We start from the raw sequence: 144,179 nt of genomic DNA on the forward strand, positions 1-144,179 counted from the left end.
ACCATGAAATAAACATTGTAATTAATTTATCTTTATTTTGATATATCATAGTTGTTTAAATAACAATTTCTATATTAATTTCTACATATAACTTAATTCATGCTTATTTTTCAATATTCCTTCTTTTTTCCCCTTAACTGTTCTCAAGATCCTTGTAAAGTTAACCCTCCTTTCTGAGGAACACAACAAGTAACTACATTTTTAAAAAAAGGCTAAATCAAGCTTTCTTTCAGAAAGAAAAAACAAACACCACTTTCTGGATTAATGATTTACCAATCCAAACCGTATTTAGTTCTTGAGAACTTGGTGTGTTGTTTTGTCATTTCCCCACGAAAGTCTGAGCTAGTACTGCACCTCACACAACACTTAAATAATGGAGAGACCCTGAAATCAGACCTCACTGCTTTTGGGTTTATTCACACTCAAACATCCACACTGCAACTCAGCTGGCTTGGATGATACTTAGTCACACTCGGCAATTTTGACCCCTCTGGAATTTTCTAACTCGTGGGAATTAAAGGAGAAAGCCATGCAACAGGCAATAAATGACTCCTGTAGTCATTCTCCCCTAGTGTTTGCTGTGTGCTATAGGATCTGTTGGATCTTTCTCATCTCTCCTTCTGATCCAGACTTCCCTGATAGCATCACTTCCCATGCTGGCTTGATTAGCTGAAGAAAAGAAACTCCTGCCCCAGAGTTTGAGAGCTGTGCAACAGCCAGAGTGCTGCAGGCTGATGTGAGCACAGGAGTAGGGTGGAGGCTTGTTCCATGGATGAATTATGATCCGCAGTTTAGTGTCATCACATTTTCTATCTGTTACTGATTCTGTTGTTACTGCCATTCCCTATTGTGGTCATGACTGTGTTCCTACATTCCTCTGGTACAATACTGAGAAATGTGATGCTCTGTGGTTTTAGTTCCTGTAATGAGAACAAGGCAGTTCTCCTCACACACAAAATTTGTAATTATACAAGACTATATTGTGTTACTGGCGACTAATTAGAATTCTCAGTTGAAATGACATTATTTTATTACACATCATTAATATAAAATGTCAAAACTAGCACGATAGTTGTTTTCATACAAAAAATGAGCCTACTTCTGTAAGTCAAAGAAACAAAATTACAGCAATTTTACTATCAGTATTTTAATATATTTTATATTATTGTTAATGTGGTATGGTCAGAGGTTTTTCCATATAAAAATCACAAGAAGGGAATTCTCCCTTTAAAAAATGTTAGTGACTATCAATTTTGTCCTCTGTATATATTATGCAGATTAAATAAAATTCAAAAAACAATAAATGTCAAGGGCCAGGAGGGGTTGAAACTCAGATCATATTTTGCTCTATATTCTTAGCACAGAGGGTACACATTATAACTAATTTACTCTCCTCCTCCACTAAGTAAGTGATATTATTATCATATTGCATACAGTTAAACTGAGACAAGGAATTGAATTCCTTCTACCCAGACAATAAGCAAAATGCTGGTGCTGGGATGAGGACACAGGGCTCTTTGGAGCAGACTAAATATCAGGATATCACATATACTTCTCATTTACATGCTAGACCTGAATGTTTCTAAACTAGATAATAAGTAGGTTTTTCATCAGGGATCTGTAGGAGACATTGGTGAATTCAAGCCATAGTTGGCAAGGTATCTACCTGTTCCTTGACAATGTTATGATGTTGGTAGCATATAAAACTGATGTGAGGGTAGCCTTCCCTTGGCAGCACACTAAATATGCCACAAGACACATAACCAATGAGTATAATTTGCAAATGTGTATGGAGAATCAGTCTTGACAGTTTTGTTTACAAAGGCAGGCAGCTATTTGCTGATAAGAGATATGACATGCTATTCATCTTGCTGCTACTAAGCCAAAGGGATTGCAACTATGATAACAAACTGTTAGATTTGATTGTTGGAATGCTTATGCAATGTTAGTAATAAAGGGTGTTTAAAAGCATATCTCATTTGTTCTTGGGCAATCATATGGTATTTCTTATAATAATTTTCCTGGGACACTTAAAAGGACAAGCTAATTAAAGAAAAGATATCTGTCTGGCTCAGCTTTAATGGGTCTGTGTTCTCTAAGTAGGTGTATGTAGGAAACAGGAGCAGACGTGTCTTTATTTCTCTGCTTGCATGGGTTGAGGCAGGATGTCAAGTGACATAGTCATGGCCTCACATCTTTCAGTTCCTTCATTTTGGCTGGCATTACCTCCACACACCTTCCAAAACTGGAAAATAAACAGTCCTAAAGATAGGACAAGGGTAATACTTTAAAATGAAAGAGGGTAGGTTTAGATTAGATAAAGAGGAAATTCTTCACTATGAGGGTGGTGAAGCACTGGAACAGGTTCCTATCCCTGCAAATTTTCAAGGCCAGGTTGGACTGGGCTCTGAGCAACCTTGTCTACTGGAAGGTATCCCTGCAGTGGGGCTGGAACTGGATGACCTCAAGGGTCTCTTCCAACACAAACCATTTTACAAGTCCAAGTAGCGCTGAGAAGGAGGTTTCTGGCTTGTTTCTCCCTGTTATTGAGCACCAGAAGAATGGGTCAGTATGACTAACACCTCTCCTTTGTCATCAGCCCCCTGCTTCTAACAATACTGAGAAAACACTTTTCCCAGCACTCCTAAATACCTTTATAGCCTCCAGTAATATGTTGCTCACACATTTTCTACAAAGCTTATGATCAAAGTAAAAAAAACCAAACTTATATAATACTGTCCAGAGCAAATACAGGGCTAGAGTGTCCTGCACCACCTTGTTTGTGTGAGCAGCTGGATGTACATGAGGGTGGGCATGGATAACTCTGCCATCTTTTGTGGAACATTGCTCACTGAGCTTTGTTGAATGTGTACACCCAGCTCAGTAATATGCAGATGGGCTGATCCAGCTGTGATGGTTAAAGTGGTGCTTTTGTCTGGCCATCTCACCCCCACCTCAGCAGGCACAGCTGAGGTGTTGGCTGGACAGGCTGAGCAGGCAGACCAGGCTGACCATCAGAAATCTTGCACATGCCTCACTAACGGATTTAATGAAGGTCAAGTACACTAAAATACTTGTTGAGGGTGTAGCTGCTGCAGGTTACAGCGTGGTCTGTCGGGCTTGTCACTGACCCCAGCTCACACTTCCTAGTCAGTAGACAGGAGAGAATATTTACAAGGATAAATACACCCTACAGGGGTAGGGGCAGGTAGGAAGGCTACACCACTCAGTACTTGAGTTGCTGTGGCTAATTCAGCCTGAGTGCCACAGTAATTCAGGCAGGAGTCTGCATTTTTGAATGTATTTGAGCATTACACATAAGTTTACACAACGGAGACATATCGAAACCCCAAACTTTCCACATCAGGGATTTTAGAGCTAACAAGTGGAAAATGAGTGGCTTTGTTCTCAGTCGTTTTTACTCAGAGCTACAGGTGACTTTGTGAATAGCATATACCGTGCCAAAATACAACTGAAATTCTCTTTGAATGCAAGCAGGCCTCAGGTTTAGCAGCAGCTGTGAGATGGAGACTTACTATTAATGGCAGATTCAAGTAGCGTGAATAATAACGAGGCTCTGTTTAAGGTGGACACAGCTTGTCTGCATTACAACTGGACCTTGAGAACCTGTGTTAATTAACACAATTTTAAGTGGTGTCAGCTGTTTCTGAGTAAACCTATTGATTAGAGCAACAAATGCTTTATTTTTGGTCTTATAAGAACATGGATTTAGGAAGAGAGTTATGATCAATAGGTGGGGTTTTAATTTTTTTTATCTCAAAACCTTTTGAAAGTTGTGAAATATTTTAATGGACTGACAGGATTAATGCATTTTTTTAATAATCTGTTATTTGGAAAGTGCAAAGAAGAAATCAGTCTGGAATGTGATAATTTTATGTTCATTTCCAGGGGTTCTTGACTTAGTTCCAGGCAACACAATTTCTTATGCACAATTTTTACTCCTATTGAGCAGCCTTATTGGGCGAGTTTAATCAGGTATATGCATTTTTATCAAATTATAAAAAAATTCTTGTGTTAGATATGATTTGTAAATCAGGGGTTATAGTGTCTCAAAATGCAAAGATTTGTGTACAAGGATAATCACTGAAGGTACCCTTAAATGTCATCTTAGGGCCAGGGTGCTAGTTTCATTAGAGGGATCTGTCCCATGAAGAATGAAGCCCATGGGTGTTCATGATGAGCTCAAGGCTGCAGCTTGCCTTGCACTGGGAGGACCTCCCACCACTGCTTCAATAGGTTGGTCATCTGTCTGAGGCTTCTGTCACTAGTCTTGACAGTGAGAACAAAGATCATATTTTAGTAGCTATATTAAAATGTGAGGCATTAATTGTATTATTCCATACTTCTTCCCAGAGGCAGCAGCTGCACAGTGCAGCATAATTTAATAAAGCTATCCATCATATGATGCCTGGGTGTGAAAAACTTACCAGGCAGTAGTGTAAGAAACAAGTCCATAGTTCTTGTTTTGTCAGTAAGGGCACAACAGAACTGCTATGCACGCACCTAAGCTTTAACAAACATCTGTATATTGATCTGAAGTTAAAATACTGTTAAGCCTTTCTTTTGACTAGGAATTTTCTGGCCAGGTCATCTAATTTCACATTACAGTTGCATTTACCTACTCCTCCCCTTACTATGTACATCCAGCCTAGAGAATGAAGGGCAAAATGCACAACCTGTAAAAGTAAGCCACAAGAGGTGGTATGCCTGTGGACTGAACATGTGAAAAATGACTACACCATTGTGTGGCAGAGGCTTCATTCAGCACACGCTGCAGGGCTGATGGTTGGCTTCTGGCCCTAGTGCATAATGCAGCAAGCAGATCTTGATAGCATCTAGGGTGTAACAGGTACCTTACATTACTAGCACATTGGCTTTATTTAAGGCTGCCTGATGTCTTAGGCAGGCTTCTTCATGCTTAATACACTATTTTACATTTTCAGACTTTTTACCCCCAAGCATATAGTTTTTTAATTTTAAGATAAAACAAAAAAGTTATTCCACCCTACACCACAGCTACAGGAGTAAAGGTTCAAATCCACATACTTTTCATTCCCTTTTTCTGATGCAGCTATGTTAGCACGTGCAGGAACCAGAAGGTCCTTGTGGATGATGTGGAAGAGCTCACATGCCACAGGTTCCCCTCCTTCCTCACATACCTCACAGACCACGCAGAAAATTCCTAGGTAATAGCTAGGGGAACTGATAAATCACCTGCTTCTTTGGAGCACAAAAAGGCACACGGTCTAGTACTAAATCTGAGGAGCTGGCTTACCATCTAAGGCCCTGTGCTACTCTGCCCCTCTCAGTCTGGAAAGCAGAACTCTGCTTAGTGAGGGCTCCCAGGTGAGGTCTTTTAACTGCTAGGGCTTAATCAACATTATGTGAAAAGACCTTTTAAAGGAGGCTGCTTAGTTAGGGTTTATGCCTGGTTTTAACAACCCTAGGGTAGTCCAGTTTTGTTGTTGCTTTCTTAAAAGATCACTTGTGGACCTACAGTGACTGCTCATTCCATGTCTGTGCAATCTGTTTGCATGTTCGGCAAACGACCGAAGTCTAACCATCCTTCAGAGAAGACCTCATTCAAGGGCATTTGTAACTCTGTCAGTGTCTTCTAAGTCAGAAGTGAATGAGGGGAAATTCTCCCCCTTCTACTGTTTTAACTGGCATGACAAGACTGCATGCCTTGACCTCAGATACCTGAACTGAATGACTAAATCGGTAAGCTTGGAGGAGATTTATAGGATAAGCACTAAAGTACCATGACAATTAAAAAAAAAAAAAAAAAGCTCTGAAAAGTACCTCAACTGGACACATAGATCAATAGGCAAACGAGTAGCAACGTTTGAAAGATCTGCGACCTACCACAGACAACCGGGCAACGGTGTATCTGAAATTCGTTTTTCATTCTCGGTGGCTGCCAAGCACAGAATACTAAGAAACCAATTTTCGCGATCCCATCTACCCTGAGCAATAAAAAACCCACCCTTAATTTAACAGGAGTCACCAGTCAGCTCCCGAGGCATAAACAGGCAGCTGAAGCACCGCGCGTAGGCTGACTTCAGTGCTGTTTGCCGAGCAGCGTTTGGCACAGGTGGAGGGGTTTTCATCACAGACCCAAATTAACTCCGGTGAAGTTGCTCCGCGCCTGCCAGTGCCGGAGGAACAACCTCCGTGTGGGAGCAGCGCCCAGCGTGCCGCCCTGCCCTGCCGGCGCCGAACAAAGGCGGCAGCGGCGGGTCCCCTTTGTGCGGCGCGGGCCGGGGAAGGGGCGAGCCCAGCGCCGCCCGCAGCTCCCCGCCCCGCCGGCCCGGCCCGGCCCGGCTCGGCTCGGCAGCGCGTCGGGAGGAAGCGCCGGCTGCGCGGCGGGCGGGTGGCTGCCGGCGGCACGGGCCCTCCCCCGCCCCCGTCTCCTCCCCTCCGCCGCCGATCCTCCGCCCCCTCCGCCTTCTCCTCGCGGCGGCGGCGGCTTTCTCGGCCCCCGCTCCTCGCTCTTCTCGGCGGCTTCGCCTCGCTCCTCTCCGGGGCTCCTGCGCCGCGCTGGCCAGGACGGTAAGGGCGAGGCGCGGCGCCGGCTCGGGGCTGAACGCGGCGGCGTCCCGCGGCTCCCCCGCTGGCTGGGGGCGGCTCCGGGAGGCTCCGGGAGCGGGGGCGGGCGGGACTCCCCACCACCAGCCCCGGCGGGCGTCTGGCGAAGGGGCTGCAGCGGGGCTGGGGTGCAGCGCTGCCCCGGGGACGGGCGGGGGGCTCGGCCCCGCCGGGCGCTGCGGCAGGAGCCGCCCAGCCCTGCCCAGCCCAGCCACGCCGCCGGGGGTCTGCGAGCGGGCGGGCGGCTCCCGGCGGGGACGGAGCTCAGCCCCGTGGGGTGGGTGCCGCGGGTGGTGCCCCGCCGGCCCAGCCGGCTTCGGCCCCAGTCTCCGGGGCGGCGGCTCCGACCCCCAGCCCGCCAGCGGGTTCGCGGCGGAGCGGGCAGGGCGGTTTGGCTCCTCTGAAATGCCTCGCTAATGGCAGGGGAAAACATATGACCCAGGAGAAAGCCTGGAAGCGATAGCTGTTGGACTCCTCCGAGTTATTTCCCCGAGTCGGTGCGAAGCGAGAACTTCCTCCCGGGATGCCCTTTCGGGGGATGCGGGGCTAAGCACATGGCTGCCTCCCTGGGTCTGTCCCGCGTCTGTCACAGCACCGCCTGCCAAGGGCCTGCCGCCCCTGCTCTCCTTCCCGAGTGCTAATCTGACCTCAAGAAAACTTTAGCTGGGTGAAGGAAGGAGGCTGATCCAAAAGGTAATTTACTTAAACGTGTTGGGTTTTTTCCTCCCCGTCCTCCTTCCCTCGCTCAGACAAGGCATCTGTGAAAAGGAGGGAAAGCAAAGGGATTATTTGTGTCTAAGGATCCAATATATATGGCTTCTCATAGTGCAGAGAAGAAGGTTAAAACTGGCAAAGACTTGGCACTGGCAAATTAACATCTCTAGTGAATCGCAGTGTTAACTTTTTAGAATTGAATTTTATTGCATGTTGATCCTTCCTCGTGTTTAAAGTCTTTAGGCACTCATATTTAAGGATGAAACATCTCCTATGTGCTTGCAATGACAATGCTGTTACATTTTGTAAACATCAGGACAACTTTTATCTTTAATGTAGACCTTCTCATCCCTCAGCTGTAAATACTTGCGCTGTTTGTAAATCTGCTGCTGATTTGTTGGGTAGCTTTGCAAAGGTCACTTCAGTTCATCTAATACAGGCTTTTTTTGTAAAATGCCTGTATTGATTTAATGTGGTACTGGGTCAGACTTGGCATTTATAAATTATTTCACATTTGTACTTGTGGGCTGTGAGAGCCATGCTTTATAAAGCAACTATTCCCTAGTTGTGCCTTAAAGCCTGCTGGCAGAACTTGGTGTGTGGTGTATAGGAGGTGTGCAGGTTGGTGTGCATCTAATGTTAAGTGTCCTACTTATTTAAAAACGTTGAGAGCTCTAAAAGGGTCAGTGTAATCCATACCACACGTGCACTCAACTGACCTAGAATTAACAGGATAAAACACTTTTAAGCACTTCTGGAGTAAAAGGTAGGGTGCTATTTCCTAGTGCGTGGCTAACAATGAATTGCTTTTTCAAAGCGTCCAGTGCCATACTCCCAATTTGGAGGGTGGCAGAACACCAACCCTGGTGCTGGAAAGGCTTGCTTAAATTGGTGAGGCTGGTCATGAGAGCGGAAGGCACCGTGGGGAGATGAACATGATGGTGTTTATGGCCAAGAGAGGTGGATGCAGAGTCCACCAACAATCCTTCATGGACAGTGGGCAGCCCTTGCCATGGTGAGAGGCTGTTGGAGCTGACAGAGCTGTGTGCCCCTTTAGGGCCCCCATTTAATGTGGGTTAGTAACTTAGCATGTCACTTGATATTTCATGCTGTGGTACTGAGTTTACCCTCTGGGTTTCAGGAGGCAGCAGGCAGGTGCCTGTGCTCTGCCGTGTAGGTGCAGGCATACCAGGAATGTGGTGGTGAGTGTGATTTAATGCCTCGATGGGACTGATAGCCTGTGCCAGCAAGTTCACTCTGCTGCACAGAAGGCCTACACTGCCTTCATGCCAGTGCATCCATGTTAAGAAGATTGTATCACAAGCTAAAGCCGTTTTTTCCAGATTCATGTTGAGAACATTCACTGTCACTTTGCTAGAGAGGCTCTTTCTGTGTTGTGCTGTAGCACTTGGCCACCAGCACTCTCCTTCTCTGCCCCTCTTAAGCTTGTGGTGGGCATGCTAAAGATCTAGTTGTTGTTGCACTTAATATAGGTGCAGTCTTCCACTGGATGGGAGATGGTTTTCTGCTTAGGGTTCATGCTTATGCTTCAAAATCTGGAGGGCTAAGGTTGATTTCCTGAGGCAAAACTGAGTCAAAATACAGGACACAGCTTTGCAAACATTTTGTTTTGATTGCTCGGAGCTATAGAGCACATTTTGGATAGTGTAATAGTGTGTAAAGGGAAGGTGTTTCTCAAATGTGCTTTTGTAAGTATGTTTCCCAGTGCTGACTAGTTAAGTTGGAAGTCAGTAGACTGAATTATCATACAGTAGATTTTGGCCATTAATTGTAGTGGAATGCAGAGTAAATGAAGGCTTATGTTTACAGCCTGCCCAGTACTAGAGGGTGTATCTTTAAATTCTGGAACATCTCTGGTCTCTCACTGGCTGACAGCGTGTCTTGTTTTCCGCTGCTAGATTACGGCTCCATTCCATAAGGCCTTAAGCACACACATGTTGATCAGCCACAAGTTAATAATTTGGAATTAAACTGAAGGATATGTCAACTACAAAGTATTTTTCTTTCAAGGAAGCTTTATTTTAGTAGGGCAAGTTCTGAGAAGTTAGAAGAACTAGTTTGTGTTGTCCATGCAGCCAAAGACCTGTAGGAGTTGGAGGTTTAAATTAAAAAAAAAAAATAAAGGCTTGGACTGTCTTAACTGAAAGGTACAATAGCTGCTTGGAAACTGCATTTTAAGGAGGAGGAATAGCTTGCCAAGTGGGGCCATGGACCTTGCTGTGAGAATAAGATACTGCAAGTTACCAGAAAACCTAAAAGGAATGAAGTAAAGGAGGAGATTCATTGTTGGAGAACAGAAGGTATAAGGATAGCATGTAAATTGCCAAAAGCTAGAGAATGAAGAAATTTAAGAGGGGGTAAAAATAAAAATATCAGGAGAAGAGAATTTGGCTGTGATGTTGTGAGGACCAGACTGTATGAAAAATTCTTGATGCCTCTGAAATTAGCCGTTCTTGTTTTAGTTGTTTAGTTGTTTAGATGCAGATGAGGATTTGGATATGGGAGAAAGAGAGGGTGCCAAATGGAGATGGCCAGAATAAACGTCTTATGGCTGCTCTCAGCCAAACTAAATCTAAGGGTTTTTGGGCTCTGAAAGAGTTGATGCAGGACACTGGAGCCAGGTTAAAAAAATAGATTTGGGTGTTATCTGTTAGGCTGAATAAAGCAGTTGTGATAGCAATATAGGAAAAGATGTGTAATTCCATTTATTTTAAAAGGACAATGAAATCTTCACACCTTTTACTCTGGTCGCAATAGAATTCAAGGATTTAGAACAAATTTGGAATGGAAAAAGTAATTAAGTATACAAGGGTAAGTGGAAAACAGGATAAAATACATCATGTATTTGCCACAATTAGGTCATGAAAGACTAAAGTCATATTATTACTGGCTAAATACTGAAAGTCCTAGACAAAAGGAGCAGAATGCTTCAGTTCAATGTATATATGCCAAAAATAACTAAATTGGAAGTGTGGTGCTTAGCTGAAGAATGGCAAGGTGTCTCCTGAAGGAGAAATTGTGAGTTTGCCTGTATGAATAAAGGAATTATTCATGCCCTGCATCAGTATTAGTGGGGATCGGGTTTCTTTCCTTCACCATACTGTCTGAAATAACTTTATGAAAAGGATGATTGCTGATGAGGCAAAGCTAGAAAATGTAGTCAGCACTGAGGTGGGTTGGATTATTGCGCAGGAAGAATTGAATGTCTGTGATGACTGAAACAATAGGAATGACAGGAAGTCAAATAGCTCTTAAAGTGAAGTTATCTACTGAGTGATTATTAGCAACACATCTGCTATCAGCTGGCTAGTCATCCCTTAAAACTGGCTTGGAGGAGAAGGCCTCCAATTGCCATAATCAAACTTGATACTGACCATGAAATGGGAGCAAATATGATCCTCAGGATGAGCTCTTCAGTGAAGATAGACAAGTTATTAGGCAAGCCATTAGGGAGACTTCATGTCAAATACTGTACATAGTTCTGGACACTTATGTTTGGAAAATAGTAAATCCTAGTGGAACATGTAGATGGACATCCAGGCTACAAAGATCATGTGAACAGTCTGGAGTTAGATGAGAGACCAAAACTTAAACTACTCTGGCTTTTGTGTCTTAGTAATGGCAGAGATGGGAGATAGCAGCTGCTTAGAAATTCCCTGGGGCAAATTCTTGGAGCAGAGGAAGGGTCATAAACTGAAGATTCATCTGTGATTTTGGATTAAAAACTTGATTTACGGAAGGATAATTTGATGAATGAATACAAGAGTTATGTACATGGGGAATTCAAAAGGAGTTTCCTTAGTGTCAGATTTTGGATGCACTCCTAGTTGTACATCTCCTGAGTCCCAGCTAAGTATTGAAGTTTGCATGTGACTGTTCAGGAGCTGAGCAGTTCAGGTGACTGAAACTGCCATATTTTGTGCTTTGGTGTTCACAGTAAATCAACAGAAATAAAAGTCATTTCAGTAAAGGAGGTGTGATGAGCAGAAGCACTTATTTTTGGGGAGCTTGTGTTGTCTAACCACGTGATGGTGAGTGGAATTTATAGCAAGTAAAAAAACACTCATCTATGACATTAGTAGCTGTTTTGTTCTCTTTTTAGTGCATAATGGAGTGGAATCAAGCTTAACTCATAAAATATTAAAGGTAACCACAAATTAATATATGTGGGACAGAAAATGCATGAATTGATGTGTAGGCTGGAGGTCAGATTGGCTGACTTGCACCCATAAATAAATAAAAGGGTTATGTTCTCCTGTAGGTTGAGTGCCCATATTTATCCTCTGCCTGATTTCATGCTCTCTGGCCTTAGGAGTGTTTCATGGCACCAGCTGCATTTGTGCTAGTTGAGACACACTTTCTCTAGTGACAATGTTGAAGACATGAGTGGTACACAATGAAGAGACGTGCCCCATTGAAAGTGTAAATGGTTTGAAGGCTATGCTGTGTTGACTTAGTTTGGTTTTTGCCATAGCATCAGGATCTGTCTGTTCATTAACTCTCCTGTAGTTGGTCTTTGTATGCCCAGTGAAACTTCTGGAAGTTTTGAGATGACTTCAGAAAGAAAAAAGAATATGTCACCTGTGTGAATGTATTTTGAGGAGAATCATCGAAAAAATAAGATGCTTTGCGTGTGTTTGTACATCAAAGCAAGATCAATGTCTTGATATTGTTTATATCTGTTTTTAATTTATGAGGCAGGTGTCTTACTTCCTTAGAAATAATCCAGTTGCAAACTCCTTTCTAGCATAGTTTATTAAAAATCTGAACTAGTGAATATTTGGTGTTTGCTTTAAATGTCTGTGTGTTTTTGTTTTTTTTTTCTTTAAAGAGGAGCAGTGTAATGAGCTCAATGTGTCAGGATGCCCCATAGGAAGTAATTGTGAAAAGATTGTATTGAGCCATCAGAAGAATAATATAACAATCCCGGGGAAAATTGAATTTATTGTCCTGGTAGCTTTTAGCATGCATTATTAGGCTATTTGCTTACTGTGATTTTTCATTTACTGCTATTGTTCTGTTATACAAATGTTGGGTATATTGTTAAAAAAGATGAGACTTGGGCTATGCTGGGCATCATCTCTCACTTGACAGCCTTCAATTCCCTAATATTAATGGATGAGGTGGAAGAGTATTTCATATTTACAAGGGAGACATTCATCCTAAATTCAGACAGTCTTTAGCAAATCAAAGAGCAGAGCACTTGTCTCCTTATGCTTTGTTGTGTTCTTTAAAAACAAAATCACTCAAATAATTTCCTGTTACAATTTGAAGTCGGAAAAGTCTACATTAAGAAATGGGAGGAAATATTTTAAGACTTTATTGGACAGGGAAGATAACAGTCAAATCCAGTATTGTCTGAGTTGTCTTCTTCATCCAGTGCCTCTACACAGTATTAGACAAGTCTATACTAAGTAACTACCCAAATTCATGAGTGGACCCAGACCTTTGGATTTGTAATGACCTTTGTATGTTGTCTCTCTCTGTTTGACAAGTTAATCTGTGCGTGCTACTACTTGGGAGGTCAGGCACCCACAAGAAAGGAAACTGTTTCTCATGTATGTATGTGCATATATAGATATATGCAGTTTAAATTAAGATGGAGGAGAATCATTTAAGTTATGCTTGGGTAGAATACTTTTGAGATGATGATGATGATAATGTGCCTTTATTTGTATTTTATATTATACATATAAAACTTAATGATGCTGTGATATGTTTGTCAATCTGTTGTCTTCCTGTCTAACTCCAGTGGTTTTAGACCATTTTTTAAAAATCTTAGGAACCACTTGTCACTTCTCATGCAACCACATACTTCAAGATTATATTTTGAAAAATTCAGATTTATTGCTAACATTTGTAAATTGCTCATGTAAGTACGAGTAAGTAACGTGATACATTCCATGTGCATGTTGTATTTAATTGTAAGATTCTTATGATCTGTGTTTTGCCTTTCTGAGCTACAATATTACTGAATTTTATTACTGTTGAGTTGTCCCAGTGTGTTAGTTCTGGGTGTTGAATGATAATTGCACTGTCAATCCTGAATGAATTTAAAAGGTAGGCAATGTGAATGGGCCTTCATGGGTTGCTTTTGCTCCATTTGGATAGATGTTATTTTATCACTGAAAATCAGTTGTGATCCTCTCTCTACATAATGAAGCTTGATACAATATGTAGGGACTTTCTGATAAATCAGTTCATTCTATTAATTAGTATCTGCTAATCAGAAACTAGAATCGCAGTTCCACAATGTGTGATTTCTGCAATGTGTTTGTACAAATGCTTGGGGAATATTTACAGATGTGAAGACCTGCTTACTCAGATTTCTTGCAAGGCCTCCATACATACATTGCTGAAGGAATTTAGGTGTTCTAGTTAGTTTTGTCTTTATTTATTGTTGCTGTGCTGTCTCTGTCTTGCACTGTTTTCTGTGCAAGTTTGGTGTTTACTCCTGTTGTAATACTGGGTCCTATTTCCTACAAATGAAATGATGCTTATTGGCCTGAGCTTCAGAACTTCTAGCTGAAGTGACTCCCCCAAATCTTTGTGTATTTAAAACCACAGAATTCAGGTCTTTTCCCCTCACCCCTCTTTCTGTTTGGTGTACTGTGAGGAAAAGGAGACATTGACTCTAATGATGCACAGCATATAGGGGTGCACAATGTTACCTCTTTTTAATTTGGAGAAAAATCTTGTTTTCCTGTTTGCTGTAGTCATTTGAGGTGTTCACTTGTGACTAAAATTAACAAAATTGTTTTAGAAAATGCATCTTGATTTGTTTACTGATGGCCTGTTTATTATAGCGAGCTTGTGCTATCACACAGATTTCTTTTAGGACTGAGAACTCTTTTTTTTTTTTCCCCTGTTTAATTGAAAGATGATCAGTGTCATTTCTCTCTTCCTTCCCTCTCAATGCCCCTTAAACCAAAACAAAACCTTCAGTCCTTAAACAAAAGTGTCTTTGTTTTTACATTTGTTTTATGAAATTGCTTGAATCCTTTGGGAAAAGCTTTCCTCTCACAGGAAGAGAGGAATAAAAAACCCCCACCCTTCTAAAGCCAAAAACAGCAAGCCTGCTACCAGACATTACTTTGTTTTGTTATCTGAATAGTAGCAGATTGCATTAAAAAAGCAATTTCTCATCTTAATGAATGAAAAGTGCAATTGCAGAAATGCACACAAATAGAAATATGGTTTTCACTCAGCAAATGTAAGATTAGTAGTATTCTGGGCAATAATTTGCTGCATACATTTCTTGGAGCTTCTTTGGACAGTTGCTGTTGGGAGTGAAATTTTAAATGGGTTATTTTGCAGTTTGGAGAGGTGGGACAATCAACTGCTCTTTGACCTATCTGTTATTTTGGTTTTTTAAAATACCATTTATTCCTAAAAGTCTCTTGGTTCTACATATTTGTGCTGTTCTGATGCTGTGGCCCCAGTTGTGAAGCCATCCATCCTGGCAGACTAGGCAGATATGTGAATCACCCTCTCCTGACCTAGGAACCTGGAAAGTGACAGCAAACATGAGTTCAATGAGAGATTGGACCAGAAAGTTCAAAAATTATTTGAAAAATCACCCTGCTCATTTGTCTACATGGGCTTTATCCAGAATATATACTGAAGAACAGAAGTGCTGATGAACTGGAACAAGATTATTTCAGCAGACTTTCTCCCAAACGTAATAAAAATGCAAAATTGAGTCAGTGGCCTACTATTCTTGATCACCTGTATTATTATGCAGGCTGAAGGGATAAAGGATGAAGGAAAATTTTCTGAGTAAATGCTGAATGTGAATGAAAAACTAAGGAGGCCTCCCTTAACATGAGGAGGTAAGGGCTTATTTTCTGAAGAATAAGAAATCAGATGCTGAACTAAAAGAATTGATACAGGACTGTCTTAGAGAACCCCTTTGTAAGCATTATATGGAGACTGGAGTACAGTGTCCTCCCTGGTATCCAGTGGCAGCTCACATGTTGATCAGCTCTTGAATTTTGCTTGACATTCCCTCTGTTGGTGCCCTGCACTGCTGCTGTCCCCAAAGCCTGTGCTGTGTCAGCTTTGTAGCTCATGCTGGGCTTCAGTGGGTGTGCAGCTTGTGCAGTCATGGTGATCTGGGCACTGTGCAGCCATGGAACAGCTGTGTCCTCATGGCTGGCTTTTCCAAAGTGTCATGGTGAAACCTGCATGTTGTTTGCTGGGCTTACTTTTCGTATCCTAACCTTGCAGGTGCATTTGCTTGGGCTTCCAGGGCCTGGGAAGGGAACTGTGCACTCTGCAGAGCCTTCTGGAGTAGCATCCATACTACCCACAAACAGGCATGTGCAGAGATGATTATATGGATGTTCACCTTGTATTTGAAACATTTTTAAGTGCTCTTCATGAAGCCTAGACCAGAGAATTATAGGCTTTGAGGAGATAGAAGCTGAATTAACTTGTGCTTTGCTGGCTAAGCTGCATTAATGTTTTCATTACTTGGCCTAAAATCTAGTATGCAAAAGCTGTAGGGAGAGGCCCTGTCCCCCAGTGTGTTGGTTTGAAAACAAACCAGTGAGAGATCACAAGTCAAGACTGAAATTAAAAAAAAAAAAAAAAAAAAAAAAAAAAAAAAAAATGAAATAATACAAGGAAAAGCACTGACAAAGTCAGATACAACCTAACACCCTGTTAGGGTGGTAGTAGCAGTCCAACTGAAGTAGTCCAGTTGAAGCGGTGATCCTGTGAAGGTCTAGTCTCCAGCTGAAGATCCAGTAGTAGCTCTGGTCCTCTGGGAACCCAGTAGACAGGGCTAGCTCAGGCAGTTCCAAGGCCAGGTTATATCCAGGTGGGAACACCTGGCTCCTCCCTCTTCGGCAGAGCATCTCACAATGGGATGAGATAAGTCCATGAGTCACACGGTGGGTCCCTGATGGCCCATTGCCTGTCATGCGGGGTGGGTCGTTAGCAGCTGATAATAGCTAACGGATGGCCCATTGCCTGTCATCCGGAGTGGGTGATAGCAGCTAATGGCCCACAGCTGGTGGTAATAGAATACTTAAATACATCAATATTGCAACCTAGGACACCCAGCTATGCTCAGTTTAATAAAATACAGGATTTTTCCTTCTGAACTTTCATTATCCAGGAACCTCTATGAAGGTATTGAATGATGCTGTTTAGATTGTTGCAATCAACTAATTTGATTTCCATATCACTTCTGGATGACTGTTACTGAAAATATTGTTTTATAAGGTGCCTTGCCCCAGTATGAAATCAGATACTCACACTCCACCTCCTACATATATTTTACTGGATTGTGTGGGCTGTGCTACTGAGCCAGAGAGTAGAGAGGAATATTTGCCTCCTGTGCTGTCGTTGTGGTCAAGGCTAATCAAATGCTACTACAGACAGTAGGCTTGCTCTACTGCTGAATAGCACAATGATATTATATATTTTGCTCAGAGGGGATCAGCAGAGATGCTGGTAGAAGAGCTGCCCACCCTACAGATCCATGGTCACTCTTGCAGTACCCTTGGTTCCCATTTGCTCTGGGCTCAGAACATGTTCCCTGTAGGTGTTGCAGCTGAGGTGGGACAAGATGGAGACTGGAAGGACAAAGACTGGTATCCGAAAAGCCCTTGCAGTGGACATGGTTAGTGTTATAGCTCTGCAGGCCAGTGGCTGTCACCTGTTGCTGCAGGTGCAAGCCTGAAGGAATTGCAGTATGAGTTGGACATGAAGGCAAGGAGGTGGCTTGTGTTATGGAAGTTGTCATACAGATACTGTCTAATGCAAAGCTGCCTGCTGTGAGGCTCCAGTCTTTCTCCTACGTCTTTCCCATGCCTAGAACTTCCACTAATTTAAAGCTGAACTTCTAATGAGAAGCAAAACCTGTTCCTTAATCAGTGCGATTTGCTTTCATGGAATACTTCATTCAATTTAGTGCAAATTGTGAAAGCTGTGTTATATTTGAAAATTACATCAGCTGTTCTTGATGTTGAACCAGACAGAAGAGTTCTGACAATCCCCATGAAGTCCTGCTTCAATGAAGTGTAATTTGGTACCATAATATATAATATATATAATAAAAGCTGAAAGAGGCAATAAAACAGTTCTCCACATACTCCTTTTTGCATTACAGTTATGGACTTGCAACAGTGGATTTCCCATTGCTTCCTTAATACCTTTCTGTTCATAATAGGCAATATATAGAATACCAAACTCTTAAAATACACTTTGTGTTATTAGAATAACTCATATGTTGGAGTGGAGATACTAGCCTCTTGTTCTTCTCTAGAACACTCATGTTGGCACAAGTTCTTTTTTTCTCTCTTTCTTTCATTGAAGCTGTTTTGCAGAGTTACACAGAGATGCAGAGATTTTCCTAGGCTGGGATTTTTCTCAAATCAATGTCAGAACTCACTTTTTCATTACTGCAAAGATTGTGGTCTCTGACAAGATATACCTCACTTCAGTTTTGTTTATCTTGTTCACCAGATTGAACAGCTGTTACAATTTTTATCTGTGATCAGCTAGCTCATTGGAATGACAATTAATCTAAGTGTAAATGAGAATGTCAGAAATTCTGTGGTCACTGCCCTATAAACTTCACTGGCACCTCTAGTGAATGTTCTCCAAGGGTAAGGAAGAGACAGAGGTTGGATATGAAAAGGGAATTACAGTGCTAGAGTATGGCTGGGTTAATTGTGCTTTGAACCTCTGAAGGCTCTTGACAATTAAGGGAGTGTGCCATTGGGTTGTTGCCCAGTGTTTCTTTTTTCTAATACTAAGATTTTCTGATCACAACTTCACAGACCTTGGCAGCTTAAAGTATAGAAGATGAGATGAGAAATTGCAGACCATACCTGCTTATATGTTCTCAATTGCTTGATGGTTTTTGTTTTAACCAATTCTTTTCTTACTTGGGAAGAAAAGGGATATGCTCTTTATGAAAAGAGATGTATTTTACATGGAAACGATATACAAAATTTTCAGATGATTTAGAAGCACATTTCAAGACATATCTGAATTATTTTGATTTATATATTTGGTCTTCAGCTGGAATACAAACAAAATGTAAAGTGAAATAAAATTAAGTGTCTGGTTTATTATGTTGTCTACTCATCAAATACATGTAACTATTCACAAGGGAAAATTTTCTTGGGAAAAAGATTCAAATGAAGTACCGCCTTACTGCCTCTGTTGTTACTTTTCTGTTTTCTTAAATTTTTTGGTTGTTTTTTCTTCCAACAGTCCCTAGGATGTGTATTTGAGCTAACCATTAATGCTTCATTTTTGATGTCTGTAGTACTTTCACCTGTATGCTAATGTATGTAGATGAACAGGTCAGAACTTGACCTATATAATACAAGTGCCCTAATTAACTCCTATGTACATTCCAGGGTGTGGGTATTTAAATAAAAAGGGAAGAGAAAAAATGAGCTGGTGTCTGGTTCAGTAATTCTAGCTGGAGACTGATACTTGTGATAGGAGGGCAGTTATCAAAATAGCCACCATCTGATGCCATTTTTTCCCATTCCTTCTGTAAAGGCAGCTCATGGAGACACTTCTGCAGTGAGGCAGAGGCCAAGTGCCTGCTTGGGCAGAGTGTTTCCTCAGTCCTCCATTCCATCTTTATGGCAGGATGCATGTGTTGGGCTTGTCCTGGCAGCCAGGTGCACCTTGCTTCCCAGTGATCTCAGGGAGAGGCAGCCCCTTGAAAGCACAGAGCCTGCCTGCTGTGCCCAAAGGTCAGGCTTCCTGCAGGAGCCCACAGGACATGGCCTGGCCTGCCTCTCCCCTGGATTAGGGCATGGCTGGCCTCTGGGTTGGACCATAGGATCTACCTAGCCATCCCTCCTGAATCCTTTGGTGTCTCTCAGTCCTGTGCTGTGATGGGCACTTAAGAGGAGAGCCACAGATGACTTCATGGGCTGCTGTGCCAGGAGTTCAGCTGACAGAGCACTCGCAGGTCATAGTTAAGGTTTTGCATCTTATAAAGAGAGAAATAGCAATTCCTTCACATAAAGGATGACAATACGCAAAGCATTTCCAGGGAACTGTGCATGCGTGAGATGGGGAAAAGGAGTTGATCTGGTTTCTGATTTGTGCCGTTAAGTGTGGGATCTGCAACATTCCTCTACAGTTGAGAAACGTTAAGTGGATGTCTGCAGGTAATCTTGAGTCATCTTGGAGACAGAAGACTGAATCCTCTCTATCCCTTGGAATTCTTTCTGTAACATGATGGTGTCCACATGTGTACTCATGCAAATAATAATCTTTGTTTAAAAGTACTAAATGTTGCTGTAGGGACCTGATCTAATCTTCTAGATGAGCTTTTGCTTTCTGCAGCTGGTTTGGACTGAATCTGGGGAAGCAGTTACAGAACATGGTCTGCATCCAGAGGAAAAGCGTTGCTCCCCCAAGGACTGTTAGCTATGGTAGGAACGTAGTCTGCAGTGGGAGGGCTGGGCTCAAACTCTTGCCCTGCCCTGCCCTGTGCTTTGAGAGGTTGTCCAAGAGTTCTTAGCTACGGCACTGCTCCCTCACATCTTCTGAGGGGTGCTGAACAGAGTGGTGGCAAGGCAGCATGAGATGGGCACCCAGTGAAACGGATTCCCCAGGCCCCTCTCCCAGGTTCTCTCCTAAATTATCTCCAATGCTCTTTTACTGTCAAGCCTCTGAGTTGGATTGTCTGGCAATAGTTACTTTCTTGTAGAAGTTCTTGCTGATGGTATAAGATAGCTTGGCAGCATCTATGAGAAAACAGTTATATGGGGAAGAGGTTATTTTGAGATTTTTGTCTTAACTGGAAAAGTACCAAAAGCTGGGAAGTGCAAAATACATGAGATTTTTTCTTTTTTCCCCCCCCTGAAATTTCACACCACTTTTCAAAATAAATTCTTCTGCCTTTAAGTGGGTGAGTCCTTGCTCAAAAGTAGTGATTCCCAAATGTTCATATTTTAGCCAAGAATAAAATATCTTTTTATGCAATCTCTTCAGAGCCTGCCTTTGAGAAAGAAAGAATTTAGTCTTCTTTTAGAGACTTTATTTTCTTTATAGAACATAATGAGTTTGCTTTTCAAAGAAAAAACTGAGAATTGCAGTGAAGAGGCTCTGTTGTATCTTGGTTTGATTTTATGCAGGATAAAGCTGTTTAGTATTTAATACAGTAAACTGTTTAAAAGGATAAGTTATATAATTACCATGAACTTTTAAATAACCATTAGTATTAGTACTTGATTGTCAGTCAAGGCTGCGGCTTTATAAGTAGGAAAATGGCTGCAAATAGAGTCAGAGCGTTTTAAGATTTTTTTCCTTTCTTTTTGTTTATCTTTATTTGCATATCTTAATTATGTAAACATGTTCAGTTTGGAAGCTGAAATGTTATTTTATTTCTCCAAATATCTCTTAGTATCAGCTCAGTGAGTTCCAGTTTTTATGAGCTTGTTAACTTGCCTGTGACAGTTTCTTCATAGTCAGATATGGCAGCTGATGTCTTGACTGCTTTAAAATAATAATGAATGCCCTAAAATTCTTTGTTTAATTAGTGATGTGATCCTGTGGCTTGATTTCAAATGAACAAGCAGCCGTGTGGTGTATGGGAATAAGTAAGTTGTCCCTTGCTCTGTGATACCTGTTGCTGGACTGCAGCTGACACTTCAGGCAATACAAGAACCTAGTGGTAGAATAAGATGAAGTGGTGTGAAACCACTCCAGATGGCAATCAGCTTGTCATATATGCTTGAGGGGAAGGGTCAGAAGGTAGCCTGCAAGCACTTCCACTTCACAGTGTTGAATTGCGGTTTTATTGTTGTCAGTATTTGGCTACTAATGGGGTAGGAGTTAAACCTGGTGGGCATAGCTCACCAAATTCACTTCTGCTCAACTCCAAGAGGAGCAGCACCAAATGTATGAAAAATGTCTCTTGTTGCTTTAGAATTTAAACTTCTATTACAAAATGACATAGGACTGAAAGCAGTAGCTTTGGTCTTGGTGCAAACGGAGGTTTCTCAAAGCTGCTGCATTGGGAAGTGTATTGGTCTCTGTGCCTCTCTGCTAAACTTAAAATCACAGGATTTAGAAACCCCTCCCCATGCACTTTTTAGTGGTGACCCAATCTTTCCATGATACAAAATGGATCTGTGGACTTGTGAATGTTTGTTTAGCTCCCAGGTGAACCAGAAGAGCTCCCATATAGAGACAGTGGGAATTCCTGAGGTCCCAAGCCCAGCTGGAAGTTTCCTGCTGCAACACCTAAAGTTGTAGTACAAAAGTAGCAGAAAAGATTGCATGAAGTGAAAAGAGATGATATTTAAAGATGAGCCTTGTTCTTTTACTAGTCATTTTGCAGCACCAGATAAACGATAATATTATTTGTTAGGGGAATTCCGTTGTGTTTGAAGGATTCTTCCTCCGCTCTTCAGTTTGTGAAGACCTTTGCCAAGTGGGTAGACTTCATCAGTTAATCCAGGAATTTACATAAAGGTGATGCAAAGTTCACAGAATAGTGGTGTGGTATGATTGTCGACTTGAAGTGTTTAGTATGTTCACAGCAAGAGTGTTTTTCTTGGTTCTTTTTGTCTTTTCTTGAGCTTCCCCAGTACCATTCTAGCAGAATCACTGACAATGTGATGTGTGTAGTTATTGTTTGTTTTTTGGAGAAGGCAGATACTCCACTTTCTATGACAAAGAGAAACTTATCAGACAAAGCTTGATCTCTTCGTAAGTACTTTTAAATCCTGCCAATGTATTGCAGGTGCATGCCCAGACCACATGCTGCCTGGTGACCGCTACTTCTGTGAACAGAAGGATTAGAATAAAGTTTCAGCCTTAATCCTGGGCTTCCTGTGCTGATTCACTTTACAGTCTTATTCCTGTTTAGTTGCCTGTGTGTCAAAAAGCATGTTTTTATTTATACTTGCTCTCTCACAAAAAAGAAGGCGCTAACAGTGTAAAGATGTATGCCCTTTTTCCCCCCCAGACTCTTTACAAGGTGATGATTAGCCATGTGCTATGCAAATTCATGCAGAGAAATGAAGTGGTTATCTGTTAATTGAAACTAAATGACAGCAATTTGATATTTAGGTTATTTTAAAGTATCTAAATTACTTTGGGTTTGAAGTCTTAATTTTTTTTCAATTAATGCCTTAGTCGCCTCTTTGTTACTCTCAAACTCTATAGTAAACATATATGGTTTCTTGTGTACAGAATTATATGCCACAAATAAAAAAAAAACAGTTTTTGTCGTCTTCAGGGCTTGAACTGACGCAGAATTTTGTGAAATGTGAAAAAGAATTCGTTTGCTTTAGTGGTCTTGCTTTTTGTAATTTTATGATCTCTGCAGTTTTAAATGTGTGCAAAAATTAAACTGCATCTAAAATTTAATATTGGCCAGGATAAGATCTTGCAACTAGATTTGTCCAGCAATGTGTTTAATTGACAAGAAATTGGTAAAAGACTGTTTTCTGTTTATACAGTTTCATTTGTTTATCCTTGAAATTTTGTATTTAGAGAGCTATATAAATCATCTGTCATCATAAGTTAAATCAATAGCAAGCATACAAGCTGGTTTAAGCAACAGGAAAATTAGTTTCTTGATGTTATAACAGATTTAAAAGAAATATTTTTGAACTGTGTTGTAATGACATAGGATACATTTTGGATTGAAGAAAATGTACTGGAGGCATGTGTTTGTTGCGTGTTAATTTTTTTTTTCCAGGTTTTTATGTCTTAATTTCAGTTTCTTTACCAGTCTTTTGAAAGACTGGGCTTGGTGCCCTGGTGAGTCCTCTGAGGGTTGTGTGAAAATCTAAAGTCAAAACTTCAGGGGTTTCAAAACCACTAAGTCAATAGGATGTTTGACATGGAGTTGGAGTTAATTTATATTTGGATGCTGCAAAAGTATGAATCTGTGGTTAAGATGTACAGGAAAATGTATGGAGGTAAATGAAGTTACAGGGCCGCTGGGGAAAATTTCAGATGTTGACGATTTCACTGATGTGTTTCTGTGAAATGATTGCCAGTGTTCCCTCATTCTCACTACTCAAAAAGGTGCTTAAGTGAAAATTAAGCCTGTTGAGAGGAAGTGCTGATTAGCTCTTGTGTCCCATAGGGATGAAGTCATGAGCTTGCCCCCCTGCATGGGGATGGAAGGGACGAAAGGAAATTCTTCCATCTCTGATCCATATATCTGTAATCTCCTACTGTTATTATTCAGAGGCCTAAAAATATATTGGATTCTGCTTCAGAAAGAAGATTGAATATGTTATTGTAGGAACAGTGGTTTAGGTAGTTTAGGAAAGAAAGCAGCTGTTGTATAAAAATGTCTACATAAGTGTAGTCTTCCTTTGAGACAAATAAATTTGTTTTCTATACAATTGAGTGCTGTTGGTTTGGTTTTTTTTCCAATTCTTAGCAGAAGCTCAGCAGTAAGCCTTGAGCACAGAATAAATTCTTTATCCTGTGTGATTTGTGTGCATTTGTCTTTTAAATCTGTTTAACAAAGTAGTGCAACAAATTTGGGATTAGCAACATGCTAGTTAGCTTTGCTGGAGGAAGCTGGGACAGAAAAATGGGGAAGATCATGTTTTTTGCATTAGGTATGAGCTGACACAAAGATTAGCTGTATTGTGCATTTCTTTTCAAGTGGTTCCTGACCTCATGGGTGCAAGGAAGTTGTGATTCAGCTGTAGCAGGATAAATTTGGCAAAGAAAATAAGCACGGGTTTTGTGCTGATTCGTACATTGGCAGAAAGATATTCTCAGCTCGTAGACTTCTCACAAATTTAAAAATAATGTTGATTTAGTGCCAAATGTCTTTTGTTACACGTGCCCTTGTGTTGTATTTTGGTGCTTTTTACTGTTTGTAATGCCTTCATTTTTTCTCTGGATGTGCTCTGACACATATAATGTTAACACGAGTAAACCAGGTGCTGCTCGCAAAAGTTTCTGATATGTTATGAAATACACATTTTAGATTTCAGTAACATGAAATCTGGACTGCAAAATCCTACTTTTAATCTAGGCTTATTTGGTTAGGCTATGTTAAATCCACTCCTAAAAATACTCAAGCTTTTTTATCTTATTATTATTTTCATTTGAGATCAAATCTCTTTGAACTGTGTAGACACGCACCTGTGCTCATTTTAATCCCTGTGTAGTTTTCATCAATTATCACAGCAGGCAAGAAGAAAATCAAATTGTAGAATGCTTTTGAAAAGTAAATACATGCAACTTGGGGTTCAGGTTTCTGTTTTAATCAAACATCATCTGTATTCATGTTCTTAGACAAAGCTGGATAAGGGAGGAACACAAAAAGCCTTTTTTTCTTTTCATTGTGAAATATCTGTTTTGAAGTGCTCTGCTGTATGGTAAGTGTAATATGTTTGTGTTTGTAGAGGAAGGCTCTGTTGTGTGTGTGTATGTTTTTTTTTTTTTTTTTAAGCTGGAGAAAATCTAGGTCAAGAGATTTCATTCTTATTAATAACTTAAAGCTTTATTCCTCAAAAATTATCCTCCATGGCTAGAAAGCTTCCTCACTGGCAAAGTGCTACTGCTCTCAAGCATGCATGGGAGCATTTTCCTTTCCATCGGGGTGTTAAGAGGTTCACCTTGGAATCACAGAGTCATTTAGGTTTGAAAAGACCTCCAAGGTCACTGAGTCCAACCATTAACCTAACACTGCCACACAAGTCCCCTGCTAAACCATGCCCCTGAGTGCCACACCTACACAGAGGTGTGGTGACTCCACCGCTTCCAGTGCTTGACGGCTCTTTTGGTGAAGAAATTTTTTCTAACATCCAATCTAAACCTTCCTTCACATAACTTGAGGCCTTTTCCTTTTGTTCTGTCACTTGTTAGTTGGTAGAAGAGACTGACCCCCACCTGGGTACCACCTCCTCTCGGAGGTTGTAGAGAGCAATAAGGTTTCCTCTGAACCTCCTTTCCTTCAGACTAAATAACCCCAGCTCCTTCTGCAGCTCCTCATAAGCCTCATGCTCCGGACCCTTCACCAGCTTTGTTGCCCTGCTCTGGATGTGTTCCAGCATTCCCTCATGTCTTCCTTCCCCTGTGTAATTCTGAACACCATCATAAAACCTCACAAGAGCATGTTCTCTGTGTGTTTCTCAGTGTGGGGCCAAGCTTGGGGCTGGGGACCCTTGGCATTTTCCCCTTGCCTGCTGTTCAGCCCCATGCCGTGGCCCCAGCCTCCTGACCCATCTGTGGCCACACTCTACCCAAAAGAGGTCTTGTGCTATTGATATAACAAAAATTGGCCACAGGATTGAATTTTTTCTTTTCTTGAAAACATACATCCCTGTCAGCAAAAGAAACAAATAAATATGGAAGCTTGCCAATTCTTCTTGTAGTTCATGGGGAGATAGAAAAACATGAAGTCTCTCACTTGGCCTTGTCTAGCTTTCCTGTTCCTCTTCCTCAGCTGCTTCTGCCCTGTGTGTTTAGCTACACAGCACCAGTGACTTGCCCTGGTATTCTATATCTAAACTGGAACCACTGGGAAGAGTGCTGCTAAATATGTAAACCGGAAGAATAGAGAAATTCTTGGCTCTTAGAGCTACAGTAATCTTCTGTATTAGAGGTTTAAACAAACTTGGGAAAAATAGTTGTATGAAGCCTTTAATTTTGTCTTAATCTTTTGTGTCACCCTAGAAATGAAAGCAAAGGTAGTTAAATAAGGGTAATTAATCATGGAATAACTTACACAGGAGGGTGTAGTGAATTTTCCATCAATTTACAAGTTATGTAAATCAAGATAAGAGTCTTCTCATAAACATTCTCTTTGTAAGCTATAGACAAAAAAAAAAAAAGGGTTAATTTAGATGCCCTCTGTCTTGGCATTTTGGAGCTGCTTCTGGTGTAGTTCCTTCAAATGTTAGGGTTTAGAACTTAAGTCTGTATTTTGATGTCTGGCACTGTATGAAAGAGTGCAAACTCGAGGGAGAAAAGGTCTTTAGTTAAAAAGTTAAAATGTTTTTAACTTTTAGTTAAAATGTTTGTGTTCAGGACTCCTGTATTGACACTTTCCTTTTCTCCTGTTCCTGCCCAAGCTCTTGTGGATGTGGGAGAGTTTGAAATGCCTGTTCATGTGATGCTACAGGACCAGCAAAACTGGGTTTGTGCGACAAAAGTCAAGAAATATATTTACTGCTTTCAGGGGAAGTCTTCTGAAATGTGGAGTTGCAGGTCCTAACTTCCCAAAGGGAGATGTGCAGAAGCCTTAGACATTGTAGTCAGCCCATGTGATTAATATAATTGCATCTGCTTCATGAAAAACTTCTGTAGATGTGAAGCAGACTTTGAAGCAAGTCAGTTGACACCCACACAGAACTAAATTATAACATCCTGATTAAATTGCTATGCAGTGTAAATGCTAAAGTATTGTCAATACAAAGAAAGTTTGTTCCCAACAGCTCTTCAAGTGTTGAAATTCACTTGAAATTTACTGGATCAAAAAGTTAACTCGCATAGTTAGGTTATTTGCATGTAAAATGTGCAAAGATTATCAAGATCATTAAAAACATAAAACACACGAGAGAATAACGTCAAAAGTATATTTTAGGAATACCTGTCAAATTCTGTTCACATCCCACGTATTTTATTTTAACTTTTTTAGTTAGTGATCAAATGGTGACTTTTGGTATACTACTTTCTCTTGAAAGTATAATAATTCTTCTCTGGTTTGTGTCAAGCAGGTTGAAGCATATTCTGCTTGAATTGGATCAGATGAAACACTTTCTCAGCAGGCTCTGAGAAAGCATGCTTCTGAAAATTTATTGCCTTTTTTATTATCATCAAGCAGTGGTAGATGCCACATTTCTGGAAGCATTCAAGGTCAGGTTGAATGGAGCTCTGAGCAATTTGATCTAGTTGAAAATGTCCTTGCTCGTTGCACAGGGGTTGAACTAATGGCCTTCGAAGGTCCCTTTCAATGCAAACTCCTCTATGATTCTGTGATAATAACCAGACATTTAAATGCATTGTTTGTACACTCTGCAACTGTAGGAGTAGAAATTATAGTACTGCAATAAAAATTTAGATAGGTACCTCTTTAGATGTTGGACTTAATTTTAAAGTTTATACTTTCTGTCTATAGTGCTTTCGATACTTGATTTTTTTATGTTGCACAGGCATCTCCTTAGATGCCTCATACTGACCTCTGAATGTTCAAATTCAATGTTTGGGATTTAGTGCTAGTTTGGGTGTCTGTCTTTGTAAATAACTTGTGCAGAATTTTCTGCAGGAATATCATGTTGTCAACTTTTACAAGGAAGAATGCCATATCAACATTTTATTAACCTGGTGGAATCATCAAAATGCGCATCTTTAGGGATGAGTGCCTCCAGTGAAAAATACCTATTTTGATATTCAAAAATGTTGCTTGTGTTTTTTGGTGATTTTTTTGCAACCCAAATGACCAGCATAATTTTTTTAGCTGTGGGTTCTTTTGAAATTCCAAAGGTTAACCAGTGTAAGTGCTAGTGGTCCCCCTCATTATTTAAAAGGAATTGCTGGATAGTTTCAGGATGAGTGATGGGGTAGGACAATCTCAGTTGCCTTTGGCTTCAGGCTAGAAGAGAGTCCTCGCTTTATGGACTGATGTATGACTGACTAGCTGCAAGCTCCCAAGCATCTTTTCTTTTATGACTGGTGCTTTGAAATAGCAATCTACTTTGTGAACTGTTTCCATTTTGTAAAATTTGTCTTAAATACTCTCTGCTTTTTCCTTCTTCCCTGGACTTAGTGCTGTTAAAGAAGAGAAGAGTTATCAAAGGAAGACTATGCACGTGGCTTTTTGTCCTGCATCTGGTGACATGATGTGACTGCTTGATATTTTTATCTATAAAGTATAAGAAAAGTGTCAAAGTTCTAATGTTATGCTATGCTGAGTTGTGTTTATGTCAGAACAATATGAGAATGTAGTCTCTTGAGTTTTACTCCTGTTTTGACGCTTGACAGTCAAGTGGCCCAAATCAAAGGTGAACCCAAGGAGGTACTCTGCAACTGTTGCCCCTTTCATGCCTTAGCATAGTGACCTGATACAAGGTTGATAAATGTTTCTAAAAGAAGCAATAAGTGGCCAAGTCCTTAGAAAGGAAGTGTAAAGCCTTTGATTCAAACTGTTGATTTATACTGCTCTTAGCGGTAGTGGTTGGTTTGGCTGCTTGCCCCTTGCTTGTTTGCCAGCTTCCTGCTACTTGGAGATGAACAGGGTCCTGGATTTGCTTTCTCTGGGGTATGGAAGTGCTGTACCATTTCACTGAAATTCTGGGTAGAAATAATTTGCATTAACAATAAACAATTTTTTTATAACTAGCTTTAAACAAAGAAAAGTAATCAACTGTGGCATGTTACATATTTATTTCTGTACAGAATTGCCTCAAATGGCCTGTCTCTAAGCTGGAGTTGCATCAGTAACTACAGTGCTGTTTGCTTCTCTGTTTCTCAAAATTGTGGTGTGCAGCACAAAAATACCATTAAATGCCTTTGATGAAGGTAGGATTTTGCAGAGCTGGCATGTTATGCTTAATTCCTGCTTTCATAGCCATCTGCTGAGCTGTCCTCATCACTGAGCCCATGGCCTGGAGATGGGCTCCACTTCTTGTGCTCCATGGACATCCCTTTTCTATAGTGTGCTGGGCTTGATGCAAGGACTCTTTCCACAGCCTCATTAAAGTTAAATAATCGATATCCTGTACCCAACACTCTTTTTCCTTGCAAGGGTGATACTTGCAAGTTTTACCGTTCCTATCAACAATGATAGTGAAGTATCGAAACAGGTCACAAAGTGAAGCATTAGCCTATTAAATGTACCAATATTAGGTATATTTAATAAACAACAGTGATGGTTTAATGTAGTTTCTAGGAAAAGTTTTTAGTGTGTGCACTCTGAGGTGTCTTGACTTGAGCCTTCCTGAATCCCCAGCTTGGTCAGTAGTGTGGGCCCTGGGAAACTCCCCAGTTACTGTCCTGGGGAGCTCCCCTGCTTTGAAACCTGGATGGGAGAGCCAGGTCCCCAAGCTTGGCTGGGGACAGGGATTAGGTCTGACTGCTAAAGCAGGCAGCACATCTGTGACTGTCTGACATCTGTATGCCCTTGTACTTTTTTTTTCAGTGTTGATATGTTTTCATAAATACTTCAGTACTCACTCTCTTGTCCTTTGGAAAGTAAGTTTTAGAAATAATCTCTGATTTATATCATCTTTGTATATCTGACCATGTGGCCTGACCCCAAGTCAGAGCTTTGTATATCTTATTCCCAGCAAAGTGGACTGTAGGGTTTTGTTTTGAAGTCCAGCTGTAGATTTAGTATTTCCTATCATGGGTAATGTGTCTGTTTCATGTCTCTTATTACTAACATTTCATTTGTTGACTGATTTAAAGTCAAAACTGAGGTCACCTGTTTGTATCTTTTCCTCCTCCAGCTGTAAAACATCCAAAGAGAAACAATTATGGTTGAATAATCAGGAACCAAGTTATTCTTCCTGGTTATGCTGATTTGTGAGGAGAGAACTGACAGTCTGAGTATGAAGCAGGGTAAGCAAGTGGCTGTCTTCAAGTAGAGATACAATAGAGTTTAAAGTGAATTCTTGCTGCTTTGTGGTTTCAATAACTTGCTGATGAAAAGTCTTTACTTGGAAACTTGAATGTAGAAATGGGGGCTGGAGAGTCTTTCAGGCCAGAGGAAAATTCATCTTTACAGATTGTAATGTCCATCTGTGTTTCAGTCATGTGTAATGAATTGATAAATCAATGACTGTTTACCTCAGCTGACTCCTCCTGCTAGCTGTCTCTTACTTTTTATGAAGTGTCTGACTAGTTTTTTTAATTTTCTTTGGGAGTTTTTTTGATAAGATTTTTTGGGGGGAGTATGGTGTGGTTAACCTCTGTCGCTGTTGAGCAGCTAGCAGAGTAATGAATGCATCAGTTCTCAGTGGCAAGAAGGAATGACCTTTATTGTTTTGATTTCATCACATATATAGAGTTCTCAAAAGTCACCCAGATTGGTCAGTCAGAAGCCTTCCCCCAGGCCTGATTGGCCAGGCCTGCACTGCCCAAGTTCTGGGACATTGTTCCAACAACATCCAAACTTTATCTTTATTTATAAAACACAAGAAAATTTCTCATGGAAAAACCTGTGCTAGCCACAAACCTCTGCATTTTCAACTATCTCATTAGTAATAATTTGTGATTGTTCTACTTCTCAAGCTCATACTGTGAAGTCAGTTCTTGTTGTGTTGGCCAGTGAGCAAATAAAGGTAACCTAAAACTCTTCCAAAATATGTGCATGGCTTGGTGTTCCATAACCATTTGGCACTTCCTTACTTCCCGATTTCCTGTAGATCTGATGAAAGTGTCGTACTGCCTCTAGTCATTCACGCACATTGGAGAACCACTCTTGCAGTTCCCTGGCCTTGTTCCCTGGCAAAATTGCTTGGGCAGGTTTTGCTTCAGTATATAACTGTGTCCTGAAAAGCTGAGAACTGATTTGATCTGGTTGTTTAATGGAATTGGGTGTCACTTTTATTGCTTTGGGTGTGGGTCATTGTCTCTTGGTCACACTCAGTGGAGAAGTAACACATCTCATGGTGGGGGTTCACTATGAGGCTGGAAGGGTTAGGATTCTAATATCTCTTGGGTAGCTTATTTTATGCAGATACTCCAAGATGATGGAAAGATGAGAGGCTACAGAAAATTTGTTTTATGATTTGTGTAAAAATCCACAGTTCTCCTACTGTGGCTGGGTGTGCAACAAAAACAATCATGAGTCCAAACGTGTTGAAGTCATTAAGGAACATTTGTGTAACTTTGATGTTGCAAAGACTTTTGAAAGTGTCTGTGTATTCTGGAGTATCATTCTTAAGATGCTAATGGAGTCACCATTAAAAGCCAGAGAGAAGTGTCATCCATGTTAGATCTAAAGTCTGCCTCATGCATAGTTGTGCTTATATTTCCATGCTTTTCTTGTGCTTAGTAGAGTTCCAATTCTGCCCATCAAGTGCTGCTGATTTTTGGAAAGTTTGTTGTGAGAATGCAGGCAGGCAGTGTAGCATACATGATTCCCCTTTGAGTTGCATATAGTTAATTGTTCTCGTGTATATTTGCATCAATGTCTTGAGATTTTTCCGAAATAGTAGGCAAAGGTGGTGATAGCATATGGTCATTTCTAATGTCTGTTCTAAAGTCAAACTTACTTAGCTTGCATCTTATGAACAACAAAGTGGTTGTGCTTTCATGGGGACTATGAAAAACTAATAAAGCTAAATGACAAACTCAAAAGGAGGACAGTTAAGAGTTTGGTTTACTTCTGGGGTTATACCCAAGCTGTTATTCAGAAACTTATATTTGGAAAAGAACTTCGAGACAGTGTATACTGACATCTTCCCTGGGTCGTCAATAAGGTCTCAGAGAGTACACTGCTTTTTGAAAGTTAGAAAATTAACTACTTTAATGATATCCTTTTTAGGTGATTAATTTACTTTTTTTTTTAACTGACGGAGAACTCAAGAGAAACTCATATGTGAGGTCTCTTATTTTGCTTTAATTTCAACTTCTATTCCCTATTGTATGGTTCTCTGTAACATTTGCAGTAATAAGGCTCTTTGGCATTTTTCTATTCCCTTTCACAGGCAAAACTTAAGAAACTTGATTGTTCAGAATAAATTTCCTAGTCTTACTTATTTAAAATTATTCATGGTACCAGTCCCCTTCTTAAGCCTATCTTCTGGTGTCACTTTGTGCTGGTTTTGGCTGGGAGAGAGTAAATTTTCTTCATAGTAGCTGGTCTGGAGACATGTTTTGGATTTGTGCTGAAATCAGTGTTGATAATACAGAGATGTTTTTCTTATTCCTGAGCAGTGCTTGCACAGTGTCAAGGCCTTTTCTGCTTCTCACATCACCCCACTCTTGAATCATTATACTTGCTTTTCATCATGTGCCTCATTTTCCTTTCCTCGTTTTTCGTCCTGTGCCTCGTTTTCCTTGTTTTGCAGCCTTTCTTTGAACTCTTAGTTGGCTGTTGTCACCAAACCCAGGAACGTTCACAAGTTTACAGGCTTTCTTCTTTCAAGTCCCTTGGCAAGAGGTGTATACTCATAGAGACTAAAGAGGGTAGGAGGTGATACATTAGCATATAAACTCAGCTCATAAATTCCCAGTGGCAGTTTTTAGTTGGTACCCCTTGAATTGTGTTTGTGCTTTCAGCTGGGGAGTACTTTCCATCATCTTCTGCTTTTCTGTGGAGTTTCTTGTAGGAATGGTTTTCTATAAGAATTTTGTTTATCCTCTTTGATAGCCACCTGTCTTAGCTGACCTAATTCTGATTGCTTTTTTATTGTCATTAATTTGTTTGGCATCTGACTGCTGTTCCTCAGGTGGACAAAGAGAGTGACAGCATGAAAACCCATCAGGTCCATCCGTGCTGCTGCTTTGTTCAAGTACTGCAATTTCCCTGCCTTTCATTCCCCTCTACAGCAATTTCTTCCTCAAGAAACACGCCATCTCTTTTTACTCAGCTTTGGAGTCCTGATTTACCAGGCTGCCCACTAAAGCTTAAGCACTCTTAATTACTCTGTCATGATGTCTATACACATTTTCATTTATTTTTAACTTTAGGAAAACAAAACCTGTCCTGCAGAACCAGGTAATGTGTTGGCCAGAAAACCTGTTTTCCAGTGTTCCTTTTTTTGGTTCCTATTATATTTTAATGACTGATACAAACTGTAAATGAAACCCTTAGTGTTAGAGACTAGAAAAGGGAGTATCTGAGAATGTGGGCAGAAAACTAATAAATGAAGATCTGCTTTTTGTCTCTTCTAGTAGGTATGTTTCTCAGACGTGCATGTGTACACACCAGCAAACAAAAATCTTACTGTGCTGGACTTGGTGATGTGCTTCTAATTGAAGCTTTGTTTCAGTATAATTAATGTTTAGGAGATTAGTGAGCTTTATGCTTCTGTAAATGTACTGTAGCTTTCCCTGACAGTATATAGTGGCTGGATAGCTGTGCTGATGAGAGACTTACAGCTGCAAGAATAGTGGTAGTGAAACCTTGAAACTTTTAAAGATGTTGCTACCTTCCAGTTGTCCAGTTGATGTAACTCTTGCTTGGGAAAATTAGAAGCATTTCCATCAAACTTTGCATGGAGTAAGGCTCCACTTAGTAACTCACAGGTGTCTTACTTTGCAGTGAAATTTATTAGTCTTGCTCTGAGTTGGGATGGGATGAATACTTTTAACAACTGTGTATCAAGTCAGAAAACATGAATGTTATTCCATTTCAGAAGTTAAACCTCCAGTACTGAAGTTACTTTTTACTGGCCAGCAAAAGTAATACAGAGAAATAATTAAAGTAATGGTGTGTGAAGCATGATCGTATTAATTGTGGGAAGTGCCTGACTTTAGATTTTTCTGTATATCTTTATTTGATTTCTCTGTCTTTTCAGTGGCTTAATTCTGAGTATGGAAGCATATTACAGCTTTTTTTTGTTGTTGTTGATGTAATGAAAACAAATCTGTCTGCAGGAGTAGAAACTGCCAGAATTAGTGTATATGGCCCCTTTCTAACAAAACTCCACTAATGTTTCTGAAAATTGTGTTCTCTAAATTGGCTATACCTTTTAATTTATGCTTGATAATGAGTTTTTTACCTGAAAATTATAGAGATGTGAGAGTAGTGAGTCTGTACCTGCTGCCTGTGAAAATGTAGGGTCTGCATGAAAAAGGTTGACTAGTTTTTCACAATATATATTGGGAAATATTCCCCTTGTTTCTAGTTATGTATACAGCTGAAATCTTTGCCTCTTCTGCTTTGTTAAATAACTTTATTCTCTCACAGACCTTTGGCTGCAGAGAGCATTCATGCCTTTTTTTGACACAGAAAGTATATCTTACTTATTTGAGTAGCTAGATTCTTCCAGCTGCCTAGTTTCAGTTTCCTGACTTATGTTTCTCCTCAGTGACAGAGATAAAGGTAACTTGATGCTTTGATAAGACGTTATCAAATGCTTAATCGTATGCTGCTGAGCTTCCATATCAGTTTTTCTTTGTAAAGAAATCCTACATTTTTAAAGACTTGAGTTTTGATTATGGAAACCTCATAGTAGACTTGAATGAGGTTGGAAGGTTCAGATTGATGCCTTTGGGATTATTAGAATAAGAAGGTCATTCATTCATTCACAAATCCTTCTAAATTATGTTTAGCTTCTCTGCCATGAGATGTGTATTTTTGTAAGTAATAAAACTTTGATTTTATACTTAGCAAGAGAATGAAAGAGAGGAAGAACGTAGCAATTGAGGATGAAAAGTCCTTTCAGAAAAAAAAGCCCAAAGACTTGTTGATACTGGAGAGTGAAGCAGGAAACTACGTGTGTCATAAAAGGCTCCAGCTTGTTGGATAAAGGCTGAAACTCAGGATGTAGTTTATAAATACAAAACAGGTTCATAAAAATATTTTTAAAGTGCGGTTCTGAGCACTTTAGAGAAGCTGTCTGATAACTGTGCAGCTATTTAATATATATATTTGTGCAGATGTGTACACACACATACTCTCAATACCATGTTTTCATCTTTAACCATGAATATATTGAATTCAGTGATATTTATTTCCCATACAAGCCTGGTAAAATTACTACCACCAGATATAAATCTGAGACCTTGTTTTTTTGCAGATTCTAAACCAGCAAATTAGTGGAGGAGCAAAAAGAAAGGGACTCTATTTTCAACAGGCAGGTGGGAAGGAATTTGTGAAGCTGAAAATTTACCCGCACAAAAAGTCACAAGCTTTTTTTCCCCACAGTATTTTGTCACAAGTTTTTCTTTTTAAGCTGTACATCTAGCAGTCTTGTGGTGATCTGGGGATGTTTTCTCTCCTGACCACTTGATAGCTGTTAAAATTGTCACTCAACTTGGAAATAAAAGTGTTTGTACTCGAACTCACTCAGGCTGTTGGCTGAGGAACATGGCTGGAACAGATTTACTAGCTGCAGCTCATGACTGTGTTCACTTTTGTCCTTTGACTTGACAAATATGGGCTTACACGGATCTTAAACAATGAGTTGCTGCCATCCTTTTGCTTGCAAAGTTGCTTTGGTTTTTAGACTGAAATGAGCATCATTCAGAATTGCTGCTTAAAATACAGTAATTTGGATATCAGAATAATTTGTAATAATACAAGAGTGTGTTTCTGGCTGGTAATCTGTTGCTGTGTTTTTTTGTACTAAACAAGGCAAGGTTGAAAAACATCTTTTTTTTTCTTTTTCTTACCATGTTTTTAGTTTTTTTCTTTTACCAAATACCAGAGTAATGATACTACGGCAGGCTCATAATAGCTGAGTAACTGTAATGCTACATCACTGAATATGCTTATGCCTTCATCTTTTATTTTTTTCTAATCTATAAGCACTTACATGCAGATACCAATCTGTCTGAAATGCCTCAGTTATTGCTTGTTGCTGGTTGTACCACTGTTTCAAATACAGTCAGTCTCCCAAGATGAGACTTCATCCACCCACCCACCCAACACAAAGAAACTCTTATCTTCAGTGTACTAATGTCGAGACTCAAACTCAGGCAGGCTCCCCGAAGACTGGGAGTGAGGAAGCCCAAAGTAATTGATATCTGACAAATATTGATGCCTCTTCGGGTGCTAACAGTATGAGTCCAAAAAAGGTTTTCTTGACTTTGTGCATCTGCATGTTTTTGAGATTTTTGTTAAAGGAACCCTGTGTTTCATCACATGGTCTGTAACCTGACTGCAGTCCTGTTTCTAGAGTGAATAGCTGATTAGAAAATTAATTTGAAACTGCTCAGAATTGTTTGCTTAAAAGAAGCTGCTGTGCCATCTGCTTGTGCCAGTAAGGGTGCTTGACCACATACTGTCAGATAAAACCAAACCACAGAAATCTCAGGTACCCAAGTACTTTTCCATATGATTAGAACTCATCTTACCTCAGGTGGCATTTTGAGAAAAAGAACATAAACAGGGATTTAGGTTACAGCTCGTAAACTACTAAATTCTGTATGGTTGTTCTGCATGTGAAAAACAGTGCTGAAACACATTCAGTTCAGGAAGGCAGCCTTGTTATCCTTCCCTTCTGATGGTGGAACTTAAGGATTCTTATTTTTAATTTTTCTGAGCAGAAGACAGTGTTCTGGAGTGGACACTAAACAAGGACTGCTTTGTCAGCTGGGTGGAGGTCATGTGCAGGGAGGTTAGGTGGTTTGGAGGCTGTTTCTTGCCTTCAGGGGCACAGCACTGTGTGACTCCCCTGAGAAGATGATGTGTCTCACTTGTGCTCTTTCCCCTGAAGCATTTCCAATGCATGTCTCTGAGCAGTGTCAATGGGGGGGAAATAATGGCGTGAGAGAAATTCAGCATAGATACCTATTCTGTAGGTCATTTGTTAAATTTCAGAGCCTGAAGGTTATGCTTTTGGGACTGGCAATATAAAGGCTAGAGACCATCTACAGCTGACTGAATGATTGTCCAGTATTGGTAAGCACCTCTTTGCAGCCTTTCAGTCTCCAAAAGAAGATGTAGGGTTCTAATTTGATAATTTACATTGTTTAAACCAAGATTCAGCCTTTGAGGACACCTGTTATCCATTCTAAAACTGTGGCTTTGATGACAAAGCTAAATGCCTTCCATGTTGCTTTGTCTCCAGGCATTGCTGCCAGACCCTCTGGGAGTTCCAGGGTGAAGAGATCTGCCTTCATCTGGAGACCTCTGCTAAAGGCGAAGACCTCCTAACAGGTCAGACAGCCTTAGCAGGGGTTCAGAAGTCTTAGAACAAGGTAAAGTGGTTTATTTTTCAAGAAAATTGCATTGTCTGATGCAATTTTCAAAATAAGGATTTTTTTTTTCTTGTAAAATAAACAACCAGTGCATCTCTGAGCTTTCTCCTTCTTTTGTGTGTATTGCTCCTTGCTACCTGATACAAATGTTGTAATAGCAAAAGCAGGGGGAGGGGAGAGGAAAACAACACAATATGCATTGTAGGTTAGAGCCAAAAGTAATTCCTTATATTATTAGAAGAAAGATGTATCTGCAGTTCTTTGTTGACAAGGAAACAGGCTGTTTCTGGGCTCTACAGCATGCTCTGTTTTTAGAAACATATCCCACTTTAATTGCTGCATTCAGAGCTTGCTTGGAGTGGCCACAAAAATATGGAAACACTCTCTGATATCTTCAGCAATGGGAGAAGAATGAAGTTTGTATATGATGATTTTCTTTTTATCAGCACTGTAGTAATTTCTTGGACTTGGGTCGTCCAGAACCCATTCTTGCTTGTACAGGATAAATGCTGATGGAAGAAAAAGACATGTGACCCTAATAACTGTGTTTGACTTATCAATGTTACAGTCCCACACCACTTAGGGAGATTTGACTGTGCTGTGGTTTTGTTTGTTTGCCAGGATTTTGAATGTAGTGATGATATATGCAGAATCTTTCCCTCATGCTGACAAGATTAATTGAACTTAGTGTAGAGAGTTGGCTGAAAAAAGTGAGTAGTAGTGGAAATGTTTCCTACAGATTTATTTAGGATTGAACGTAGGTGCTTCTAAAGGTCAGCCAACATCTCCATTTTTAAAAATTACCTGTTGCAAGGTGTTAACTTTGTTGTTGAAAAACTTCTTAAATGAATATTTCTTGATTCATCTGAGAAGAACTGCAGATTTTTTAGTTGTTTAGTAGTTTAATTAATAATAATAAATTAATAATTTAAACTGAAATTAGAGCTCTGAACTAGACCTAAGTTCATTGTCCTACCATCCGTGGAGTAAAATCAAAATTGGTGTTTTCCCATTAGCACTGTTAGTGCTTCAGCTCATAACCTTCCCTCATGGTGTGCAATTTGCATCTGGGAGTCAGACCACAAGCACAGTTCAGCCCCCTCATCCCTTTGCTGCACCATGCCCTCTCTCTTTGCTTCGCACTTCTTGGATTTCAGCTGCATCTATGTCCAGTCCCCTAGCAAGGTCATGTTGAACAGCTGAGGACACTGTATTCAAACCTTGACAGGGCAGAAAAGTTGCTGCTGCTGATTATAAAGTGATTTCAAACTGAAGGAAAAAGCCCAATCCGGAAACATTTATCTCTGTTTAATGTTTCACTTTGTTACATTTGCCTTGGGAGTAAATGAAACAAGTTGAGATAACCATGCAGTACAAAGACACAGCATTTCTTCTGAAAGTTGTTTAAACATTTATTTATTTTAGAAGTGCAGCTTTATGCACTGAGAGAGTAAAGACTTCACAGAAGGTATCCTCATAATCTTATGGGGTGAATGTATGTATCTAGGTGGGATGTTAGGGTGGTTAGGTTTCAAACACAGCAGTGTTTGTGTTCTGTTGGGTTTTGGTGATGCACAGCACCCACAAGTGAAATGCAGCCTTGAACACTGTCACTGCTTCCAGCAAGGCAGTTTGTTCTGTGCCTCTCTGTCTCTTGTTTTCCTTTGTTGGAGGGGTTTGTTGCTAACTAGAAACACATGATATGAGACAGCCAAATGTTCTGGTGAAAATCAAGGACACTTCATAGCTATGAAGATTTTATATTTGCCCTAGATTCCTTTTTTTTTTTTCATTGATGCAGCTGTAACTGTTGTTGTAAATTATATGAATAATTGATCAAGGAGTTCTTGCTACCTCAAATCATGTTATGCTTATTGCTTCTCAGAACTGTGCTGGTCTTTGTTGTAGTGCAGCATTGCTCCTATGCTGTTCTGTGTGTGGTTTTTATGCCCTTAAAGTATTCTTCTGCTTCCAACCCTTTGCTCTCCCCTTCTTCCCCCTTCCCTGCAAGAACATGTTGTTTCTGCTTCAGTATATTCCATGATTTAACTGAAAAACAGAGTCTTTTAAAAAAACCCTTCCCAGTCCTGGGAACTGTGCAGTGCACACATCTGGTTTCACATAAGCATGAATTGCTGGCTTCACAAACAGAGAGCATGTAGTCTTTGCCACAGAGTTAGCTAAACTGTTCTGTAACTTGAGACTCTATTTGAAATAAAAACAAAATTGTATAGCTTCTTTACCATGCTAATGGAAAACATTTAATTTACTTTTTTCAAGCCAACCAAAAGTATGACGCAATGCTGCTCAGGCAGATTTACAGTGCCTTTTCTTCCCTAGAAATCAATACAGCTTGGAGGGGCTGCTGTGGGAGCTGGTTAGTTGTCTGCCATCCAGCTGCATTCAAATGTAAACTTCTGTCCTGCAAACCAAAACTGGTGATTTTGATTTATTCAGGCATCACTGTATCGCTGAGATATTGTGGTGTTGGGTTTTATTCTTTGCTTTGTTGCCATTAATACTAGATTGGATTTCAAAATAGCAAGTTCAGTGGGCTTACAATTCTTTTTTTCATTAAATCATCCAGTGATTTTCTACATTTCCTGAATTAAAGTACTTAGGTCTGTGGTAGTGGTATCAGCAAAAGCAGATCTATGTACATGGCCATGTGTGCCTTTCAGTGGGATCTTTTTTCCTCCTTAAAAACAAACAAAAGAAAAGGCACCACCAAAAAGCAGGCCCTCATTCAGCTGAGCATTAATGGCTAGCATGATCATTTTCCACTTTGTACAGAATAAGCTCTGAATATTAAATGCTCTTTGATTTTTCTCCTGCTAGAAGAGGTAAAATGCAACAGTGTTCTTTGTGTGAGTTAGAAAAAAGTTTTTAGAATAGGACCGTGGGGTTGTTTTATAAGTGAAGGCAACAGTGCAGATTTTCACAGTATATCAACTGTTCTTTTCCTTAATGGGATTTCTTTCCTGCTTAAGCGTTTCACTTCTGGCAGCAAGCCTTTTCTAGAATGACCCCTGGAATGGGATCCCTGACGCTGCATTTCTCCCCAAATGTTGTATTTCTTTGAGATGTCTGTCACTGGGGGTCTGTGTCCTGGTCATACTTAACTCTACCAGAAGGAAATGACAACTCTATATTTGCCTGCTAGCTTTCCAGAAGGACATTATGTCTTCTTTTTAAGAAGAAAAGTTGTATTTCTCGTGTAACTTTGATCCAGGTTTTCTCATCCTCCAACCATTTTTCTCTCATGTAGATAACAATCTCATGGTGAATCAACAGCTTGAGAAGATAGCATAGAGGAACTGAGGTGCTTTTTGCAGGGATAGCTCAGGATGTCATGGTTAGTGAAGAGGAACTTACATATTTTGGAAATACATTTGGCCCATAGGTTTTCTGTTTGACCATTCCAAAGTTCTTGGTAGCATCAAAAGTCTGTCATTTTAGTTTTCCTTTTACCATTCTCCCTGCCCTAGAACTGGTAGTCCAGGCTAGAGTATGCCATAAAGACTTAAAGCTACACTTTGAATAAAGCTTACATTTACTAGAGAATATTTGCTTTGCATGGTTACAGTGCAAGCACTGTATTCCTGTGTAAACACTGTAATGAAGTTGTTAAGAAGAAAAGAAACACTTACAGCATTTGCACTAAAGTTCATGGAGCATGAGATAGCTGCGCTTAGGATGCTGGTACTTTGAAGGGATTAAAAAAAGCTTCTCAGAAATAAGCACAAATAACATTCTCAGACTAGCAAAACAGTATGCAAGTGATGAAAAGAAGGGCACTAATTATTATGTAGAGAATAATCTGATTTGAAGTGCCACAGTGGAATCCACTTTATGATCTGACCTTCCTACATAGAAGTTGAAAAGCAGGAAAAAAGTACAGGGTATGACCTAAAAATGGTAGTCTGGAAGCTTCTTTAGGTATGTTGGGTCTTATTTTTGTCTAGCCTGAAATGTAGTTTTTCCTCTTGAGTCAAACCTGAATAAACTAGTTTGAGTATTTGTGTTGTCCTCATGGTTCCAGCTCTGCCAGACATAGCTATTGCTACTTTATTTTAAGAATTGCTCTTCCTTTGAATTTGAGTCCTGCTGGAAACAGTATGCTGTCAGGAGGATGCAGCCTTGCTGTTAAGAAACTTAAATAAGATAAGGCTAATCCTATTGTATTCTTCTGCTTTCAAAGGTAGTATAGAAACTTGTCTTTCCTAGTTATGGCACCATACCATTCCCTACCTGCTTTGTGGAATTTCTTTCCTTTTTTTCCTGAATTGCTTGGTTAGATATTAATATTCAAAATATTTCACACGGTGGTGGATGGCATTATACTGTTCCAATTTCCAGACTTCCAGAAAAACAAACCAGCTCTTGTTTTCTGTGAATCAAAGAAGGTGAGAGAAAATAAATATACCTATAGTTGCTTTGATTATGCCGAATTAGGTTACTTTTACGTGGGATGTTTAAATTATTATTTTTTTATTTATGTATCAGTAGTGATAGAGTAAGGATTAGGATACTGAATGCCTCTGAGCTTTTGCTCAGATGATTTATAAGTTTTAAAACCAGAAACTCTTTTCACATAATAAAAATTATGAATTGCCATTTTGGGTTGGTGCTAAGCCAAACTTCATTATCCTGCTTCAGGAAGAGCTAGTATTGCCTATTAAAAAACCCCAACCAACAGCAGCCAAATTTAAGAATTTTCCTACAGGTGTAGGAGGATAATGTACTTCCAATATTTTTTTTACCTTGATTTTTTGCGTTTAGAGATTAAGCTGCAAACTGACTTCAGAATGAGTTATCTTTTGAGTTGTCTAAGTCAGCCACAGGTTTCCTAAAACTTGCAGCATAATAGAAGATTCACAGAGAATTAGGCTATGAGAAATATTCTGGAAATAAGTTGGTTTAGAAAAGGTACGCTTTTTAGACTCTGCTAAAAATCGGTAACTTTGTAAATTATTTAATCCTAAGTATTAGTTACATATCTGTAAGTAAGTAGCAGTAGTCTCTTTTCCTTTCTTCTAAAGGACCTGAAACTTCTATAAAACCAGATAGTTATCAGTAGGTTTTGACTCACTGGGAAGACCTAGATTAAGAGCAGAAACCTTTTGTTCTTAAAACAGCAGCTGATTTGCTGTGTGCCCTTGGGCATGTCCTCTTGACTGCCTTGCACCCATTTACCATTGTATCCAAGGCTGTTGCCAGCACCATAAAGATCTTTGTACGCCTCTAATCAAAATACAGTTGAAGCTGTTTATTCTGAGTGTGCTCAGCTTCATTTGCTATGCAGTTCCTCATATGGCAATGTAAAGTGCAATGGAATTATGCAGTTTAGTCTATAAAGAACTTATACAAAATAAAACCACCTTGCGCAACATGTATTATAGTAAAGTAGATTTGAAAAAAATTGCATAGAGTTTTATTTTGGATTTACCAGTCTATACAAAGACTGTGGGGGGATAAAGCTATTTGGTTAAAAATGGGAATGCTATGACTATAAAAATTAAGGGGGGGGGCGGGGGAAATCTGTCCTAGAAGGACTACGTGGCAGTCTTCATTTGCCTGAGTCTTTAGCAGAGGTTTTCCACTTCTGTTTCTGCCAAGTAAATTAAATTTATGAAGAGAAACTAAACTCCAAGGGTTGGACTAGTAGTATCTTTTGACAAGGTTAATGTGGTGAAGCAGAATATTGATAATTATGAGCTGACATTTAACAGTGGACCAGCTGAGAGATCCTTGTGTTCCTACGTAATGTGAAGATTGAGTGTCCCGTAAGCTTATTGTTTTATGTTTTGTACTTGCTTTTGCATGCATGCCAGGACATGCTCTGGGAAGAGGCATAAACTTTTTTCCTTTTTTCTTTCACAAATACATTTCTTTCCTGTCTAGAGCTGGAAAAGAGGAGCACAAGAGGGGTTTTGTTAAATACAGCAAAATCTAATTACAGCTTGATTTAAAGCCACGTTTACACAATGGCTGAGGGGTGAGTTCACTTCCACAAAAACAAACTTGTTGGCTTCCTACTGTGCATCGGGGAATGTGAAGATGCATGTCCTGGAGAGCAGCTGCTTCCCTCTGCTGGCACCAGCTTTCCTTACGCTGTGCTGCAGCTCTGCTACATGATATAAAAATACTATTGTACTCCTATGCAGAAGAATAATGATGGTTGAATGCACTGGTGTATACTCATCTTACTGACTATGCCGCAGGTAATACATGCTGCATCACGTGTTCCATGTGATGGGCCTGATGTCTGTTTTCTACGAGCTGTAGAAACCTTGTTCCTCTAAATGAATGGTTGTTTGCTCTCATCTGTATTTTGAACAGTTATGTCCCTGGTGGTTCAAAGGGAAAATGTGGGTGAACAAAGTACATTTTCTTGCCATTGTGGTTTTCACTCAGTGCACACCTCTGGAAAGCACAAGATCTCATTTTGTTTGCCTGCTGAAGTAGATGAAAACGTGGTTTTCTTTCTTCAATTGGGTTAAGCATTCCGCTGGTTTTTTTACTTGGTTTCTCAGATGAAAAGGTTGCACATCTCCAGTTTACTAAAAGTTCATAATCTGTAGTATGTTTTTCTCTCAGGGATACCTTTTGCTCAAGAACCCCATCACAAGTGGCTTCATAACGCAGCTCATAGTTGAGACTATGGTCTTTATTCCTTCCTTGTTTGCAGCTGATTGCCATTTTTAGCAGTTTTGTATTCTTGAACTTGCACTTCATGCTGCTACTAGTCCTTCCATTTCTGCTACTCAAGTTCATAAGAATTAGAATAGCAGAGCTTAGAGATTAAGTGTATACACTGCCACTATCTAGAAAAATCAGGCTGAGTGGAGGTAGAAGGTGGCTGGTGGTGAGACTGAAGTTGCTGTGCTGCTCAGCAGCATTGCTGAGCCATGTTTGGAAGCTGCTTGGTGAAGAGATTTGTGTTAGTGAGGGGCTGGGGCAAGTGTGTTGGTGTACCTGGAAAGTCTTGGGGAAGGAGGAACAGGCACAGGGTAGGAGGGGAGGAAGTGGGTCACTGACATTCACAGAAACAAAGCAACAAAGCTTGCCCAGAAGAAAGCATCGCAGACACTGTGGTGGAAAGGCAAAAGTAGAGAAGGAGGGCCTGGCATGGACTGCATGTGGATGGAGAGCAGTGGAGGGAGATATGGCTCTCTGAGCTGTGTCTTGGAAGTATGTTTAGTGTTTCAAAATCCGGAGAAGAAGGGGGATACAGGTCTGCAGTGTGCTTGTGAGAGAAGCAGTGAAATGAGAGAGTCTGGCAGGGTATTTCTGACAGCTAAAGAATGACCCAAAATTGGCGGTCCCCCTGAGAGTAGGTGGGCCAACATGTGAAGAAATATAAAGTTGCAAGAGGCAGAGAGGAGAGGGGACAAGATCTTGTAAGATGAATCGCTCTTTCACCACTAGAGTGATCTTCATTTTTTATTTGATGTCAGCGCATTTCACACTTCTCAGAGAATTTCAGACCCAGGCATATTGTGTGATTCTGGTGAACCATATCTGATGTTGATGATGGGGGAAAAAAGAGGACCACAAAGCCTGCTGTGATACTGAGAAAGTCACTAATGACGATCACATCTCTATGTATAGCTGTATACAATTGCACTCCAAAGACTACAAAAAAGTCTCTTTACCACGAAGTAATACCCTGGGAAGTCTGTCCTTCTTGTGTCTTAGACTTTTATTCAGTTTACACAAACTTCTGTAAACAGTAAATCACCAGTTCTTGCTGCTTCTTGAGATATTTCTGGGCTTTATTAGGTCCTTGCTGAAGTTCTGTTACTCAACACTTTACATTTTCCCAGAGAATTAGTCATATGAAGGTCATCAGCTGCAGAAATAAGTAGTCTTTTTCAGCGCTGTTTTGTCTGCATTGTATATGGTCTTCAGATATTAAGGTGCCCAAACTGCTAGGAGGATCCCCTTATGGACTTAGCCTTTTCCTTCATGTATTGTTGAAGTTCTGACCTAGTAGAAGCAAGATGACCATTCATCAAGATAAAAAAACAGTCAGGTCTCACCTTAGCGGAGTACTCCTCTCCAAGCCAATATGGTGAAGAAACTACTGATGGGAAGGGAATCTTTGAGCACATTTATGAGTGTCCAGGGATCAGAGTCAATGTTTTGTTTGGCTGCCCTCAGGAGAACAGAGGGGCATTCACTGAAGTACAGTGTCCAGTGAAGTACTCATTGTCACAACCCTTGTGGTCTCTGTTCTGTGTCTCTCAGGTGACTCTGCTCATTCACTGCTGGAAACCACACAGATAGCTAAAAGCATTTTGTGGCTTTTGCATTGTCTCATGTCAGCCTGAAATTCTGCCGTTGGTTTCTCAAGAGGAGATGACTTGAATGGCAAAGGTGTATGGATTGCTGCTACCTTTGCTTCTTCTGATTATTTTTTATTGTTAAACGCTTATAAACAAAACCAACAATCAACCGTTTGATTAGATCCCAGCTGCTAGTCAGTGTTGATATGCAGAAGTGACTTGGTGTGAGTTGCAAGCTTTGTTCTTTTGGAAGCTTTTCTTTCATCTGTGGCAATTGTATTCTCCTAGGAGATGCACAGACCTTCCACCCCCACTCCTAATTACTAAACAGACTAGGTGTTCCTGCTGTTTCTTTGGTGTATATATGTTCAGACATGATGACATTTTCACCTGCATTAACTACCAGAGATACACTGTCAAAATACTAGGTATGTGATTTTATTATTTCCCTGCAAGAGCCATAAAACCTAACAACCAAATTCTGGACTTTGTAAAATTTTCATAAGGAAGATTAAACTTAAATTTATGAAGAAGGATATTCCGAAAACATGTAGTATAGGAGAGAGGTTGTTTTCTTTGTTCCGATTACATTGGATCTTCTCTCTATTTTAAAGCCATTTAACTCCTGTGGTAAATCTAATTTTTGTTTAACAAGAAGGTTTTTGGGTCCTGTCTGAGTGAGAAAGTTTACAGAATTAAGGCATTGAGTAGGAAAACCCTCCTGGTACATCTGCTAGATATGGTTGCACAAGGGACTTGATGTACCAAGTGGGGCCAATAAGTCACATTAATTGACTGGTAAACCTCAGTGTTAAGTGGTGCCACTGTGGATTTTTCACTTAACCCTGGTTAACGCTGACCAGTAGTGATACAGGACAATAAAGTGTTCAGAAGACAGTGGCTATGTGTTTTCTGCACCAAGAACTCCTGCACCTCTCCTTTGTGTAGGAAGCAGCACTTTGTGGTGAGCTGTAAGTGAACTTTCAGCGGAGGACCTCAGTCCTGGAATTTTACCACTGTCATTGCCAGTTTTGGACTTGTCTCTCAGCTTGCCAGAAGCTGCATCATGGCACCAAATGTAGCTTTTCAATGTAGTCTTTATCCTTCCATAAGGGCAGCTAATGTCATTGTGGTTATCACAGTGGGCAATCCAGAATTACCTGTTCTACAATAAAATTAAATGTTTCCACCTAGTCCTGTTTCTTAGACTGTACATTGAATGAAAAGAATCCCTGTTTAATTTTTTCCGGAGGAATTGGTGCTAGGCTCTGTGATCTCTTGAAGTCCAAAAAGTACAAAGAATAGGAAATAAATTCTCTGTGAACTGTTTTGTGGCTGATTCAATTTTTCCACCCTTGCCCCTGAGTCCTCCTCCAATGGCGCAATGGAATGAGAAGAGCTTGTTACTCCCAACAGTTAGCAAGTTTCTTATTAACAGAGTTCTTAATAGAGTTATGTATAAATACTTGTGCTAGATAAATGCCTTCCCTGATTTCTATGTGTTGATATCTTCAAAATTGTATTCTGATCTGTAAAGTATTTTCCAGAAAGAAACATGTTTTTGCATAAATCTGTCTAATACTGTTTAACAAAAAATAGTTAGAAAATAATATCACTGTGTCTCTTTTATTGCTGCTGCCTGTTGCAGCCACAGTTTGTGCTTTATGCTAGGTTAGGCTCTCTAAGCTTTCAAAGGAGTGAAGTATTTTCTCATGTGTTGTGTAAACAATATTTGATCAAAAGCACTCTAGAGTGAACTGCTCAAGTAGAGAAAGACTAAGATACATGAGCTCAGTCAAAAATCAGTAATTTCAATGTGATTTAAGTTGTCTTTATCTGGAACTGTTTGGCATTAAAATGTAATCAGTCCGATTTCCAAGCTTGCTATATTCTCATCAGTTCTAAATGAAGTTTTCTGTTGCCTGTGGATTATTCCAGTAGAGTTTTTTACTTCTGTATAGCTTTCTGTTTGTCATCTCTCTTCTCTTTCTTGTTCTACTAACAAAAGCAGTTTCAAAGAAATGAATAAATCTATATAAACAATGCTTACTTTGTGACTGTTTCAAGTTGCATCTTAATAACTTATTTCTACAGGAATGTCTTTTGCTATGCTCATTCATTTTTTTCACTGCGATAGGCAGCCTGTAATGAAAATGTTGACTCACCTGAATGATGTCTCTGTTTTCTTTATTCTCTAGGTCAGATTGCAAGATAATTTTAAATTACAAGTATTAGATCACATTTCCTTGGGCAATTGCTTTTGATTATACTAAGTTGCTGCACTCACCTGCTTAAGTCACAGTCAACATTTTAAACACCAGTGTTAAGGGAAGCAGAGGAAGGTGTCCTAAATGATGTTTGCTCTGTATCTTGTTAGCTGAGTATTTTGAGTCTCTTCAAATTAATGGTACTCCTTGTGCTAAATAACTTTGTATAAAGAAGAAAATTGATTTATCTTGCAATAAAAAATAAAAGTAATCTTGGGAAGAAGGGAAGGGGTGGGGCAGAAGGGATCTGTGAGATGTGGGCTGGATTTGCACATAGTGTAGTCTTTCATTCTTTTTTAGATTGCACGACAGCAGCCTTTAATTTTTGAATGCTTTAATTCTAGTGCAAGTTCTCAAATGACTCACTAGTTATCTAAAGCATCAGGTAACTATACCTATCTTTAGCTTTGTTCTATCTTCTTATCCTTGTTTCTATCTTCATTTTCTCAGTGGTAGACTACAGTGAGTTTAATTAATGTTTAGAAAAACAAAAACCCAAAACAATGTGGGAAGTGCTCCCAAGTGTTCTCACAAATACACCCTCTGCAGCTTTCTCTTGGGATGGTCAAGGCGTATGGGGGGTAAGTTCTCAGTCTCCTTTCACAGTACCTTCAAACACAGCATAACTTGACCCCATCTGCCAACAGACTGCAATTTTCAGCTGGAGCTGGAGCTATTTTTGCGAAGAGATGTCTTCTCTCTGCTGCCTGCAGTGGTGCCTTCGTTTTGGTAGTTGGTCTTTGCCAAGACATGACTCTGGCCTTAGCTGCACTCCTCCACCACCGAGGGATTGCTGTGTGCCGCAGAGTGCGACACTTAACCATGGGTTGGGGGGTCAGCCCTTTTAGCTAATTCTGTCAAAGTGCTGAATTGCAAGGTTCAGACAAGAAATCAATACTCTTTTTCCATCTGACTGCCGTGAAAACTATGTAAATTAAATCTGTCTATCTGTAAAAAAAGTTATGTCTACACTACAAGAAATACAGTTGGCAAGGATGAGCTGCTGCTTGTGCTGCTGCTGGGGAGGATTTTGCCTGGATAATTTTGCTTTCAAAGTAGTTATTGGTAAGTTCCCTTAAGATTTGTAGTATGCAATGCAAATAATGTATACAACAATGACAATTCTACTGTTTTCCTCACAAGTTCTGTAGCTCTGCCTGCAGCAGGCTTTGAGAGCGATGAGGTAAGAGAAGATGTATTGCCACCTGGGAGGCATCCTTTGTTTTCTGGAGTCCTCTGCCTATTAATACCTTTTATGTGTATGTTTGTTGCGTTTTTCTTTTTTGACTTAAGCTTTTTAAATTTTCTTTGGGTTTTGCTGTGTTTAGGCTTTTTCTGACATAATGTACTTTTCAAGCGCAGACATAGATTTCCTTCACCACCAGCAGCTTCTACGGGTTTTGGACTTCATTTTTTTAATATCCAGGCCATCTCACTTATCCCCAGTTAGTTTGGTTGGTGTTTTTTCCTCTTGTATTTTTATTTGCTTGAGGAAGTTACCTGTGAGTTCTGCCAAACATTAACTCAGACTCAGCTGCAGTAGGGCTGGAGGGGTGCTATGGGTTGGGAGACATGAGATGTTCTAGTATATGATATAATTGGGAAGGCTTTAAGGAATCTCTGGTTTTACTCCAAATTTCTTCTTTCAGTAGTTTTGGGAATTGAAATAATAAGAATACAGAGACCCAAAAAAAGATGTGTGTACTCCAAAACATGATAGACAATTCTCAGACTTTTTGTTTATGCACTCTTAGATCTGTGAAAGTCAACTTAAATCCCACGTTATGAATGAATACAGACTTCTGAAATGGTTCTTGGCTCTAATATAGAGAGTAGAATTTTATAAAAGAAATCATGCATCTAATTTGGTTGTTTTTCAGTCTCAGTTTATTGATGTGGTGCAAAACAATAGTAGAAGCTATATTTACCTGATGTAGTGTGCTAGTTTACCACAAGAGTTTGTTTTATTCCAAGCACCCAAAGAGAAAACGAGCCTTCTAAATTCTTCCCAACATCAATATTTCAAAGCTGTTTCAGTTTGTTCTAAATGAAACAGATAGGGGATTATATAAATGGGGAAGTTGTATGTACTCAGAACAGCTTGAATACTTTAAGTGAGATAAATGATTAGATTTTTGCAAGTTAGCCATGCACAAGCTGCAGCCTGTGTGCTGAACTGATCAGCATGAAAACTCAGTGCTATGTGTAGGGTTATTCACATTGCTTCTCCTCATTCCTTCCAAATCAGAATATTTATGCTAGTGAGTGGGATATGGTGAGATTGCCAGCAGGAGTATAGAAACTGAGTATAGAAATTATGACATTTTTCATTACGCTGTTTTACATAGTTGTGCCTTCTGTTACAGAATACAAATAATGCATACAGTGAAGTCAGTGTTAAACACTTAGGCAACTCTGAAACTTGCTAATGTTTCCTTTTTCTAGCAACCCCTTTTACTGTGGTTGTCCTGCTTATGTTTTGACTACAGACTACTGGAATTTGCTTTGAAAATATCAGTGTCTGTTTTATTTGCGGATTAGTTTTGGAGCAGCTGCTTCTTTAAATCCTGATTAAGGCAGGCGTCAAGAAGAGACTTTCTTGGTTCATGTCAGTAAAGATTGCACTGTTGTAGGACATGCAGGAGATAAATGTTTGAGACTGAATGAAAGGTCTGACTTCACTCAGTTTTGAGTGTTTACCTTTTGACCTTATTTTCCCCTGTTTGTGCCTACTTTCTGTAGGAACAAAAAGTATTACTGTTATGCTATTAAAGTTATGTTGTATGGGATTACTGATTTCCCTTCCTACCTCCAATATGTTTAGGACTTTAGGACTCATTGCTGAGATGTTGCCCACTTGACATTGTGGGAAACCAATGATCTCAAATGTCCTGAGCTTCACTGGGTGCATTATTAGAAAAGCTGAGTTTTACTTGCTGTATGTTGGTGCTCACAAACTGTGTGAGTTTTAAAGGAAGACTGGGTTCAGACCTGTAACCATGATACTGATTTTTCCTAATCTTATGTTGATATAAATTCTTGACAAAATAATAAATGCCCACTAAAATTGTGTGTGACAGCAGCGTTAGATTACAGTGCCTGTGAGACGAAGGTTGTTATGTGTTTGCAATTTGCTTAATTTAAAACTGAAAATACTAATGCTTGTGCTTTTAGAAACTTGTTCTGGAAGTGCTGTGGAGTTGTAGCTGGGACGAAAGTCTAAAAGGTTCCATCTGGTTTGGGCACTTCATGAGAATGGCCACCTGCAGAAATTCTGGTTATTGACAGAAGTAGTATTACAAGCGGTGACTTGTGTGAAGCTACTGTGCCATGCAGACGTGTGCTACTGGGAAATTGGGCAACTTTTTTTTTTTTTTGCCCCCAGGAGTAGGAAAGGAAGGTGAAAAAAATGCCTGCTGCTTTGCCCAAGAAAAATTTGAGAATACAGAACAGTACGTAATTTGTCCCCAGAATGTGGCAGAGTTCCCCCAGTGCACGTTTCTCATTTTCTTCAGAGCAATTCTTAGCTCTCATGCTAGTTTTGGTAGGAGCATCACTCTCCCCTTCACCTTAGTTGGAGCATTATGCAGGGAGGGGAGTGTCTGCTCAAATGTTCAGAAAAGGATGGAAAGCAAGGGATGGGAGCTGCTCAGCTTGAGGAGTGGCCACTCATTTGTCTCCATTTATGCTAAGGTTTTATAGCCCTTCTCATGTGACTTGTGTGCTTATTTTGCATTAGAGGATTGGACTAAAGTTTTAAGCAGTTCTTGGAAGAAGGGTATGGGGATCTTATCAGCTCAGCAAAATTTAACTTGCTGGGTGTACAAGCTGCCCAAGATGCAAGTATGCTCTTCATCAGGAACATTATATGGAATAAGAGTCTTGATGACTCTTTCATAAAAGGGCTTTTGGCTTGCTCTATTGAATAATTAAACTTCTCTTCCTGGAGAGGCTTTACATCTGTGCCAGGAAAATGCTTCTGGCTTCTTGTAAGAAGACCGTGAGACTGGGTTCCAGTATGGCAAGTCAGGGTTGCTGGTTTTATATGGACACAATTTCTAGAAATTTAATTACAATCCTTCTAAGATTAAAATCTAAATTTATTTTACTTTTGGCTAAAAGGGCTTGACATTTAGTAGGCTGTCTTCAAACTTGTTAGCCTTGATTTCTGTGGTAACCAAAGCCATTGCATAGTTTTCTTCTGGGATTCGTTGTGCTAAATATCTTCAATTCTGGTGTTAAGTAATAAGATCTTAGAATTACTCTGAAACCTTGAATTATGGGTGTGGACTGGAGACTTGAAATCTCAAAGGTTTGCAGTCTCTGAGCTCCCAGAGAGTGGCCTCGCAGCAAGGAGGGTTTTAGCTGGTGCCTGTATGCATTAGTGTCTACAAAGAACCACTTCATGTTCCAGCAGTTGCACCTTGACTTGCTTTCTAGCTGCATTTTGCAGTTCAACGTAAACACCTTTTCACAGAGAGAGATGTAGGAGAGTGAAAAACAGTCTTTGAAGAATAAAAAACAATGGGGTTTAGAGAGCCTGATGGGTCTTCATTGTCATCACGGAAGATCAAAGAAAACCTTGGAGCTGCTCTTTCTACTCAGAATTGGAAATAACATTCTTAATTACAGAAGTGAGCAGGTCTGACAGAGTTTTTGCTTCAAAGGGAGGAATGCTATACTTCATCTTTCAGCCTTTGCACTCTTTGTAGCGTAGCATATTTTTTTAAAATTACACCTCTCCTCTAATGGAAGACTCATACAAGTTTTCCCAGGCTAATATTATCTCAGTTGGATATACTCAGCATCAGATTATGTCACCCATTTCAGCAAGGTGGTCATAGTGAACATGCTGCTAAATAGAGAAGAAGAAAATGCCAACAGGGGTGATGAAGATTAATAATGTGGAGCTGCTGGAAGTTTACTTACTACATTGAAAGCTTTTTTTTCTGCTCTTCCACTGAGGGAAATCAGTATTTGTCTATCACCTTTCTGGCTTAAGGGATGCTCTCAGGGTCTCTATTTTCTACCAGCAGCTACAAAAAATGTGTCTCCACTTATGAAGCCCTTTTGTGGTTTGTTCCAGTATAGTTTTACCCTCATATGTCCTTGTGAGCAGTTAACTTTTGCTACTGTTATAGCTTGTGTTAGGACTTCAACCTCTTACATCATCATGTTTTGGTTTGTTTTTTTTTAAACCTGTTTGTTCTGGTCTGCAAATGTGTCTTTCTCACTTAACTGTTTGGAAGCAGAAGCTGTTGTTTCTATAATATATTTTGCAATTTTTGACTGGCTAGGGTCATGATCATTGCTTTTATATGAGTCAGTTATGCATTATATAGGGTTCATGTTCTGGATGCAATGTTTAAAGCTATTTCTTTCATTATTGTAAACAGTGTGGTCCCTTTCTGTGATTCATCAACTTTGTGGCCATCTAGCTGGTCAGCCAGAGTGGTGGCTAGGAGGCACACATGTTTTGGTTTTGAGAAGGTCTTGGTTGTGCTGACAGGTGTTATGCCTTCTGAAATGGACAGTTCATACTGCATGTCTGCTGGTAGCTGTGAGGAAAGGAATCAGAGGGAAAAATAAGTAAGGTGGAAACACAGGAGGGTACAAAGCGTATTTGTGTAGTTTGAGGTGATTGCTGAAATATGATATAGAGGTGGAAGAAAACATTGCACTGAAGGAAAAATGGATGGAACTTGAGGAATGGAAAGTCGATATTAGTATGGAGATGTGTTGGAGTGGTATGTGAAGGGTAGCGTGTTTTAGGGTGATGTGAAATCTTTTACATAACCTTTTTTTGGGATTTGTGGGTTTTTAAGAATAATACTGTGTCCCTCCACATTTGATTTTGTGTCCAAAGTGCAAGCACTTAGCGTAGTAAACCTCTTGCAGGCTTCATTTCAGATCCTTCTCTGCTGCATCCATCACCTTAGGATGAAACACATCTCTCTGACAGCTGAACTGCTCCTCCCTTGGCTCTGCAAGGTGGCAGTGATGAACTGGTGTCATCATTTCAGTCACTTAGGTCTGCAGTGAAGATACTGCCAGTGTGTAGGTCTGTGGAGGCGAGGGATGGTAATGTACTTTGGAATGAGGGTGTGGGGGATTTTTCTGTTTGCTTTTTTTATGATTCTGAGATAAAAAATGCTATAAAAATAGTCTATAGGAATCAATCTTAGTGCCATCCTGCAGCAAATCTCTGGCATTAATACAGAGACATCTCTGCCTGTTATTAAGCTTACAGAGGAGTTCTGTCTGGGACATTTGTGGATGTAATGAGCATATTTGAAAAAAAAAAAAAAGCTTGAAGTTTGGGGTTAGTTGTCCAGCTTCAAAACATGGTTGATAGCATTGACATACACACACGTGGACAGGTAACTGCTTTCTTACCAATCAAAATTGGGGCTGATCCAAGAAATGTCCCTGTGCTATGCAAAATGAAAATAAGTTTGTTCATGCTGAGTACCAACCTTGAGGCATTTGTGACTTCCAGAGAAAAGTTTATATAGCAAACTCTAGGCCCATGTTTTATTTTCCTTCATAAATGGTGATGGCCCTAGTGATGAGTTTACCATGAATTGGCAGACATCCCAAATACTTGCTAGGAAAGAGCTCAGCAGATAGTTATTGTGAAATCAAAGGTAGTTTTAAAAAGAAAAAAAAATTGTTAGATAAACTTATTTGGGAAGGAAAACTGAAATGGAGAAGAATTTGTGGAAGAGCAAATTGTTCCTTTATCTTTTAAATTGTGTAAATGTCAGAAGTGCCATCCAAAAATCTTAAGATTTTGTTGTTACTTAAATATAACCATGGGATGGTTTAGCTTACTTCTAAAAGTCTAATGAATGCATCAAGCCAAGTAAAATATTCATTAGAGTAATTGGTTCAGTTCAACCTCTCAAGGCTACAGCTTGGAAATATACACACTATTGCCTTTGGAAATGCAGCATGTTGATTCACCAGCCATTTTGCTCAACTCATTTTCATTCCATATGCTTACTATACTTTGCAAAATCTAATTAAGTGAGGTAGCAGTTTGCAATAGCAAATAGCAAGCAATATTTGATATATTTTTAAGTCAAATGTTAAGTGGTATCCAGAGTGAAACCTGTTCAGTTGCAACACACATCAGAAATCTAAAAAATATTCTTGTATTGAAATAATTTGATATGGAAGTACTTACACAAGTGATAATAACATAGTAAAAATTTATTTGTTCCCAAAATAGTAATCTGTTTGTTAATTTACTTAGATATGCCTAAATGAAGTGTAAAATCCACTAATGTGCTAGCTAGACAGTTTTCACTGTAGGAAGCTAGTTTTAGTGTCATATGATGAATTCATCATACCCTCATAGGTTTTCCTCTCTCCTCCCCTCTGTGATGGGCATCTGCCTCGGACCATATGGTTTTGGAAAATTTTAATTGAGATTCTTCTGTCAAGGAACTGAGCTAGAGAAAGCCTAACTTGCTTATAATTGCTAAAAATGTAGTAGAGACCTTCTGTTTCCATGCGGAGGAGCAGGAACTTGAAGCTTAGCACAGGCGGGTAACTTGTGCCAGGGACAGGCTTTTGCTTTCGATGAAAGTCTGCCGAATATTGGCCAACTTGTGTACCTTTCACAATTTGTTCATTTCCAACAGAGACTTGCTGGAGTCTCTTGTGACTGTGTCCTCATGAAACCTGTGTTCTCTGGGATGTGATGAGTCTCTTGTGGCTGTGTCCTTATGAAACCTCTCTTGGCTTCTCGTGCTGGCACATCTATAGAAGGCTGTATCCTGTCACAGGTCCAGTGCATGGTGCAGGTGCTCGTGTGCCATCACCACAGGTGGCAGGGCAGGCCAGTGGAGCTCTGCATTGTCCTCAGCTGGAGTTTTAGCCATCTGCCATTGCCAAATGTGGGTTCTTGTGAATGACCATTGGCTCCAAACATTAGCCCTGCTGTGCAGCTCCCCAATTCTTCCTGACCCAGCATATTGTCACAATGCTTGAAAGCGAGTGTAAAAATTGAGATAGACATTGGCACTGTTCTGGCTGACCTGCTAAGCTAAGCACAGGGGTTTAGTGAGTATTGATTATGTTGCAGAGATAAATAGCTGTTTCTTGAAATTCACCTTTGCAGCTGTTTATGGGTCCTTCAACTACAGCTGCTACCATGATGTTTTAGAAAAGAAAGCAACTCCTAGAATAAACACCCTGCTGCAATGGTATGTTGAGAGTCTGCTGCCAGGGCAGCCCTTCTGGGGATGTGGGCTGAGCATGCCCTTGGAGCCAGCAGCTCTGTGGGAGGAGGCAGGAGGCTGGCTGCCGGGGAGCTGTGCTGGAACTGAACAGGGTGAAGCAGCGAGGGCTGGGGGAGCTGCTGGGCAGAGGGGGCACATGTAGGCTTAGCAGCTTGCATGGGAGGGAGCCAACACTAAAAGTCCTGTAGCAGCTGAAGCCTGGTTAATTCCTGTTTCAGTTTTCTTGGTCATTTTTTCACATGTCATACATGCCTAGATGGTTTGTGAGTGGGGATTAGATGAAAAGAATTATTTAAGGGTGTTTGATTTTATTTTTTTGTTTGTGTTTGTGCGCCTTTTCTTTTGCTTAGCAAATGTGAGCATTCCCAATGGCTGGATCAGAGGACTAGGGTAAAGACTTTTATTGGTCTTATTCCCCTGTTGTTACCTTTGGCTAAATGTTGCTAGCATAACATTGTGGATCTGATCATCAAATGACTGTGCATCTTTTTCACACAATCAAGTGTTTAACCCCTGTATAACTGCCTCTCCTGCCTTTTGTCAATAAATACATAGTTTCCTGGTTTCAAACAGTATAGCTGAGAAACTTGGAATATTCCACAATATTTTAAAGAAACACAGCTGATAAAAATTGATGAGCTCCTTAGATGATGTAACCTAAAAAGAAAGACTTAATGAAACAGCTTCCTTCTTTTATTGCAACACAAAACTTAGTGTTGACTGAACATTGAATCAAGGAGCAAAATGTCACTATTCCTGCATTTGTTTTTTATTTTTAGCCATATGTAGCTTTGAGAATATTATTCTTACAGAGGTGACATCTACTTCTAGCACCGAGCAGCTCTTTATGAGCAATTTTCACTGGCAGATTAAGAAAGCTGTGGCATAGCTATTTACATATTGCTAGTGATGCCTTAAATTGCTAGGAAAAATTTTAGACGCAGACACACAGTATGGGATAGGGGTTTTACCTTGGTTTAATAGGATCCCAGATGCACACCGACGAACAAGCTAGCTCTAAAGGCCAGCCAAAAAGCCCCCCGCCCAAAGCTCCCATATACAATTTATGGACAGCTTAGATTAGAATACCTATCTAAAAGTCTCCAATAAGAAGTTTAGTAAATGAAGTAACTGCTCCCTTTTTAAAATTGCCTCTCTCCCCAAAAGATTGCTACTTAGTTTACAAAAAACATGTCTCAGTGATGGGGGCTCTGTTCAAGGTTGTGCGTCATGCTTTTGAGATTGTGGGGATGTTTCGTCTTCCCCTAAGGATTCTGAGCAGGGCAAGGGGTACTAGGGTGATAGAATGTAGGGTTAAGATACAGGGAGTGAAAAAAGCAGGAACGGGGAAGGGTAAAAGGTTATATATAAAGGATATAAAGAGAGTATAAAAGTAAAATAAAAAAATACAAAAAACCCATCAGGCATCACTAGTAAATATGGTCTTGCACTGTTACCACATTGAGGTCTTGTTCCATTAGTAAAATTTTATATAGTAGCAAATATAATTTTTGTACTGAAGTAAGTACAATAGGTAAAAACGTTTATAGACAGCCTTTAATATCATGCTCTTGGACTGTGCCTGGATACTGTATGGTGCTGGTAATAAGAATAAAGAATTAGGAAAAATGCCAGTGTGGGCACAGTGGAACTCACTATTGCAGTGGTGTTCAGGATCTTGCTAGTGTAATGTTTATGGATATGGTTTATGTGTAACTTAGCGAAACATCTTAAAAATGCATTGTAGTTTGTATGTGCATAATGCTGTAGCATTGTGATATTTTTATAATACCAGTTATGAAAAATGTAGTATATCTCACAAGAGGCAGCTGGCACCACAACTGGCACTTCTGATAGTCAGGTTGTGTACTTCCATCTTGTCACTGATGTTTGGAAACCTTTTGGTCAGTGTAGAGCTTAGGTGATTATATGAACCATGTGGGAACAGGAAACATCTGAAGAGTGTTTTTCTGTTTGTGTTAAATAGAGTGAGGATTAATTGAAATGTACTACCAAGGAAGACTAAACAAGCGTCTGGATCTTTTTTTCATAATTATTTACCTGATATTGTAGAAGCTCTCAGCATCTTTCAAATACACAATGATCATAACATTCCTTTGTTTTGTGGACTTATTTATAAAATAAGCATAAGTAAGCATGTAGGACTTAGCTGTGTTAGTTCCCCATACATATAAGTAGTCTTTGCTCATGGTAAGTATTTTCGAAACAACTTAAGTTGTTTTGCTTAATGGCAGAAATTTCCTTGGCATTTGCTCCCTAACCTCGTGAAAGCTTAGTTAGGACTTTATGTGCCAATGCACACAGAAGCCCTCTGATCATCTGGGTTTCTGCCCACGGATAAATGTAAAGGACAGAGGGGGTCCTGTTGACTTCTGTAGGGCTACTGTGCACTTAAAGCATGCATGTGGTGCCTTGCTGGTCTGAGGTCCACATTGTAGACTGTGCAGTAGTGTACAAAACCTGATCCCAGATCTGCTGTGTGTGGTGCTGGCAATGTGTGTATTCAGAACAAGAATTCCTACTGGCAGAATAAACCGCTGCATTTTATTATCTCCTTGAATAGACCCAGCAAACTGCAAGTGGTCAGCTTCTCAAAGGGCACACCTAAATATATCCTTGTTTTCAGAGATGGAGACAAACCCCCTCATAGGTGAATCACTCAGAAGAACAACAATCACAAAGAAACCCAGACAGGAATTTTATCCTGGCGCACCCAGACAAACAGCAGTCCCAAATGTTGGTGCTGTGGGCTGCAAGGTGTGATGTGCTGGGCTCTGTTTCCGCGCGGTGCCTCAGCAGCCCTGTGCTCGGCGAAGGGCTATAATTAGATTAGCAGGCTGCTCAGCAGCGGTGCCAGCCTGCGAGCCTCAGCGAGCATGTGCTGGATTCTGCATGTGCCTCCTGCTTATTGGCGGCCGGGGTTGCTGCCTGCCGGTTTGATAGGTTTCCCCAGTAATCTTTATGCTGCATTACAGACATAGATACAGAGGTACTGCGTGCATGCAACGGGAGAGGTGCTCAGCTTGTAGCGTAAAAGGAAGCCCACAGATGAAAGGCACTGGTCTTTGTTGCAAAGCATCAGTACTTAAGGACTGCTAGCTGGGAGCGGAGAGGTCAGTGAAGGAGTTTTACTTGGTGGTAATTACTTTCAGGTCTTTATCTCTCCGGTAAAATAGTCATGCATGAAATGAATACTGTTAATCATGTCATCTGTTTAATTTGATCTTGCTTTCATTAATATCATGTATAGTCCGGTGGGAGAGCCATCAGATTGCAAAACATATCATTAGAGTCGGTTTAGTTCAAAAATAGAGTGCATTTATATGAGAATATTGCTTTCATTTGAAATTTTGAGCCTGTGCATGGAAGTGATTTTACTGGTTGCCTTTTGTTATGCTAATGGAAATATTTTCCTTTATTGGAATGTTTTCTGCCGTGCAATTGAATTAGAGCATTTGTAACTATTAGCATATGAAGATAAATCTGTAAATGGTGATTAATTAAAAAAATAATTTTGTGAAGTATTCTTTAATATGATCACAGCAATAACTATCTTGATGGTTCTCTTGCAACAAGGTAGAGGGATGAGGAGTAATATGCTATTGTTCTTTCAACAAAGATGCTGGAGCCTTCATGTTTGGGTGGATTCTTTGTTTCATCTACTGGGTTTTATTTTAAGTGGCTTTCAAAATGAAACTAAAGCTATTCAATGTGGTGGATTTCAATATATCCTTTGCTTGCACATACATGTATTTTATATGTATTTATTGTTCGCAAAGGCTGAATTTTGGCCCAAAGCCTTGTTTACTGTGAGAACTGCCTTCAGCAGTAGAAAGAAACAAGATATATATATATGCCAATCTTTTAATCTGTGATTCTGAGACTATTACAGTATTTATCAGAGCGTCATACTCATTTAAGTTCTTTTCATACTTGACCTACGCACCAATTGATCACAACTTTTTCTATAAAAAGCATGCATATTTAATGAGAACATGCTACAGTGAAAGCTGTTCAGAACAAAAGGAAGCAAATATAAAGTATTAAAAAAAGTCTCATAATGTAGTCATGACTCATTTGATGAGTTTTGAATATTAAGGCTGACTGGTGAGACTTCGGAGTTAATGTCCTTGTCTGTGTCAGACTCCAGAGCCCACATGAACTTGTATATTAAGTCACCAGTCATCTGGCTGGCTGGCTGCCACCATGCGTCCGAGGTACGAGTAGATTGTCTCAGCCAGGATCAGAAAGGTGTTAGGAACAGGAGCTATTTTGGTATTAGTCTTCATTCTTCCCTCTGCACTTATCCTTGAAGAGGTTTTTCCTACTGTATAAGCCAAAGCAAAATTTAGGTTGCTCCCTTTTAAAGGGTGTGGTGTGAAACTGTGTTACCTTCTGAGTAGATACCCTTAAATGTGAGCATTTTTTCAGTTACTAACTTTCTACGGCAGTAGGTACAACAAAGACACATGCTTTATTATTTGTAACAGTATATTCAAACAGAAGAGTATTTGGGAGGTTTAATCACAGCTGGTACATAACAGTTTGTTTGAAGTTTTGCTGTTGACTAAAACAGTTAACTTGGTATCTATTTTAGTCAACAGCAAGTTTTTTTTCCGTGTTCCAAGAGTTGGTTTTGAAAGTTGTTTTCTTTTAGGTAGACTTGGAAAATGGCATTTTTGCATTGTAACAGTTTAGCCTGGACAGGGAGGACTCAGGATGTGAAGGCATGTTGTTCTTGAGCTGTTTCATATTCCCTCATTGCCCCAAGTTACCAACCAAAAGTGTTTTAAAGATGCTCTAAGCTGATTTATACCTTCTGCCTTTTTTAACTGGGGCTCACCTTAACTAATTTATGTTTTTATAACCTTTGCAACAGCATCCCATGAAGGAGCAGCTAAAATCAATGTTAATGAAATGTAGAAGGCAACAGTCTCAGCTGAATTACATGTTTACCATATCTAGACTGAGATTTCAAGAGAGGAGAGGCTGCTATTTTCTACTCCATGTATTAGGCTGTCCTTATTTGTAAGTAACATAAAGCATGTCTGGAAAAATGCAGTAAAAGTTATCATGTTTTTGGTGGTGGATACCACCAGCCACTGGAACTGAAAAGCTGCACCTATAGCTGGAGCTATTCAGGTGTGGCTGTCTCTGCCTCTAGACAGAACTGTGATGAGCTATGTAAGCATCACAAGAAAACGTGACAGTAGTGAACTAGAACTAGTGACAGTGTAATTTAACTTTGCAGTATCCTAACAGCAAGGAGTATGCTACTTCATTATTGCTTCATTTTGTTGCAACCTCATTTTTCTTCTAGGTAAACTAAGAAAACAAATTGAAGCAACTGTTTGTGTGGATTACTCTCTAAAAAGTTGCCATCCCTGTTTCTATAAGCATATTTTAACTATAACCAGTGTAATGCTCCTGGAAATGTAACATACTTCAGATTATTATCACTGAGATTTCATATTCAAGCTTTGTCAGTGAGTTTCTTGATGTAAAAGTTCTTAATTAGTCTTTTGTTAGGAGATGTATGCATAGCATATTTATGTGCCTCTGTGAACCATTCTCATTTCTGATGGGTTGCCTTGTAGTTAAATCTCCAAGTCCTTTGTTATGTGAAAAAGAAACTTTTCTTTCCCAACAGGAATACAGTATGTATGTGTATATATATATGTATGGCAAAGGCACAAAAGTATGTTGTGAAAATCAAGATATTGGGTGTTTTATTTATATGTCTATGTAAGTATGTGTAAATATACATATTTTTTCTACCATGTAACTGTAATATATGCTTGTGTAGAAAAGTCTTTCAATGTCATACCAATATTTTCATCATAATCCAGTAGAAATACTCCTGGAAGAGTTGTATTGGAAACACTCGGTTGGGCTGCTGGCTGGAGATGGGATATATGCAGTAAACTCAGCAGCTGTAATAAACAGTGCTGCACTAGCTCTTCCCTATTAAGATATTATGTCTTTTTACTGCTATGCATATAAGTGAATTTTGCATTACTTAAACCCATACCAAGTCTAAAGGGGAAAGATGATACTTAAGGTTAATGCATTTTTTTGTAGCCTGTTAGCAATGAAAGAGATACTCCAGAAAAAGTTGTGGGGATTTAAAGTATTACCATGGTGTTTATTTTGCAGGATTTGTACTTACATGCCTTACAGTTCTTAAGTCGAGTAGCAGCAAGTCATATATGTGTAAATGTTTATAATAGAATTGAAAAGTGACATTGTGCCCTAAAACTTCTTTTTGCTTTTCCACTGTTTTTGGAACCAACTCCAGTTATTACTTTGCTGATGAAATGACTGTCTGCTTAAATGGTCAAGACATTTAATAGCCCATCTATAAATGCTTATTATGGCACTTTGAGAGTTAAGGGGAAATCAATAGCCTGTTTTCTGTGTTTTGTTGAGTGAAGGTCATTTTATTCTTCAAATCTGAAGACTTTTGGGCTGGGTGGTGTGATGGTGCAGGATGAGCCCTCTTGGTGGAGATTCCCTCTGTGGGCTCAGCACAGTGTGCATCAACTTGGGAAGGCCTTATTGTTGTGACACTCTTTCCACACTGGTGCAGCAGCACTATTTAACGGGGTCCAAAATGTGACCATGTTCTCTGGATGCAGACAGCTGTTGCTCCAGTTCAGGGACATGTGTCCTCCCATGCCCTGGGACTGGGTGCAGGAGAGCCAGTGGCAGGGAATATCTGCCCTGCCCTGCCTTCCCCTCCTGCAGGGCTCTGCTCACCTGGCACGAGTTATCCTGGGGACCAACCATGTGGATTTAGAAACTGGATGGATTAAATATGTCTATCTTTGGCAGCTAAGTGTCAAACATTTGCACTGTTGAGAGTAGGGTTATGTTTTATAGAGCGGGGAGTGAAAGTGGCTGTTTCTTGCAGTTGTCACAGTAGATGGTGAATTAAAAACGAAGTGGATATTAATTTTTTTTTATACTTAATCTCCTGTTATGATTAATTTTAATTGTTCTTTAATGTATTACCTGCAGTATTAAGTGTGACTTGGTAGATTAAATGTAGAATACAACCAGCAAATAGTAATCCTAGATGCTATTGTCTGCATAATCCTGGTAATGAGATTCCTGTCTTAATTTCACGTTGTCTTTCATGGATGTGCTTCAGCCACCTGTAGACACAAATACTTGCTGCATCTTTCCATGAAGCACCTGGAGCTTCCAACCCAGATCCTCACTTTGTATGCCATTTTTAAACATTAATTGTCCATTCCATAACCGATGTTATTTGGGTTTGTGCCCTGTCATGCAGCTGTCGCATGCTTCTGTATTATATTGGTTTATTAAGTGAAATAATATTTATACATTGATGATGATCCTATGGCCATCTGCTTATTTGGCTGCTTATCTGTTGGGTATTGTAGAATAATTTTACTGTGTCAACCATGCCTACCTGAATGTGTGTAGTACAAAAGCTCCAGTTAATGGCAAAGAAGAGTATTAAATTATGCCTTTCTTTTAAGAGAGCTTGGCATTGTGAAAGTGGGTAGGCTAAGCCAAAGGTTGTTCTAATTCGTGGTTAGGGCATTTGAGGAATCAATTCTGTAGCAAAGTAATGCAGTGTGTCATAGGACTTGTATGGGTTATTAGTGCTGTTTAGCTGGAGAGAAGTGTGAATGGCTAGATTTGCAGTTCTATGTACATTTTCACAAGTTTGTGAATATTTGGCTTTTTCATCTATTTAGGGTCCTTTAGAGTCCATGGTTATAATTGGGTTTTTTAAGGTCTGGGTACTGGTTTTGTATATAATGTTGCAGAAGGAGAGATGTTAATACAGTGTGGTGTGTTGGCCTATAATACAAAAGCATAATATGATACAGTGCCTGTGCCAAAATGTTTCCTGCCTGTATAATCTAGGCAGAAAAAGGCTGGTGTGGAAGGGAGAAACAGAGGCAATAAAAATGAATTATCTTTTATGTGACCACAAACTGTGGAGTTGCAAGGTAGACTGAACAGTCTGTGCTTTAGGATTATAAACCAACACTGCAAATGTCTTTACAAAGAGTGAAAAATATAAGATCAGTGTAACTATTCCTGTCTATATAAGCGCTTACAGTACAAACTTCCCCGGGTAAGGATGATTTCCTTCTGTCTCAATGTCATAATTGTCACTGGGTATTTTGGGCATTGCAGTCATCTGGAAATGAGTGTGCAGCTTTGTATTTCTACTGTGACATTACAACAGCAGTCTAGTCAGAAGATGTATGAGGGACGTGATAAATTATATCCCTTCCTCTTCCATTACTGTTACATCAACTCTACTATAATCCATGATTCTGTCTCAAGTGGTGTCCCCTATTTTCCTCTAGCTTATTGTGGAGTGTAGAACTTGCTATTTTGGCCCCTATCTCTCCAGGGTCTGGGTAAAGCCTGGCAGAGGCAGTGCAATTGCTGTAAATTTTCTGTGAAAGACAGGTAGCATGGAGGGTGCAGCAGAAGAGGACCTCAAAATAGGATGGTGTCATTGTCCTCCAGTGTTTTGCTACTTCTTGTTTCTCTTCACCACAGTTCTCCTCTCTTTGTTGCTGCCGCCTTTCTAAATTTGTCTGCTCCATTTTCCCACTTAAATCAACTCTTCTTTTTTCTCTGCTTTCTCCAATCCCTCTCTGCCCTTCAGTTTCTACCTGCCACTCAACCTTGTGTTCTCTGATATCTTTGCAGCCACCTCTCCCTTTCTGGGAGGTGGACATCTGTGCTGGTTTCAGCTGGAGTAGTTAATTTTCTTCACAGTGGCTGGTATGGAGCTATGGTTTGGATTTGTGCAGAACACAGGGTTGAAAATGCAGAGATGTTTTTGTTATTGCTGAGCAGGGTTTGCACAGAGCCAAGGCCTTTTCTGCTTGTCATGCTGCCGTGCTGGTGAGGATGCTGGGGGTGCATGGGAGGGTGGGAGGAGACACAGCCAGGACAGGTGACCCCAACTGACCAAAGGGGTATTCTAGATGATATGGCATCATGCTCAGTGTATCAGATGGGGGGAAGAAGGGGCCACATTTGGAGTGATGGGTTTGTTTTCCCAATTCACCATTACACATGATGGGACCCTGCTCTTCTGGAGATGCCTGAACACCTGCCTGCCCATGGGAAGCAGCAAAGTAATTCTTTGTTTTGTTTTCTCTTTTAAACTGTCCTTATCTCAACCCATGAGTTTTCCAGCTTTTACCCTTCCAATTCTCTCCCTTATCCTGCTGGTGGGTGAGTGAGCAAGCAGCTGCTCACAGGGTTTGGCTGCTGACTGGAGTTAAACCACAGCAATATCAAAAAAATCGTTTATGCAGAGGTGCCAAAGAACAGCACACAGGTGAAGAATGTAAGTTCTCTTACCAAAGGTGCTTGATATTTCTAGTTATTATGTATTTATTTGTTGAAGCAAGATGTCCTTGGCTTTTGCTTAGAAAGCTCATTCTGACAAATACAAATTGTACCCCTGACCTTTTCAAGTCTGACATATCTGCTTTTTTTCTCTCAGCCAGTTACCTCTTTACTGAAAGCAAGCATCTCTGTTCATCTTCCTGTCATCTCTAGATCAGGCCTTTCTCAAGTGATTTATGAGCTTTGCTGACCATTTTCTGCAAACAGGGCTCCTTTCCATCATGCCTTCCTGCAGGTACCACCCCAGCCATGGGTCTGTAAGAGTTTGACCCAAGGAGCTGCTTTTGCTCCTCCTGCTCTTTTAAGGTGTCTCAGACAGTTGTGGCACGTTACTGACCTGAATTCTGACAGCTTCACTGGTGCCTGCAGGGCTCCAAGATGTGTGTGTACTTAGCTGCCTTAAAGTCACATTTATTTTGTTCTTCTTCTTTTGCTGGCACTTGGCACATTTGCTGCACTGGGTGCCTAAAGGATCCTGCCACAGGCTGTCCACTGGGAGGAGGTTTTGCAGACTGCCTTCATTAAATCCTCACAGAATAACAGCCAAGCAGATTCTGCTTCGATCCTGTGCTAAAATATACAGGATTTGGGTTCTTCATCTGTAGTGTGACTTGAGGACTGTTTTTCTGTATGGTATGTGTAGAAAAACTGGGATGCTTCTTTACTATCAACTCTGATTTTGAGCTCTCTAAAGAGACAGAGTTTTTCAAAGTATTTTCTCTTTCCTTATGCTAGAAAATAACTTACACTTTCATATTTTATTTCACCAGGAAGTACTGAAGCCTAAATTTGTAACAAAAGCATGTCTGCAACTAACTCTAAAAACACATCCATTCTTAGAAGATGTTATGGATGCTAAATCCATCTGGTGTTGAATTACCATTCATTTTTTATAACCACTCTTACTTCTGGCTTTGTGGAACACAGTCCTGGAAGCGTTAGGATACTTAGGGTTCTATACAGAGCTTTTTTTTTTTTTTTTTTCCCTGCTTTTCACTAAAATTGGTTATGGAATTATCAGTGTATATAAATACCTGATTGGGTGGAGTAAAGAACATGGAACAAGGCTCTTCTCAGTGGTTTCCCATGATAGGACAGGAGGTAACAGGCACAAACTGAAATACAGGCAGTTCCATTTAAATGTAAGCAAACACTTTTATTCTGAGGATGGTCAAACACTGGCACAGGTTGCCCTGAGAGGTTTTGCAGTCTTTATCTTTGGAGATTTTCAGAACCCAACTGAGATGTGGTCCTGGGCAACCTGCTCTAGGTGGCCCTGCTGTCAGCAAGAGCTTGGACTAGACAGGCTCCAGAGGTGCCTTCCATCCTCATCTGTTTTGTGATTCTTTTACTAGAAGTCTCCAAACAGCAGACAAGCAGGCCTTGCAACTCCAGGCAAGTTAGTTTTTTATGTATTTGTTCTGCTATCCAAATAGTATAACATTTTATACCTGGGTATATCCTAGACATGAATGTACACATGTATAGATATGGTAAACACCTACCTATTTCTGTGTCCTGTGTAAAAATACTTGAAAACTAGGACAAGCTGGAGAATATGGAAAACAAGATGGAAAAGGGAGGAGTAGAATGTTTATATATCTATTCTTTTAAATATCCTAATGCTATTTCATACAGGCCACACAAGCTTTATGCAGCCATTGAGAGGCTTTTTCCCTTCCCCATAAATATGCTATGTCTGTATAGTAAAAAAAAGCTGGATAAAATTGCTTTAAAGAATGCTTTATTTTTATTAGATGATTTCTATTGGGTACTACTTATACATAATTGCATCTCTGCTCCGGTGTACATTGTGTGTAAGTGGGCACAAATCATCCAGGAGGAGATCTGGAGAAGAGAAAGCAGAGAACAAAAGGCTCTGGGTCAGAAGAGGGAGGTTCACCCTCAGCTAGACTCCTCTTTCTCAAAAAGGTAGATCCAAATTAAGCAGTAAACACATAAAAGCTGGCCTGAGTTTATGTAGCTATATGGAGTACTCAATACTTTGGATTTATACAAATACTTTTTGGAGTCCTACATGCGCATAATTATGGCTTTCTGGTATTCAGCTCTATTTCTGCAGCACACAGCTGTGTCTGTCTGTCTGAGGATGTACTTGAAAACTAGAAAGCTGGACAAGGCTGACTGCTAAAATTATATGTAGTCTCTTGGCATATAGAAATGAAGCATGAGGTGATCCTGTCTGTGAGCATCCTTTGTAGCATGAATTGGATTTTTTGTGGGAAAAGGTGACACTTGTACAGTTCTTCATCCTGCCATGAATCTTGCCTTGTATCATTAACACACTTTCTTTCCCCTTTTTCTATGTTTATTTATTTATTTCAGCTGTGTTATTTCCCCTTGTTTAAATGATGACCATCATTAGTGTTATATTGTTTGGGTTTGAAGAGATTCTTTGTTTATATCTTGTCCAAGATATGTGACAGAGCATTCAGACTTGAGGTTTTTATATAAAAAGTTGAAAAAAACGTTTTTGTTCCCATAAGCATTTGTATTTTTATTTGTTTAAGTAGATGCCATGTTCTCTCTTCTGATGCTTCATAGTCAAAAATGGTGTGGGGTTTAGTTTTTCCTGCTTGTTCACAGGTTTTGAAATAACTTCTTAGGAATGTACTTGCAAAAATAACAATAGTAATAATAAAATCTGTTTTGAAGATGAAAGAAACCAATTTCTGGTTCTGAGAGCTTGCTTAGTTCCATGCAAGCTTCACCAGCTTCAATCACACCCACTAGGAAGTTCAGAACCTTTTTTTTGCTGTTGAATTTTCAAAAGTTAATCTGATAAACCCGTTAATCCTTATGAACTGTATCATTCATTTTAGTTTAGCAGTCATGCCTTTTACACTTGGATGGATTACTTTCTTGGGTCAATGAGTTGTCTTAGAGGTATCCACTGGTAGTGAGGTTGTCTTGTCAGGTATCACAAACATGCAGGAAGAATGAATGGGTTTGCACTGATAGCTTCAGTCTCCATTCCCTGCTCTTCTTTATCTGTTTGCCTGTATGTTTTTAATCATCCCTTCCTCTCTTTGTTCACCAGCCCCTTTTTTTCCTAAGTCTTTAATGCTTGTGTTACCTGTGATTTTCAATTTCAAGGACTGTTAGGCCATCTGAAGCAAGAAGGAAAAGTCCTGTTCATCTTTTAAAGTGTGACACTTGCTTTTCGTTTCCTTTTCATGATATATCTGGAAATGTTCAAATGTTTGATGTGACTTTCTTCAGTAAAAGTGGGACCTGCCTGTAATTGAAGCTGCCCTGCAAGTCAGAGGTTGGCCTGGTGCTGCCCTCAGTGAGTGAGCACAGGCTGTCACCAGTGTGACCATTGCTTTCTTACATGCTTCTGCCCTTCCAAAAACCACAGGGAAGAGACTGTGGAATTGTCAGAAGATAAAGGAATTGTCAGAAGAAGTTCCTGTTCAGCTGCTGGGATGAGCTGTTGACATGGTGTTCTCCAAGGAAGAGTTTACTTGGTGTTTACTGGGTTTCTTTAGGAACTTCAACATGTACCAGAGTGTGAGTTTCCTGCTTCTCCTCACAGCTGGAAAGGAGTTTTCATTAAGTGTGAAAGTGTTTGATGAGCTCCTTTTTTAGCATGTTTTGTTCCTGAAGCCTGCCAGTTGGAGGATCCTGTCACACCAAGCCCAGTGGTGATGAAACGTTTGCAAGTTCCACAAAGGTAGACTTGCACCGGGTGCTTTTGTGCAGAGCACTGTGACAGAGGTGTGGCTTCTTGAGATCATTGCAATAGCTTGAGATCATTGCAATGTTTGGTTTCTTTCAGCCAGAGGTACCAACCAAGACATGACTCTGTACCTTGCACTGCTGCATCAGTGCCTTTGCTCTGCTGTGGAAAAAACTAGAAGCTCTGAGTGCTTTTGTAGAGAGGAGAAAAACCCAGATATGGTTATGTTTTGGGGACTCCATTTGAGTTTTGTCTTCAAAATGAAGTTGTTTATTGCATTTGGAAAATAATTACTAAGACTAAGAAACAGGTGGATGTTTTTTTACTACTGGTTTATTTCAATTTTTTACACTTGTGGGAGAAGTCAGGTGGCCCAGTTATGAATGCAGAACTGATGCAGCCTCCAAAAAAGTAATTGCGTTTTTCCTTCTCAAAGCGAAAAACCATAATAAGTGTAATTCTGTTTCAATCCCCATTGTATCTAGCATGATTTTAGCATAGTTTTGGAATCCAGGGGGATTTCCCTATTTCATATGAGCTGTCATCTGAGGTGACTTGTACTTCCTTAAATGTACTCTCCCTTGAAACTTAAGTCCTTAAATAGTCTGCATAAGTTTTGAAAGCTTGTGTTGCCTTTGCTATAGTTAGATTAAAAGTTTTATTTCTGTATAGATGTGGTGTTTGTCTGTATAATTTTAAAGTACATAAAAACAGGGTTAGCATTAATCTCTCTTCTAAGTTGTCCTCTGCTCAGCTGGAATCTTTAATTTGCTTTCAGAGCCTTTTAAACCCCTGAAGTGTCCCAATATTTCCTATCAATAAAGGTCACTTATCTTGTGTAGCAAATGCAGTTTCTGTCGAGTTAGTCTACTGAGAGCCTTACACCTTAATGAGCCTTTATGATGATCTTTCCAGACAAAGTAGCACTTACACTGCTTTTGTAATTTCTCCATAAGGTAAAAACTCTGCAATCCACTTGAATCAGAAAATATTTTTTCTTCCTGTCTTCAACCTGTTATCTTTTATAATAATTATAATAATAATAATGAAAATGGAGAGGTAAACAAAAGCAGTCATCACCATATACCAAAACAGTGGAATAAAAACTGACCAGTCTTTCCTGCCCCTATTTTATTTCTTCCAAGATCCTCACAAGCTGGGGAAGCCCATATCTTGAAGATTTTTCCAGTGTAGCATGTCTGAGATGCAGGCTTCTCTATCTGCCCATGCTGTGAAATCTGCCACCCGTGTGTCTCATCCTACTACTGAAGTACTGTGTTGTCACTTTTCTAGCCTGGATGAAAGCAGCCTTGTCCCACTTACATCAATTCTGAATGTTGCTTGAAAGAGCATTTCCCAAGCCTGTGGCTTTGATCATATCATCTATCTTTACATCTTTTGTTGGTTCCTTCTTCTCTGTTGTACCCAGTATTGAAACTCTTGGTAAGATATCCTAGCATTATCTGTCATCTTCCATTTATTACCAAAATTTTTGGTTTCTTGTCTTCATAATGCCATCCTAAGTCACCTCATTGTTGCACTTTCAAACAGTAATCTTTGTGCTTTGTTTTACATCCTTTCCACCTGGGAAGAGCTAATATTATTTAAATAAATTCAGTGTACTCCACTGTGTTACGGTCTTCTTTTAATTTACCTCATATTACCAGGCAATCTTGCAAAATTAGTATTGGTAACATTTCAATTAAGACCTTAGAATGAAAAAGATTTTTTTGGAAGGACCTGTGTTTGTGCTTGTTATAGTGCATCTGCAGAATCATATCATCTGGGAAGACTTTTCTGTGCAGATGATAGGCAAAGGCTTGTAATGCAATAGAAACTTGCTGTGGTGTCACTGATTACAGAGAACAAGTCTAGTCTAGTGGCATTTCTAGATGAATGGATTTGTCTGCAATGAGAAATACCATCAGTTACAAAAGCAAAGTGTCCTGGGAAGGAAGATAAAGTATAATGTTAATGTAAGATAAAGGACATCTTAAAGAATAATAAAATTAAATACAACACGTTATGGAAATATTTGGTATGGAAGGTTCAAAACAAATTCAGAGTGTGTTTTCGGGAGCTTTGTTACATGATTTGTGCAGGTCGGGTGGCTGTGGGAGCAAAGGGAGCCATGTCATTTTGGAAGACTTCAGTGTTGCATTGCGACCTGGCAGAGGGGATACAATCTACCGTCAGGAGCCAGGAATTACAATAATTATTGCACTTCTCTTCCATTGGCTGAGTGCTTTTCTTCATGTACAAAACTGGAGTGACACTGTCCAACCCATGTCATGGTTCCAAGCATTAATTAAGTAGCTCTGTTTAAAACCATTTTGGAAAGCCAAAGGGGGTTTTGTTGTCTTTCAGGTTTGGTAAGGGTTTTTTTTAACATATGTCTGAAAGTCTTAAGGCCAGTTTTGTTTGCCAGATTGTTCAAAACTGCTGCATGCGCTCGCTCCCAGTGAAGGCAGTTGGCAATGCTACTGTGAGGTCACTCTGTTTACAAAAAAAGAGCAACAACCAAAGGAAGAAAAAACCACTCACCACCAAAGAACCCACAACCAAACCTATTTATTGAGACCTTTACCTCTGTTTCCAGTGTTCACATAAAAAAATACTTGGGAATGCAGGGCTATTAAAATCACTGGGATACTGTTGAAAGAAAGCAAAAAGCTTCTGAACATTAGCTGCTACTAGATATTTAGGAGAGATTTGCGAACAGTACCTTTCTTAAGAATTAAGAAAGTATTATTTATTTTTGTTATACCAAGAATTCCAAGCGTAGAGAATTTAACAGGTCCCATGGAAGTACTAAGTGAGTCATTTGTGAAATACCATCATAGAGGTCCACTTGGTATCACCACACTTTCCTAACTAAAAATATCTCTCTGATAACTTAGGGCAGATAATTTTTGAGAAAGTACTGGGTACTCATTTAAAGGAAGGAGAGAACAGACTAAAATGAAGGAATTTCCTGTTCTAAGGACGGAAGTAAGTACAGGAAACAAGATGCACCTTGAAATTCAAATTAACTCTGAACCTTTCTGTGTCTTAGAAATATGGTGGCCTATTTCTTCTGGGTTCACCCCAGGGGCAACATCTTGTTGAAGTTATTTCAGTCTAAAGGTAACATGTGAGAGTTCACAATTGTCAATAAGGATCATAGAAAATGCACAAAACCACTGGGGCTGGGCAGTTCCCACCTCTGGCCTGGACTGCAGTGGGGGAAACTGGAACAGGCAGGGATTCCTGAATGGTTCCTGTATCCCCTCACCCCGGGACAGCTCACCTCCAGGGTGAAATCCCCTTGGCTGGGCTAAACCAGTCCTGTTACCACAGTGCCATTGCCATTGGTGAAGAGAAATGGGAAGGTGTGGCTATGGCTTCTCCAACCAGCTTGGGTGGTGGAGGTGGTCCTTCTCATCTGCCAGCTGTGGAAAGGACAGGCTGCATGGCTTTTATGTGGCTGCAGTTTGTTGGCTGTGTTGCTGAGCTTGGAAAGCTGTTTCTGAACCTAACTCCTGTACTTGTTACAAATGGTCTAATTTCCAGCATAAATTTTTACTTTTAGTCAGCAGCATTTTCTATACTGATAACTTCAAACTTGTTGCACAGCAGTGTGGTGTGGGTTTGTTTCCCCCCTCCATATGTACTCTTCTGTGGAGTGAAGCATCTGTAAAAAAAGAAGGGGTTCTTTCCAAGCATAGCTCCCTTGTATCAGCTTTTCAAAATTTTTGTATGGCAGTTTACAGAAGTGTGCTGGAAAAAATCTTGTTCTACATCAAAATCTGTATGCACATGCACACACACACATTTATGTGGGTACATATATATATAAAGTTTTAAAATATAGAAACATTTGGCATGTCAATGGTGTGTCATCACAGAGGCCAAAGGTTTTGTGCAGTTTGGCCACTGCTTCCCACCGAAACTGATAACATGTGTGGGAATTGCCTGTAATGGTCCTTGCATGGCTTGGGAAAAAACCTGGTCTCTGCCACAGGAGGGCAAGTTCAAGGACAACTTTTCAATCTCAATTGCTTGGTAAGGCAGTCGTGGTTTGTATGTGTGTGGTTACTGAGGAAAGGGTGTAGCTGCCACCTTGGCAATTAAAAATAATCTCATCACCAGCACATGGGTGCTTTGCTGTGCCTCGCTGTAGTTCTGGGGGGTTTGGAATAGGTAAGAAAGCAGCAGCTGCAAGCAGGTGTCCAGGATGAGGAGGGATATGCTGCTGTTGGGGCTGAGGCCATCCTGGGGCTGAGCTGGTGTGTTCCTCATGTTCCTGTTGGCATGTTGAGAGGTGTGTGTGCTAGTCCATTGACTGAAATCTCTTGAGGTTTGGTCGTGGTTGCTAAGCAACTGCAAAAGACTTCAAAACGGGATTTTTTCCCTTATCTATGGACTGTTCTTGCAGCAGGTAGAAGAGAGGGGGAGTGAGGAGTACAGTGCTTTTAAGTCTCCTTTCTTCCATATGTCACAGCCAAGGTGATGGAGAAGCACCCAGTCTTGTACTGTGCTCCCCTTGCAAATTCACAACTCTTTCACACTGTCACAGCAATTTCATTTTTTTGCATGTACATAAATGTTGCTCTTGACAAGAAAAGATGCTGTATTTTAAATATTCTTCTGACAAGCAGCAAAATTTTCTAGTAAAATTTTGGTGTTGTAAGGAAGACAGTCAGTTGTGCAGCAAAGAGGCATAAAATGGGAGGTTTGATGATGGTGATCCACCAGTGCTCTCCAGCCTCAAAACACAGCTACATTCTCAGCTTGGTCATCAATAAAAATAACTTTAATTTTTGCACCACTCCAGCAGTTTAAATACTATAAAAACAGCCAGGTGTCTGAACCATTTTAGGGGTTGGCATTCCATCTATTAAGTCATAAGTTCTACGGTTGCTATTTCAAATTATTTCCTATAAATGATGTCTTACATGTAAGGATTATGCTCAAATGATTGCAGCTTGAAATTGGCTGGTGTCTCATGCATTTTTATCACTAAGATACAATGTCCTTGTTGGCAGTGGTTTAGTTTTGGTATTTGATTTGTTTTCAAGCACCTTACTTTTACAAGTCATGTATTGTTTTCTGGCAGAAAGGCAGCTGCTTGGCATTCAGAGCCACTAGTTTGCAGTAACAGTTGTTGGTTCTGGTCCTTATTGGTTTTTCTTTCCAATTAAGATGCAGCTGTTATGACTTCTGGAGTGAGGGAGGATTATTTTATCTAGTGATGTGAATGGGATAATCCTGAAGTAAGGATCTGTCCTTCAAAACAGCTGGGAAAAGACCAGGTTGTAAGAACTCAATGTTTAGTGAGAAGTACCCCGGGCTGTGATTTTTGTGACAAACTGCATAAAAAGATCTGGTGTTTCTTTTCTCATGTAAATGGAAGAGAATTAATGATTCGGAGAAGATTATCTTAAAGGATTTTTCACACTGCATCTTTTACAACATAATAGGGGAATGTACAATTGCTAATGCCTTTGAACTTGGTTTTCTTGTGACATTTGGAGCACTTGGAGATATAGGGCCTTTATTCTTTTTAGGGAATAAAAATAAAATTGTGGTGTTTTTAACTTTTTTGCTCAGGTATGTGTTCTGTGCTGTATGTGAAAAATCCCTGAGCCACCTTTTGTTTTAGTTATAGCCTAAAAGCTGTAATCAGCAGAAGAGGAAGCCACACACAAAAATCACTGCAGTGTATTGCAGACTGGACAATTCTGCTAAACCAGCCATTTAAAGTTAGGAAGTCAAGCAGGCTGAAGGTGGACAATGATTTGAGCTCTATGTGTAATTTCACTTTGGTGGCTCATTCATGCATATGTGTTTTTTGAAAAGATTGTAACATAATCTCTCCAAACGCCACCTATACAGCAGAAAGTCACTTATGCCTATGTGCATCCACATTAGAAATCACATGAGTTAAAATGTTGCACTGTACACACATATAGAGAGAGATTATGTGTGTGTGTGTACAGATATGTATATATAGATGTATATATATATAGAGATATATATATGCCACTAGACACACATATATAGTATATTTTGATTGTTGTTCTCCTTCATATCTTCCAGATCTGATTTTTTTTTTTTTTTTTTAAACTGAGGGTGGAGTGGCACAGGAATCCCAGGGTATTCTCTCATTTACTGTTGTTTTGTGTGACAAAGGAAAGGAACAATTCTGGACTCATATAAGTCTTTTTGGAAGGATTTGTGTAGTGTCTTTGAACACTGTTTCTTCCTTTTCCTCCAGCTTTCTGGAAGGAATATAAATTATAGTAAGGTGTTTCAGTAGATTAATCAAGTGTGCTTAGGCATTACCTCTCAACTATAAATGGCAGTATCATCTAGGAGAATAAAAACTAGTCAGCTAGACCAAAAGTAGAGAAGTTGGGTATTTGACATATTCTCACACTAATAAAGGAAGTAAACATTCTTATTAATTTTCATAACAAAAGTATATCTAACTTTACAAATCATTGATCTGAGACATCAACTTAGAATGTCAATGCTATTGACAAGTGATATTGCAAACCAATATGCCAAGCTCTTACTGGCACAGCCATAAACCAGTGACTTTTTTTTCCTGTTTCATTTCAACACATCAGGAGTCAGAAATAAGTTCATATAATCTTAATTTTTTTTGTTTTTCTTTTTATAAACACCAAGACCACAGGAATGCCCAAGGAGGTTGGTACTGCAGGCTTGTGATACAAATAATATACAATTAGAGGCTATCTCTTAATAGAAAATACCCAAAAACAAAAATCTTCAAGATTTTAATTCAAATACTTGATGCTGTTTTAAAAAAAGACCATTGCATGAAAACTTGCTGGATGGATGTGGCTCCTTGTGCACACGGGATCCTGTAGCAGCCCTTGTACAAAGGCTGTTGGTGAGGGTTGGCTGTACTGAGAGCATTTATTCTCACGGTGATGGTTTTCTTTTGGAGATACAAAGAAACTCATGTTTTTAACAAATTTGTGTGAATGTAGGACAGATACTCTGGTCTGTGTGGATGTGATGACCGTGAAGATGATGTCTTTTGAACACTGAACTTTATATGAGAATGTTTTTAACTTGACTATTCTCAGTTTGGAGATTGTCTGATCAAGGATGGCAGGTTGACTTTTAGGGCATCCAATGCCATTTAACATGCTCCAGGGTATCAGAGATAGCATGTTGGGCAGGATTCTGGTGTGTAAGAAGCTCTGAGAGTGAGGTGTCGCTGTGTTTTAAATAGTGTTGTGACAAGGAAAGAATGTCTTCTCTTTGCAAGCAGTCTGCAAAAGTAAAACCAGAGATGGGGTGTTAAAACTTTGGATGCCTGGGAACTGAAACTGCACCTACCCTTTGCAAGTCCTAAGAACTGCTTTTTGTTGCTGGTGGTGGCAATTCTATTTCTGTTTGCTTGTTCCTGGTGATAAACAAAACAAATTCTTAGTAATATTTTTAGAAAGGTGTAGGAATAGTGAAAATAATCATAAATACTTAAAAGAATCAAATATAAACAAAGAAAAAAGCCCAATAAAACCCCAAAACTGTAAAAGCAAGAGTTCTTATAACTTGCTTGGTCACTAACTCGATTATAGTGGATGTATAAAAAGTGGTCCATTTTGGTAGTACATTATGTTTCCATGGTAACATTGACTTACTAATTTAGAAACCCTTCAGGCTAGCTTTGAGAACACGAACATTGCACAAGTATACCAAAACATGAAAAGACTTATTGTGAAAGTAACTGCTAAATGTTTAGGATGAGCCCTCTAGTTACATGTGGGCTTTTTTCCCCCTGAATTTCTATTTGGATCCACATTTGGTTATACTCTTAAAAATATCTGAACCCAATTTATCTTAATGGTTGCACAGTGGGTTTTTTTTCAGTCATTTTGTTTTCTTCTTGGAATAGGACCGTGGGGTCCCACTGTGAATGCCATGTTAGGTGCAGCTCCTTAGTCCCCCAGCTACAGGGAGCTGTTATTAGGGCTACGTGCTTCATTCTCCTGGTAAGTACTCTAAATTGCACTGTAAATTGCACTTAGAGTCCTGGATGTTAACAGGTCCTGAACCATCTCACTTGTGTGTGGTCACAGATTTTTTCCAGTGGCATTGGATTGTGTCAGCTGGACCAGTGAGTTTACTGCCTTCTGATTTCTGCATATTTGAAAAAAAAAGTAGTTCTGTTGAAATGCTCTGTAACTAGTACTGTGATACTCTGTTTATGAACAACTAAAAGAAGTTGCCAGCAGTAAGGAGCATGCCTGTTACACTTCCTGTCATAGGTAACTTCCTGTGTGGTAGATAAATTTGTAGGCTCAATTCCTTGAGCTTGTTCTGATAACACCCTGAAAGGCTGCTGTGAGCCCTTGTTTCTGGCTGAGGTTGGCAAAAACTGGAGTTGTGTGGGATTAACAAAGCCTGTGCATGCCTGGGGTGCTGCTAGGTTATGGCCTTTCTCATTACAGGGCATTTTTGGCAACAGTTCTTTATTCACAGTAGAAAACACCATGCTTTTCTATTTCATATCAATACATATGTGCACACAACTGGATTTGTCACTTCTTTACCTAACTCAGTTAAATTAACCAAAACCAATCTTAGCAATGGGAAATCTATTAGATCTTGGTTGAACTGATTCTGCAGTCTAACTAAAAAAGACTTTTGCCTGAAAATAAGTGACAAAAAGGTTGGAATATCAAGAAATACAGTTAAAACAGAGTTGACTGAACAGTAACCTCCTTTGCAGAAGTATATTTGACCAAGTCTGCTTTGTAGCAACTTGGTGTACTTCTTGTTTCATGATAATTTCTTAAATCCTTTTTTTTGGAAGTGGAAGTAGGTTTTAATTGTAATTTTTAAGTGGTACTAAATTGATAGATCTGGAAATCAACAGGTAGGATTAGGTTGTAGCACCAGCTTGGGCAAAATGAGGGTATTCTAGAGTCTGAGCTTTTATTTAAAAAAAAAATAAAACAAAAGAAAAGGCATTTTGAGCCCTTCTGGTCACAAGAATTACTGTTTAATCGAGGGGAAAAACACCCCAAACCAAAACAAGGTGGTGCTGCGTTTCTGCCAGGATTTCAAGCTTTCCCATCATGATTAATGCTGTGCAGGTATGAATTTGTAAGCAATAACTACTGCTATGAACAGGGCATGTCATATGCATTAACTAAAGTAGTTAAGATTGAAAAAAAAAAATTTTGAAGGAAACCATGCATGTTACACAAATCATGCTTTTCCTCCCTGTCTTCCCTGCCTCCTTTTGAGGAGACAACATTATTTTTATCCTGGATCAATTCTTTATCTTGATTTTCCTGCCCTGCTTCACGCAGTTGCACCAGTGAAACCCAAGGCTTTTTCAGAGGAGAGAGAAAGGTCTGGCTGCCACATGAGAGGCAGGCAGAGCCGTGTTCCTGGTGGAGTACAGCTCTCAGCAGCCTTGTTCAATTGCAGAGGGTGCCTGCAGCCACCCATCCTCATCACCATGCCTCTCCTCCTGGCAGCCTGACCCTGCCCAGGCACACAATCTTCAGCATCCTGGTGATGTGCTGCTGGGCCAAAATGGCCTCATTATTGGTCAGAGGGGTAACTTAGCAGTGATGGAACTCCTAAGGGAGCTGGTCTCAGACTGGGGTGGGCTCCTGACCAGATCTCACAGGTTGGGGTACACAGCCACGGGACCTTTCCAGGGACACTTAATGCTGGCTGTAGCATGGAGAGGAGCACTGGTGGGGATGGAGTGGGTGGGAGCCCAGCCTCTTCTCATCAGGATGGGGGAAAGGTGGACCATGTCATGTGGCTGGGTTTGCATGCTGGGTGGAAAGTGCAAGCTGGAGCTGCTGGGACCACAGCTGTGTGTTCAGCCTGGCTCTGCTCCCCCTTCCCTGCAGCCTCCTGGGCCAGCCAGAGGCCATGGCATGGGGGAGCGCGTGGCAGCTCGTGGTGCTGAGTTATCCCAGCTGTGCTTCAGCTGCTCCCTTTCCCCTGCAAGAGTAAATAAATATTTAGAGTTTGAATTACATTACCTAGCAAGAACAATTTCCTTTTTTCATGTGCTTTGCTCCTTGTAGCTCACTAGCAGCGGCAATGACTCTGGGGAATTATCTAGAGATAAAAAAAAATCGTAAGTCTGTCTGTATTTACCTACAAAACATACATTTTGACAACAGTCATTTAGACTAAGAATTTGTGTCCTGCCTGAGCACCCTGTTTAATTTCTCCAGTTCCATATCCCTTTGCTACTAAATGTTTCTTCTGGGTGTCTGAGAGGTTTTTCTCGTCTCCAATTGCTAGAGAATCTGTATACTATAGTTTTTCAAGCTTGAGATAGCTTAGGGTGATTTTTTTTTTATAACCATAATCTAATTGAGTTTAGAGGGCTTGGGGGAGGGATGTGGTCTTGGTTTCCTTCCTTTTTTTCTTTTATTTCTGTATTGAGTGGTTTGGTTTGGTTGTGTTTGGGGGTTTTTGTTTGGGTTGTGTTTTTGATTTGAGAGGGTTTCGGGGCTTGGGGCTTGGTTATTTCATTTGTTTGTCTTGTTTTGTTTTCTCTAAGTGTACTGTCTGCCTGCCTGCCTGCCAGATGAGGAGGCTAACACATGGAGACAAAGCTGAGGTGTCCCTCCAACAGCAGCAGCCACCCACTGCCATGCTGTGGTGCAGAATGTGAAAGCAGAGGCTGTTTTCTTTCTTTCTATGCCCCAAATCCAAATGCCTGCTTCCAGCATCCTGATGCAGGCTGTTTCTGGGCCAGTTTGTGGACTGCCAGTACAGGACAGCCGTGTCCTCTCCTCATTCCTTCACCTGGAAGGAAGATGTGGGTGCATCAGCACCCAGCTCTTAGGGCTGTCCCTTCCCACAAAGGTGGGGTGCTCTTACCCACAGTGCCTATGCCAGTTCCTGTTTGGCACTTAAGGTTTGGTTTTATGTGCTAATATAGTACAGATTGGTTGGACTTAAAGGAGAGTGTTCCAGGCTTCTTTTCCAAGCATGTTGTACGGATGATTTTTTTTTTTGTTTGCTCTTTTTCAAAAGCTGCATGTTTCCTCCTCTCTCCGGGGTTATTTTTGTTTGATTTATTCTAGCTTGCCTGAACACCTAAGAAGTTGTTACTTCTTTGTGCACTCAGCAATGCTCCCCGTCAGGAAAGAGATGACTTGGAGGGCTGGTGATTCAATTTTTGTTCCCAGTTCCAAGCTTTTATTTGCCTACACATTAATATTTGTCATGCCTGATGAGACTGGGCTTTGCTCTTGGTGTCAAGTGACACAAGTTGCACTTTTTCTCACAGTGTGGCAAAGGGATAGACAGACAACAGACCTGTTGTCACAACTGGAATTAACATGCCATATGGTCCCTACATCACCTTTCTTTTCTATATTCCTCTGCTGCAGAAAAATTATTGAAAACATTTGTCCATTTCCAAACTCAAGTCTTCAGTACAAACTGTTTCTTTTTCTTCCCCAACTTCCTGCATTTTGTTTGCAGAGGCACTGTTGTTCTTAGACTAGCAAATAAAAAAACTCCTCAGGTGCTAAAAATAATCTAGCTGTAACTCTAGAAAAAATATTTTCTGCAATTTCTTAGTTTTTAAGGAGCACTGTTATTTAGTATTCCCAGTAGGTGGGCATCTCTGTCGTGTCTGTTTGTCTTCAATACAGCAGTATAATTTCTGATCCATGGGTCTGTTACTGATGTTTTCTTCTCAGTTTGCAGCTTCCCATTGCTTTATTAAAAAAGTCAGTCTAAGCTTATATAACTTTAATTCTGGGTTGTCAGGGGGTTTTTCTTTCAAAATAGGTTCTATTTAATTTCTGCAAGTATTTTAGGACTTTCAGCAAAAGTAATCTGATGGGTAGTGTGATAAAACAGTATTTAACTGTGTGTGTTTCTTCAAAAACTTTGTCCTGCTTTGTCTCTCCAAAAGGCTTCATTTTTGTCCTTTCTGAACTAAACTGATGATATGAAGGGGATTCAGATGCTGTGTGAATGACACTCAAATTATGAAGAGCTGAAAATACTTGTCTGGACAAATACTCAAAGTTCAAAAGACTCTAAAGAGGTCAGAAACATAAAACAACATGCAAAACTGCAATTAACTTTACAGAAGTTAATCCCAAATAAAACTATTACGTGTTGTGGAGCGACTTCAAAAGGGTAATGCTATAAAATACTTTGGAATAGTACCAGCAAGGGTCTGAAATACAATGGGATGGAGCCTCACAACAGCTGGGAGACAAGTGGCTCTGAAGGTCTGATTCTGACCCCACTGAAGTTGGATCCCTGTTGATGTTGGTTGGCATTGCAACAAACTCTGTTTCTCTTGTGTGGACACCTCATCTAGGCAGCAAGTTGTAGATGCTTTATACCTTGGGGGATGTTATCAACAATATTTGAAGTATTTCAGGAAAAAAAAGCACAAATATGAGAAATAAAATTGAAGGTGAAATAAAGTTGAAGTACAAAAGAAACTGCCAGCATAGGTGGTGTAAAAAGAATCAGGAATTAACAGAGAGAAGTTTAAAAGTACTCATTTTGTAGATGCATAAATCCAGAGAATGGTCTGCCACAGAAACTGGGAAAAGGCTCTACCACCTGTGATCTCTAGTACTAGATCTTACGAGCCATTAGCTAAGAGATGGTAGAGAATAATCATCACTTGGTAGGACTGGAGAAAGGATCAGCCCCTTTTCCTAACATCTGTAATTCCTAATTGCTTATTAAGTCTTTTATATGTGTGAAAGTTATAAGAAGGCTGCCTGTCTCTGATTCTCCTGCAAATCTCTCAGCAGTGAAAAGAAATTGTACCCTATGAATGAACTTCGCTGTTTCTTTTAAAACCTATTATTTGTCATAATATAGAGATGATAGTGACTTTTTGTCCCTTTATAATTTCATTCTCAGCTCTTTTGTGTAACCTATCTCCATCTACATAAAGTGTGGTTTGTTTTTTTTCCCAAGTTGGACCTATTCTGGCACATCTCCTTATTCTGTTCTTTAAAACTGAGAATCAAATAATCCTTTAGGTTGGAAAGAACATGCAGTGTCACCAAGTTCAACCCTTAACCCAGCACTGACAAGGCCACCATTAAATCATGTCCCTAAGCACCACATCTCCACGTTTTGCATACTTCCAGGAATGGTGACTCACCCCTTTCCCTGGGCTGCCTGTTCCAGTGCTTTTCATGAAAATTTCTATCCTAATATTCAATCTAGAACTTCTGTGGCACAATATGAGGCCATTCCCTCTTGTCCTATTGTTACCTGAGAGAAGAGACTGACCCTACGTCACTACAAGACCCTTTCAGGCAATTGTAGAGAGTGATAAGGTCTACGCTGAGCCTTCTTTTCTCTAGGATGAACAACTCCAGCTCCCTCAGCTGCTCCTCATGTAATATTTGTGGTCCAGACCCTTCACCAGCTCCTTTGCTCTTCTCTGGACACACTCCAGCACCTCAATATCTTTCTTGTATTGAAGGGCCCAAAACTGGACGCAGGATCTGAGATTCATCCTCACTAGTGCTGAGTACAGGAGATCACTGCTCTAGTTTTGTTGGCCACACTATTCTGTCCTCTGGGTAAAGCATCATTGAGCCATGCATTTATCCTCATTAAAAACTTATTAAAACAAAGTTTCTCCTCCTATTAGGTCCTGTCCAGATTGGTTTTCCCCTTTGGGAGTCTTTTGCAGTGCCCCATGGCAAGCTTGGCTGCTTTATTTGCTAGTGAGTGTTCAGTAGGTGTCACTTCTCTGGTTGATCCCTCTGTTAATCATGGCTAAAACCATAGCCAGTGGGCAAAATTCCTTCCAGGTCACCTTCCTTTGGACTGTCCATGCTGCTTGGACATCCAAGCTCCAAGGACGTGCATGCTCCAAGGACGTCCTTGGAGGAGTCCTCAAGTTTGAACCACTAGGATAAGAACTAGGGGCAAGCTAAAATATCTGGTATTGCTGTCCATTAAGCTTTTTTCCTCTGGATTCACACATAGTTGAACACCACAGTTGTGCAGGAACCATTCTTCTGTATAAGCAGTTGTGTTGTGCAAATCTCTGTATAATCTCTTTTTCATTTTTCTTTTTTTTTGAGAACTACAAGAGAAAAAACACAGATGCTGAGTCCAACAACTAGCAAGCAGTTTGAGTAGGTGTTGTTGCAAAGGAGCAGTTGGAGCTTGCCCTGCCTCCTGCTCCAACCCTCCGGTGAATAGCAGAGCCCCAAGGGAAAAGAGCTGGGGCTTTCTCCCTTTCACCTTCCACTGCCATGGGACCTGGCTACATTTCTCACCTTCCTGCAGCAAGCAGCCACTTCCTCAAGCAGTTTTGCTCTCTTGAATGTGGCGGGGTTGGCTCATTTGCAGAAAGGTGGGTTCTCTGCTGGCTTGACAGCCTCAGCGCCCGAGGTGCCGCATTTATCATCGGTGGGCTCTGTCCTCAGTGCCGCCTTCCCCCGAGCGTTTGTCAGCGCTGAGTCGAGGTGCTGGTGTGGCAGCAAGCAGCCTCCAGCAGAGATAATTCTTATCATGTGTGCTGCTGGCTCAGCTCTGCTTTGCCTCACATGGTGACAATTTCTGCCTGCCATCGGTCCCCACTTTGTATCCCAGTCATGCAGGCGGCAAACACGGCCAAAGGATGTGCGTTCGTGCAGTTCTCGTGTTTGCGCCTTCAGTCTCCATCAGCAAACTTAGGGAAAGTGAATTCTCCTTCCCAGTCACTTTGCCCCTTTCTTAGCATATTTAGCATTCAATATCTCCTGTGCTGACCTTGTTCTTTAAATTGCATTGGGACTGTTGTCTTGTTCAAGACGCAGGTCAGCAGGAAAACAGTCAAGTGTGGAAAAACACGCTGTCGCTGCTCACTGGGGTCAGAGCAGCACAAGTGACCTAAATTTGAATTGCTCCACACTCCATGGCTGATCCAGCATCCTCAGGCTGCAGGCTGTCTGTCTGCTGCAGTTCCAGACCAAGAAGTGATTTTGTTCAGGAGCAAGATTTCCACTAATTTAATCTACTAACATTTGGAGTTTGGAAATCTGGGGCAGAATGGAGGGAAAAAGAGAAAACAAGAGAAAGAAATGCAGAAAAAATACAAGTTTTAATTGAGAAGTTTGACTGAAGCACAAGATATCACATTTTGGTCTTACACTGGGGTGTGTTTTGGCAGTTCAATTTGTTAATTTTCTAGAACAGGCATGAAATCACTATATTTATGTATATAGGAATTAATAATAGCTTACAAAAGCAACACACTAGCTTTTTTGGGGTGGGAGGAGAAACCAAGAGCTGCCTGAAGGCAAAACATTTCTAATTCCCTTTTTTAATTTATTTTTGTTTCAATTTTTTTTTTTTTTTGAGCAAGAGAGCTCGTTTTTCATTGTGTGTGTTGCTGTTGCCCACACTGATGCTGGAGGAGAGCATCTGTGCAGTCTGCATAAATTGATCCAGAGGGTGGCCGACTGTGCTTGGTGCTTCCTTCAGGTCACGGCTGCCACAGTTTGCCACTGTCTTTTCTGCGTGTGTGAGCACGGGGACACACATCCAAGATGTAGGAGTGCGAGTTGTGGGAGCGCTTGGCATCAGCCCCCGCACATGCCGGCTGTGATGCTGCTCTCAGAAAAACACAGAACAGAAAAACCCAGGGAGCTTTTCCTCAGTAAGGTGAAGCTTGTAGGAGCACGCCTTGCTTTGCTTTTGCTGTTAAAAGCAGATTTTTGTTGTTGTTGTTGTTGTTTGCTTCTAGGCCACTAAATGCTCCTGAATTCTTTCCTGACCCCCAGTAATGGCACCAGTACCACAGGAAAGGAATCCTGTCATTCCCTCTTGGACAAGGGACAAACCCTGAGTCAATGGTGATGACCCAGGGGTACATTTTACAACTAGTGGGAAAAATTAGGGGGTTTTTGGTAGGGATTTTGAACACAGCAGGAGAGAGGGTTTGGGGTGGATCCCCTCCCACCCCTTTTTTTCCTTGATTATGAGAAGTTTCTGAGTGGTTGTGCTGGTTGAACAATCCAGAGAAAAACAGCAGCATTCCTGCAAGGGCTTGCAAGAATTTATACTGGGTTTTTGCTGACACCTATTTTTATATCAGAGATGGCAAAAACATACTGACATATCTAGTCTATCTGCTTATGAATATATTTCATTTCCATATGCATCTAGCCTTGCAGTGTGTTTGATAAGTTGGGTTACTTGTTTTAGCTCATCTGTGCTTCTCCTTTTCCCTGGAGCTAATCCAGAAAATGTCTTGAAAGAGAAGGTTTTGTGGGGGGAGAATGAGATTAAATTTGCATCATGAGGAAAATATGAAAAGTTTTCACAAGATGTGATGACTACATTTGATATCCTGTAGTTTTAGTTAGTCTAGAAGTGATTTTTTTTCTCCTCTCTCTCCTCTCTCCAAGTCTGAGTGATCTGGGGGGGTGGTGATAATCTATTATTTTTCTTCTTTGGTATTTTACTTTAGGAACTAAATAACTTCTTTAATGAATACGTTCAGTATCTGACAGTATTTCTGACATATTTCATTTACCCTTATCTCCCCCTGCCATGAGGTAGATTCTGTTTACTCTTTATAAAATTTTTTGCATAATAAACAATGTCATTTTGCTTAGGGTCTTCGTCCTTCTCTGCAGGAGATGGAGAAGCATACTGGGCAGGAAGGCAATGATTTTTTTCTGGTATTCAGACTAAAATATATAAATACATACTGTAAACACACACACACACCCCCCTACACATGGAAAAGTAATGTTAAAAAGTATGTATTTCCTGTTAATGTCCAGAGAAGGGGAATGGAGCTGATGAAGGGTCTGAAGCCACAATGTGGTGAGGAGTGGCTGAGGGAGCTGGGAGTGTTTAGCCTGGAGAAAAGGAGGCTCAGGGGAGACCTCATTGCTCTCTACAAATACCTGAAAGGAGTTTGTAATGACCTGCAGGTCAGTTTCTTCTTCCCGGTAACAAGGAATAGACAAGAAGAAACAGCCCCAGCTTGCCACCCTGGGTGTTTAGATTGGATATTAGGAAAGTTTCTTCACTGAAAGGGTGGTCAAGCATTGGAACAGGCTGCCCAGGACAGTGGTGGAATCACCGCTGCTGGAAGTGTGGTGTGTGGATGTGGCAGTGGGGATATGGCTTTAGTGATGAACACAGTGGTGCTGCGTTAAAGTTGGACTAGATGATCTTACAGACCTTTCTAACCTTAATGATTCTATAATCCTAATTATCTCATCAGGTTTTAAGCTTTCTCCTGCAACACTGGTATTAATGGCAACATTTGACATTTCAGTTACTCGTTTTCTTATGGTGATGAATGGATGAATGAAAGAATATAACTGAATTCAAGTGGGGGAAAAAAAGCAGTTTTATAAGAATTAGCAAGGTAATGTGAAAAAAGATCACGAACTTGTATAGAAGCTTTCACTAGCAGCATGGGATATATTTATCTTTTCAGTGCCTGCATGGCATCACATGAAAAAGGAGTAACATTGATACAATATGGTGCTTCACTGTGAAAATGTAGCACTTACAGATCTATTTAGCAATTTTGTGTGGTTTTTACCCCAAGTTATTGTGCTTCTATGTACTTCAGGAGAAATCCACGTATGCATTCTTCAGAAAGGGTAGTAGTTGTTCACTTTTGGGAACTCTGGAAATTAGGTAACTGTTCATACTTGTTACATTTTATTTTTAGCTATTGAAAAGAAAACAAAAAAGATTTACCCAAAGATTGTGCCCAAACATCAGAATACTCTATGTTTATGCTGAAATCCTGGAGCAATTACCAGAAACTAAGAGAATCTATGAAGAAGGAATATGCAGTTCTTTATTTTAAATGCTGCCCAAATTAGTGGTTTTGACAGTTATTTCTTGTTGACTATTGCCTCCCATACATTTTACAATAGAAAGATTAAAGGACTGATTTTTTGATCTACCTACTCATTCCTATTTTATCTTACCCGTTTTCTTTTTTATCCATGTATTTTAATCCAGAACTCATAATGAAATTAAAGCTTTCAAAAGAGTTCACAAAATCAGCAATTTAATGCATGGTTTGTTTCTTTTACTTTCGTAACAGCTATAAAATAAATATAATAATAAGATATTTACAGCACAAGGGCAGGCAGTTTTTGTGATAGCTGCTTTTCATATAAGATCACAGCTAAAAAAGAGGGGAAGTACTGAGTTACATAATTCACTGAAGTTTGACACTTAGAATTTGTGTTATAACAGCACTTCATAGGCTATAGATGGGGCTGTTTCAAGTTCTGTTGTAAATCTGACTTTACAAGGCTTTAATGTTCTGTAGGCTAATAAAAATCACTCTAGGATTGAATGTGTGAAATAAAAAATTTGGTGTTTTTAATATATTTTAATGCTCAGGGTATTTTGTCATCTTAGATGTTTTTTCACCAAGATTGCATTGCTCTTGGATTTTTGAATAAATCTTAAAGCTTACCTTCATGTCTGAGGGAGGAGGGGGAAGAAAGAAAAGGAAACAAATAAAAAGTCGTCCCAAAAATAGAAGTCTTGCCCTTGCGCAGTAAAGTTTAAGGTATCAAAATGAGCTTTTGGCACTGGAGAAAAGGGCATAAATATTGAGCATGAAATATAGTGTAATAATAAGTGATAACATTTTCACGTGGTTGAAGTATAAGCCTTCCAGGAGCTACAGAGGATAAGCTGTAAGCCCCAGAAAGTCAGCTTTTCTGGAAGACTACCCATGTGCACTGCACATCTCTCCTTGTTTGAAACATCTGGGGTTAAACAGGGGAGGAGATTATCTGACCTGAAATTTTGAGGGTTTATGTAGTTTTTGCATGGTATTGTTTGAAGGATTCACCTGCTTGGCAACCACTATGAAAATGCCAACAGTTAGGAAGCGTGATTAAAAATATCCATCTTGATTCCACATAAGTAGCAGTGGCTTACAGGAGGAGTTAGCCCTCAGCCAAAATTCTGCACTTTGCCATTTTGGAAACCTTGGTGCAAGGCAGTGCAGGGCTGCTATAACAACCTGCCCAGAAACCTTGCTCCCTTCTCTTTGTGGTCGTGGTGTGAGAACAGTGAAAACTTTAGCTCAGGAAGACTGTATTAACATTTCCCTCAATCCCCATGCTACTTAGTAATTTATGCTAGTTGCGTTCACTGCTTGAGTGGTTGTTTCTGGCTCTCTTGTCTAATCTGGAAGGAGTGGACTGTCACATGCAAGGGGGATACCATCCCGCCCATGACCTGCAAGGCTTTCAATGACCTCATCTGGGGAAAGGAAATCCATGCAAGAGCAATAAACTTAAGGGCAGGAGGGACCTGGGAGCAAAAACCTACAAATTTTTCTCATCCTAACTCCTTCTTAGTGAGTTTGATAAGCTTTCTTCAGTGTTTGGTGACAGTAGCATGCTACCCTTCTTCACCAGGTTGTGGTGTCCCAAGTATCTCTGGCATTGCTGTTCAGCCCATTTCCATGCACAAGACACGATGCATTTAGTTGCTGTTGGGTGAAGAGAGAACTGGGGAAGCTATGGACCTTGCCCACCATATAAACTGTGCCATGGGGACCCAAGGGAGCCAACAAAACCTGTGGCACACAGTGTATGTTTTGGACAAGGGCACACTGTTGTTTTGTCTGTAATTCAGCTGCTGGGAGGGACCCTGTGGGCTGGGCTGTACTCTTTTGGGCTGGCAGAGATAACCAGGCTTGCATTGCACAGGTGCACAAGAGACCTGCCAGGGATAAAAGGGGAAATCAGTGCTGGATAAAAGCAGCTCCAAAAGATAGTGTGTCCGGTCACCTTGCTCCCTGGTGAGGTGGCCAGCTGCCAGCTCGTGCCATCCAGCTCCAACATGGGCTTAAGTGAAGTTTGAGACTGCCAGCTGTTTGTCTAATGTTCATTGTTCTCTATAGGCAATTGGAGAAACTTGTGTAGGGATTCAAATATGGGAGTAAAAAAAATCTGTTTTTTTCAGATAGGTATTGCCTTCATTCTGGATATGTCAGAAGCTATGGTCCACAGCTTTCCTCACAGTTAGGCAAGGAAGTTACATTTCTTTACTTTATACACTATTGCTTCGAGGTAGAGGGAGGGATCAAAAACTTAGGGGGCTTGTGAAACTATGTCCCCCTCAGATATATTCTGTGGTAAAAAAACAAAGGCTTTTTTTAGTATTATTTTTCCTATATTTATTTTAGTATTATTTTTCCTATAGCTAGACCTTTGCTTGAACACTTTTGTATGCTGTATTGTTTACTCGTGTTTTCTAAATTGAGCTTAAAACTGCCAGGCAGCTGGGGACTTCTTTTCCCTAGCTCTTGTCCACAAGGAGTTACTGGACAGGAAGAGATATTCCTCCAAGAACTAAGGCGAGGACAGGAGCTTCAGGTGGGTACATCAGAACTCCTCATAGAGAAAGGGAGTTAAGCTATCTTTGGTGATATGAATGCTTTCTTTGCCTCAATGTACATCCTTTTAATTCATACCATACTGAAGTCATGCTCTATCAGGCAGGATAGTTGTTCAAGTGCCCAATATTGTGAGCGTGCATGACAGAAGAATCCTCTTATAATGACAATACCTGGTTGGAGTATATTTTATTCTGTGTTAGAAGTGTTAGACGTAGGAGGTTTTGGTTTAGGGAGTGTAAAATAATGTGCCTGCAGGCAGCTGTGCAGCTTTGGTGTGAAGAGGACTGTGCTGGCTGGTTTCAGAGGTGTAAAATAAAACAAAAAATTGTGCTCATTTTAACCCTCTGTGCCTTCTTTTCAAAGCGTGGAATCTCTTACTTTATGCAATTTCTCTTCCTAGTGGTGGTTTGGTTAAGGGGCAGAAGCACAAACAAGCCTGAACACAGATCAGTTGTTGGCTTTGGTTTGATGTGCACTGGTATCAGCAGTGCATGGTGAATTGGCAGTGCCGCAAGTCCTATGATAAGATCAAATATCTGGACAATAAACTGTCCCTGTGCTCCACCCTGAAATCTTCTGGGTATCTCCTGCTCTGAATGGTCTTGAATGTAACGTGAGGGGTATTTTATTACAGATAGTGAGAAATCATCTGAGCAATTATTCTTCTTGAGAGGTGCCGTTCTGATTTGAAGGGAAAGGAGCAGGATGGAAGCTGCTCTGTGTTGGCATCGTGGTGCACAGTGCCTGCATGCAGGCACCACCTCTGCTTCTGTCCTGGGATAGATAAAACCAGGTTTAGGCACACACATTTATAATGACATAACCCTTTGGGAGTGGCTTTGTGTACTCATCCACTTCCAGATAAGAAAATAGGAGTAGTCTTACTAAGCCTTTGGCCACATGTTTGTTGAGGTTGTGGAAGCACAGAGTGAGGGTTGCTTTTGCATTGTGTAGAAAGCAAGTTCTTCCTTGGAGATCTGCTTATTTTTACTTTTGAGTGTGTGTAGATTTAACTGAAGAACATGTGTTCACACAGTTGTGCTGTTTAAATTAACGTAGGGTGACTCAGTGTGTATTCACTGCTGCAAGCCCACAGCGACTGCGACAGAACATTTTATTGTCTGAAGACAATGCTAATAATGGTAGTATTAAAACAGCGCTGTAATTTCACAAGACAATATTCTGTTCCCAGAACTGCCAAGTGACAAAGACATTTGCCATTGTCAGACAGGGGAACAGGAGCTGACCTGCAGTGCAAACAGTGCCCTCTGCTTCTGCTAGGCTGGGCTGGGGTGTCCTGCCTCTCTCTGCTCCTGCCTCCCAGACCTGCTCCAGAGTTTGTCACTGCAGCAAGCACCTTTGCAAAGCAAGCACTCCAGGGGTCAACTGTGTTGAGAGCTGTTGTAACACAGCCTCTTCCCAGGGTGATCCTTTCATCCAAGCTGCTTTCATCCAACAGGTGAGCTATCCACCAGCGCCGTGGCCAGCTGAAATGGCTGGAAGGGGCACACACTGCTTTGGCTGCCCCTCACCTGTCACTGCTGCGGTGCTTGGTCCCACCAGGTATGCAGTTTGCTGAAGGACAATTCAGGATAGATGTAGTGTTTTGCAGTTAATACACTGTGGATGTTGTGACATTCCCATAACTCACAAAGCAGTGATTCAGAAGTGATGAAGTTTACAACTGGCTGTGCTTTTCTTTACCATGAGCTTTGGTGGGGGGATTGTAGGATGGAAGCAATGTGGCTGTGGTGACTAGAGGAGGGTAGCTGTACTGTCTTTGTAATATAACTTTGCAATATAAAGTTGGCTTTATGAAATTATGAACATTACAGATACATTATTAATCTGTAGCACCACCTCCTATTGTGTAAAAACAATAATAATTTCTTTATCAAAAGAGTTGCTAATAATGCCTGGATCCTGAAAACAAAGATGCAGTGGTGGGAGCTGTATGCATTTATTCTTTTATAGGAAGTATTAAAAATAAAATATTTCCACCCTCATAAGCACATCTTTTCAGTGGGTTCCTGGTATGCTGGTGTAATAGTCACATTGGATTATGACACCGTGGACAATATGATGAGAATAACAAACTGAAGAAGAGATTGTTGACAGGGCAGAGATGCTGGTTGGAAACCTCACCAACCTTAACCAAATTTGTAACATCGTGGCTTACATCCAGTGTGGACAATGTCTGCAGTACAAAGCCACTTGGAGGTTCACTGGTGGTGAGCTCATTGCCAAGTTTGCTTCTATGCATTAGTAATCAGCAGATAAGACAGCTGTGAATCCTGACTCTGAGTTTGCATTTAACATCCTTAAGATGCAGAGCCACTGAGTACTTGCTTCTTTAATGATTTCCAGCAGCATTTCCCAGGAGCCATGTGACAGAGTACCAGAGGGTTGGGCTTTGATTTCAGTAGCTTCATTATGGAGTTGTGCTTATCTCTTAAAATGGGTGCTTTCAAAATGTAATTTGTGTTTGGTTGGGATAGTGAAGAAAAAGAGCTGATTTCAGGAAAATTGAATGGGGGAAGTGTCACATGTTTTGCAGTGTTGAGATTCCAGGCATCCTTGCTGTGAAAAAAAGGGAGTTTAATTACCCAGGTTTTGTGTGGGTTTGCTGAGTTGCTTTAGTTTGTTTGTTCTCTGTCAGTTTCTAATAATTCTATTATTTACTTTCACTAAACAGAAAAAATTAGTTCAGTGATCTCTGTTGCTCAATGTCTGCTGAGAATACTGGTACTGAGTTGTATCACTGCAAATATTGGGATGTTCTTGCTTGTACTGCTGGCAGAAACATTGGGGAGAGTCAAACAGCCTAACTCAATATTGCTTGCATATCTCCTATTTTCTTTTGAGAAATTCATTGCACAGTTCTGCCTCAGTGTGATCTTCCATGAGCTGCAAGGAGCAGCTCACATGATTGCTATTGAACTGGCTAGTTCAGTCTATGTGATGTGTGCTACACAGCTTTGTGGAGTTCCTTCAATTGCTCTGCCTAATACATGTTGTGGGGCATCAGAACATCTCCTTTGATTAGACAGTTTCTAAATAGCAGTATTATTCCTGTCACTGGATTTTGTCCCAGCATATCATGTGTGTCCCTGCATACCTGAATCACTAACACAGGGAATTTGGGGCACATATTCAGCATGACAGCCAGGCTTGCACAGAATGGCACAGCCCATCAGCCCTCTGTTTAGCCTCTACTGACAGTTAAGCACCAGCATTAGCAGCTTTCTATTCTTCTCACCCCTTTTTCCTGAACTGATTCCTTAATGCTGTACACAAAGCAGTCCTGCACAGCACTGCCTGTTAAGTCACTGCCTTGCTGAATAAGTTACAGGTGCCTGCTGCTAAAAAGAAGAGATGATGCTTTTCTTTCTCTATGTAGTTCTTGTTCTCCTCCTCATGTTTTCTTGATTTCCTCAAGTCATCCTGTTTTGTGCGCTGTTGGCAAGTAAATTACCAAGAGATGCAAAAAGCAGAACAGCTGAGGAAATGCCCAATGCATACTGAGAAACAAATATTCCAGTCTTTCAAGCATGAAGAAAAGGAGAAATGGAAAGAGGTGGATATACACGGTGATGAATTAAAGAGTCTTTATTTATTACTCTGTCTTCCATGTCTCTATCATCTGCTGCTGAGAAGAGGGTGAAGCAAAGAAACACTGATTTTTGGCACCACTGAAACTGAGGTAGCAAGATAAGATCAGAGAATTGTGTAGGTTGGAGGAGACTTGCAGATTTCATCCTGCTGACCAACCTGAATCTCGTTTGATCAGGTTGCTCAAGGCCATGCACAGGACAGTCTTGAGCATCTCCAAGGATGAAAGTCCGGCAGACCCTCTGGACTTCTGTTTCAGTGTTTCACCTCCCTGAAAATGAAGACTTTTTTCCTCCACATAAGGCTTTAATATCCCATGTTGCAGCTCTGGGTGATGCTCCCCTCCCTCTCTGTGCACCTTTGAGGACAGTCTGTCCCCTCCCATCAGGCAGTAGCAGGCAGTGGGTAGGTGTCCCTGTAGCCCTCTCTTTCCAGCACTGAGCAAACACAGTGCCCTCACCCTCTCCTACGCTCCAGCTCCTCAACTGATTCTGGTGGGTCCACATGAGTCTGGCACTGGGCAGTCTGTGCTACTCCAGGCATCATGACTCCAGGAAAAACTCTTTTCTATGCTGTATCCCACATGTACTCTGAGACTGGTTCTTTTTTTCATGTCAACTGACCTTATGCTCTTTATTTTCCAACGTTTTTTGCACAACAGCTCCAAAAAAAGTAACATTTTCAAGTGCTTGCAGGTAGTATGAAGTCACACCAAACTCTATGTATGGTAATAGAAAAAGGAAAAAAACAACTGTTAATTCTTAACTCAGTTGTTTTTATCTCTCATGATGTTCATTTTTACAACTATCCCTATCCAGCAAGACTTGATCCTGATGTTTTTTTCTTGAAGAACTTAAAATACGTTGTCCAGTGCAAGATAAAATATTCTGCAGTCAAATACAAACATTCAGCCCAAAAAGGCGGATGCTACTCCAGGTCCAGTATCTATGTGTAAGTCATATTCTGTTAGCAGATGAAATGGAAAAACGGCTTTTAAATAGTTTCTTCTGCTGCCTCCCTATTTTTTTTATATTAGGTTGCCTCTGGTATTTCAAAAGCTTCTATGCAGATCCTGTATACTCTCACAGCAAATCCAAACACAGTTTAGCAGGGCAAAGAACATTTGGAGACTGGCTCAGTGCCCAGAGCTGGCTTTTAACCTCTGCAAAGTCCCTTTCTCAGCAATGCTGAGTCTGGTGTAGATATCTAACATTTTCTAGCTAGGGAAGAAAAAAAGAAAATATCAAGATAGAATTTCTGAATCTTAGTGAATCAGATGTAACAAGTACTGGTCTGAAAGAAGGTATCAGACTGTAAAGGTCCTAAGAAACAGGATCAGGCATACTGTAAACATCCAGATTAATAAGCAGAGAGCTACAGCACTTCATGAATTCTCATGTAATTTTTTAAGATATCCATTATCTCCTAGTTGAAAATTCACACATATATATATATATTCTAAAAACATAATGGGTTTCAGAGTATGTGGTATGAAACAGTAGGGTTTTAACTGTTTTTTGTGCTGACCATTAAATATTGTCTAACATAAGTATAAATTCTGTGTGGCTAATTTAGGTGTTGGGCAATGCATTTTCTTCTTACAAGTATATTTGAGAATTCCTCTAGAGTAATGCACCAACTCATCAAGGAACTATTGAGTATAAGTTAAAGCAAATAGTATGTCAAGAGATTTGACAACTTGATTTTTTGTTGTTATTTCTCTCTGACTGAAGAAATTGGATCTGTCTCTCCATCCCTAAATAAAGTAATCCCAACATAATACTGAAGCACTCGTGAAGAGCTGTTCCCCATAGCATGATGCTCCTCTTGGAACTTAAAATAATGTGCATCCCTTTATAAGGTGCATGAATAAAATATTAGAAAGGTAGAGTTTGTGACCTAGTTAGAAGTTATGTGCATGATCTCTTCTCCTTGGTTGAACCGAGGAAACAACTAGAGCAGGGGATATCTTTACAAACAGCAAGCCTTATCTTAGTTTTTGGGTTGATTTCTTTTAGTGAAAGGGTCATTTATGAATGTGTGCTCTTTTTGATATGGGGCTGAACATAAAATAGCTAGACATCTGAAAACTTAATATGCACAGTGAAATTTAATTAGGTAGCTGCATAAAAATCAAAGGGATTCTTTTGTCTACAGGAAGCAAGAATCCCCTTTTGGTACTTGAAGCACATATGCAGCTAAGTCCTGTTTTCATCTCCTCCTCTTCATCAAGAGCTGTTAGTAATAGATGTGTATGATCTGCTGCCAAGGGTGATGGGCCAGGGATATGGGAAGGAATGGACAGTGTTCGTTTGTGGTGTGTGGTGCCTTCTTCATGCAGCAAAGATGCATGAAGTCTAATATTTCCAAAGGCAGTCTTTAACTTTGTACATTCCAATTTGAATTGCTAAATTTGGTCTCCATAAACACCAAACATCTATTTCATGGTCACAGGGTGACTTTTGGATGCTACGTACCTCTTGAAAGTATGCACAGAATTTCTGAATTTAGGCTTGATTGAGCATTTCCATGAAAAATACAAGCTTAACATTTTCAGTACCTGAATTAATCTTTCTTGTTTTCGTAAAAATTATGAAAAAGTATATCTGTTTATAAAAACATTTTCATATCTATAACATGGACTCTGAGAATGAGAGGTTACCTGCAAATATTTGTGACTCATAATTGTGTGAGACTCTTTAAAAAAAGCCCAACAAAACACAAAAAACCACAGCAAGTAGAAGAGTAGAGGATTCCATTATGGGAAACCCAAGGTACACTTTTTGAGCAAGGTAAGACAATGACACATCCAAATATGAATATTTCATCTAACTATCAAACTTTTAAAGTCACCTTTTGCTGGCAGTACCAAAGCCAGCAAAATTTCATTCAGGCAAAGGTCAGGGATGAATTGAATTTCATTCTCTAAAACATTTCCATTTCTCTTCTGTGGCTGTTTAGCTGTCTTGATTGCTTGGGGTTTGGTTTGGTTTGTTTTATTTTGTTTTGGTTCTCCCCCTCTATGTTTTTTAAAAAGTAGTGAGATTACTATTTTTGCAAAGAAAGATGTTTGGGAGGTGTTTTAACATTTTTTTTTTCTTCCAATCATAGCAAACATTGTAAGTAAGCTCTTCTATGCCTTGCAACTTGTGGTTCCTACCTCCTGTGTCTTACATGCACTGTAATTTCATGCACTGAGCAGAGCATGGGCAGCAGCTTTGAGCTCTCTCACCTCTCCTTTACAGGTTGGCCAGCTTGGGCACAGAGTGTTCCTCTCTGTGTATCTGCCCATGTCAGTGTGTGATCTCCTAATTAAGATTTGTTGTCATCCAGGTAGTTCAAATAAAGTTTCATCTGTGATTTTCACTTTTCCTGTTGTGGTATTTCTATGATTTTAATGTTCAAGGATGAGACTTCTCTGAACTTTCATGAAGGCAAACAGCAGAGTGGCTATAATAACGATATTTAGGTAGAAATATTTTAACTTTTCATAAGATGCATTTAGTTGGCATGATGTTGCCTAACTGAAAATTGTTTTATAATAATTTCATTCCATTTTTCTTTCATTTCAGTTTCCATCAGCAAGGCAAAACAGTCTTTGCTTTAATTATTCTTCATTAAGATTCATATCTCTGAGTTTAAACTGAGATAAGCTTTGGCAATTCTCAGGTTGCGGTTATCTAAAGAGAAGCCAGGCTGAGGCTCCCTGTTTTCCAGCAAGTAAAAATAGGAAAAATCAGCTACAATCCTTGAATCCACACTACAGTGCCTGCATGCTTATCCTAGGCACACCATGCTTTTGAGTTAAGAGATGCTGAGGAAGATATGTCCTTGACAATGCCTTTGAGAATTTGTTATATGTCCCTCTGCTGATAATATCCAGGGACAGATGTCTCTTCCACTCTTCAGATGTATCTCAAATAAGAAATCCAGATGTTAGGCTGGCCTTTTTCTCCATTTTAAAATCCTCACTGGGCTCTTGCTTACTTGGCAAGCACTTAGGTCATTCCTTGCTTTGAGACTTTTAAATTTTGAATATGCAGTGCCAGTCACAGGACTCAGATTTGTTTTTCACATGTTATGGGTGCTTTTTATTTTAAGAATATTGAACTGGCAAGGGACCACCTAAAGGGATCACTGGTGGAACAAAGTAGAGTTTTCTGTAGTTTTGTATGTTACACTTGCATTTCAATGACTCAGTTCTAAAGGTCTCGACCTCACTATGAAGATATTATTTAATGAGTTTTCTAAATGGGTTGTGTTACTAGAATGGCCTGGGGCCACAAAAGGCAGGAGAGTTTCTGTGCTGCCAGCACCCAACCTGGGTGGTGATGTCCTCAAGTCAGTCAGTCTTGAAAAGGAGCATCTCTCCTTCCTGAGTGATTTGCATCTCCTTTTGCTTGCCAAATGGTAAGAAAAGTACATATCTAAAAAATGGTAGAAATGTTTAGCATTTATCTAGTTACAAACTTAAGATCCACAGATCTCCTCATAGTGGTTGTTAAAATTTTCCACTTGACCTTGATTTCACCAGCTGATAAGAGATTTCCTGTTGAAATTAGGATGATGAGCCATTGCAGTATGCCAGCTGTCTGACCATTGTAGACTGTTTTTCTAAGCATTCCAGAAGGACTTTTTGGAGAGAAATTTGAATGAGTCTGGGATTTTATAGAGAAAAAGGGTGCAGAGAAATGTCAGTTCAGAGGAGAATGTGGTAGTTCACACCCATATAATTGAAGAAGGTAATATTTTTTGCCGTCTGAGTCAGTCCAGAGTTTCTTATCTTGGCTTTGGTGCTCCCTGTCTAGGTGTGAGGCATTTTCTGCCCTTTCAGAGGAGACTAAGTCTTAGCTGAAGCTCAGGTGGGAAACGGGCTTGTGTACAAGGCACAGTGTCATGATTTTTTGTGATTTTGAGAAGTCTGACATCAGCTATCCTTGTGGTGTTTTAGATCTCAGATGGTTTAGTCTTTTTTATTTTGTCTTCCTCTTACTTCTCTCTCTTTCTTTTTTTTCCCCAAAGAGAACTGAAAAGATGAGGACACTTGCTTTAATTATTCATGTTGAGGCCATTTGCACCTGTCTAGTAGGAGCCAGTGACCAATCAGTTCTTTGCACATATCTCAGCTACCATGTGTTTGGCACTATATCAGCATATCTATTATGGATTTTTAAGAGAAGTACCGTGGGGACACTTAATGTTCCTAAAAGAAAGTATTGTGGAGATCAATCACCGTTGAAGTGAACCAGGCTGGATGGGGCTTTAAGCCAACCTGGTCTAGTGGAAGGTGTCCCTGGTCATGGTGAGGATGTTGGAACCAGATGATCTTTAAGGTCCCTTTGAACCCAAACCATTCTATGATACAAGTCTGCTTGCACAGGCCTTGTTAAGTCATTTAAAGGGGAAAAACATTATCTGAGAAAGAGTGGCAATGAGAAACGAATGGAATGGTGACTGCACAGCTGTTAGTGCACACCATGGCAGCTGTGCCTCACTGCATCAGCCTGCACGGAGAAGGTCTGTCCATCACCAGAGAGAAGCACTGAGCTCTCAATGGTAACAAACATTTTCAAACTCTACTGTGCCTCCAGTGTAAAACTGTACAGCAGCATACCCTGCTGTATTTTCATCTGAATCATACAACTGCAGGAGAAATTAAATCCTGGACCTCCAGATCCAGGAAGAAATCCAAGAATTAATTAAAAAGCACCGAAGAATCTATGGTAGTAGTTGTCAGACATAAGTTCTGTTGCCTTCTTGGAGGCCAAGCATTTGGTAGTGGTTTATCACAAGTAGTTTGGTTCTTCCAGTGCAGGGCTGGCCATGTATTATACTGCAAATTCCACAGAAGGAGTGGGACAAGCAGAGCTTGTTTATTTATGGTCTGTTTATCATCTTCCTTTCATCCTTTCATGGAGAAAAACAAGCACATGTAGGTTGGTGGTGGCCTTTCTAGGTTTCTCTGCATTGGGACTGGACTGGGCCATACAGGGAGGTAGCTATATATTATGTAGCTTCCACTGTATACTTCACACTGATGTTCACATCATAAATGTGTCTGTTTGCATTATTACTATTGGAATAAACTCACATGTATGTGAGTCTATATACTTGTATGAGTTAAAAAGTAAAAGTGTGTTCTTGTTGGTATGGGAAGAAGAAAATTTTTTGGTGTATGCACTGATGTGGTGTCTGTGTTCTGGAGCTCTCTTAAAAGCCATTGTGATGGTGAGTCTTCCTCTGCTTGGCATTTTCACCCTTCTGCTGGCTGTCACCAGCCTCACAGCAGAGAGGAAAACTGCTTCTTCCCTTTGTCCATCACTGCATTTTTTGTGCATAAAAAGATGTGTAGAAAGCTGCATCCCTTAGCAGAGCTGTTTTCTTCCTAAATGAATACACTGACTTAATTTTCCTCTACCTATTGCATACACAAATGCTTAATTACAGGAATATTATCTCAACGTTTTAAAATTATGTTCTTTCCTGTCAGCCAAATTATTGTGAAGATATTTGCAATTATTTTTAGTAGGTAACAAAAAATACAAAGGTTTGCATTTTTTTCTATGTGGACTTTAATAACTGGTTTAAATCTCAAAAAAATAGCTAATAATTTTGATGAGAAAAAGGAGAAGGTAATGGATATGGAAGGAAAGATGCACTGATTGACTAGAAGGAGTAGTGTTTTGTACATACAATACTGCCATGGTTTAAAAAAGTATTGTCTAAAATAAGTGTTTTAGAAAAGGAAAAGAGGTTAGGGAAAAGAAAGGCAAAATTCTTAGATTTTGAGTAATTTTGTGCCACCAGTTGAACATTATGATCCTCCTATTAATAGTCACTTAAAACAGGTGTTGAAAAGTAAGTAAGAAATTCCTAGTACACTTATAAAATTTAAAGAGTCGATTTTTGATGCATTTTGTTGTTAGTTTGGAACATCCTGTCAGCCCTTCCAGCAGGAGAAGTATGGAGGGTTTTTAAGCAAACAAATATTTTTCTCTTTGACCTTAACTTTGAACACGGGAAAACAGATCATCACTGTAGATTCCATATTTTCATGTTAAAATCAACTAGCAGCTGCCCTGAAATAACAGTAACATTTACACGTTGATATTTCCCCTCAGTTTCTAGCAAAGTAGCTGATGTTGATTCCAGTCTCTATCGTAGAAATAGAGCAGTGTTTTTTCTTTACAGTATTTTCTCTCTTCTTAAATTGGAAATAGCCAAAACCACTACAGGGATTGTTTATCCATGACAAAAACTTAAAAGGCACAATTTTGTGTTGTCCTTCATCAGTGAATTAAAACTTGTATTTTGACATTTGGCTCTGTTTGCATTTATACATTGATCCCCAGCATGGATGCATTTCGTCTCACACCTCGGATACTGCGTCATAGACAAGCTTGTGTTCTGAGACTTCCCAGATGACCTTTTCAGTAGTTGTTATTGTTACGCAGCTCATAGGTTTCAGCCACACTGATGTCGTCATTTATCTCACCTTTCATGTGAAATAGTCCTGATTGCTGTTGTGGCTGCCCTGCACTTCTTCCCCCCTGACTTCTCCTGGCGTGGGGTAGACTTGGTGTCCTGTTTCCATGACATTCAATATCAAAACAACATTGTGTATGCAGTGTCACTTCTATGTTGTGTTTTGGTTTTTCTAATGCCTTTTTCATATATTTTCTTGTCTTTTTTTTCAGAATCCTCTGGAGCATTACATTCCCCCGTTCAGAGCGTGGACACAAGTTTGGCATTGCACTTTTACAGGTACCTTTTTGAATTAACATGCATAGTTTTTTTCCCAGGGGTTAGTAAAAGGAGGGAAGTTCCAGAAAGACTTTACCATGTCCTCTTCTGCTGTCTGGGGAGGTATGTTCTGGTAATGAATTTCTCATCTTCTAACTTTACTAGTCAATTGGGTTGGCAGATTCATTTGTTGCAAATATGTAGTTCCATACCATTTCAGAAAGATTGCAGCTTTCCCTTCTTTTGCTGGCCTCAGTCATGCAGCAATGTGTATGTCAATGTTGCAGCATCTTTTTTGGAAGTACTCCAGTAGTTCCAGGCTTTTTCTCACCCTTTTTTCCCAACCTGTACTTTGATTACAGTTGTTCCATTCAGTAGAGTTGTTTTAGCTTTTTACAATGGAGCCTTCCAGTGCAAATGAAAACTTCTTGCCTTAGTCCTCCAGAGCTTTCTGCTATCTATTTTTATTATTTATCTGATTTGGTTTTGGAAGTATTCCAGTAGTTCCAGGCTTTTTCTCATTCTTTATTCCCAACCTGTTCTTGGTTACTGATTTCCCATTCAGTAGATTGTGTTAGCTTTTTGTAACAGAGACCTTCAGTGCAAGTGAGCACTGGTAGTCTCAGTCCTTCAGAGCCTTCTGTTATTTATTTGGTTATTACTGCTACTTTCAAAATGTGGAGTCACACAGAATCAGAGAATGGGTGATGTTGGAAGGGAACACAGTGGGCCATCTGGTCCAACATTCCTGCTCTAGCAATGTCATCCCAAAATACATGGCACAGGATTTTGTCCAGGCAGTTGAATATCTGCAGTGAGGGAGACTCAACAGGCTCTATGGGCAATCTGTTCAAGTGCTTCGTCACCAGCACAATAAAGAAGTGCTTCCTCATGTTCAGGTGGAATTTTCTGTAGATCAGATTCTGCCTGTTGCTTCTTGTTCTATTGCTTGTCACCTCTGAGAAGAGCCTGGCTCCATCCTCTCAGCACCCTCCCTTCAGATACTGACAGACATTGATCAGGTCCCCTCTCAGTTGTCTCTTCTTGAGGCTGAACAGGCCAAATCCCTTCAGCCTTTCCTCATAGGAGAGATGCTCCAGTCCCTTCATAACCTTTGTTGCCCTCTGCTGGGCCTACTCCAGGAGTTTCTCTTGTCCTGAGGCTCCCAGAACTCACACAGCACTCCAGATGTGCCTCACCAGGGCTGAGTAGAGGGCAGGATCACCTCCCTTGACCTGCTGGGAAAGCCGTTCTTAATGCACCCCAGGGCACCATTGGCTTTCTTGGCCACAGGGGCATTGCTGGCTCAGGGACAGCTTGTTGTCCACCAGGACCACCAGATCTTTCTCTGCAGAGCTGCTTTCCAGCAGGTAAGCCCCCACCCTGTGCTGGTGCAGGGGGTTGTTCCTCCCCATGAGCAGAACCCTGCATTTGCCCTTGTTAAACTTGAAAAGATTCTTCTCTGCCCATCTCTGCAAGTTGTCATGGTCCCTCTAAAGGGCTGCACAGCCCTCTGAGGAATCAGCCACTGCCCCCAGCTTTGTGTCCTCAGTGAACTTGCTGGGGAGGCATCTGCCCCTTCATCCAAGTCATTGATTAACAAGTTAAACAATACTGGACCCAATACATAACCCTGGGAGACATCACTGGTGACAGGCCTCTGACTAGACCCTGTGCCACTGGGTATGACCCTTGGGATCTGCTGTTCATCCTGTTCTCAATCCACTTTGCTGTCCATGCATCCAGTCCACACTTCCTGGGTTTTTCTGTGAGGGTGCTGTGAGAGACAGGGTTAAAAGCCTTGCTGAGGTCAAGGTAGACCATACCCACTGCTTGCCCCTCATGCCTCCAGGTAGTTGTTTCAACACAGAAGGCAATCAAATTGGTCAAGCATGATTTACCTTTAGTGAGGTACTAAACTGATACTAGTGAGGTAATAAAATGGTACTCCTGGTCACCTTATTGTCATCCATGTGGATAGAGATGGCCTCCAGAATGAGGCACTCCATCACCTTTCTGGTGATGAAGGTGAGGCTGACTGTGTGGTAGTTCCCCTTTCCTGCCCATTTTGAAAGCTGAGGTGCTTTTTTCCAGTCCTCAGGCACAAACAAGTCCATCCACAACACTGAGCTTGATCTCAAGGTCTGAGCAGAAGATGATCATTAAAGCTTAAAACCTTTAATTTGTCACTAAAGCTCCTAAACGAAAGGGGGAAGTCCAGTGTCAGGAATAGTGGAAAGAGTAGCTTCATCCTTGGTGAGTACAAGGAAACCTGCTGAAACTCATGTGGGCAGGAGGGAACAGGAGCTGAACTCCATAACAAAGGTTGTACACTTCTTGAAAGACAATAGGGCACCTCTGGTATTTCATTGTAGCAAAGAAAAGAGTCAGTAATCAATATCTGATGTGTCATGTGTCAAATTAGCAACACACTTCACTAATAATTCATTTTAATTCTGCTCGGAAGAAGGCATTTCATGTTCATCTGTTTCCAATCACCATATTTGGCTCCAGAAAATAAATTTGCATTGTGTGGGGTCTTAAATTAACAATTATCGCTGCTGTTTTATTTCAAGACAAAATGTGAAGTCTGAGAGTAGACATGGCTAATTTAAGGGTAAAAATCTGTTCCCAGAATATGGAAATCATCTCAGAAGCCATTTCTGTTAGCTGAGGAAATTGGTAAATTGAAATTCTAGATATGTTTCATACATAATATGAAATTAAGGCAGCAAAACCATTTTAGCAGTGCCAAGGACTGACACCAGGAACATTCAAAATCTGCGTTAATTTTTGTGATCACAAGTTAACCTACACTAATTTACAGTCACATTTCATATTTTTACCTTCCTCGTGGCGTGCTGCATGGGATTTATTTCTGCCGTCTTAGAAATGGGATTCAATGTTTTGTGTTCATACAGATGCTCCAGTAGGTCTGTGGTTTCGATGGAAATATGTTGCTCATTTTGCCAACAGAAAAGATTGGATTCATGATTTATGATGAAAGCAGCCTTCAGTCCTGGCTATGGTGACACAGCCAGCCCTCCCTTTTTATAAGCTTTTAAAGAATGTTTGAAACCAGTCCAGATCAGTGATGATCTGGAACTGGGAGTGAGGGACATCTTCAGTGGAGGAGCTCAGTTCCCCAGCGGTGGTGGGGATGGTGTGCTGGCAGGGCAGCTGGACAGAAGAGGTTACCTTTATGCAGCAAGCATGAGCAGATGAAAAAAACAGACACCATGTGTCCTCACTTGAGGTTTGGCACCTTGGTTCCCACATCCCATTATTTGTCCACCTTAACCCTGCGATGCTCTATTTCAGCTAACTATTTAAAAAGTTTGCTGACACTCATCTCATAATGAAGATAAAGCAGTAGATGCAAGATTAGCATACCTCTATCCAATTTCTGGGTTTGTAATAAATTTCTTATGTTACTTTGGGCAGTCATACTCAATCCTGTATTTCATTTCCAGTTTGGAGTTTTCCTTTTTTTTACAGAAGAGGGGAGATCTATTAATGCATCTGTGTATCACAGATCTTAGGTGAGACTAGATGTGTAGCAATGTGGGGGTAGTCTGATACTCTGAGGGAGGGCAGGAATGAAGGAGTAGTTTAAGCAGTCTTTCTAACCAATAGTCTGTGGCACCTGTGAGGACAGGGTGAAGAGCATCCCTAGTTCAGGCCTCCCCAGGGACAAGCCTGTTGTGTGTCTTGTCATGCAATCAGCCCATGAAAGGGGTCTGAAGCATTGCCAGAAGGAAGAACTGGATATACCGAGGAGTCTGCAGCAAACCTCAGCACTCATTCAATTGACTGGTCAGTGTTTCTGGTTGCTGGATTTAGTCCACTATTCATTTGGCTCCTGAAAGGGTGTGGTGCTCTGAGCTTGGTATCCTTCTGAGATATCCTCTTGCCAACCATCCGGTGCATAAGGTGCTCCTTCGCCACCAGCTTTCTCAGCTCAGCAGAGTGTGCCCCAGGCATGGAGGCTGCAGGAGGGAGAAGATGTATCTCTCTCCTGCAACCCAAAAATGGTCTGGGTTAGCAGGAGCTTTTCTTCAGGAGCTCCACTGGGAGCTTCACTTTTCTCCACAATGCCCTTATGCTGCCTCTCTTCCTTCTGCTCGATGTAGGAGCTGAGAGTGGAGATGAGGAAGACAATTTGAGGTGTCTCTTACTTTTTCCTATAATCCCTCTCTGTTCTTGTAATCTTCTCCTGCTTCCCAACTCACTGTTCAGTGCCTCCTTTTCTATTCCCAACACCTTCTCCTCTCTGCTCTTTGGTTAATTGAATTTCTCTTCTACCTCTCTGTGTGTTGTCTTTTTTCACTTTTCTTGTGTCTATCCCCACACTCAAAATTCCAGGTTTTGGGTTTCTTTAGTTTGTTTGTTTTGTTTGTTTTCTTGGAGCTCAGATGCCTCCACTCTCACTGCACTGCCTTCCTCTCTCCATTTATTGAATGCAGTGGTCATGACTGGATACAGCTTTTGTTTTCTTTAACATGGTGAGGATTGTATGGTTTCTTAAAATCTGTGGTCAAGAAGGATTTCAAGAATCATCATCATAACTTCACCAAACCCCTCCGATACACAAAAACCATTCAAAGGAGTCTGCACAGTCTGATTTCTTAAGCACAGCTTTCCAAGAATATTGTTTTAGTGAAGAGTCATTAAATTAAACATTAACACAAAACCACACTTTGAGTGTCAAATTTGCATATTAAACAAAAGTTTGGATGCTCCTTAACAAGTAGCTAACTGGATGTTCATCTCCAGTCAAATAGGTTGTGCACAGTTTGTGAAGATCTGTAGTTTAACATGTGGATGCTGTGGCATGTATTTCACATACAGCAACCAAGAAGGAAATATACTCAGCATAGTCTTAAATATACAGATATGTCTTAAAGACACGGTGTTATGCACTGCTTCAGTTTTCTTTCTTGACTTCTAACAGCATGTACCTTTAGACATGAGGCTGGAGAAAAGGAAAATGAACTACCCTGTGGTATGGGAAAATATCCTCTTATCTAGAGAAAAACATAGCTGTACCAGTCAAAAATAAAAGATACCATTCATGGAGTTGCTTCTGAAGGTTGCAGTGCCCTGGAACACAACTGTAAATCATGTATGATTTGTTTTTGTTGGGTTTTTTCCCCCCATAATTATAATTTTTAAAATACTTGATTTGTTTTTACATAGTCAAAACTTTTATAGTGTGTTTATTTAAGAAAAAAATAAATATGCGGTATTTCCTGTGTGTAAAGTTGTAATGCTTAGAAATGGTTAACTCAGGGCAATTAGGTTGTAGATATTATTTTTAAACAGCCATGCTGACCTTACTGCAGTGATATTTCATATTACAGAACAGGCTGTTTAATAGAAAAAGCTTTGACAAACAAGACCCCACAGCTAATCAAAAGAGTGGCTCAAAGTCTGCAGTTGTCAGAATTAGGCCACTCTATTGTATTCCCCTGGCTGAACATTATCATTTTTCTAATGGTACTGGTTTTACCATGCCCATTTTTTAATTGTGCCTAGTGTACTGCCTCTTAAAGGTGGCCTTGTAAGTTTTTAATATCAGAAGAAAATGTTAATTAGCTATATTTCAATATTTATTTCTAAAGATTAAGTACTCCTGTTCATGCATAGAATTTATTAAAAAGAATTTTCCATGTAACAAGATAAGCTGTTAAAATAAGAGAGAAAATATTTAAATACAAATAATTAGATGGCTTTCTGCTTTTTTCCTTGTAAAATCTTGACAAATATTACAAGAAATATTCTGTGTGCTTGGGCACTATTTCTTTCATATATGTTTTCACAACATGGAAGAAACTTCAGGGAGGTGCTATTAAAATTTGTTCTGAAACTTTGAAAATAAGCATTTTCAAAAGATTCTTTTACTAATTAAATCTCTAAAGGAAGGGAAATTTTAAGTATTATGTATTTTTCCATTTATAATAGCTCTGTATGGTTTCTGTTTTTTTCACTGCATAAATTGCTGGAATCATTTTTCATTTCTGGTCTGTATTTGTTTACTTTGGGTCGTCATGTATCTGAACATTTCTGGAGTTTTGCAGGATTAGTAACTGCAAGAGAATGTCTAACTGAAGCTGTTTTCCTTGTGGGTTCGTGGTTCTTTCTCACAAAATCTGTTCATACCTATGATACTAGGTTCCTTTAATGTATTTCTCATTGTAAACAGTTTAAGAGAACTTTCATCAATAAGTAAGAGTCTAAACATGGCAAGTGGATATTTCAGGGCTTTGGGCCTTTTCTGACAGTCTGGTAAATTTTTGTCTTTCCCACAAGAACAAGCTGGCAGCGGTGTTTATGCACATAAAATCAGAGATTGCTGCACTCTTTTGAGAAATGGGAGATTAGATCAAATCCCCAGTCCCCAAACTGGAGCAAGTTTCTGACCTCCTGAGGAAGAACTGAGTTGGCCTTCCTATTTCAGCTTAAATGTCCTACTTGCTACAAATTATTTAATTGCTCTGGAGCAGGGTTAGTAATCTAATTTCCTTGTCAAGTACCCTATGTGGCCTTTTTTCCTCTTTATTTAAAGAAAACTTAAAAATACTTTTTTTGAGTGGAAGGCTTTGAAAGGAAATGCTGGAAAAGGATATATCTCTAACTACTGAATCAAATTGTTAGGGTTGGAAAGCTCTTCTGGAGATCATCTCATCCTACCCACCTGCCAAGGCAGGGTCACCTAGAGCGGATGACATGGGAACATGTCCAGGTGGGTTTTGAATGTCTCCAGAGAGGGAGACTGAGGCCTTCTAGCCAGACAGAAATGCTCAGAAATTATTCTCAATTTATTAGCTGAGGGAAAAAACTACTGGCAGAGGAACATGAGCTTTCAAGGCTCAAATGTCAGCTACCCAAGATTTTAGGAGCAGTGCTGTCACTTCAATGGTGAACAGAAATTCCATTTCCCCACAGATTACTCCATTTTAGGTGTGTGTGTTCCAGTGCTGATGAGTTTTGAGGACTCAGCTTGAGGCTGCTTTCATAGGTTTGCAGGAAGCAAAATGCCAGATATCCAAGGGAGGTCATGTTGCCTTGCAGCAGTAGCTATGAAGGAGGTGAACTTACAAAGGCTTCTGGCCATGGGTTCTCAAGTCTTTGACTACAAGGCTGCATTGGTAGACACATTGCTCATCTAATATAAACATTCATTTTGAAAATTTATACTTGCACTTTATACATTTAACTCTGGCTTGATTTCTTTGTGTTTCCAAGATAACATGCAGAAGTTCTTCCAAGCCAAGGTGATTTATGTTTTAGGGCTTACTCCATGGTGTAATTAAGGCCAAGTCTGATCTCATAGCTGCACTGGTATGCTGCACTAGAGTGCTTTAACATTCATACAAGTTTTCAAACATTTGAAGGATTTAGGACTGTGTTTAATTTATCCTGGTGTGACAAACAGCTCGGAATTGGCATTTTGAAAATACCACTGTCAAGATGTATGTTCTATAGGTGAGTTAATGACTATAATTTTTTTGGTTAGGGACACTGCAGAAGTTACTGAGTTGTTTCCCAGCTGCCTAATTACTGATGGCACTTGTGCTTCTGTTGTTGAGGACCAGACTTGGCAGTGTTGTGGGAGCCACGTGAGTGATGGAGTCTGAAAATCCTGCTCGTGAGGCAATTTATCTGTGGTACTACTAGAAGGAGGGTGTTTTGCAGGTATATCTCCACATTTTTGCAGGTTTTTTATTTCCTTCTTTACAAGTGTATATGATTTCTACAGAACCTATTGCCACAAAGATTTTGGTAGCTTAAAATATGTTTCCACTCTTAAAGTGGACTTTGTTTAGAGTTACCATGGATTTGAGAAGTGAACTAAAATGAATAGTTTTATAAACCTTCTCGTTTATTATAATGGTTTAGGCCCTTTCCTGATTTTTTGGTTTAAATAAGTGACTGAAATTATTGCAAAGAACACAATATTGTCTAAGCAACACAGAGGTCCAAAGAAAACAGAGCTGATTTCCACTACAGCTTTTACAAACACAACCTGTAGTATTGCTCTAAATAATAATATGTTTTATATTGGTTTGTACTGTCTAGTTGGAAGAAAGCTCAGAAATTAAATTTCCCTTTCTTGGGCATTTATGCAGCCTGTTGAAAGAAATCAGACTTTTCATCATTGTGAGGTATCTATAGGGCAATATTTAACCCAGAAGCATCACTGAGAGTGTATTATTGCTACTGGGTCGGAGATGTAACAGTAATGGATTTCAGGACTAAAAAGAATATACTTTCTTAAGTCTTCTTTCAAAGAGGCTTCTCTGTCCAGCTCTGAGTGAGCTCTGGGCATACATTACAGGGTTAGTATATAAGTAGAGTTGCTAGGTTGCTTGCCTGCTTTCCAGATGTTTATACCTCCATGGATTTTCCAGCAGCTATTTCAGCTTAACAGTGTTAGCATTTCTGGTTATGGCAACATCCTTCTTTAAGCCTCATAATTTCACTGCACATTGAATTAGAAAGAGTGCTCAGTGGTGACACTATTGTATTTTTGAAGAGTTTTGTCTTAAAAGTCTTTGATGTAAGAGCAAAGCAGAATTAGCATAAATATATCAGCCCATATTATGCTCAGCTATGTGAGCTATTGTAAACAATGCTAGTTGTATTTTGGGATTTTTTGGTTGGAAGTAATACATGAACAGTGAAAAGTGACTGCCTTTGCCAAATTACTACCTTCCCACTTGGTGGAAATTTCTCTTGTTCTTGTCTACATAATTCTGCCATTCTTAGTTTTAGGTCACTGTAGTTCACATTATTCATGACTTTTTGAAGGTTTAAATGTATACTTGAACAGATAGATATTTCTCTTACTGTTCACTGTTTCGTGTTTTAGGGAGGAACAGAGTTGAAAATAGGCACTTTCATTAGTATTTTGAATCATGGTATATCTGAAAGACTATTTCATCTCCTTATGCTTTATCTTGACAGTTAATATTATGTGAGACCAAGTCTACACATTATACACATCTTTATCTAAAATTGGTTTCAAAAATGAAATACTGCTGCCATTCTGGATATGGATGACGTTTTATCAATTTCAGCCAAGTTTACTTTTGCTTTGCCCATATTTTTTACCTTAATAGCATATATATGTGAGGTTTTTCAAAGATAATTTTCTACAGAAGAACTTGTATCAGTTTGAAGCATGCACATTAGTATAACTTAGCAGATAGACCTGTAGCCAGTCATTCTCTGTGAAGCTCTCATTTGTAGTCTTTGCAGTGACTGCTAACAAACCAGCATCTTCATAATGGCACCTGCAGCTCTGAAGTGCACCCCCATGTTAGGGGAGCCTGACATTTTCCATCTCTGTCCTGTGTTCCTGTGCAGATTTTGTTTCGTGATCTCCTTGAGTCCTGTTGCAGCCACTACTTGATTACTTATACTGGAATTTATGTCATGTTTATGGTGCATCTTGAGGTAGTGGTAGTTATATTTTATCACCTGGAAAATAAAATTGACACAGGCCTTTAAATATCAAGGAAAGCAGAGTAAAGGCTGTCAGCCTTCATTATATTTATCCACTGTGCATCATCCTACCTTCTGTGCAATCCCTTCATCTGCTGTCCCAGAGGGATGAATTAAGAGCATGAGCTTCATTGTAACTTTGTCAGGTGAAGCAATGTTCTCACCAAAGTCAAGGACAGAAATTTCACTTACTTCACTTGGACCACATTTTCACATTGCCTTTTGCTGCTTTTTCTGTAACTTGACTACGTCTAAAATGTGTAATGCCCTTCTGTGGATACTTTTAGACAAAGACTGGCTGAAACTGTTCTGAAACAGAGCACCACAGAACCAGAAGCATGTTATTTACTGTCAGTTGACATCATTCAGCCTGTGTTTAGAATACATTTTAGGTATGGGAGAAAAAAAATGGACTCTATTATTGTACAATACTATTGTATTCATAATAGCGCTAGAAATAAATATTTGCCACAATGGGGTGTGTTCATAAATTTCTCATGCATTTCAAGAAATTGCATATTTAGAATATATGGACCTGGGATTCCAAAGTTTCTACATAGTTTATCTCCTCCTGCTGTCTTGACTTTAAATCAAGGAAAGAATATTTTATAGGAGATTTATTTGTAGTTAATGTTAGTTGTATAGCTATTGCTGCTCTAGGCTGTGTTGTGTTCCCCTAAATCATGCAGATAGTGCATTGGTTATTTAAATGTGAATATCTGAGAAACATATTATGGACTCAAGAGTGATTAGAGTGTGATACCTAGAATGAATTAAGTGCTTTGAATCTCAGCCTCTGTCACAAAGGAATCCTGAATTGAGGTGTCTGGCTGAAAATGCAGCTTTAAAAACCCAAAACTTTGTACATTTTGTATTCTACTCAGCAGGTCTGCAGTAGTCACCAGGTATTACAGGAGCTCAGTTAGCAAGAACTTTCAGAAGGGTTTTATTAATATATGCATAGTATTAAATAGAGCTACATTTGAATGCATGCCTAATATTTTGTCTTTGTTTTTCTTAAAATAATTTCTTAAGTCTACTAGTTATTATAAGGAGGAGCGATAGTGGAAATCCAGAGTGCATCCTGAAAAACACGGTTCAGTCCATAAAAGGATTACACCTATAGAGCAGACATTTGGATGTAAACAGAGAAAAAGGAACATTTCTTGGGTCCCTAGGTATGTTTCACATGTTTTGTGGGACGGGGTGAAGAAAACCTATTTGCCTTTGAATGTCTGCAGGGCATTACTGGTACCAGAGATGTACCCAACAGGGAATCCAGATGCCTGAGCAGTGAGTTTCTTTGGAGTTTAAGCAAGAAAAAAGCCATTTCTATACCCTGGTTGCTATAATGATGATTTTCACAACTGGAATCTAAGTCTCCCTGAGACTACAATGTACTGCTGCTCTCGGCCTCTATCATTAACAGTAAAATTAATAAGGAGCAAGGTCTGTAGTGTCAGTGTTGTGTTTCAGGTGCCCATGGACAGAAGAGAGGCTGGTAGGAATTGAACTCCCTTTCCTAGCCAGCAGCAGGATCAGGCTGCAGCCATCACCACAGGCAGAAGTAGTTATTTCATTAGAAGTTACGTTCATCCACCTCTGTTTCATCCCCCTTTCTTTTTTAACTGTATCTGGCTAGTAATTTTTATCTCTCTGATATGAGAATAGTGATATAGCTTTCTGATGATGTTCAAATGCAGCACTTCAGTGAAATGGAGCAATTTAAGCAATACACAAAAAGTTGATCCCATTTCATAGCTTCATGTTCTTGAATTTATACCAGCAGCCCCACAGGTACAAAGCCTCCATGTCTGACCACGTAATTGCTTGGCTGTTACCCCCCCAGGCTCCCTGTGCTGGCTCAGGTGGACATTTCTGTCCTGGCTCCTCACCAGGTCCTTGCTGTTCTTTCTAGACATGCCTGAAGCACATTGTCTGTTGCAGCATATTTCCATTGGCTCCATAGTTGCTTGCAAACAAGCACACTTGTATTCTCAGATAAACATGCATGCACAGTGGGATTTATTTTTCTTCATTTTCACTATTAAGTGTGGAGCTGAAGCCAATGTGGATGCTCAGCCTCCTCAGCAGTGCTTGCTGACATGGATGAGGGCTATTCAGAGTGAGGAACTTGTTAAATGCTGGGAAAAGGCTTCCAAAAGCAGCCTCAAGCCTGAGGCCTCGGTTCACACAGCTCCGATCTGTAGTGGAGTGTGGAGCTGCTCACCAAGAGGAGAATGGAGCTGGCAGCTGTCCTCTGGGGCAGGACCATGGTCACCTTTAATGACAGTGGTCAAGGAGGAAAGTTGTCTTGCTTACTGAAGCAGTATTAACTCAGTTGGGTGACAGCATTTAGTACAGAGAGCTGGGTTGTTTGTGGGGTTTTCTTCCTCTTGACAAAACCCCTGCTCTCACATAGATTTGAGTTCTGCACACAAGTATGAAATATACACATTGATAGGGTATTTTTACAGGCACTTAGCCCTCCAGCTCTGAGCATGGACAGATTTGATTTGTGTGTATGGAAAAGAAATGTGTGTGCAGATGCATGTTGGAATTGCCTTCTGCACATTTGGAAATTTCATACTTAATTTCAAAACATTACCAAAAATACGTTGATTCAAATGAGGAAAGCTTTTTCTCTTTCAGAGAGACTTAGTTTAAATTCAGGAAGTCAAACTGTTGAGGAGTTAACACTAGGATTTATAAAACAACACTGAAAGAGAAGCTTAATTAACATTTCACTACCCTTTCAATTGCACTGAATGCATGTCTGGTTTATCACCCACCCAAATATGTTAGTTTGTATTTGAAGAATGCTTGCGACAGTGAGCCTTCAGGAGAAAGCTCAGCTTTTTCCTATAATCTTATTATAGCATTTGTATATTTTATTTGCTTGCTTTGACCTTGGATAATATATAGAGAATATTCAATGTATATATCATGCATTTCTGGGCATCAGTAGTTGAGGTTGTTTTCTTTTTACTGTTAATGTAACTTCAGCTGGAATTGAATTTATTTGATGGGGATTCTATTGTCAAAACTATGTAAACCCTGTATTAGTAAGTCGGGTATTGATGGATGAACACAGTAACATGAAAGCAAGTCATCCCAGGGAAGGATGCTCCTCTGTTACTTATGACAGAGTGAAGAAGTAGCAGCTGCTTTTCTTTCTGTCCCTGAAGATCACAGTGATAATAGAAATGGGATATTAAAGAGGGCAGCATAGATTAATGGGACAATAATAAAACAAATGAGACCCATTAGCAAAATCACTGCTTGAAAAGTAGATTCCGTGATAAGTGCCCTTCAGTGTCTCGTGTAGGGAAAATTGTTTCAGCACTTGTAATATCATCTATGGTGTTGAATTTTAGACTGTTGTGACAATCTAAGTGAAAGAGCATTAAAATAATTTACAGTAAGATAAATTTAATTTGTACTTACTGCTTGATAGAAAACCTCAGTGATAATATCTACATGTTGAAGACAAGTTTTTTTAATTCAAAACCCAGTCAGAATGTTTTTGTGTGTTCCCAAAATCTTACATAAAAACAAAGCCATTTTTTATTGTTCTGTTAATCCTGTAAGGTGATCATGAGAGCTTGGAAAGCCTTCTTTTATTGCTGGAGCACTGGTGTTTTGGGTACTAATGTTCAGACAGACTTGGAACTGGAATGGGTGGATTTAGCGACATCTCCTGTTTTATTTGTTGATTCTATATTAGCTTAACAAAGAAAGGTGTGCATTGCACTTAAAACCCTACATGTTTCTGTTTGCTCTCTGCTTTTTAGATCAGATTGTTTTCTGGATGATTTAATGAATAATGAAAATACTCTTTAATTGCTGAGATTTATACAATATGTTTCCTATAAGGAGAAAAATATTTGGGGTTTAAAGATAAAATATGTTCACAAACCAACTTAACAAAGCCAAATATTTTAATATGAAGTGCTCTTTTACTGGGAGGTGGGTGGGTCTAAGTCTCTGAGCTGTCTTGTTCTGCTTCCCTTTCTCCCTGTAGAAATGTATGGCTGTGTTGTGGTGGGGCTTAATTTTATTTCCCAATGTAATCTTCTTAAATCCAAGCTCAGAGTGTAAATATCAAGCAATCTACGTCTCTTAAGATGCACAGGGGTGCTGGGCAAGAGCGGGACACAGGCACCCTGAGCTCTGCCTCCCCGTGCTGCTAGCGGCAGCATCCCACGCGGCGCTGGGAGAGGAGGGCCGGGAGGCGGCTGTTGCTATCGCTCTGATGTCAGGCGCTCCCGCTAACGTGTGGTTGGTTATTCTGCCTTTCAGATCGCTGCCGGTCGCCGAGCGCAAAGGGGACGGCGAGACTCCCACATCTTTCAGCGAGAAGAAAGGAGTCAGCGGAGCAGACTAATACGGACTTGTGTCGGGTGCCCTTGCCCTACAAAGGCTGCCTTTAAAAGAGAAGCGCAGTGTTATTTAATGAGCTGTGAGATGAGGCACTGCTGCTAACGCTCAGATCCCAGGATTCATCTGTTATTCATTGTGCTTAATGTACATGTTTCTGCACCGTGCATTTAGGAGATCCCAGAGAAGAATCCAAAACGGCTGCGGGGGAAAGACCACCAAACATGCCTACAGAAACATTACCGACAGGTAGCATGGTGAAGCCGGTCAGCCCTGCCGTGACTTTCACGTCTGCCGTTCCTCTCCGCATCCTGAACAAAGGACCTGACTATTTTCGCAGGCAGGCGGAGCCTAATCCAAAAAGACTGAGTGCAGTGGAGAGGCTTGAAGCCGACAAGGCGAAATACGTCAAGAGCCAGGAGGTCATCAATGCCAAGCAGGAGCCTGTGAAGCCGGCAGTGCTGGCGAAGCCGCCGGTCTGTCCTGCGGCCAAGCGAGCGCTGGGGAGCCCCACCTTGAAAGTCTTCAGCAACAATGCAAAGACTGAGAGTGGAGTCCAGAGAGAAAATCTGAAACTCGAGATTTTGAAGAACATCATCAACAGCTCCGAAGGCTCCAGCTCAGGTTCAGGGCATAAGCATGGTCCCCGAAACTGGCCGCCCCACAGAGCTGATTCGACAGAGCTGAACCGACACTCGTTCGCTGAATCCTTGAAGGTTTACCCCACGCAGGGCCGGAGCAGCCCACAGGAGAGCAGCTCCAATGTCAGCAGAAGGCTCCTAGATCAGTCAGCAGAGACTTTCTTGCATGTCTCTCACAGCTCTTCAGACATTAGGAAAGTAACTAGTGCAAAGCCCTTAAAAGCAATACCCTGCAGTAGTTCAGCCCCACCTCTGCCTCCAAAACCCAAAATCGCTGCCATCTCCACCCTGAAATCCCCTGAGATTGAGGCAGTGGAGTCTGGATGCGGAGTTAGTAGAAGACCCTCCCTACAGCGATCAAAATCAGACTTAAGCGACAGATACTTTCGCGTTGACGCAGATGTTGAACGATTCTTTAACTACTGCGGACTGGATCCTGAAGAGCTTGAAAACCTCGGGATGGAAAACTTTGCAAGGGCTAACTCTGATATTATATCCCTCAACTTTCGCAGTGCAAGCATGATTAGCTCAGACTGTGAACAGTCTCAGGACAGCAACAGTGACCTTAGAAATGATGACAGTGCCAATGACCGTGTGCCATATGGCATTTCTGCCATTGAAAGGAATGCCAGAATCATCAAGTGGTTATATAGCATCAAGCAAGCTAGAGAGTCACAGAAAGTGTCCCATGTGTGAGCGAGAAATCCACCGTAGAAAAAAGCAAAGACTGTATCTTTGTCTGTGAATATTCAGTTTGTGAAGGGTTGTGAAGTCTACTTGAAGTCTTGTACCCTTCTCAAATCTCTTTGTGTTGCTTGTTGTGCAATGTTTCCAAGTTGCATGCCTGTCAACATGTGAGCTGACCTGGCTTCCACTTGAACAATAACTAACTACAAAGCCTGGCTGAGCATACACATTATCTGCCAAAAGTTTAAGACAAGAATCTGATTAGGGCTTCAATATAATCAAAGTGTTTACATGGAAAGGTTATATGACTTCTTTGGTATTTATGTGGTTCCTTGTGGATTTTATATATGTCACTTTTTGTCTTAATACAGCTATTGTCAACTGATGTTACTAGTTTCTAAGTTGAAACAGAATCCCTTTGGGAGCAAGAAAAGCGAAATTGGCCAAATAAGAGGTTTAGGCATGTGACGATAGGTAAAGCAGCCTTATCTCTTGTAGAAAGTGCATTGTTGGCACACGAAAGTTGTTTCTAAAAGACAAAGAATGCTATCTTCTTAAATTATGTATCCTTGTTAAACTGTATATCCCTACTTGTAGTAAGGCACTGTTCAGTAAAAGTTTCTTTTTTCTAGGTAAGCTCCCTGTTTTACAGCAGAAGTAGTCTAGTGAATCTGCTTGACCTCTCATAAACTAAATGAGTCTTGCATTTGGGTTGGTGTAAGCATTTTAATGATTTTGTATTATCCCTGTTAGAAAAGCTTAAAGAAGGTTGGAGTCAACAGATGAAAATGGTGCAGGTGCAGGATTTTGTGGGTTTGATTTTTACACAAAGATTCCTGGTCTTAAACTTTTGACAGGAATAATTAGATCCTATAGCTGATATTGAATGCCTTTATTAGTCAAAACACATCATGACTACAAACTCCATGCTGTCTTAATTTTTTTTTGTAGACCTATTTGAACAGTTAATGAACAAAAAATGGAAACACACAGCCATATCAATATAACGCCTCCTATTCAGAAGTAAATACACTCAGTAGCTAAACTATATCTGAAAAAATGTGATTATGTTGTCTTGCATATGTTATATCTAAGGCTGTGAAAGTTTGTTCCAGCTCTAGGAAAGTATAGAAACATGACAGTATGTAGCTTAATTTTTCTTTCTTTTTTTTTCTCCCGAAGATGGTCAGTGCTGCGAATCGACCTGTTACAAATGTTTCGACAATCTGTGTCTTCCCAGTGGTTTAATTAACTGTCATTTCAACTGGCAGTGGTGGTGTGGTAGTGGAAAAGTTGAAAGTACAGTATTCTGCTTCATTATTGCTGTATACATGCTTTGAAGTAAATTGCAGCACTACCTTATACTACATCAGCTAATAGGAAACTTTTTTATTGTGTAAATGCTGTAAGACTTTGTATATACTTCAGTTGTTACGAAATCTTTAAAAGGAAGATTGTTATGCTAATAAATAGCTCCTGGTGCAGGTATGGTAGGGTTTTTTTGTTCTTATTTTTACCCCTCCCATTCTTAAAACTATATCAGGAACTAAATTGCAGTGTGTTTTAGTGCTGTAGAAGGTCTTGGTTAAATAATAGTTCCAGTAAAAGGTTTCTTTTACTAAAGTGCTTTTCAGAATATAATTTTTTATAAAATAACTATAGCAGCATGATCTGTCTGAAGAACTAGAAGAGATTTTCAAGACTCCTAAAATAGCTTGCTTCTTCCTTACCTAGCAATGTTACTGTTCCTGTTTATAGCATCTGTTCGTAATGAATCACCACAGTCTTCTGAATTATTCTTCAGTAGTGCTTATTTATATATTTGAATATTAAAGATGTTTTACAAAGTCGGGTTCTATCTTTTCTCTGAGAAGCCTGTAGCCCAACTTCTTACAGATAGCCACAGTTAATGCGGGCAAGACTGGAAGTGGAGCCATGCAGTTGTTTGTTTCCTATGGAATTATCCTACATCCAGTTTTATATAATTGTTCTCTAAATGTTTGTTCATGGAGGCGGGGAAGCACACATTCAGTTGCAGCACACATTCAGCTTCAGGAGGCTACTCTATGATTTTTACAGTTGACTTCACAACCTAAGACTTCCAATGTTCCTAGTTCAGACAAAAAAAAAAAAAAAGGAGGAGCTCTGTATTTCAGCTACAGGCACATTTGTGACATTTTAAGCTCCATGGGTTTCAGTTGGCATTGACATCACACTGGTTTTTCAAGCATATTTTTCCAATAGTAAGTTCTACTCAGTTCAGTGACTATTTTGCCAAGGAAAATAATGCTTAAGGGATTAAAGCCAAGTGTAATGCAGCTGTACAGCAATGAAATAAAGAAGTTAAAACTGAAATAAAAAATGCACTCACATTGTTCTCTCTCAAGTGTTTTAAGAATGATGATAAACATGCTATCTCGAGTGTTGTCAGCCAAAAAAAGTAATAAAGAAGCCTTTATTACTAGAAAATGGATTAGAGCATATGCTAGTATTCTGAACTTGTTTTCCAAGGTTGGTTGGGAAGACATAGGCTCCTGAGAAATCAAATTCATTTCCTTTTAATCATGCAAGGGGTTGTGAGCTATCTTTAAGTTAGCTTTCCTCACCCGAGATCTTAGGCAGCACCTTTGAAAGAGGACAGGCTCTGCTTCTGCTATCCCTGCTTCCTACAGTGTGCACAGGAATAAGACTTTACAGGACCTAGACCTTCACAGTCAGCTGAACTTGCAGCTCTTGTGAGATTGCAGTAGTAGAAATCATGGGATTGCAGAATGTCCACAAGGCTTTGACCAAGCAGGTAACAATTGCCTCCATTTGTCTCTTTATTTTCGTTTATGCAGATAGGATTTAATTATTTATGGTCTTGTTATTACCTGTATGTTTGCATAAACCCAAATCATTGGTGTCTGATTGTTTTTGTATTCAAATGGGAATAATCATTATATATAATATAATATAATATGTTGTCTGCCTTTGTAGACAGGTAAGCCTATCAGGTCCAGAGTGCATTACTTGTCTCTGCCTTAGGAGGTTCCTGAGTGCTTAATGTTGAATTCACAAAGTGTTGTAACCAGCTCAAATACCTCATCAGGGACCCATCCTGGCCATGCTCCTGCTGTGTCCAGCAGACATTTACCCAGGTACAAAGTGCACAGCAGGTGTTCACAGCTAAACAACAGCTCTTGTTGCAGCTCTGGAGGGCAAGGCAAGTCCGTGGTGTCCTGTGAAAGTCGGTCCTGAGCATGGTGCTGACAGTTCTGGCCACAGCAGTGAGGAAAAATGCAGTGTGTCTTCAGTGATTGGTATGAGCTCTCATACACACACACAAGAAACCACCACAGAGGTTTATGCTGGTTCTGTTACTTTGAATTGCCAGGGAGGGAAAGGAAAAGAAAAATGGTGTGAGCAACTAAACTTTGAAAGCTACCTACAGCTTTGCACAGAGATAAACCATTTATCTGAGTGAAAGAGATGGGCATCAAAGGAAAACTAGTCTTTTAATCACTTCATAATATATAGTAACAATGTCATGAAAGATAGAGGATCTGTGGCACAAATTTACGTTCCAACAAATACAAGTACTGAAATTTCTTTCTTTATGAATACTGTTTCTGCAAGGGAGAGCTCTGTGCTGTGAGCATATGCACCGAGTGACCAAGGGCTTTTGAAGGGTAAACACAGAATGATGATGCTTTTGGCAGTAATTCAAAAATCAAAAGGCACGCTCAGACAACAGAGCCAATCAGTATTGCTGACTTATCTCTTTTTACAGCAGTTTATCCATCCGTGGAGGCCATACGCACTTGATTCTAGTCATTCAATGAAAAACAAAGTGCTTAATGGAGCTCTGCAGTACAGAGCTGAATAATTGCAGTCTGCAGGAGAACGGGAAGGGGATTAAACTTTAAAAACAGTCTTCCTGATACGTATTGATTATGGGATGATAATGTTTAGTACATTATATTCAGAGCTCATTTGTTTATGAGAAACTTTTTATTAAGCAGAGTCGTCTAACAAATCTGGGAGGTTCCATTTTTCCAAGGCTATAAAACTCTTGTTCTTTGTGATTAATGCTGCCACACCAGTAACTGAGCACATTAGGCTTAGAATATAAGAGCATCTGGAGTTTTGTTCTCATGAACAGTAAGGGTCCATTGCCTATTTTGGCAGTGAATATAAATGCAGATATAAATGTGCTATACAGGAGAATAAATCGGTCAAGGTGTTTTGTCCTGAATTATAATATAGTTCTATATGAAAATCCTTGTTACCAAGGCTTAAACATTCACTGATATTCTGAATTCATTTACTGTCATTCATTCCTTGCTGTCAGCACAAAGACTCCAATAATCTGCCCTTTGAAATATGTCATCCATAGCTTAATGGGAAAGGCCATTAAAATTGTCTGTTCAGGGTAAGGACTTTCATCTCCTGATGATGGCATCTGTTAAGTGAACCTCTAAATAAGCACATTTCAGTCAGAAGTATAACTCATAAATGCCTTTTTCTCCCTGAAAGCCCAAATGGTGATCAATAGCTGAGTCCTACCATTTGTTACAGTTACTACATTATTGCTAAATACTCAGTTGATATCCCTTGAGCTGCAGTGCAATCTAAAGTGGGGATACCTACCCTACACCATCTGTGTTGCCCTCATAGGTATGAACAGCCTTCAAGCATAATGTGTATTTGATCATTTAAGAATTTGGCTGTGGCTGCCCTTCAAGACTGATTAATAATAAGCAGTGATATCTTTTTTTTAAATCATGAGAAACAATAATTTATAGAACAAAAAGGTAGTCTCTTAAATGTCATTCTTCTAAATTTAAAGTAATTTTCCTGGTGATCTTATGACAAGAGCAAGAGAGTGCTAGTGTCTGTGCTATTATTGTTTCTTGCTTTTGGCACAGCAAGTCATCTCCACCTTCTTGGTGTCTCACCCTTTCTGAGTTTCCCCAGCTTCCTTCTTTTCTGTGTGTTCCTTCCCTCATGGTGTCTGGCTTTTTCATCATCTCTTCTTTGAAACTTAAAACCAAGGTCATCACATTCTCCTCACTTAACCTCTTTCCAAAACAACTTTCCCACAACTTGTTCTGTCTTTTATAGCCACTGTACTCACAACAGCCTGTGTTCCCAAGAGAATAATTCTGTGGCTACAGTTGAGTTGCCATGTCCTGAAAAGATAGTAATCTTTTTAATGGATTATTTTTAATTTTCTGGAGCGTCATTTATTTGCAGGCAAGATGAAACAGCGAGAGATGCTTCTTCAGGAAGATGTAGTGATTGAAAACACTTGTGAAGCACAGGATGTCAAACATATCTTGGAAGCATCAGCCTCTTGATCCAAAATTTCCTGTATGTTTTTTCTCTGTCATATCTCACTCAGTGCATACTCCTGCTGTTTCTTTGTCTCCAAATAAAATGCCGGCTTGAGGATTGCAGTGTGCAAAGGTGGTACAATTTCCAGTGAGCAGAATGCTGTGTGCCCACTATCTCAGAAATATTTATTGTTTTGCCTTCTGCTGTTTGTCAACAGGGTACCTGTGTGTCTTACACCTTTGACATCCAGACCACTTGCGCTGCATGTGCAGTTCCCAGGCAGATCAGAGAGCACCACTTAAAAGGACTTGTAAAACAAAAGGACAGCCATAGATCCAGAAGGGACAAAACCTTTCCTCACCCTGGCTATTGTGGAAAGCTTTCAGCTGTGGTAAGAGAGAGTTTAGAAGCTGAAGTCCCCAAACTGCCATCTCATGCAGCCCTGGGGCTGAAGGTCTGACACTTCAATCCTGTGTATGAGGAAAGGGTTTCTGGGTGTCTGGGAGACAGGAAAAATCAGTGTGTGGAGGCAGAAGGCACTTGCTGAGGTGTGCTACTCTTTCACTAAATACCTGCTATTCATGCCTTAAAACATGAAGATGAATAAAGGAGTAGGGTTGAAATTTGGAGAACAGCTGTGTGTGCAAATGCTTTCAGACGAAATGCGGAGGTGGGCAGATTGTTTTGCTTTTTAAGATAGGAAGCTTTTAAAATATCTTTTAATAAATGACCTGCTTTTCAAGTATATTAATCTTTTATGAAGTCTGTCTTGCCATTCTGAACTGTAAAAGCTTTGCTACACTCAGCTTTTAGAAATGTACCAATGGTGATTTGGAGTGACTTAAATAACGGGATAAAAGGGTGCTTAGCTGAATGTGAACTTTAGTTTACTAAAATTGTGGATGGTGGTTGTTTTATTCATTTAAAATGATTGTAGGGGGCAATAGAAAATTAAGATAGTCTAATTTATTAACTTTTTCCTGCAAAAAGACTGGGAAGTACAGGTTACCATGTCTTCATGAAAATTACAGTATTAGGTTTTGACAAAGACTTGATTTTCTTCATTTGTGTTTTGCATACCTCGAGCATATCAGCTTACATGTATTTGGCACAAAACTCACTCATCCCATCTGAAAATGCTTTTTGCAAGCTTATGGGTTTGTGTCCACCTGGTGTATTTTCTACAAGGCAGACATTGAGGTGCTGGAGCATTCCTAGAGAAGGGCAGCAGAGCTGGTGAAAGGTCTGGAGCACAAGTGCTATGAGGAGCAGCTGAGGGAGCTGGAATTGTCTAGCCTGGAGAAAAGGAGGCTCAGGGGAGACCTTATTGCTCTCTATGACTACCTGAAAGGATGTAGTAGCCAGGTGGGAGTCAGTCTCTGCTAATAAATGACAAGTGACAGGATAAGGGGAAACAGCATTGGATAGTAGAGTCACCATCCCTGGAGGTATTTAAAAGAGGTGTACATGTGGCACTTGGGGACATGGTTTGTGTTCACATGTGGTGAACTTGGCAGTGCTGAGTTAATGGTTGCACTTGAAGATCTTAAGGGTCTTTTCCAATCTAACTGATTCTGTGATTGTTTTGTGTTAAATGACTCGAAACAAAGAGCTGTCAAAGTGCTTTCAATTTCCCATAGATTGGTTTCTGGCATATTCAGCCTCCTCCTCTCCTACAGACCGAGGGAAAATAGGCTTTTTATCAGTTCTCATACTCTGGTATTGAATTCAGGTGGTAGAGATCAGGTATGGAGTCATAGTGTAAAACAATTTTTTTTGCCATTTTTTTCCTAATGAAATTTCAGGTTTGGTGGTTTTTTTCCTCCAAAATGCTGTACAGTCAAACAGATCCAAAGAAGCTAATAAAGTGTGTGTGTATAGATATGTAAATGCAAAAATATATTGTAGGGCCTGTAGATATAGGACAAGGTATAATGGGTTTAAGCTGAAAGAAGGTAGAGTCAGACTAGATATTTGGAAGAAATTTTTTCCAATGAGTGTTGTAAAACGCTGGCACAGGTTGCCCAGAGAGGTGGTGGATGCTCCATCCCTGGAGACATTCAAGGCCAGGTTGAATTGGGCTGTGAGCAACCTGGTTGAGTTGAAGATGTCCCTGTTCATTGCAAGGAGATTGGACTAGATGGCCTTTAAAGATCTCTTCTCACCCAAATCATTGATGATTCTGGGTTTTCCCCACAGTGGCATGAGGAATCATTAAAACCTGTCTGGACACTTCATCTGGGAAGACCATGGAAAAATGAATTCCCAGATTCTGGCCCTATTGATGTCAATGGGAATTTTACTACTGATCTTCAGTGGGACAGGCAGCATTTCACCCACTGTGAGAACTTTATATTTTGGCCTGTTTGAGTATGGGGGTTTCTTCTCTGTATTGCAAATATCATGCACTAGTTTTCTACTACTATCTCACCTACTACTCTGTCTACTCAAAATGCACAAGAGGGAAATCTCTCCAGGCACTGCAGGTAGAAGCCCTGGGAGCAGTGAGACACAGATGTGCCTCACACAGATGAGGCAAAGAAGAGATTTGGTGAAGCACAGACCACTAATGCTGGTGTGAGGAGAAGGTCAGGACCTACTCACCCAGCACAGGGTGTGTCTCTACACATAAATAGCACCCATTATCATTTGTTTTTTGAATTTTTACTGAACAGCTAATGATCAGAGTATAGAAAACCTGCAAACTAATGAGCCATAGTGAATATTCATATCAAGCCCCAGGGGGTTCCCTGCTGCTCATCTCTAACCACCAATGAGGTCTTTCAGGAGCAGTGTATGACCAGTGCTATTTTAAAATTTACCCTACTCCAAGCCACATTTAAGTAGTCAGCTGAGATATCAAAAATCCTTATGGGAGGTGTTTTATTTGACTGATCATTTCTGAGATTTTCGGGATAGACTCTGCTCCTTGGAGGTCATAATGGAAAGGTGTGCACTTCTGTCACTGTCCTGTTTCCAGCTCTGCTACAGAACAGCAAGCAAGCAGAGCTCTTCAGGGCCCTGTTCTGGCAATTCCCCCACCATGTGCAGGACATTCATGTGCTGTCATAGCTCAGAGATATGGATGGCTCAATACCCAAAGGCAGCTGTGGTGTGGAATTAAAGATTTTTCTCATGGGCTCATTCCCACACCAGTTCCCCACAGAGCTGGTGCTCAGGGTCACACTGTGTTCAGGGGGCTGCTGAGTGAACAGATGGGTAACACCATGAAATTGTGGAATGTGTTGAAAACTTATGGAAAGGGGTTTCCTGACCATGTTTTGCTGAGCAAAAAATGGCATTTCCCATGGTTGAGATCTTGGCAGAGCACTCAGATTCAGAAGATATTGGGCAAAAGTCAGTGGTCTGGTGGGCTTTCTGAAGGACAGAGCTTGTGTGACTTCAGGAGCAATGAAGTCCTGCAGCTGCATCAGCCCTTCCTGTGATGCAGCACAGCATGCCAGATATGGGGAGCGCTGAGTGCATTGGAAGGAGGGATTAGCTCTACAAAGCCATGCCACCAGCCAGGCTTAGGCAATTAATTATGTTTTAATGCAGTATTTTAAAGAATAATTTATAGCCTCATATTAATATGCAGTAAATCTAATCCATTGGCTTAATGTGTTTGTGAATAGTGGTGGTTTGTTTGTTTGTTTTTTTTATATTAAGTTAGAGGAGTCATTCAATATGAACCTCTGGCAGCTATTGACACACAGCATCTTTTTTTTACTGGGCCAGATGAGAGCAGGTCACGTAGATAATTATATGGGGTTGTTAGTAGGTTATGAATAGCTGAGTTATGAAGATAAACCTCTTCAGAAAAATATTAATAAAATTAAAACATAGACACATTTTGCCTGACTGATGATGACTATTGCATGTATCTTTTCCAACAGCTACAAGTAAGTTGTTAGGCTCCAAAAATATAGATAGATTTGCTGTCTTTAAAACCATTAAATGAGAAAGCAGGAGAGCATTAATTTTTAGAGCACTGATGTTAGTGTATCCTGACCATGTCCTGTCTGGTATGGAGGGACAGCAAGGGGAGGGACAGCTGCTTTAGCACATGGACTGCAGGAGAGTAGAAGGGGGAACAGAAATGGGACCTGAAAATAACATTAACTGTGACAGTCTGACCATAAGATCTTCCTCATGAGCAGTCTGCAGGAGCAGAGTTTGTCACCAGGTTTAAACGCCAGGCATTTCAGAGCAGGGATGTGGATCATTTTCACTGCCCAGGGCTCCCAAAGGATCTGACTGGCCACGGCCACCGATGCCAGCATTTTAGTTTTTATTACTGCTTTCACGATACGTCCCTACAGACTCATTTATTATGCTTCTCTCATTCCCCTAAGTGGGGAATGCCAAGATAAGAATACTGGAGGTCTTTGTACTCTCAGCAGCGAAACACAGCAGAGATGAGAGCGATAGGAAAGGTCCAGGAGTCCAGGAAATTTTCCTCAGTCGGTTCCCTTCAGAAACTGCCCTCTTTGGGGGAAGAGGCGCTGCAACAGTGGAGGCAGGAGCTGCATCCTTTAAAGGTTTTGGAAAGGAGTTACCCACCTCATTGAACAAGATGCCAAATCCAGGCACCCTCAGAGCTTCTGCTGGAAAGAAACTGCAACTTTTTTCAGTCCTGGCCTGCATGCCATCACATTTTACTGCTGCAAATAATCAGCATTTCTGCAGTGATTTAGTAGGTGTGGGGAGAAATGACGCATTCAGGAGCTCACTGGTTCACATGTTCCTTCCCACCATGGTGTAGGAAGTTACACTTCTGTAGAGCAAGGCTTCTTGCCTCCATGTTTCCCCTGTATTTCACCACTGCTGTTTCTTCCCCAGACCCGTGTTTCTACATCAGCTACTTGGGAGCTGAACGTCCTTTCTCCTGGACCTTATTATTCTGATGTTGAGTGGTGAAACCAGAAGCCAGGGCTGCAGCTGTTTGGCTCATCCTTGAAATTTTTCTGACAACAACCTGGGTCTCCACTTTATTTATGACCAGCCATATGAAATTGTTTCATGAAGCATATCACTAAAATTTTAGTTTTCCTGTTGCTTTTTTTTACTGTAAGCTGAGTCCATTTATCTTCCTTGCTGATGTTTTCAGTCTTTCAGCTTCCTCGGGTTGAAGTATTTATTTCTACAGGCAACAATTTCTATGTTCTTTGAGAAACAGTCTATTTTTTAACACTGTGGTACATGTAACTCTACTAAACTATTGCATGCATGTAGTCAGTCCAGTGCATAAATATGCATTTGTGCAGGATGAAGGAACAGGAAGTTCATGGAAAATTTTAAAAAATAAATTTTTGAGGAGCAGCTTGGAGCAGTTCCAGTCTATCTGAGCACTGCAGATGTAATGCAGGCTGCCTGCATTTGCAATGCACAGTAAAAATTATCAGAAGATTCTGATTAGTAAATGGAATGTGTAATGTGTTCCCAACAGACCATTTTCCCACAAGAAATAACTCATTTTGAGCCCTGCTTATTTTTCAAAAGTGCATAATAGAACTGACATTGAGAAAATTTTATGTGGAACAGGGGAAATAAAAAAGCCGCCTTCAAGTTAGAGGAACTCCAAATCAAATAATTCAGTTGAAACAGTTCTGCATTATTTCTAGTGAAGAATTTGATTGACAAGTGAGTCACAAAAGGGCAGTAAATCTCTGCTCCCAGGGATTTGTGGTCTTTAAGGAGTAAAAGGGCCCTGCTGCTGCCCTCAGCCCACCACACTGCTGTCCCAACCCGCTGCTCAGAGGCTGCTGCTCACAAGTGGAGTTGGCTTCATCTTTAAAATGAATAGGTGTATTGTCTGCTCTAAGATGGCTGCTGCTTTACCAAGTTCCCTTTGTCCTGCTTCCCTTCAGAAAACACGAGCAGCCCTTGCACCACCACGAATTGCTTAACGTGCTCTGTAAAAGCATACACTTGGCACAGTGTGAAGGTATTTCCACAACGTGGTATCACAGCTGGTGAGGGACAGCGAAGCAGCTGGTGTCCCCTGATGTTCCCAGCTCACACCTGGCATGGAGCAACTCATGTCTGAGCTGGGTGGATATTTTGGGGCTTGGAGAATTCACAGACATCAAAATCAGTATGTCCCATGGTCCAGTCAGCTCTGCTCTGAGACTCTGCTCTTCTGCACTACAAAGGCTGGTGTTTTCTGCTCTTTGTGAGCTTTCAAAATGATTTGAAAATTGAATTTTGAGATCTCAGTCTTTTCTGGAGAGAACTCTTTCCTGAGACAGGGTTGCTTTTGTCAGCACAACTGCCAGCTGTTGTTTCAGGCTAATCTGTAAGGTGAAGCAGGCATTTATAGCAGTTACAGTCCCTCCTTTTTGCAGTTCTTTCCAAGAAAAAATCTGAAAAACACAGAAATGTGTTCTCTGTAGGAAAATGTAGGAATAAAACTCCTTTTCTTAGGCTTTCCAAGAGTGTTCACACTACAGAAAAAGGGCCCATGGTCATACCAAATGTTGTAAAATATGTACATTTGTCACATGTAAACCACTGAAAACTGAATAAACAGAGGCCACGAATTTTTCTCTATGCAGATTAGGTTTCAGATAGCAAAACAGCTGCAAATTGCAACCACTGAGGGGTGGGATTGGGTTGACTCCCTTCTCAAAGTGCCACCTCAGGATGTGAACATGAGAATCAAAATGCTGCATTTCAGCTTGGCAGTCAGCCCTGGGCAGAATTTGAACAGGAGGCTTCTTTGGGGTCCTTGGACGCTGAGTGGAATGCCTCTGACAATTCAGTATGTGCACAGAGATAACACATCACTGTATCAGTATCAAAATGCAGCAGGCTTTGCATTGAGGATCCAATATTTTTCAGACCTCTTCTGCACAGTAAGCAGACTGTAACCTTGCTCTAAAGAGGGTTGTTGGCTTTGCTTTGGAGACTTTATCCATTATCTCTTTCATTTAATCTGTTTTCTTTCAATGTACTTAAAATGCTACATATATGTTTTCATTTGTAGTTAATTTTCTGCACTGCTAGCAGTGATTCTTCGCATGTTCTCTTCATTTTCACTCTGATTTTGAGATCTTTCTAACAATAATCATAAAAAACCGACAGATTATTATTGCCGAGGATGCCACACTGGTGAAACTGCAATCCTCTGTCACTGAAAAATACTGGTGACATTCCTCTGTTCATCTAATCCTTCACTTCAAGACATCATCAGATCAAAGCCAACCACTCAGCCAGTGTATGCTGGGTTTTCTTCATTTCCAAAAGAAATACCACAACTTGCAGAGCAGAAAATCCCCTGTATCCTTCTATAAAATCCTGCAGAATGAGACACGCTTATGGCTGTGAAAGGAGGCAAAAAGCAGATAAAATTCTGACCTCCTGCAGAAATGAAACTCCTGTCATTTCTGTCACTGAGGCTCTGCTTTCACCCAAGAATTGCAATTGCAACTTCCTTTAAAAAGTAGCTTGTCTCCTTGAACAGTGTTTTTGAGAAATGCAGCACAATCACCCCAGGTACGGATCTGTGCTAGTGGAAAGACATACACCATTGTGAAATGCAGCCTCTAGAAATTAATTCCTCCTGAGTCTGTTTTGTTGTGTTCAGTTTAGGGCTTTTTTCTTTTAAACAGACTCATCAATTTCTAGGCCAGATGAGATCACTATAATTGTTTTGCCTGACTTTCTCTATAACACCAATGATACCCAGGCATAAATTATTTCCCCTTCGAATTACACTGTATTTCAGTTGAGCAATCCTATTTTGATTTGAACAAAGGCAGTGATGGAGAACCCACAACAGCTTTTACTAAATCATTTCAGTGGTTAATAACCCCCTGCTTAGATAAATTGTAATCTCCTTTGCAGTCTGAATTTGTCCAGCTTCAAAGAGAAGCCCCGAGGTTGTGCTGTACATTTGCTTGCCAGGCTGAAGAGCCCATTACTACAGCTTTGCTCACTGAATGGGTGTGAGTGTGTCTGCCTTTAACTTTTTTTGGGTACACTAAACAGCTGTCAGATGAAGAGATTTTCATCCTACCTGTTCCGAGGTGTCCTAGCAGAAGTGATTAGCATAGCCAGGATAACCCTGCATGCACTGTTGATGTAGTGTTAATGATATTCTCTGGTCTTTGTGCAGTCTTTGCACATGTCAGAGCAATGGCTGAGCTTCACCTGAAGTTACCCCTGCTGGCCTGACCAGAGCCTCATCCCTTCCTGCCATTCACAAGGCAGAACGCCACCAGACCTGTTAGCACAGCACCACATGCCATTTCTCCCTAACCCACTTCAGCTGCAGTGATCCATGTTTAAAAAAAAACAAACCAACTATTCACAAAACAACAGGAGAAAAGCAACACATTGCTTGAAGTGCTATGGCTAACCTAGATCCCAGCGACAGAACAAGGTTGAGGAGTGATGGCATCAGCAGCTACCCTGGGTCACCTGTGCTCAAGACGTGGTGTTTGAGCTCAGACAAAACTTCCCTTTGCTTTGCCCAAGGTTGTGCAGTGAGCACATTTCCATTAACAGTCCTTATTAGGACGCCCTTTTTCTGGAATATTTACACCTAACTTAGTTCCCAGGTGTTCACTGTCCCTTCAATACACGTGGCCTTGTATCAGCTGATGGTTGACCTCACCAGACATGATTCTGGCCAGGCACCTTGCTGTGCTAGAGTGTGCAGCGTTTGCCAGGCTCTTTGCTTGCTTTGCCATAACCAATACAATTTTGCTCTATTTTCAGGTTTTGTTAATTTTTTTATCTGTTAGAAAAAGCCCATGGTTCTTCAAAGTTCTTAAGCAATTGCAATTCTCAAGATGGATGATCTATTACTAACAATGTTTTATAATTTTCTCTTTCAATGATTTATTTTCGTAAGTCCTTGCCAAACTTTAATGAGGAACCCTACTGATACACTTGTGAGAACAGTCACATCTGTAATCCTCAATGTTGTCTTCAGAGATCACTTAGCTGCCATGTTCATCAGTCTCCATTCACCAAGTGGAATATTTAGTTTCACCTCATAACTCCCTTTTCTCTTCCATCCCCTCAGAAATGGAGCCCCAGTGTCATGGTGCCTGGAGCACAAGCTTTCAGAAGAACTTAGTTCCCCTCTGGCTACTGATTCTTATCAGAGGCACCATGAAGTGTCACCACAGGGGATGTTTTAATACAGCTGTGTCTTTGTTATCCCTTTGCCACCACGCTTTAAACTTCTGACGTTCCTTAGAAATACGTTAATTAAAAAATAAATTATTTTCAGCAGGAGACAAAACATAGAGCCATATGTGTGTAAGGGTCCAGTTACTGTGGGCGGAGCTCCCATCATCTCTGGGACAGCCTGACCTCTGCATGTTGGCTAATTCCTGCTGAACTGTATTTGACTTGAAAGAGTGAAAATAATGATTTTGCTTCTTACTTGTCTAGTTCATGTATCAGTCAACAATTGTTGTCTTTGCCAGGGGCAACTCTTGCTCTATTAATCCACAAACTTGCTCTCCAGAGTCCTTCACTGTGGCCTCACCCCAGCCTGCCAACTTCTGGGTCTGCTCAGGATTTCTTACTCTCACACAGCACAGAAATAATATTAACGGTGTCTGCTTAAATCAACAAGACAGCTTTGGGACTATGTTTACAACTGTTAAGCCAAAACATAAATATTTCTGGAAAACTCAAAAATGTGAGTTTAGAGTGGGAAACTAATTGAAAATTCACCTGGCACAGGTACTACTGCAGTTCCAGTGTCATATAAACATAAATTAACTATTGTTTTAACTTATTTGGCTTCCTAATGAAATATCTTGTGACTGCTTTTGTTTTTAAATTTACTATACTTTCATTCAGTAATTGGTTTATGACTGTAATTATTAGTCTTTCAGGCAACACTTATCAGAAACAAATTAGGTTGCTCCAAACTCTGGTGATTTTATGATCATATAGATCAATATAAATCACAGTTAATTAAGCTCTTTATTGCTTAGGTTTTCCATATGCAATGTATTTTCAGCATTGCAATAACAGGCAATATTCCTACCTTTCCACACCAATTTAGTCATATTAAAACAAAAATTGGTTTTATAATAACAGTGGCTGAAAAACAGAATTTACTTAAGTTACCTGCTGCACACTAACAATAATATGATGGTGTAAGCTAATAGTGTTTATCTACAGAAGGGAAAAAACCCTAGAAATATAAGCAATAATCTGAAAAATGATGTTTTAAAAAAGGGAAAATAACGCAAGCCAAATTAAAACTCTTTGAATATATGTTTCCTTTCCAAGTCTTATCAGAGTTGTTACAGGGTATAATTCTGGCTGCACTATAATGAAAAAACACAAAACCAAATAACCAAACACCTAAGCTAGTGAAGAGTGCAAGTATTCCATTAGATGTCCAAGCCAAAATGTGCAAATAAATATAGTCTTTTTTTCTTTTTTACAAGATCCACTCTCCAATACATTTCTCTTTAATCGCCACTAGCACTGCCATTGAAGTTTTTTGTATTAAAACAGCTGCAGACTCTCTCCTGAATTGCAGGAGTCTGAGTAGTAAAGTTAAAAAAAATGCTGTTGGTCTTTAGGAGTTTTGTCCTGATTTAGGATCCTTTAGGGATAACATCACTAAAACTTCCAGGCCAAGATTCAACAGTTGCAAATTTTGATCTTCAAAAAGGTAAATTTAAAATGCAGGTGTTTTTTAACGCTTACAGAAAAAGAACATCATCCCTCAACTTCTGCCACCCAAGTCATTTGCACTGATCTTCTCCATTTTTGCTTTCATATTTATGGTTGGACAAATGCACCAGTTTGAAATTATTAACTTGAATTTAATGCACTAGAAAGAAGTAGGAGCTGCTCCCAGCTCTCCTTGCACACATGAAGGCCAATGCTAAATGAAATTTAGCTGGCTGTGCTCTGGAGGCTGACCCACAGCACCATGAAGGGACTGGCAGGTGGGATATGTCCATCTGCAGCCCAGCACTGCCTGCCCAGCATCTCCAGGGCCCTGAGATAAAATAAAACTAAAAAAAAAAATACTTAGTTCAGGCTGAACTGACTAATGTCACTAATAATTTATTAAACCTGGTTGCTGTGAGGATGAGTATTTTCAGGCTGCTGGGTTAAAGTAATCACCTGATGTACCAACATTGCCTGATATAATCACTACATGGTTCCTACAGTCAATGATTTATGCAATACATCTTTGGAAATCTTTGTACTGTTAGTTTAATGACTTTAATGACTGCTTTTGTGAGATGCTTCAATTCTGACCACCATAGAGCACCTCCAAAGTGAGATGTAGCATGTTAGCAGCTCATGTTTTCTGTTTCTTCATCAATATTTTCTCAAGTGAATCTCCTCCTCCCAAACACCCAGCAACACCTCTTTTGCTCTGCTGTATTGACAATTTAATTATATTTATGAAGAGATTAGGAGCCGTGATTTCTTAATATTCAAATGAATTCATTTGCATTTTTCTGGCCTCGAAAAACAAATTAAATGAAACAACAAGGTGGATGTTGGAGTTAGTTTGAAAAAGAAAAAGACTTTGTGAAATACTTTATTTTAAATGTAATTTCAGTAGGTGGGAGCAGCATACTTATAATGGTTAAAAAAAAAAAAAAGAAAAGATCATTAAAAAGAAAAAACAGTCCTACCTCAAATGTTACCAAAATGTCACATCACATAGAAACACTTTCAAAGAGGAAGATATGTTCTTTCCTGATGCACCAGTTTCATAATGTTGTGACATTTACATTCTAATGATAACTAAACTTTGATCTTTGGGAAATTTTAGAGCAAAGAGCCTGATTTGCTGTGATTTTGCCACCTCCCTGAGGGAACTAGATGCAGCCTGCAAACCTCACAGGATTTATACAAACAGAAAATAAGAAAGTAAAATATTGGGAAAGATGGCTGTTTGGATGATGTGTGCACAGAAAAGTCATGAGGATTAACCAGGTTGAGCACTGAGGTTTGGTTAAGGATAGCTGCACAAAACCCCTGCAAACACTTCCCTGCACTTAAGAGGACAGGCAGCTAAAGACATAAACCTGAACCCATCTATCTTTTACTGACAGTGGGTCTTGAGAAGTTAGGAGGTAATGGGCTAAAGGGATTGCAGAGCTTCAGCTTTACTCCTAATCCATGTCACAGAATTAAAACTAACATAGGGAGGAAATCCTGTAAAAACCCTCCTTAGGAGGGAGTAAATGACATCATTCTGCATACAGCTTAGTGGAGTGCTACTGATGTTGCTTTCTGAGCAAGGTGGAGGCTATGGAGCCTCCTTGCTTTTGCAGGGTGTTCCATCATGTGTCCCAATACAAATATCTGCTTTAACAATTAGACTCTGTCTTGACTCAAGGTGCAGAAAAGATTTGCACTTCTGGTGAAATAGCGGCATTTGGATGCTGCTCAAGGCAAATCCTCATTGTACACTGGAGCTGTTCTTTGCTCTCTCCCCCCTCAGAGCCTAAAAGAAAATACTTTTGCTTCACAGTGTTTTTCTTTCCAAAGCCCAGCAGCTACTGAGTTTTTAGGAATTGTTTTATTTGCTTTGGTGTGCTGGGAAACTGGCTGCCTTTAGTAGTAAAAGGGGAAAGAGCAATTTTACCTGGGTTTGTACTTTGCTGGATCCTGGAAGGCACATCATGTAACCCAGTGATATATTAGAGTGAGCAGGTTCCTTGCAACAGGGAGATAGAAAAAATAAAATAGGTGGTGCATAATACTGTGCAACCAAAGATGTTTTGCTTCGGTAATCATCTGCTACCATACCTATCCTGGGCAACGTTGTGCTTCTCCAAACTTGAAAATCCTTTAGGTTCATTAAGGTCTCCCAAAGACAAATACCTTCTGCCCCAAAGTAATTTTCATCAGCTGCATTTCAGAGTACTATGTGGGACAAAAATCAATTAAATTTTAAGAATTAAAATCTGAGCTACATATAATAAATTCAACTACTTGCTCCTGGACGGAATTTTTGCTGTAAGAAAAAATCTTCATAGTGTCAGAGTGCTCACAATAATAGTCTATAGTGTGGCTTTTCAGAGCCAAATTATCAAGCAATGTATTCTGTGTATTCAAATAATTCAATGATACTGCTCATATTAATATTTCTTCTGGAACTGATGTGTAGCAAAATATCTCCAATGAGAGAAATATGAGTTTTACTGGTAAAATTCTTGCATAAGCCTTTCATACAATAATTGGGAACTTCAAATAATATAATATCACATTGAATAAAGAAATGCAATTCTCCCATCTGAAAATGAAAAGTGTCTTTTGTGATTGGCATGGACTCTTTAGGGGTTAGCATACAGAGTTCTCGTATGCTGGGAAATGTCTGTGAAAGGAAATACAAACTTTACAAACTGTTCTTGGTTTGCTTAACTAATAACACATAGTTAATCAATGTTTTATATTTAATTACAGTAGATTCCAATTCACTATTTCAAAGAGATTTAAAACCTAATATGCATCGGATTGCAGAGCAAATATTCTTCCTTTGTGCATATAACCACTTCCAGCTTCTCAACCTTTTATAATGTAAGTACAGGAAAAAGAATTAAAAATATGTACATAAAGGGGCATACACTAGAACATTTTGTCTATTCATTGGAACTGGATAGTCAACATGACAAGAAAAATTAAACTGGGATTTAGAGACACTTTTTTTACCTTGTAGAATGAAGAGCTTTCAGGATTTTACTTTAATTACCTTCTTGTTCACTTTTTCCTTTGTTGTCTAAAATATCAATGAGGCTTTTGTCTTCTACTTTCTATTGTTATGAATCTCTTGAGCAAAATTGCTGCCTTCAAGTAAGAGCAGAATAGAAACCAGAGACAACAGCACAGAAATGTTTAGGCAACAGATTCCATTAAGAAAAAAAGAGGGAGAGAAAGAAAGTTTTCCCAAAACTGCTGTGAAGGCAGTAAGGTAGAAGATGGATGGAGAGACTGCAGTGCTCTGCCTTTCTCCCCCTGCTGAGCTCTGCCACAAGGCAATGCCAACTCAGCTCTGTCTTCTTCCAGTCCCCTTACCCACTTCTTACTCCTATCCTGTCTGTAATTAGACTTCTAAGCCATCTTGGGAAGGAAAAGAGCTAGAGGAAACACACTGAGAAAACCTGCTGGCTAACCCCAGGAAGCAGGTACATTCAAGTCACTGCAGCTCACACAATGTGGCAGCTGAAATGAAGCAGCATCATAGACCCATAAAATCATACAATCATTCATTCTGGAAAAGACCTCTAAAATCCTTGAGTCCTATCATTAAACCAGCACTGCCAAGTCCACCACTACACCATGTCCCTAAGTGCCATAGTTACACATCTTCTAAATACCTCCAGGGATGGTGACTCATCAAAGGAAACCCTTTTTCTAAAGCAAAGAAATCTGAATTAGCCAGAGCTTGTTCAAATGAGGACAAGATTAGTAGCAGTGTGCCATTTCTAGAATTACTGTGTTCGCAGAAAAATATTTGTTCAAAAGGATTCCTTTTTTAAAGTAATAGACTACATTATTATCATAACTGTGATAAACCCCAAAGATTTCAATCATACTTTTGTCTGGGAACCTAACTATGAAATAACAAAATCCCCACAACTTTGCCTTTGGTATGTAAGAGAACACATCTAAATTAATCCTCACATCTTTTCATGTCTAGATTGATGAATTACTATGTCCTAGAGAATAAAAGCAGGACTCCCAAAGACTGGAAAGCAGAGAAGCTGAACTATTGCTCCTTCAAGCACTTTTTAATCTACACCAGTGATTGTGAAGAAAGTGGGATGGAGTCTATTGAGGACTTATGACACCAAAGCTGAGGGCAGATTCATTTGTCTTTTCCAAAAGGTCGTTTGAGAGAGTCAGACAGCCTTATTCCCAAATACAACATATCCAAGTGTCTCTGGACCCTCCATCCATGCCAGCTGAAGCCAACATGGGTCCCAACTTAACCTCCCAAAAGAGAGGTCAGCCTCGAGCGCAGGTACCAAACTTACCAGATTGCTGTAAAATGAGCATAAACCTCTCAGAGCAGGAGTGCCATGACAGAGCTGTAAAGCTGCTTGAAAGGATTCACACAGAAGCCAGTAGCCAGCTGTTTAAAGTTCCTGTTCTTGAGAAAAAGCATTGTTCTGCAAGCCCAATGTGCTCACAGAGAGCCTGTGACCAGCTGGAGCTAAAAAGATACTTGTTAAGAGAGAGCTCAAGGTAGTCAAGCCCCAGTACAGATATGTGAAAAAAATGCAAGATGAGGTCTTTTTAATCTCTCAATTATATTTTTACATTGGGCTTCTGCTAAGGGGAGAGGGGGGTAAGATCTGCAAAGTTTCTTCAGCATGTATAAACCCCAAGAATTTAAGACTCCTTCATGATATTTAGTGTGAATGCAAATGGCTCTTCCCAGGTCTTTGTTGCCCATTTTCCAAGTTTTTAATGGGTTTGGCCTTGGGGTCCCTTACTCCTGAACAAATCTAGTGTAGAAAATAATACATATTATTCCAGTTGTTCTGAGCCCCAGAAGAGGATTATGCTCTCTTGCAGCAATCTTTGCCATCCCTGTGAGCAATGAGCTGCACTTGATGGCACAGCACCCAGCTCCAGGATGTGTCCACAGGCACTGTTTCACCAGTATGTTGTTCTGGGGACAGACTTTCACCTGAGACACCATCAGTTTGGGTTCAAAGTCTAGGTGTGTGACAGAGATTATTTTCTGCATGTAAAGCCATTTATTGTCTCTGTGCTTTATATCTGAAATGAGGAGAACCATATTTCACTTGTAAGAGGCTGAGGTAGTATTAATTTGCTGAGGTTTCAGAGGATGAGAGAACTGCATCAGTGCTTAGAAGATTTGGCAGAGACCCATCTGCATCTGTATAATGTATTGGGTAGACATTTTGTTGTAGTTTTAAATGGAAGTGCACTGTGGTGTGTCTCTGCAAGCTCAGAAGAACAGGTTTCATTTAAACTGCAAGGTCTAAGCAGAGCTCTCAGTTAGTCCAGGAAGAAATCCTTCATCTTGCTTTCTTGTCTGCCTGCAGATGGCTTAAAGGCATTACAGAATATTTTTCCTGCGGATAAAAAATGACTGCAGAAAACAGTGTTTAAAAATGTTGATTCCTGTTAATTGACTTTTGAGTTGAAATTGAATAGTGGCTGCCTTAAACCAATATATGGCCTGTAAAGTGAAAGCTTGGCAGATGAAATATCTACCTTCTTCTCTTTCTGTCTATCTTGTATTTATTCTATTTTATGGCCCAGTCAAGAGAGGAAACAATAAATGTGTCTGTACATCATAAATTTACTTGTGAACTACTTTCCCAGGGAAGGGGGTGTAAGCTGAATGTTCCCCTCCTCTCACTAAGGCTCCCAACCTTTATAAATTACAGTCTTTTGTCTTTCTGTAGATGTCTCCAGGACCCATTGCCTGCAGCTCTCTGCTCTGCTGGCAGCCTTGGGGAGCAGCATGTCTGGGTGAGCATGGATAGACATCCCCAGCTGTGTCACCTGTGCCCACATCTTGCATGGCACTGACTCCTGTGGCTCTCTTCCCCACTACATGAGACGGCAGACAGCATTTTAGGAATGAATGTGCAATACCAGACAAGAGAATGGCTAAAGCCAGGTCTTCCTCAGAGGTCTGTATTTCTTATCAGCAGCTGGGTTGCGTGGGAAGACGTGGATTTCCAGGCTGCTCTCTGCAAACAACTTCTGTGATGAATTTAGACCCTCAGTGCTTGTTGCTTGCCAGAAATGCTTGTGAGAACACACCAGACATGAAGAAAGGCAGAGAAACAGTCAGAGCTGGGCCCTGGCCAGCCCAGCTGGCATGGTGGGGTGTGTGAAGCCCCTGGAGCCTGTCCAGGGACAGGCTGGTGGGGGAAGATGCTGGCAGCATGACCTGCTTTCCTTCTCCCACACATGGCAATAGCCAGGACACAGTAAAAAGGGGAATCAAACCTGGAACCAAGACAGTGGGCTGCACTCATGAGAACTACTGTCCCACTGAACAGCTGGAGATCACTGAGGTTTATCTCTATGAGAAATATGGCTGATTCCATTATGCCTTCATGCTGCTACACTGTTTGCGAGGAAGAACAACCCCTTCTGAAGATAAACCAGTGAGCAACTGAGCCAGAAGAGCTACACTCTAATTCAAAGGGCTTTTACCTCTTTGTGTATTACACCACATCTTCTGTGTAAATTTGTTGTCATAATGGTAGCTCTGGTACTTCTTTAATGTCAACAATCTACTGAGAAATCCCTCGGTGTGATGTGTGCACAGGTAAATCATGCTGATTAGCCCTTCAAGAGGAGCTAATGAAAATCACATTGGCACAAAAAGGTAAATAAGGAAATGTTTTGAAAGTGGGCAAATATTTGGCATCAGTCTTGTTTCTGTGAACAAACCTTTTTAGAGTGGCTGCTGATGCCACTGTCTATAAAGAGCGATGTATGCAAGTTAGGAGTAAAGCCTGATGTTGCTGAAATGGGTAATTTTATCTGAAAGGAATTATGTCATTTTTCAGGGTTATGAGTACAGACCAGACAATTTAGCAAAGCCACCTAATTTGTAATCTAAAGGTTTCAATCAGGTATTTTCATCACTAACATTGTAACTGTAATGCTTGACTAAAAAGAAAAGTGGTGGGGCTAAGGGATTGAATGAACCCAGTTTACTGGAATGTATGTATACAGCCATTCACCATAACAGTGTGAGATTGAGACATTTTCTAATCTGCTGGCTTTCACTCCTGTCATCATAAGAGCAAGATACACAAGTGTTCTTTTGAAAATGTGTTCAGATCTCTGTCTTCTGGATAATTGCAGCCTAATCCTGCAAGGATTTTTAGAGTAACTCCAGGGTGGAAGTTTCTAGGGAAAGAACTCATTGTACCCAGAGATGGCTCTTGCTATGCTTGTAAGAGTACATCCTGCAGGCAGCTTCCCAGCAAGAAGAAATTCTAGCCAGAAATGTGTGGAGGGATTGGGCTAGAATGAAGGTCAAGCAACTTTGAACAAGATTTGAATTTTATAAGAAAACCTTCTACAATATGTAAATGTCCAGACAATTAATGAAACAAAATCTGTTGAATATCAATAATAGTGGTCTGGTTTTTCTTGATTGTACAACAGCCTTCACATCCAATATTAACTTCTTTTTCCATAAGCAGAAAAATATTTTTGAAATTAACTACAACATTTTTTGGACTCCGTAACAGTAACTTCATTGCTTAAGCTGCTCTCTTCCAAGGTCTCAAGGAAATTGCCTTCTCTGCACCAACAGTGTTGCACTGTTGGCATGGAATATCAGTCACAGATAAGTTTTTTTATTTCCCTCATATGAATCCCAGTCATTACCAAATGCAGCAGTCCTGATTGGGGGGCAGATGGGTGGGATAGGAAACCTGTTTGATCCACCATAGCAAATACTCTGTTGAAGTTGGGAATCCTCCAAATTCCCATCATCTGTGTCTCAATACCATTCCTGCATATTCTCAGATGAAGGAAAACATACCACATCTTCACATGTCTAGCTAATAAGAACTGATTTCAATCACCAGAGAGCTAAAATTGCCCATGTAGATAGTAACTCCAATTGCAGTTTAAATGCTGGACTCAGAAAAGAGAATTCAAACAGCATCTTTTTATCTAGTATCTTGGGATGCTGTAGGAGGGCAGAAGAAACCATACAGCTGGAATATGTGGTTTTTCTCTACACTTAAAAATCCTTTCATTGAAGAGGGAGGAAAAAAGTGGAATTTCAAACTGTGTGTATCTGATGAGAGGAAATTTTTTTGTCCCTAATCTGGAAAGAAATGAAAAACAATCCATTACTATGGTAAAGGGTTCCTTCTGTACGTCTGCCAAGGTCATTGAATGCATAAATCCAGGGAGAGTACAGACTTTGAAAGAAAGCAGCTCAGCTGTTTCCACACAGCAGCTCTCTTAGGACTCAAAAGGGTGAGAGAGTTTTCTTGACATTACAAAACTGTTAAATACAAAATATTTCAAATATTAAAAATATTAAATGAAAATATTGTTCCTGCATTTGTCAGTTCAGGATCTCAACAACATATAATGGATCTAGTGATACCCAAGAGATTGTTATAGACAGCAAGTCAGTATGCCCACGTTTCTTTCCCAAGGTCTCCTTGCTTCAGAGATCCCACTGTGAGGTTTCTGTGTCGCAGTCTTTTAACAACTGGGCTTGTTGTCAGGCTCTTTGAATTCAGGTCAGCCTGTTCTCTGTTTTTTTCCATTTCTGCTTTGCAAGGCAGAGTGATTGAGCAATTCAGAGTGCATGCACGGGTTAAGCCACTCAAAAGCCCCTTCCTCTAGCCAGCACCCTTCTCCTGAAGTAACCCATATGATTTCAGAAGTTTTACTGGAATAGAAGAACATCATGGTGTCAAAATAGAAATGCTCAGTGAAAAAAAAAGTTCTGTTTCCATGCACCCAGGTTGTCTCCTGTATGCAGCTGCCTAAGTGCCTGCTGGTACATCTGGCTACCTGCTACAGAATCCCCGGTAAACATTTGGAGATGAGAGCTGTGGTGTCACAGCACAGGCTTCTAGCTCTGCGGTGGGAAGCCTGAGTGTTTCAGCTCCATATCCTGAGACAGGCAGAAGTCCTAGTCTTGCTCCACTGGTGGGACTCTCAGCTGTTCCAAGTTGTTTGTTTATGAAGAAACTTGAAACTGTCCAGTGGAAGGTTAATAGGAGAGTCAGAGTACAGTAGGATGCATCCTGTAATGAAAGGCTGGGCTTCTTTATTCTGGTGAAAAGAAGGCTAGGGGGTATCCAACAGGAGCCTATAGCTTTTCAGAATCACAGAATCATGCAATCCTTTGGGTTGGAAGGGACCTTAAGGAACATCTCATTCCACCCCCTCTGCCATAGGCAGATACAGCTTCCACAAGTCCAGGTTGCTCAAAGCCTCATGCAGTCTGGCCTTGAATACTTCTAGAGCTGGGGAAGCCACAACTTCTCTGGGCAACCTGTTCCAGTGTGTCACCATCCTCACAGTAAAGAATTTCTTCTTAACATCTAATCTAAACCTCTTTCAGTCTGAAGCCATTCCCCCTTATCCTGTCTCTATATACTCTTGTAAAAAGCCCCTCTCCATCTTTCTTGTAGGGTCTGTTCAGGTACTGGAAGGCCACAATGAGGTCACCCTGAAGCCTTTTCCACATTGAGCAATTCCAATTGTCTTAGCCCTTCCTCATCAGAGAGCTGCTGCATTCCTCTGATCAACTTGGTGGCTCTCCTTTGGATTTGCTCCAACAGGTCCATGTCCTTCCTGTGCTGGGGACCCCAGAGCTGGATGCAACACTCCAAGTGGGATCTAACCAGAGTAGGGCAGAGGGGCAGAATCTCCTCCCTCACCCTGCTGCCCACGCTGCTTTTAATCCAGGCCAGGACACAATTGGCTCTCTGTGCTGCGTGTGCTCATTACTGGGTCATGTCCAGCATCTCATCCACCAGCAGCCCCAAATCCTTCTCTGCAGGGCTGCTGTTGACCTGTTCATCCCCAGCCTGGATTGACACCAGAGGTTGCCCTTGATCAAGGTATTGCACCTTGCACTTGGTCTTGTTCAAGAAATAGACCTTCATGAGGTTTAACATTTCCAGGTCCCTTTGGATGGCATCCCATCCTTCAGGTGTGGCAACTGCACCACTCAGCTCCATATTATCTGCAAACTTGCTGAGGGTGCACGAGATCCCTGTATCTATGTCAATAATGAAGATAACAAATAGCAGAGGTTATTTAATATAACCTGTCTTGCAAAGATGATACAAATCCTTTGTAGTGGCAGACCACATGACAAAGGGCAATAGCCACAAGTTTTGTCTTCAGTGGTTCAGGACAGGCACTAGACAAGACTGAGGTGACAGTGCAGGACCAAAGCATCATATCCAGTGAGATTGTAGAATCTCCACCCTTTAGCTTTTTGATATTTAAGAGTATTAGACAAAGCTATGAAACATGCAGAGTTGGTGATAAACATACTTTTAGCAGGAGTTTGTACTAGAGAGCTCCACATGGTGCCTTCTGACCTACACTTGACCATGAATCTGTGATGATTTGAAAGCTTCTGTGAGTCCAGCTCTTCCAATGGACAAGATCACATGCAGGAACAGCTTATTTATCTTCCACAAAAGGATAAACAATCCCCACTTCTCCTTCCAGGACAGCTGTACTTTTTCCATCCCCTTCCTCAGGTTGCACACTTGCTGAATTTCCTGTCTGTGAGAACTTCAGAGAGGTCTCAGCTTTGTTCTGTGTTGAGATGGCAAGCATTTCATATCTGCAGGTTTCCATGGGACCACATTAAGAATGAGGTCACCCTCAGTAAACCACTGTCATAGCCTGGCTGGCAGACAGAGAGCTGGGATCACCAGCACAAGCCTGCCCCAATATTTATTGCACTGTTTCAGCAGCTAGGCCAGCATTTCCAGGCATCTCCCCTTCCAAACACTCCACCTCTCCAGTTCTTAGCTTCAATATATCATGTTTCCTTCAAGAGGGAAGTTGGAGCCCTGGTCCCTGTCTCCCCTTCTGGTGCTGCAGAAGCACACAGTCTTATCCCCCAGAATCAGGCCTGCCATTAAGAGCATTTTCAATAATCTCTGCAAAGTTGCCAGAAAACCTTGCTGCTGCCTGCACTTTGCTTCAAGTAAACTGAAAGGCTTCTCTGTGATTTGTATTTTTAACCACTCGGCAGCAACAGCAGCACAGCCTGAGCATGTAAAGCAGCTCCACTGAGCACATCAGCTGAGTCACTGCCTTTTACCACAAACCCCTTGCAGCAGAAGCTGGAGAAATCAATAACACTGAGCAGCTGAGTAGCAGTGCTGAGGCTGTGCAAAGTTCTTGTGTAGAAACACACCAAGTGTTCATAGCAGGAAAAGCACCTCACCTCATTAACACTGGAAAAAAAGCCCTTAAGTTTAATTCACCAGACACACCGAGGTGCAGCCTCTGTGATGAGAGAATGTGGTGACTGAAGAAATACAGGAAGGAAGTGGAATCAGTGACACCACCAGAGGGGGAAAAGATCAGTTTTATCACCAAGCCTTGAAACACTACTTATTGCATTCCATATTCATCTCTATTCTGAACACAGAGCCTGCATAAATACATGGATCCAGAAGAGAGGTAAAAGGGGAGCTCTTCTTAAACTGTAACACTTAGCTGCCTGAGGGCAGGAGTGCCACAGGGGAGCTCAATGCCCTCTCTCTTAGCAAGTCACCCTGTAAATCCTGCAATTTCTGGGAGACTGTGTTCCCATTATCCTCTGTGGAAGGGATAACAAGATGCCAAATCCCACTAGAGTAGGGGAGATTGTGCTACTCTCACCATCTATGCATAGAGAACCCTCAGCCTGCAGTGTTGCCAGTGGCAAGACTCAAGACAAGAGCCTGTTCCAGCCTTACAGACACACATCCACACATATACGTACACTCTGGCTTGCATTTCGTATGCTACAAATCTCTTCTGAGAAAGTTCCCTGTAAATATTGGCCAGGCATGCTGCTCCTTCTTTGATAACTCTCTGAAAATCTTTGCATATTGCAGTAATTTTTATCTTGCCCGCTGTAAAATTTGGAAGACCTGCTGAACATTTCACCAGAGTAAACATATTAAAGCATAACACTAACTATCCACTACACATTTCTTCACTCCTGAGACAAATTTGTACGAAAATGGCCAAGTGTCTCTTCCTATACACAATTTTTCCATCTTGTGTCAACATATAATTTGATCTTGCTTTTCCCCTCTTCTCTGTTTTATCTTTAATTTGT

The 144,179-nt window shown here is 40.3% G+C and overlaps 1 protein-coding gene across 5 annotated transcripts; it reads left to right on the plus strand.

Annotated features, from left to right (window-relative positions):
* Positions 1 to 6,417: 6,417 nt before the first annotated feature.
* FAM110B (family with sequence similarity 110 member B) lies at positions 6,418 to 117,909 on the plus strand. 5 transcript variants are annotated; one of them, XM_085052884.1, is made up of 5 exons: positions 6,418 to 6,573; positions 37,008 to 37,137; positions 51,081 to 51,147; positions 100,799 to 100,865; positions 114,657 to 117,909. In XM_085052884.1, the coding sequence occupies exon 5, from the start codon at positions 114,959 to 114,961 to the stop codon at positions 116,069 to 116,071; it is 1,113 nt and encodes a 370-aa protein (XP_084909010.1). In that variant the 5' UTR covers positions 6,418 to 6,573; positions 37,008 to 37,137; positions 51,081 to 51,147; positions 100,799 to 100,865; positions 114,657 to 114,958; the 3' UTR covers positions 116,072 to 117,909. The 5 variants fall into 5 exon arrangements, with proteins under 5 accessions (XP_084909010.1, XP_084909007.1, XP_084909008.1 ...); XM_085052881.1 differs by lacking the exon at positions 51,081 to 51,147; XM_085052882.1 differs by lacking the exons at positions 6,418 to 6,573; positions 51,081 to 51,147 and adding an exon at positions 7,006 to 7,302.
* Positions 117,910 to 144,179: the final 26,270 nt, after the last annotated feature.

Source organism: Lichenostomus cassidix, chromosome 2 (assembly GCF_008360975.1).
Source record: "Lichenostomus cassidix isolate B80296 chromosome 2, HeHo_3.0, whole genome shotgun sequence".
NCBI classification, from domain to species: domain Eukaryota; kingdom Metazoa; phylum Chordata; class Aves; order Passeriformes; family Meliphagidae; genus Lichenostomus; species Lichenostomus cassidix.

Excerpts from the sequence above, each read along its gene's own strand:
- FAM110B (XM_085052884.1), top strand. The coding sequence starts at position 114,959 with ATGCCTACAGAAACATTACCGACAGGTAGCATGGTGAAGCCGGTCAGC.